We start from the raw sequence: 131114 nt of genomic DNA, 5'->3' as shown, positions 1-131114 counted from the left end.
GTGCATAGGTTCATCTTCCAGCAGGACAACAACCCTAAACATACTTCCAGAGCTACAAAGTAATGGTTTAGATTAAAGCATATTCATGTGTTTGAATGGCTAAGATAAAATCCAGACTTAAATTCCAATCAATAGCAAGAATTAAAAAATTGCTGTTCACAGACTCTCTCCATCCAAATTCACTGAGGTATAGCTAGTTTGCAAAGAAGAAAAACTTGTAGCAGTAATTGCAGCAAAAAATGGTCCTAGAAAGTATTTACTCAATGGGGCTGAATATTAATGCACATCACAGTTTTCAGATTTATATTTCTAAAATAATTTGAAAACCATGCATCATTTCCTCTACACTTCACAAATACTTGTAACTTTGTGTTAGCATGTCACATAAAATCTAAATAAAATACATTTAAGTTTTCGATGGAATGTGAAAAATGTGGAAAAGTTTATGGTGTATGAACAATTTTTCAAGGCATTGTATATATTGGGATATTAATCACAAGATGAATTAAAAAAAAGAATTTTCAAAATGATTTCAATTGATTGCTGAAGGATGCAGAGTGTGATTAGGTTGTTTTTTTTAGCAAATAAGTTTTAATCACAAATGTACTGTTGGAAAAACAGATATTTTAAGACCACATGCTTTAGGTAGATGTTATTATTACAGTGCTTGAGTAAACAAATGATTTATTTATTTACTCATATAGAGCATAGTAATTGCAATGCAAACTCTTTCACTAACTGACAAAAACCAGGAAGTGGTTGTCTTTTACTGACCTTAATCCTTCCCACTATGGGCTGGACCAATCATTAACTGTCTCCTTACTCTGTCTGCCCCAGCAGTCAATTGCTGGGCAAACTTAACCTTCACCTATTAACTACAGTCACTATCTTCTAACAGAATGCACTATGCATATTACACTTGCAATTCCTATCACTGTCTAATCTGCTCTATGTCCTAAATTAACTATATCTTATACTTTCCCTACACTTGAGCTGAGTATATGTTACTCACAATAGGCATTACCTTTACAGTATTTACACAGCAGCATCAGTACCTTACAACACTGTAGATTAGTTACAATATATTGCATTAACCGTATCACTTCTACATATCACTATAGAATGCAGATTCACCTACTCACAAAATACAATCAAACCACATCACAACACATATTTAAATATACTCCTTGCAGTCGATGTTTTCAGGGGGAGAGGCATATGACGTCTGTTGTCACATCTGTACATTTCTACCAGCAGCGCAGCATTATTTGCATTTTCCAACCTGTTTCTCATATTCACATTGGAATTTCCAATCATCGGAGCAGCAGCTGGATATCACACAAAGCTTTTATAAGAGTGGTGCTGCTCATAACTCAATCAGGTGAGTAAATACCGCACCTTAAACGTCTGTATCAGGATAACGCCATATGTGTGCTTCCTGTCCATTTTCAGCTTCTCTTCCATGTAAGAAATTACCTCAGTATTATGCTTAAGTTGAGGCTGTAATTGCGTAGATGATACTTAAATTTTTTATGAAACTTAGCCCTTAATTTCCAGTTGTAAAATAAAATATTTATGACTAGGATATTCCGCAAAGAAACTGCATTATCTTGGGAATTGCTGAGAAGGCTACAATAGCCATGAGAAGCCATCTTAACATGAGAACTTATTTCTGCCTCGTCTGAACCAAACATTAAAGAATGACTGACAGCAAAACTAACAAATGTTCGGTAATATTGAGACTTTTGGTAATAATTAATGATAAAACAAATAACTTTGAAAAGGAACCTTTCCTGTCAGCAAATGATATTAACCTGCAGATATGGGGTTAATCTGCAGGTAGCTGGAGAACATGAACATGTTTCCTCTCAGAAGCTGCTGGCGTTTATTCGTAGAGTTGTGCTCGAAGAGGCTACAGTCATCCCTCCTATCATCATGAGCAGTGTTTCTAAGCACTCCCGACACTCGAGAGCAATGTACTGCAGAGGGAGCTGTCAAAGTGTTGGAAGTTTTGCACCGTAAGTGCTTCTTCTACACGACCCCAGGAAGAAGCACTTGCGAAACGCGCGTCGGGGTCCGGGAGTTTGGCCTGTCGCTTGACATTCCACTTGCGGGAACATTTTTCAGGTAATATGTAATTTTTATGGGTCCATGTACCTGAATTTATGCAGCACATATAGATTATCTCTCTGTCTAAATATATGTATTTCATTAGGAGCGGGACTCCATTGAATTTATATGGCCAAATTGGCAATGGGATTTAGCAGATTGTTGCACAAATAGCCATTATTTTGTATGGTATCTGCTCTGCATGAATGCGGCACTTTATTATATATATATACACTCACTGGCCACTTTATTAGGTACACCATGCTAGTAACGGGTTGGACCCCCTTTTGCCTTCAGAACTGCCTCAATTCTTCGTGGCAGAGATTCAACAAGGTGCTGGAAGCATTCCTCAGAGATTTTGGACCATATTGACATGATGGCATCACACAGTTGGCGCAGATTTGTCGGCTGCACATCCCTGATGCGAATCTCCCGTTCCACCACATCCCAAAGATGCTCTATTGGATTGAGATCTGGTGACTGAGGAGGCCATTTGAGTACAGTGAACTCATTGTCATGTTCAAGAAACCAATCTGAGATGATTCGAGCTTTATGACATGGCGCATTATCCTGCTGAAAGTAGCCATCAGATGTTGGGTACATTGTGGTCATAAAGGGATGGACATGGTCAGCAACAATACTCAGGTAGGCTGTGGCGTTGCAACGATGCTCAATTGGTACCAAGGGGCCCAAAGAGTGCCAAGAAAAAATTCCCCACACCATGACACCACCACCACCAGCCTGAACCGTTGATACAAGGCAGGATGGATCCATGCTTTCATGTTGTTTACGCCAAATTCTGACCCTACCATCCGAATGTCGCAGCAGAAATCGAGACTCATCAGACCAGGCAACGTTTTTCCAATCTTCTACTGTCCAATTTCGATGAGCTTGTGCAAATTGTAGCCTCAGTTTCCTGTTCTTAGCTGAGAGGAGTGGTACCCAGTGTGGTCTTCTGCTGCTGTAGCCCATCTGCCTCAAAGTTCGACGCACTGTGCGTTCAGAGATGCTCTTCTGCCTACCTTGGTTGTAACGGGTGGCAATTTGAGTCACTGTTGCCTTTCTATCAGCTCGAACCAGTCTGCCCATTCTCCTCTGACCTCTGGCATCAACAAGGCATTTCCGGCCACAGAACTGCCGCTCACTGGATTTTTTTTCTTTTTCGGACCATTCTCTGTAAACCCTAGAGATGGTTGTGCGTGAAAATCCCAGTAGATCAGCAGTTTCTGAAATACTCAGACCAGCCCTTCTGGCACCAACAATCATGCCACGTTCAAAGGCACTCAAATCACCTTTCTTCCCCATACTGATGCTCGGTTTGAACTGCAGGAGATTGTCTTGACCATGTCTACATGCCTAAATGCACTGAGTTGCCGCCATGTGATTGGCTGATTAGAAATTAAGTCTTAACACACAGTTGGACAGGTGTACCTAATAAAGTGGCCAGTGAGTGTATATATATATATATATATATATGCACCTTATTTGGGAGCATTTTTTCAGCACTGGATTACAAAAAAATATTTTTCCTAAAAAATGTAGTAAGTGCATTAAATTAGATTGAAGTGGGTTGTTTCTCATACCATACTCTCATTTAGAGAGGAATTTTTTCTAGATACATATGCACTTTTTTAGGTTTATTTTCCAGTGCTGGATCTCACTAGAGTGCTCTATCTTTTGAATGAATATAGTGAGTGTACTGAATTATACTTATGCAAACTGTTTTTTATGTCAAAAGCTCTTATTAAGAGATAAGGGTATATATATATATATTTTTTATGACCATAATTTGCTTGCCTGAATAATATTAATTTTCTATGTTCTTCAAATTGGTCTGAACTCTGTTTTTTCTTTGTCTGGTTTGAGGCACCAATATTTATTTTATTTTATTACAGTGTATTTCAATAAAATATTATTGTCTTATTTCTGTTTGAGTGGACACTTCTTGATCACTTGGGTGGCCTAGCAGCCACATGATCAATATGTTTGAATGGTAACTTGGTAAGGTTTATGTATAAGGGGTAGCGGGTACAAAGTCTTATGGATGTTTCCTTTGCAGTATAAAGCATTTTCATACACACAGTATCCTTCCACTGTAGTCTACTCCAGACCCGGTGAAGCACACTATTTCGCCCTACTTCTTGACAGCCTTGCTTGTTGCCCTGATCAGCAAGTCTCTCTACTTGCCCAGTGGTTGCGCATCCTATTTCTTCCACTACTGGCTCCCTGGATCTACCACTCGGGACTACCACTAGTCCCACAAACTCAGTCTTGTTTAGGTCCATTACCTTTGGCATTTTGCAAACTAAGGATTTCTCATGACACATCATTTTTTCTAAAAGGCCACTCTTTCTCGTTGGTCACCTCAGGATCTTACTATTCCCTTGTCCCTTAATCTCCTTTTCCTGTAGTTCATGCAATTGGCATCACTGCTCACATAACATTTCCTACTTCTACTTGAAATTAACCCTCTCTGAAAATCTACAGAAAGCAATCACTTATCCTAATACTAAACCCAGCCTACTATGGTATAGTCCTAAACAGTAAGGATACCGTTACACTTAGCAATGCACCAGCGATCCCGACAATGATATGGATCGCTGGTGCATCGCTAAGTGGTCGCTAGTGAGCTGCCACACAGGCAGATCTCACCAGCGACATAGCAGGGGTCAGGGGTCGCTACTTACCTGTCAGATGCGGCGATCCTGACGTCCTCCCGCCCGCGTCCACGTGTCGCTCGTCGGCTCCACAGGAAGCCCAGCAGGAAGCGCCCGATGAGAAATGATCCAGGACCTTCTCGCGCGACCAGCGATGAGCAGCGGGGGAGCCGGTCGAAGGTAAGTGTCAGACATAGCAATATCGCTAGCAATATCGCTGCTACGTCACAAAATCGGTGACTTTACAGCGATATTGCTAGCGATATTGCTATGTGTAATGGGGGCTTAACTCTAACTTACCCTAATGTCATTACTTAACTATAGTTAGCTACCTTATACTACCTATCTTATGTACTAAATCCTAAACTATGTGTCCCTATGTTACCAACATTCTCTATCTTACATTCCTACATCACACAGTAACAAATCAAATGACACCATACACAGGGGAGAAAATAAGTTGTTGATACCTTGCATGCCCTGCAGTATTTTAATCCATGATCGCATAGTGTGTTACTACTAACGGTAATGTTTGAGCTTGTGGTCCCAGCTCTCTTCAGATCATTGACCAGGTCCTCCCATGTAGTTCTGGGCTGATTCCTGACTTTTCTCAGAATCATCCTTACTCCACAAGATCAGATCTTGCATGGAGCCCCAAACTGAGGAAGGTTGATAGTCCTCTTGTGTTCCTCCCATTTTCTAAAAACTGTACCAACAGTTGTTGCCTTCTCACCAAGCTGCTTGCCTATTGTCCTGTAGCCCATCCCAGCCTTGTACAGGTCTACAATTCTGTCCCTGGTGTTCTTTGACAGTTATTTGGTCTTCTGGTCCATGGTGGAGAGGTTGGAGTGTGATTGAGTTTGTGGACAGTGTCATTTATACAGGTAATGCCTCTTTCACACTTCAGTTTTTTTGCATCAGTTCAAATCCGCCAAAAAGTCAGACAAGCGGATCCATTCTCAACTGATGTGAACGGATGGCACAGGATCCGTTTTCAGACAGATCCTGAAAATGAGGAAATTTAAAGGAACCGCTGGCCGGGAAGGCGGGGAGAGAGAGAGAGAGAGAGAGAGAGAGAATTTCGGGTTAAATGAGTGTCTGGAGGATCCGCCAGAGAAAAAAACGTTACAGGCTCCGTTTTGAAATCTTTGAGGATGGTGACGGACAGCAACTTTTGGCGGATCCTCACAAAAAACGGATGCAACGGACAGCAATCCGTCACAATCCGCCATTAATGCAAGTCAATGGGGAAAAAAAACGGATCCTCAAAAAAAAATTGAGGATCCGTTTTTTTCAAAACCTGGCAGATTGTGACTGATTGTAAAAAACTGAAGTGTGAAAGAGGCCTAACGAGTTCAAACAGGTGCAATTAGTACAGATAATGAGTGCAGAGTAGGAGGCTTTTTAAAGAAAAACTAACAGGACTGTGAGAGCCAGAATTCTTGCTGGTTGGTAGGTGATCAAATATTTATTTCCTGCAATAAAATGCAATTTAATTATTATTTTTTAAATCATTTAACAATCATACAATGTGATATTCTGTTTTTAATTTTTACATTCTGCTTCTCACAGTCGACGTGTACCTACAATAAAAATGAAAGATCTCTTCATTTTTTGCAGGTTGGAAAATCTGCAAAATCAGCAGTGTATGAAATACTTATTTTCACCACTGTATATATATAGAAAATATGCAAGACACACAACTCGATTGGTTTCTTCAGGGGTAGGAACACAACAGCCATTGTCCACCACCCTTAAGCCCCCATCACACACAGCGATATCACCAGCGAGATCGCTGTGTGTGACACTGACCAGCAACCGCCCCCTCCGGCCAGTTATCGCTGATCGTCCTGGAATGGCCAGGACATTTTTTGATCACTGGTCTCCCGCTGGCCAGCACGCATCGCTGCATGTGGCAGGCGGGAGACCAGTGATCAGCGAGCTGGCGCTGGTAACTAAGGTACACATCGGGTTTCTAAGCAGCACGCAGCGCTTAGAATCCCAATGTGCACCTTAGTTACCAGCGCGTTGGTGCAGGGAGCTGGTAACCAAGGTACACATCGGGTTTCTAAGTGCCGCGCGCCGCTTAGAAACCCGATGTGTACCTTGGTTACCAGCTCCCTGCACCAGCGCGCTGGTAACTAAGGTACACAGTGGGTAACTAAACGACGTGCGTCGCTTGTTACCCGCGTGTCGCTGGTGCTGATCGCTGGTGAAGCTGCCTGTTTGGCAGCTCACCAGCGATCATGTATCCACACAACAGCGATCCTGACAAGGTCATATCGTTGTCGGGATCGCTGGTGCATCGCTCTGTGTGACGGGATCCTTATATAAGGGCCTCTTGAGATGATGTCAGAGGAGATAAGGATCTGGCATATCTTGGCAGCAGCTCTCTTATAGAGAACACAGGAGCCGAATGCTTTTCTGTGTGGGTGATTTGGGAAAGATTGCTGTCGGCTTAAGTGGGCAAACCATTGTTCGGCTAACAGCCATCCATTGTGTATGGCAAGCTCTACAATTGCTTATCAGATATGGACCAGCAGAATGTCTATACTGATTATTAAAGCTTTTTACCTGAAATTAACCTCTTAAATCTTGTTCACTAGTTGTAATATGTATGCATGTAATAATGCAAGTGTTTTGGTGGTATTTTGTGTCAATTTTATCTATTATATTTAATTATTTTTTTCATTACTTTATTTTGCTAATTCACAAGCTAAACTTTGTAAAATTGATTATGAACTCTTGTATGCCCTCATGCTGCTGTGACATGCGTCATGCATCTTAACAATGAAATGGTTAATAGCATTCAGAAATACCAGACGCAAGGTCTTATTACTCCTTTGAAAAACATATTGATGACACAACAATGGACCAGGAAACATCTCGTTAAATGCATTCAGCATCTCATTTTCAATGAACATTATGTCAGTGACTGCTCACCACAACAGGGCTCATTACTATATTGTAAGAGACATAATTGCTGTCTGTCATAGTTCTGAGCGCATGCAACGTAATGGAAAAGCTTAACAAAACAATGCTAGTTACCATTCTCTGATCTCTGAGCACGGAAGGCACTGACAGAGTGATAATGTATGCACAAGGAATTATTTTAATCAGAAAAGTAGTGAGCGGGATGACAATCTGTACTGACAGGTTTGCATTTAATTCAAAATAATTGATTTGTTAGAAATAAGTACAAATGTTGTGATGCGTTATATTAAATAAAGGAAATGCTATACTAAAAGGCTACCGTTACGCTATCAGTATTTGGTCAGTATTTCACATCAGTATTTGTAAGCCAAAACCAGGAGAGGGTGATAAATACCAAAGTGGTGACGTGTTTCTATTATACTTTGATTGTTTCTCTCCTGGTTTTGGCTTACACATACTGATGTAAAATACTGACCAAATACTGAATGTGTGAACATGGCCAAATAGTGATGGAATCAGTTTGGATGGTTTGCATAGTACAAGATTTCTTAATGCTAGGCCTTAGGCTGTGTGCCCACATTGCGTTTTCTATGCGTTTCCGCCGCATTTTCGCCGCAGCGGAAATGCTTAAAAAACGCTGATAAATGCGCATCACCATGCGCAGAACAGCTCTGAACAGCGTCCAAGTCTCTCAGATAGGAAGAAGGTTCCGTTTTCTGTTTACCATGGCTTCTTCCTCACTGCTCTGCTGGGATATGGCAACTAACTGCATAAAAAGTAAGTATGCGTCATGTGTGTAATGCTTATCTACAGTATGCGTTCAATATGTATGTATGTATGTTGTAGCATTTCTTAAACTAACACACATACCACAACGCACAAGGTAATGAGACAGAAAAAAAATGTTTCAAATGACTTTTGCTATTTAAACGTCAGGTTACAGTTTTTCTGCGTCATGATACCTTTCTGCGACATGGTATAACTTAATGTTTTGTGCTATATTAAGAAATGTTATATCTTTATGTATATATGTTATGAGTATAATGTGTATGTGTATGTATGTAGTGTGTATGTGCTATGTGTGTATAATATGTACATATGTGTGGAGTGTGTGTGTGAAATGTGCATTTTTGTGTGTAGTTTACATATACAGTATGTGTGTGTGTTATCTACAGTATATCAGTTTGTAAATTATATACATACTGTATATGTTCAATAGATGTATGTTTGCATCACTTACCAGTGCTATTGACTTGTGAAGTATATTTTATGAAGGGGCATATTCAGCTAAATTCTAAATGTGCGTATGCGTGCAAGTGTGCGTAGGTGCATGTGCGCAGGTGCGTGTGCGCGCGCATGCGTGTGTGTATGTGTATAGGTGTAGAGAGTGTATGTGTATATTGGCTTAAAAGAAAAAACGGGTTTGGTACCGTGTTAGCCGGTTGGAAAAAATAATGCTCTCAGTGCGGAAAACAAGATAATCTCGTAGTTATGATACTTTTTAATGGCTAACAAAAATAAAATAAATGATGCTACAAAGCAAGTTGCACAAACAAACAGCAAAAAAACAAAACAAAGAAAAGAATCTACTCCAAAACGTTGAGGACACCAGGCCTCTGATCTTACTTGAATATTGGGACTATAAAGCCCCCGTCACACTAAGCGAGATCACTAGCGAGATTGCTGCTGAGTCACAAGTTTTGTGACGCAACAGTGACCTCAGCAGCGATCTCCCTGTGTGTGACACCTATCAGCGACCGGGTATTGCGGATTGTGCAGAAATGTCCTGGGCCTTTTTTGATCGTTGGTCTCCCGCTGGCCAGCACGCATTGCTGCGTGTGGCAGCGGGAGACCATCGAACAGTGAGCTCCCAGCGCTGTAAGCAGACGCTGGGAGCTGGTATCCAAGGTAAACAGCGAGTAACTAAGCGCGCACGTCGCTTAGTTGCCCGCCGTGTACCCTGGATACGAGCGTGCTCGTGCTGGAAGCTGGTATCCAAGGTAAACAGCGGGTAACTAAGTGCCATGGGTGCTTAGTTACCCGCTGTTTACCTTGGATACCAGCTCCCAGAGCGAGCGCGCTGGTATCCAGGGTTCACAGTGGGTAACTAAGCGACGCGCGCTCTTAGTTACCCGTGTCCTCGCTGGTCCTGATCTCTGGTGAGTCTGCCTGTCTGGCAGCTCACCAGCGATCATGTAGCAACACACCAGCGATCCTGACCAGGTCATATCATTGTCGGGATCGCTGGTGCGTTGCTATATGTAACGGGACCCTAAAGCTTTCACACCACTAATCCAATACAATTAAGGATTCCGTCTCTAAGCTCAGTTGGTTTATTTATATAAATGCTTGTTTATTATACCATACCCTTTTTTTGGTGTTTATTTGTGCATATTTTTGTGTTTCTTCAGAAACTTTGTTATACCATGCCTGAGGAAGGGACTTAAGAAGTCCCGAAAGCTTACTTTTTAACATCATGTATTTTATTTTTGTTAACCATTAAATGGTATCATAACTACAAGATTATCTTGTTTTTCACACTGAGAGCATTATTCTGTATATTGTCTAGCACTGATTCTTTACTCCAGGTGAAGCAATGCCTAGCTGTAGCATTGTTCAAGTTTTATGAAGCCATGATAAAGAGTTTGTTTCATTTCTGGGGTGCACTTTCATCATGTCACTGATTCCAGATTATTTCACAATAGATTTTATTGGACTAAAAAAAATAAAATAAATCATAAGCAAAAATAAATCACTCCGTCAGATGCTGTAATACAGGGCCACTACTGCCATACGGAAGCATAATACAGCCCACTTGTTAGGCTTTTAGCCCCGGTCATAACAAAAATAAACATTATTGATCTTAATCAGCCAATCATTTTTATTGGGCTTTTGTTTGAAATGTTTACAACATTTACTTGTGTCTTCTTTAAATCTTAAAACTGTGAAAATATGTCATAAAGCTGCAATATGACAACAAATTTTATAAATTATATATAATATTATATATTATATATTATAAATGTGATAAATTATATATTATTATTATATATTATAAATCTTTGTAGAAAATAAGAAAATATTGACAGCGATAGAACGATGTCGGATTTTCCAATTTAGGTTCAAAAGTTGAGCTCAGGGCCAAAAAAAGGGTCAGTCTACGTTCTCCCAATTACACAGGGCGAGACAGGAAAGTGGAGAGAAAGAGAATGGAGAGGACTGAGTGACTCGTGATAAAAGGGAGATATATTTCTTTCATTTGGATCAAAATATCTTATGGATGCTGAAAATATTGGATCCAAACATCCCATTAACAATGCTAGACAAAACGTCCTTGACTATGAAAGTTTAAATTTAACTATGCGGCAAACTTTTCCAAGACCTAGCTATAGTTATCTTTGCTGCCAAATGTAATCAGCTTCTTAAGCCCTTTAGAGGCCATAAACTCAAAGACGGGATGAAGCTTTTGCTCCGGGGATTTTCTCAAACTGACTGAAGCCACAGAATCTTACAAAATTGTAAACCGTAACGCAGAACTCACTTTTGCACACTTCCACTATACATGGATGACTATGTCATTTCCCTCACAAGCCTTAGCACCATTATTATTTTCTATATAATTATTTATATTATGTATTAATAATAATGAAATAAACTTTAAAATAAAAAATCTGGAACACTTTCCCCAATCTAGGAATGGGCAATAATTCAATTTCATATGAAAGGCATATAAATGTATTTATTTATACACTGTTCCCCTAACCACTGACTTGTGCCTTTTGGGGATGGGCGTTATTCCAGGAGCTTCTAAACTGACCATCACATTACATACTGTCCTGGCAGAATAATTGTAAGTAACCAATATCTCTCACTCGGCCTTCACTGAAATGGGTCCAGCATATTTAATTATTCTTCTTCTGTATAGAAAAACATCATCCCCTCCTCCCATTCTTCAATTGAATGTGAAATTGTTCAAAGTCTTGTAGTTCATAGACTAACAATTGACTTTTCGATAGTCTCACTATAATTTTGTGAAGATATTAGCTTGCATGGTTTACGTTTTAACTTGTGAAATCTCACATAAACAATATACTGTATGTGTACATCATATAGCAGTACTATATTTATGTGATATATTTCAGTATAATGCAAGTGCACTGTATAGCAGTAGGAATTTCATTTGGGAAGGGTAATTTACTGTATTTTTGGACTATAAGATGCACCGGACCATAAGACTCACCCCAATTAATGTGTCAAATGGGGGTCCATCTTACAGTCCGAATTCAGCTGGTAGCGCTGGTGGAGTGTGGTTACAAGGGGTGTTCTGTGGTCCGGCAATGATATAACTCCCATCCCATACTGGTGCGGCAGGTTTTGCGGTGCTCATGGTGCAAGCCCGGAGCCCCCCGCACATCCATTGCTGTGAAGCAGTGGCCTCCGGGAAATCCCATCTCAGGCTGGTGCGGCAGGTTCGTCGGTGCTCAGGAGTGCAGGGGCTCCACCGACATTTTGTGAAAGCCCGGAGCCCCACACATCCTCACTGCTGTGATGCGGTGGCCTCTGGTAAAATGGCCTCCGGGAAAATGGACGCCGGGTCTGCATATACACAGATTGAGATCTGCACATTTTACCAGGACACTAAGAATTTTGAGAATTTCTGTGATAAAATTTATTAGAAAGTTTCTTTTTCTTCATGTGTACTGTATTTATGAAATAAAACTTTTGAACTCTCATGCTCTCAAACTTCATTCTCACTGAAATGAGGAGAAATGTAAGGCTTAACACTAAAGTTCCAGTGATTGATGGGGGTCCCATTCGTGTCGTCCCCAGGAATCAGGCATTTATCATACTGTATACTACAGGTGATAAATCTGCTTATTGCTTATTTTCATGTGTACTATTGATTTATAACATAAAAATGAATACAACGGCGACGCTTTAAGGTTCAAACACTATTCGCTATTACAAATGTGAAAAATTTGAGGTATCTTGAATGGAGCAAATAATTGGAAAGGGAAATACAAAAACACTGCAACATTCCATTTTTTTTACGAAATCCAAACTTCGTTGACATCTGCAATTGGTGACCATTTTTGAATAGTGACTACAATTACTGACTTTCGGTTGTTCACCATAAGGGAGAAAAGTGAGCAGAAATGCAAATAAGTTGTCAGCCTACGAGATTCTTATCCTCCAATAATTCCTAATTAAATTTGGAAACCATGCCAAGTTTCAGTTTTCTCACCATGTCATACTGCATTTCATTTTGGAGACATTTTACAGAGGAAATGTCAGAGTTTCATGAGTAGGTCCCTTAGTATTCAACAAAAAGAAATGTTCAACCGGGATTTTGCTTGTTGTATAACCAGTCTACGACCCACTTCTACTTTAACTAACAGCTGTCAGATCAACTGATCTCCAGTTGGGAAACCATTTTTACAGCAGTTTTCTTCCTCTTGCTTTCTGACAGCTAATTATGACTCAAGTGGAAAAGTTATAAAAAAGGGAATCTGCTTATGGTATCCTTGTTGGTATCATAGTCACTATCATAAAGATTCAATAAAAAGTAGCAGGGACACCAAAAATAATGCAGCATAAGCTTGAACTATGTTCTACCTTAAAAATTGATGCACATCCATTAAGCTGTTCCTACTTTGTTATGAATCAATATACATAGCCATTAAATGCTGGGTGAGACAGGTATTGTTTGTGCCTAGATCTGACAGGTTTCAGTCTCCATCAGTCCAGCTTCTCCCTGAAAATCAATGTAAGTCCATTTTCTAATTTTCAGGCACATTGCGAGACTTCTGTCTCCAGTTTTAAAGCCCAAGAATAGAACATCCATTGCTTAAAACAGAGAATGATCTCTATATTTATCCAAACAATAATGACCAATTGCATAGTCAGTCCAGATGTATTGACTTCTGGTGTTTTCCTAGTCACAGTAAATCAATGATGAGATCGTTAATCAAAGCCTCAATTTGAAGGTCCTTGGCTGCTGATTTGGCAAATTTATTTTATTTTTTTATTAAGTTTAGCTGGATTAATGTAAGCAAATCACTGTAAATAAATCTCTTAGAGATGAAATAGCATTGCAAACACTCTTTATGATGTCCATTCCCAAGGGTGTGATGGAATAATTCTGAGAATAGAGTTTTATGCTGTCCATAGCATCATTACGAGGGCTGAGACAAGATATTTTGATGCCCTAGGCAAATGAAGTTGATGACCCAAACCCCCTACCCCAATGAACCCTCAGCACCCATGTAAAGGAATGGGTCAAAGACTAAGATAAAAGGACCCGTAAAGGACCCCACTTTTTTAACACAAAACACCAGTAAAAGTGAAAAAGTGATGCACTTTAGGGGTAAGGCTAAACAGGGTGAGGGGCTGTTTGCTTTTAATTAAAGTGCCCATCATTTGGCAGATGCCCTAATGAAAACTAAACAGATAAAGGGATATGGATAAGTATGATTGTTTTTAAAGAAGCACTCCTCCCATAAACATTTTATAATCTTAATATATTGCAGTCATCATATTATATAGCATTGTGAACTGACAATCGCTCATTTTGCCCTTCCACCCAGGTAATTCTTCCCTTTTCTATTAGGTCTATGGCATCACATGATTAATAACTGTGAGCTGAATCCTTCTAAGTCAGGTCCATGTACATTTGTATCTCATGAACCTACAACTCCCAGTATGTCCTTAACAATGATAAAGAGATGCTGGTAGTTGTTGTTATAAAGTCTTTATCAGACTGAGCACCATCCAGGAACCATACATTTGCTGTTCAGCTAATCGACTGCAAAGGCTTTCAACCTTTTCAGGGACATGTGCCTAATGTTATATTGTTTGCTTCACCTATCATATATAGGTATTTTGGTTACAGTTTCATGTTCTGAAGCTGTAATTCCCACAATGCCTCTCTCTCCTTCTCGCTCTGTAACTCCTCCTATCTTCTTCCTCACATACACTACAGTTCAAAAGTTTAGGGTCACTTAGAAATTTGCTTATTTTTGAAAGAAAAGAACAGTTTTTTCCAATGAAGCTAACATTAAATGATTCAGAAATGCACTCTATACATTGTTAATGTGATAAATGACTATTCTAGCTGCAAATGTCTGGTTTGTAATGCAATATCTTCATATTTGTATAGAGGCCCATTTCCAACAACCATCACTCCGGTGTTCTTATGGTACTTTGTGTTTGCTAACTGTGTAAGAAGGCTAATGGATGGTTAGAATACCCTTGAAAACCCTTGTGCAAGTATGTTAGCACAGCAGAAAACAGTTTGGCTGATTAGGGAAGCTATAAACCTGACCTTCCTTTGAGCTAGTTGAGAATCTGGAGCATTACATTTGCTGATTCCATTAAACTCTCAAAATGGCCAGAAAAAAAGAACTTTCATGTGAAACTCAACAGTCTATTCTTGTTCTTAGAAATGAAGGATATTCCATGGCAGAAATTGGCAAGAAACTGAAGATTTTCTACAACGGTGTGTACTACTCTCTTCAGAGGAGAGCACAAACGGGCTCTAACCAGCGTAGAAAGAGAAGTGGGGGGCCCCGCTGCACAACTGAGCAACAAGACAAGTACATTAGAGTTTGTAGTTAGAGAAATCGACCCCTCACAGGTACTCAACTGGCAGCTTCATTATATAGTACACGCAAAACGCTAGTGTCAATGTCAACAGTGAAGAGGCGACTCCAGGATGCTGGCCTTCAGTGCAGAGTGGCAAAGAAAAAGCCATAGCTGAGACTGACTAATAAAAGGAAAAGAATAATATGGGCAAAAGAACACAGACATTGGACATAAGAAGATTGGAAAAAAAGTGTTATGGAGAGACAAATCCAAGTTTGAGGTGTTTGGATCACACGGAAGAACATTTGTGAGATCCAGAACAACTGAAAAGATGCTAGAAGAGTGCCTGACGCCATCTGTCAAGCATGGTGGAGGTAATGTGATGGTCTGGGGTTGCTTTGGTGCTGGTAAAGTGGGGGAGTATACAGTAATTGTAAAAATGTATAGATAACATCATGTTAAAATATTACATAAACACTGCCTTCTTGTTCTCCTTCATACGTTTCAGCATTACTCTGGACTGTACTTGGTAATAAGGGATCATATTAAAAATCAGTCATTCCACTCCACATTGCTATCTTTTATATCACACAATAGCTTTTAATCAAGATACAATTTTTATCTTTCAACTTCACTCCCTGTACCTTTTCATCAGTTCATACTCATGGCAAAAGATATTGATGTGGATAAAAAAGAATAGCCTGCTTTTCAAGAAAGCTTTATTGGAAAAATGACACGCCTGGGATAAAATGTATATTTCTAACTGAAATATTGAGAATTATGTACAATATTCTGTCATGCATAATGTTTATTACCTTTTTACTACTGCACCCCAAGATATCATCAGGGATGTCTCATTTTAAAACCCCACAGGCATTTTACTTTTTAATTAGATTTTCTGCTCAAGGACATAGGACTCTTCAGTGAAGGTTACTATGGTTTCCATCAAATAATTCAAACAATTTGAGTTAGAAATCCTATTCTACAGATGAATGGACAAAGTGTAACACACTATAGCCATCATGTCCCTACCCTGATTGCTGCTGATGCTGTTAGCCTCTTCCTCAGCATTCCTTTCATTTATGGACTTGTGTCAGGGACAAAACTACAGCGGGTGCTAGAATTTGTGCCTCCCATGGGCCCTGAAACCTAAGGGTATGTTCACACTGAGTTTTTGGAGGTAGAAAAATACAATGTGGTTTTCAAGAGGAAACCACTCCTGGAATTGCTGCTTTCATTTTGTATTTTTTTAAACTGTTTTAGAAGTTTTTACCTCCACATGGTCTCTTTCAACCTTTTGACTTGGCACTGTCAATATTTTAGTGAATTCCATGAGACATTTAGATGAAAGAAGTGACATTACTTTTTTTTCTCTGCAGCAAGATTTTCAAATTCTGATTGGAAAAAAACTAATTAAAATCTGAGTGTATTAAAAGCAGAATTGAAGTGGTTCTTGATGTGGATTTTGGAGTGGATCAGCTTCAAATCCTCACCAAAAATTCAACATGAATATACCTTACTTGTAAGATACAGTATCTTTATCCCGTATGAGGAGTGACAGTATGGCAGTGAACAGGAATATAACTGGGAAGAAAAAAGCGCAAAAGGGTCTTATCCATTGACAATAAGGAGTAGGGAAAAAGTGAGATACCTTCACCTTACTGAGTTGCTTAATGGTGACACATGAATGGCAAGTAACAGCTGCTGCACAGATACCGGTCAAGTGGACGACCACAGGTAGAAGGAAAGCGATGGGAGGTATCACTCATGCACTTCTGAAATAGAATCCTTAAAATCAAATCATTTATTAGAACAGGTTTACAAGTCAACGCGTTTCGAGGTCACGCCGGACCTCTTCATCAGGACAAACCTCAACTAGAATCTGTCATGTAAAGCAATACTATATATCTGCGGATATGAGGTTAATCTGCAAGTTAATAACACTCTGAAAATGTGCTTCACTGGCACTGAGAGCCCTGCTGCCAAGAGGATATGAATATAATTCCTGCCAGCAGCATTCGGCTTCTAGTCCTAGACGTGGCGCCACCACGGTTTCAGACACCGCTCAGTGTATAGAGAGTCATGACTGTAACCGCACCCTTAGCACTGACTGACAGCAGAATCAGCATCAGTGTAGGCTGTCAGTCAGTGCTGGGGGTGTGATTACAGTCACGGCGCTCTATACACTGAGCAGTAATTGAAACTGTGCCAACGCCACCTATGATTGGAAGCTGAATGCAGAGGAACAAAGTTAATTTAATCCTGGCAGCTAGGCTCTCAGTGCTGGTACCACATGGTGTGAGAAAGCCATTAACTTACAGATTAGCTCCATATCTGCAGGTTAACAGCTTTATTTTACATAACAGATTCCCTTTAATTTTTGCAATTTTTTTAAATTTACAATTACCAAAATAAAGCAAATTTTTAAAGTATTCCACTTTGCCCATGCAATAAATGTGGTGTTAATTTGGTAAAAGAATGCAGCATTAGCAGAACCACAGATCCGTATCAGGAAGATGACTCCTTCCTATTCATGAATTCATAGTGGCTGTTCCCCACTGAAGTCTTTGGAAAGGGGACACAGCGCTTGGAGCTTTGGGTAAATAGTCTTCTGCTCAGACGGTAAAATTAAGAATTCACAAATAGCAGATGTAGGATCCCAATTCTCCCAAATGGTTGTGTCTCAAATATAAAACCTGCACCTATAACAAGTTTATTGCATGTTATGGCATGTATGGTATATTTTGCTGTTTTGACTTTATCACGTATGTGGTGTTAAATTGGGTCACGAATGCTGCAATAGCAATGGTTTACCAAAAGAACGTTGGCCATGCTACTAGTGTATACTATGTAACTGGATCTCCTGCTAAAGGAAAAATAAATTGTCTGAAGCCCTTACTTTATAGAAAGCCTTTAAACATGAGTAGCGATTGTAACAGAACCAGTATCCTAGAAAACAAATAAATACTCTCATGTAGACAGCTGTTGCAAACTTTCTATCTTCTGGAGGAGATCTAATTTACTTACATTTCCCCATTAAAAACTCCCAACATCAGCTAGCGGTCTATACAAGGAACAACTTTGGCCTCCAAAATCTGCATTAAAAGCATTTCACATTTACCCTGTGGAAAATAGGAGTAGGGGCCACAAATACAGATGGATGTCTCTTAGATATCATTTACTTTATTTAACGCAAATCAAATTTGAGATGAATTCTATGAAATTTGCAGGCAAGTTTAAGCAATCTACAATTTGTTTCACTCAAATAGCCAAAAAATGCTTGCCAAACTCTTACACATTGCAGAAGATTGCACAGAAAACTGTAATGACCTCTGTCACTACCAAGTGTGCTTCACCATAATGCCTTGCAGCTATCAAATCACACGGTATAACACAGCCAATCAAGATGGACTATCATAGATTGAATAAAAGTCTAACCAAAGAATGTAGACATTTGTAGAGATGTCTGGCGCCTGCACACTGCAGTATTCTCTGCCCTCAACAGGGCAGAGCAGTGCGCCTGCGCCAGAGCCACGACAGGCAGGGAAGAAGAGGATGGCATCGTATGAAGATGGGAGCCGCCGGACCGCAACACCCATCGGACCAAGAACAGACCGCCCCCCGGTGAGTATAATATAACTCATTTTTCTTATCTTTCAGGTCACATCAGAGGCTTATCTACAGCATTACAAAATGCTGTAGATAAGCCCCTGATGTCGATACCAGCAGCTCATAGTACAAAAAAAGGTGACAGATTCCGTTTAAGGGTAATTCTGGATACTCAGAGAATGGCATATACCACAGCTCAGCAATAGAAATAGGAAAAAAAGCCCTAAAACTTTCGACAAGTACTCCAAACATTAGTGTGTTGTATAACCGTAGAACTAAACAAGATGAGAGTTGTAGTCTGTTAACAATACAGAGAATCAATTAAGAGAGATAGATGTGAGGTGCCAGCTGCAATGCCAGACTCAATGTGGCTAATCAGTGATATATTGTATATGGCATTTGTGCTACTTCATTTCAATTACAAATACACAATTTTTTAGTCTTCAGTCTTCATGAATTAGAAAGCAGAAGCAAGGCAGCACAACAGTTTTTACAGAAAAAAAAAGTATGAAATCATTGTTAGACAGTGTGTGTGTCACAAGCAGCTATATTTTTCTTACATTTCTTTCACAATCATTTTTGTGATGGGGTATAAATGTTTTTTTTTAAAATACAAATGAATTTTCCTTTAAACTCAAACATTTAACTGACACTGTCTACTTCATAAAGTGTGCATGTCACAAATATTTTTTTTTTGCATCCATACCTGCCACACCAATACAGTGCCCTGCTGCATGTTCTTATTTTGCAATTTTTGAGGAGAATAATTTTGGTCAATAAATTGGACAGTACTCTCATTTTTCGTTTAGTGACCAATGTCAGGCATTGAAACAGGCATAAATGTTCATGAAAAGAACATGGTTCTACCTGTGTAGAAGTCAATAGTGCAGCAACACCTAGAATACTGTGTACAGTTTTGTGCTCCCGTGTATCAGAAGGACATAGATGAACTAGAGTGGGTGCAGAGAAGAGCGACCAAGGTTATTAACCCCTTCACAACTTTTGATGAATATGTAAATCAAAATATGTGTCCCTGACTTTGATGCGGTCTTGCACGCTGAGCCCGCATCTTTCATGGCAGATGATTGCTGACTTAATCAGCCATCATGTGTCTCCACCTGTGGCTGTGAACCTGTTAAATGCTGCTGTCAATCTCTGACAGCAGAATTTGACACACGCTGACAGGGAGCGGTTCATTCCACATGCCCATTGTTGCTCTTGTGATGTGATTGCGGGGAATGAATGGGTTATTATGACAGCCAGGGACCTGCTGAAGATCTCCGTGCTTGTTGTTATGATTCTCCTGTGAAAGACAGTGTTTAGTTGCCATTCATAGAAGGTCATTCATAGAAGATCGTGATTTTTACTATACATAGTGCTGATGCATTGCTCTGAATAGTACAAGTGATCAGACAATCGCAGCTTCAATTCCCCTAACGGGACTAATTACTACAGTAAAAAGTAAAAAAAAAGTTTTTAAAAGAATAAGAAATATCAGTTCAAATCATCTCCACTTTTGACCTATTAATAAAATAATAAAAAAATACACATATTTGGTATCGCTGCGTTTGTAAAAGTATTATAAAAATATAAAATAAATTAATCTGATCAATAAATAGTAAAACAAAAAAAATCAAAACTCCAGAATTAGGTTTATTTTGGCTGCTGCAACATTACAAAAAATGCAATAAGAGGAGATCAAAACATTGTATTTACCCCAAAATGGTTTTAGTAAAAACATCAGCTCGGGGCGCAAAAAAAAAAATTTAAATGTTACAGGTCTCGAAAAATGTCAACATAAGCAAAAATTGTTTCTTTTTCAAAAATTTCCAAATTTTTTTCACCACATAAAAAAAAATTATACATGTTTGGAATCTGAGTACTCGTACTGACCTGGAGAATCATACTGGCAGATCAGTTTTACCATATCGTTTGCATAATAAATAAAAGAAAAAAAAAAAGTAATTATGGAATTGCACTTTTTTTTGCAATTTCACAGCACCTGGATTCTTTTCCCATTTTTCAGTATACTACATGGTAAAATAGTGTCATTCAAAAGTACAACACTTGAAAAAAATTTTTCTTGCTTTCCATCACTACACATGTTGAAATGATTGATGCCATTCAAAAGTACAACTCGTCTCACAAAAAAACAAGCCCCATACAGCAATGGGGGCGGAAAAATAAAAACTTTATGGCTCTTGGAAGAAAAGAGGAAAAAATGAAAAAGAAAGAAAAATTTGGAAAATCGTCCAGAGGTGAAAGGGTTAACTGAATGAGTGAAGTACAAGTACCAACAGGTTATTAAACTTGGGGTTTTTACACAAAAAGGAAATACAGATTAATTATGAAAAATAGAGTTCTGGCTTTGAAATCATGAAGAGATTATGGATTTGGCATACAATAATAATTACGGGAGCTTACCTTTGAAGTGGGAGATATAGAACAAAAGACAAATTTGTGGTTTTTCGTCAGATATTTCTACCTCAGAAGTTTAAGTGTCTGGCAAAATATGGACCTGATGGTCCACCCCTCTCTGCTGATTCAAGGTGTTGTCCGTACACTCAGCTCTGCTGAATTAAGCTATCTCCCTGTTTATTCATCTATGCTGTTCAATGTGCTTCCACACACTCAACTCTGCCTCCTTGTCTCTACTGATTCAAGTTGTTGTCCGTACACTGAACTCTACTGCATTGAGGTACCTGCCTGCCTACTCATCTATTTTCAACCTACGTGAAGTTCATCCACTCGGCTCTGCTGATCCATGTGGCTTCCCGCACATCTAGCTGTATCAATGCCCCAACTCATGCTGCTCACCCTTACCTATGGCTTAGCCAATTCATCTCGCCAGGTGAGTCACAACAAAAATATTCTATTATACAGGAACTAGATGGTGGCCCGATTCTAACGCATCGGGTATTCTAGAATATGTATGTAGTTTATTTATGAAGTTTTAATAATAATGCAGTAATGCACCCCCCAATCCTGATATACATGGTCCTCTCACCCCCCCAATCCTGATACGCATGGTCCTCTCACCCCCCAATCCTGATATGCATGGTCCTCTCACCCCTCAATCCTGATATGCATGGTACCCCTCCCCCCATCCTGGTATGCAGGGTCCCCTCACCCCCAATCCTGATATGCATGGTCCTCTCACCCCCCAATCCTGATATGCATGGTACCCCTCCCCCCATCCTGGTATGCAGGGTCCCCTCACCCCCCAATCCTGATATGCATGGTCCCCTCACCCCCCAATCCAGGTAAGCATGGTCCCCTCTCCCTCCAATCCTGGAATGCATGGTCCTCTCACCCTCCAATCCTGGTATGCATGGTCATCTCACCCCTCTTTCCTGGTAAGCATGGTCCCCTCACCCCCCATTCGTGGTATGCATGGTCCCCTCATGCCTCAAACCTGATATGCATGGTCCCCTCACCCCCCCATCCAGATATGCATGGTCCTCTCACCCCCCAATCCTGATATGCCTGGTACCCCTCACCCCCCAATCCTGGTAGGCAAGGTCCCCTCACCCTCCAGTCCTGGAATGCATGGTCCTCTCACCCCCCAATCCTGGTATGCATGGTCCCCCTCACCCCCCTTTCCTGGTATGCATGGTCCCGTCACCCCCCCTTTCCTGGTATGCATGGTCCCCCTCACCCCCCTTTCCTGGTATGCATGGTCACCCTCACCCCCCTATCCTGGTATGCATGGTCACCCTCACCCCCCTATCCTGGTATGCATGGTCACCCTCACCCCCCTATCCTGGTATGCATGGTCACCCTCACCCCCCTATCCTGGTATGCATGGTCCCCTCACCCTCCAGTCCTGGTATGAATGGTCCTCTCACCCCTCTTTCCCGGTAAGCATGGTCCCCTCACCCCCCTTTCCTGGTATGCCTGGTCCTCTCACCCACCTATCCTGGTATGCATGGTCCCCTCACCCCCCTTTCCTGGTATGCATGGTCCTCTCACCCTTCTTTCCTGGTAAACATGGTCTCCTCACCCCCCTTTCCTGGTATGCATGGTCCCGTCACCCCCCTTTCCATGTATGCATTGTCCCCTCACCCCCCTTTCCTAGTATGCATGGTCCCCCTTCCCTCCTATTGCTGGTATGCATGGTCCCTCTCCCCCCATTGCTGGTATGCATGGTCACCCTCACCCTCCTTTCCTGGTATGCATGGTCCCCCTTCCCCCCTATTGCTGGTATGCATGGTCCCCCTCCCCCCATTGCTGGTATGCATGGTCCCCCTCACCCCCCTTTGCTGGTATGCGTGGTCCCCCTCATCCCCCTTTGCTGGTATGCGTGGTCCCCCTCATCCCCCTTTTCTGGTATGCGTAGTCTCTGTTAAAAAAAATAGTTATATACTCACCTTCCAACAGCCCGCGATCTCCACTCCACGCGCCCGGCCTCGCGGTCCCAGTAATGCATTGCGCGAAACACCGCTGATGACGTCGCGCTCTCGCGAGAGTGATGTCAACTCCGATCTAAGGTGCAAGGCATTACTGGGACCGCGAGGCCGGGCGCGTGGAAAGAAGATTGGAGGCCATCGGAATGTGAGAATAACATTTTTTTAATTTTAATTCTCTTTTTTACAGATAAAGGCCTGCGCCTGATTGAGCGCTGCGCCCGACTGCGCCTGCCGCTGATTGGTCGCGGCCGCCACCAATCAGCGACCCGCGATTTCGGTTACAGACAGACAGACAGACATGATAAGACGATTGTACAGGAATGGAGTGGTGGTAGAGGCTGGTGCTGACTCAGAGACAGGTGAGTAAGGTTATACTTATTTTGGATGAATCATATTGATTTCCAGTCTCCGGTATTTTTGAGATGGATCTTTTATGTGTAAATCTATTGTTCAAAGTTCTATTTTTCTGTGATACTGAGGGATAATACTAACTGTATCATTCACAAGACGATCACTAATGTTATCAAACATGTATTATAATAATGTTTGCACGTGTTTCCATGCCTGTTATATTGTGATGTTTTTTTGGATCCCTTGTTTTTAATGGCCATCTATTCTTTACTTTATATTAACTATATGCAGTACATCTATTCAATAACACTTAGCATGCGATCCTTAAAGAGTTTTCTATTAGCTATTTGTATATTTGCTGTAAGGTTAATCTGTCAGTAGGTTTTTTGCTATTTAGTTTGATAGCAGCATGATGTATGGGCAAAAAGCCTTATTCCAGAGATATCACTTACTTAACAGTTTGCAGTATATTCAATATAATCATGTTTTATCATCAGGAGATTATCACTGCAGGACTCTGTATCTCGTCCAAGGTAGTCCAGTTAATCTGTGTAACTCCACCCCTCACCACTGATTGGCAGCTTGTTGATAATGTACAGTGTACAGACAAAGCTGCCAATCAGGGGTGCAGGCGGAGTTATACACAGCTCAGTATTTATAGCACTGCTACATCAACAGCAGAGAAAACAGGGATTTTATCAAAAGTGCACCAAGCGGCCCAGTAAGTGATATATATCTTATCAGGCTCTCTGTCCTTACATCATGTAGCTCTTAAATTCCATAAAAATCCTGCTGACAGATTCCCTATAAATACACTATGTATATGTAAACCGATTCTCTTATAGCTAATAGGGACTCTACGTGTCTGTAACCTGTGTTAAGGCATTTAGCGCCACTTCTCTTGCAGCTAGTTCTCTTGAACTATTAAATACTATTATGAACAATTTACTTCTACATTTTAGTCACTTATGTTGCTGACTGTTTTTGGTTAGTATCTGATACTCCTAATTGTAATAAAGGGTAATGAAGTGTATCTAAACGTCTCAGGAGACAACACACAACTTGTCCTTGAATTTAAGAATACTTATTACAAAGGACATTTTGCAGGGGCATGCGAGTAAATATCCATTCCTAGCATTCACATTGATTTTTCATGTCAAACCATAAGGTTGATAGGTTTAGTAAATAGGTCGTGACTATCAGTAAAGTAAGCAAATGTATACACAAGGCTGACAATGTATTCCGGGTCTCAATAACAGATCTGCTGTTAATCACACTGCAGCAGATTCACGCACAGCTGCTCAGCAACCGAGTCAACACTGGGCACAATCAGCATTGGCCAAATGCAGTGATCCTTTTATTACAGAATATCCTAATACACTGCGCAAAAAAAGTAAAAGGAACACTTGCACATCACAGTATAATCAAAATCAATTCAACTTCAGAGATATAAGCCTCCGGGGTCGGGAAGCATCAGCGATTGTGAATAATTTCACCTGCTTTGGTGCAAAATGAAAGCGACAACATGTGCACTGGAGAGGAACAGCAAGACGACCCCGAAAAAGAGAAATGTTTTTGCCGGTGCATTGACCACAGACAACTACTCTATCCTTATCCTTCCTGGAGGATTCTTCTCTAGATTTGCACTTTGCAAGTGTCATTGTCACTATTGATAGAATGAGGCAGTACCTGCAGCCCATACATGTTGCACAGGTTGTCCAACTCCTCCTCCTAGCATACGACCTCTCAAAAGAAGGTTTTCTGCGTTTTCTAGCACAGTCTCAGGAGCATGAAGCAGACACCAGGACATGGGGCATTACATGAGAACTACATCAACCCAGCTGCAGGACTGGTATCTGCTCCTGTGTGACTCTAGAGATCAATTTACTGGGTGATCTGACAGTGAGAGACTTCAAATGTCCTGCAGTCATGAAGACGATCGCATCTCACTGTATTGCTCCAGAAGCCAAGATGATATTTTAAAAATATTAAGAAGTTGTTATTTGTGCAGTTCCCAATTTATTGTAGTGTATTCTTTCTGAAAGCTCCAAATATACAGAGTCGCTTTAATTCTAACTGTTTGGCTATGGTCGGGAGTCCTGCTCTGTAGACCTCGGATTTCCGTGCTGTGTCATCAGCTCCCGTCCATGTGCTCTTCTGATCAATACACATCAAGCAAATTCATATAACATTTATCATGTGTCTGGCTGTTCCGGGGAACATACGATTCATTATAGTCGGTTATAACATCTGCTATATTAAACCAGCACTTATACAACAGCTCAGAAACTTCAGTTTCTCTCTCCACAGCGAATGTCTGATAAAGGCAGAGGTGATAAATCTCCTGCCCCCTGCTGCTGCTATCACAGAGGCTCTGCAATTCCAAGAGGAACAGCTCTTTAAATTGCTTGTGTCTCCTCATACGGCTGGAGACACCCACCTCTTTATGCTGCCTGAGGCAGTGCCTAATCTTACCTAATGGAGTAGCCCTCCCTGTCTGGTGCATAAAACCTCAGTCTGCAATAGTGACAGGAAAGACAAACTAGGAATGACTCCAGTGTAGGTTGAAAATGATAGATGTAGTCGACAGGAGGTTTAATGAATGCGACTGAACGAGACGAGAGCTTCTCCTATTGAGGGAAAGCTGCTCAGAGAAGTGGATAGTTCAGCACTCTGGACAGCATCTCATTGGAAAGGAAACCAGTGAATGAGAAGGTTCAGCACTCTGGACAGCATTCAATCTGATGGAAAGGCTATAGAGGGAACAGGAGACTTCAGCACTCTGGACAGCTACAACTCACACAATGAAGACACCATGGTTGAGCAGATGATTGCCCAATTACTTGCATTATGGTGAACGTTAAAATCTCCACAAGGAGTTTTCTTCTTTCTCTCCAATAAGGATCACCATTCATTATTTGTCATCAAATAATATGTATTGTAGGAAAAGTTTGCATTTGAGCAAATCAGAAAAATCAAAGAAGCTCCTCTGAAGGTTAATGGTCGATACTTGGCTTTTTTGCTTAATCTGAAAGGAATGATGATTGGAGAAGCATGTGCACCAGTACCCAAATCATTGGAAGCCTCTTGGTGCTCTCTGTGTTGGAGATAGGACTGGGCTTGTCCGGTGTGGTTGTGGGAGCTGTCACTTTTGCCTGGGTCAGGTCAAGGATGGATCCACCACCACAGCTGGGAGACTCTTCTCCGGTATGGAGCGGGGCGTGTGTACGTTAGTCATTTCACTATCTTTTCACTTTTATTAATCATGATTTGCTTAGCATAGTTATACTTCATATTGATAATTAAACTACTGTATTTTTTGTACTTATCAATGTCAGTGAATATTAGAGAAAGGAATAATTGTGTTAACAGTGTTATTTATTATTATTATTACTCATACCACTTAGTGCAGTAATTTATGCCTTTTGAATGTGACCTTTACATTTTGGGTGGTAAAGGAGCTGCTGCATAATGTATGATGGTAAAAGCATTTCCTAAGAAACATATTAAATATTCTATTATTTTTACTATTATTTTGGGCGTAGTTTATGCACGGCGGGACCGAGTGGTACAGTAATCACATATATCACTGTCATCTAAATCAAGATAATCTAATGTATTCATAGATATTTTTAGTTCACCCATTTTCTATTTAAATGCTGTTTTTCTGAGAGTACTGAATGTCATGACTAATTCACTGTGTGTACGACAAGTGAGAGTCAATGGAAATACAATAAGGTAGAGGTTATATGTAGCAAACCATCTGTTTATTAGTCTGGTTACATCTGTCATGCAAAATGTTGTCACTCTTACATATTACAGAGTAAAAGTCAACAGTGAGAGACTTAACTATTGTAACGCAATAATGTTTTATGTTGGCATTCCTCGATGAAATCTGGGAATCACATAACTATTACCCAAGAAAAATAAAACCACCTTATATTGTATGAATATAGTTGGCACAGATTGATGTTCAGTGTCCCAAAACCATCACGGGCCAGTCCAGTCAGATACTTTATAATAAATATTGCTCCAGCAATGCTATATGGAAAGTGATGGCGCTGTCACTTTGTGCTTGGATGGGTTTAAGCTAGTAAAAACAATGGAATCCTGACTTTTTATAGAAGAAAATGAAATGTGCTGAAGGACGTTTTTAACACAAGGAGATGTTTTAAGTGTCCATTCCCTTCATCATTGCCTTGAGTCCATTGTGAAAAAGAAAGCATTACAAATGTTTATTGTTTGTGGTAAGCATCATAGTTTGCTGCATACAGTAGTTGTAGACTGGTCATAGTGCCCATGAGACCATTTTTTACTGTTGAAAGTAAATGGGCACATGAGCATCAGATCAGCAATGGAAAAAAATGTTTTGGTCTGATGAATTATGTTCTCTCTTAAATGCATATATAGTATTTGGCAAAGCCTAAAGATCTGAGCGACTTTGTCAAGGGTCAAACTGTGATGGCTAGACAACTGGGTCAGAGCATGTAGAGAACTTCAGGTCTTGTGGTGTGCTTATCGTATGCAAAAGAGGCCTAAGGAAGGACATCCGGAGACCTGACAACAACGCCACTGGCACTCTAGATCTAATCACAAAGGCCAATCAGTCTGGTCGATTCCTACAGAAAAGTTACTGCAGCATAAATGGCTATGATGGAAAGGTATCAGAACACAAAGGACATCAAATATTACTGCTTACTGGACTGCATACTTGTATGTATTGTGAAAGAATACAATTCATCAGACCAGGCCACCTTTCTCCATGGCTTCATTGTGATGATTATGTGTCCATTTTGATCACCTTCAATGTTGAACATGGGTTTCATGGGCACTGTGACCAGTCTGCACGTATACAGCCCCCCATGCAGCAAACAGTGATGCGCTGTGTGACCTGACACCTTTCTATTAAATTCACCACTATCTTCTTTAACAGTTTGGGATACAATATCTCTTCTGTTATTACGCAGGCGCAGACCAGACAAGTTGGCTTTTGCGACTGGATCCATAAGACTTGAGAGCCAATAGCGCTGCTTCCAGGTCTTTGGCTGAACTTCCTTAGACCACTTTTGCACACAAGGAACCCTCCAAAAGACAAGCAGTTTTGAATATGGTGTAACCCATGGTCTAATGTTGCTCATATCGTTATACTTGCCTTTTTTGTCTACCTACTGTATATATGTATTTAAATTGATTCAAATTTCATCAGACCAAGCCACTTTTCCATTGCTGAATGATCCAGTTCTGATTCTTATGGGCCCATTGTACTCACTTTCCACACTGGACAGAGGTCTCATGGGTAATCTGACAAGTCTGCAACTATGCGGCCCCATGGACCTGTAGTTTTATTCATGGTCTGACCCAGTTGTCTAGCTATCATGACCCTTGTCAATGTCACTCACATCCATACACTGGCCTAGTTTTTCTGCTGACTAATCACTTTCTGATTGATGTATTCCACTCCTTGTCATGTGTAATTTCCTCAAGATAATCAATGTTTATTTACTTCACCTGTCAGTTGTTTTAAAGATGGATAGATAGATAGATAGATAGATAGATAGATAGATAGATAGATAGATAGATAGGTAGAGAGGGACAGACTATCTAGCTTTCAGACATTTTATTAAGTGGAGAATGTACTTGCATTTATTGTTCTTCTGCTAAAAGTACCTTTTATTTATTAGTGATTTTTGACTATCTGACTGGACGTAGAGGAGTCGCCGTTTGTGTCTGCTCACCGGTCGACAGGGACGGACTGGGACTAAAATTCAGCCCTGGCATTTGAAGTTACACAGGCCCACTAGGTTACAAGAAGTGAGAGGAGATTAACACGACTATATAACATGTAGTCAGAGCTGTGCCCAGTATTTCAGCTCAGTCCTATTTATTGATTTTAGGTACAGTACTCCTCCCAAAGCTCTGTCCCCTTTTGTATGCACGGTGACAGAATTCCTGGCAGAACTGCTATCTATTGTGCAACCAGACCCCCTGGTCATAGCCGCCCCTATCATACCTCCCAAGTTTTGAAGAAGGGAAAGAGGGACAAAGACTGCTGCAAATTTTAGACCACGCCCTGGCCACATCCATTTTGCAACTAGTCACACCCATGTCCACGCCCAACTGCACCCATTTAGCACTGATGATCACACTGACTGGTAATGAGGGCACAGTGGCTGGCATTATGGGCACACTGACTGGCACTAAGGAAGATAGAAAACAGAGAGAGAGAAAAAAGAAAACAGAGAGAGAGAAAGAAAGGAGAGCGAGAGAGAAAGAAAGGAGAGCGAGAGAAAGAAAGAACAGGGAGAGAAAGAAAGCGGGGAAAGAAAGAAAGAACAGAGAGAGACAGAGAAAGAACAGAGATAGAGAAAGAAAGAAGTAAAGAAAAGAAAAAGAACAGCGAGAAAGAAAGAGAAGAAAGAAAAAGAAAGAAAGAGGGGAAAGAAAAACGAAAGATTAGAGAGAGAAAGAAAGAACAGAGAGAGAGAGAGAGAAAGAAAATGAGGGAAAGACAGAACAGAGAATGAGAAAGAAAGAAAACGAGAGAAAGATTCTATAAAGATACTATAGCAGCCCGGCTCCTATTGTAGTGCCCACCTGAGCCTCCCGGCGCAGGGCATATCATGATCCGCTCACATGGCCGGCGTCCCCGACTCCAATGCGATCCTGCTGTCTGCGCTGTCGGAGGAGGACATGGTGATGGATCTGAAGCATTCCTATTTCCGTCACAATCTCCTCATGAGATTATTTCATTTCCGGTCAGCTTCCAGCACATCACTTCCGGTGGAACGTCATGTGTGAGTTTTAAAATGCTCCTCTGGGCTCCACCGTGTACTCCTGTGTCTGTGGGAAAAGCCCGCTTTGTATGCTTCGTACACACTTGGCTCCGCTCCGTACATCCCGTACACATATGGCTCCACTCCGTACATTCCGTACACACATGGCTCCACTCCGTACATACATGGCTCCGCTCCATATACCCCATACACACGCGGCTCCGCTCCATACACCAAGTACACACACGGCTCCGGTCCGTACACCTCGTAAACACGCAGCACCGCTCCGTACACCTCGTACACACGGCTCTGCTCTGTACACCTCGTACACACGCGGCTCCGCTCCGTACACATGTGGCTCTGCTCCGTACACCTCGTACACACACAGCTCCTCTCCGTACACCTCGTACACGCGCGGCTCTGCTCCGTACACCTCGTACACACACGGCTCCGCTCTGTACACCTCATACACATCCAGCTCTGCTCCGTACACCTCATACACAAGACTCTGCTCCATACACCTCGTACACACACGGCTCGGCTCTGCTCTGTACACCTCGCACACACTCGGCTCCTATCCGCACACCTCATACACACACAGCTTTGCTACATCTACCCTGTAAACCCCTCCTGACCACGCACATACTTCCCTCATCCAGCACCATGACAACCAGCACAGCAGAGTCCTGCAGACACCAAGAGGCAGGGCTGTGCGCACAGGACCTGTCATGAGGTCACAGGAGGTGTGGAGTCAGGGGTCACATGATCAGGGGTCTGGACAAAGGCTCCTGATCATGTGACCCCCTGACTCCTCCCCTCCTGTGACCTAATCACAGGTCCTGTGTACAGAGAAGAGAGCAGCCAAGCGACGCTGTGAGTGGCTGAGGGGGGAGGTCTCATGCTAGGGGGAGGTCTCATGCTAGGGCGAGGATGGGGTGCGTGGCGGCTTATCTCCCTGCAGTGCAGGACAGAAAAATCCTGGGAGGGTTGGAAACTATAACCGCTGTGCACACAGAAGGCTGGCGGCAGGAACAATAGCCAGGCCAGTGGCCACATCAGCTGGCAAGCGGCCAGATGAGCGGGCGCTGCCGCCCGCGGCCCACATGACAGCGGCCCAGCGGGAAAATGCCCGGTTGGGCATATTACCAATCCGGGCCTGCCGGTCGAACCCCTTAAATGTGGAAGTGTAGCGGGTGACGTCTGTTTGCTAGTCTGTGATTCTGTAAAGTGACACAATCAATGTAAACCTTCAAAATTGCTACTAATGTTTCCATCCTATTATTTTACTTTATGTTTGAGAAGAGAAAATTGCATTTGCTATTAGTCATTAGTATTTTTGCAGGGTGTTTTAAAATTTCAACGTTATTATGGTACTTGAGCTGCTGTATGACCTCTCCTTCTTATATACCTTCTGACAATATTTTACATGCCAAAACTGACTTTGCCCAATTGTACATATCCATTTCAGCTGCTTAAAACTGTTTTCCACAAATGACCTTTATTATTTCTGCAATGGATAAGTGACAAATGTCTGATTGCTGGAACCCTAGACCCCAACATATCACTGTAACAGGGGTCTCCTGCCCATGCTCTACCTAGCTAAATGGAGCAGAATGGTTGCACATACTGTCTGTGTGTGTCCGGATGCTCCACTCATCCTTTACGTGGACTGATGGAGAGAGCCATGCAAAAAAATGTCTATGTTCAACTGTAACTTTTGACATCAGGTACTTCAGGGGTGGACACAGACTGTAGTGGGCCCCTGTGCAAGAAAGTTATTTGTTATTTGTTGTTATCTAATATTGAGGCTATGCAGGGCTGGATATAATATCTGTAGAGTGCTGCTGGGCTGTATTTATTATTTGCCAGTTGCAGCCTACAAATTATATACACAGGCAAGCACAGCCTCCAAATAACATATATAGCCCACTAGCCCAGCATTGCCTCTAGTTGTTAATATATACAGAGCAGCACAACCTCCAAATAACATATGGTATACAGCCCAGCATAGCCTTCAGTTAATATATACAGCCCAGCCCAGCACAGCATCCAAATAACATATACAGCCCAGCATAGCCTCCAGTTAATATATACAGTCCAGCAAAAGCCTTCAGGTAATATATACAGCGCCAAGCACAGACTCCAGGTAATATATACAGCCCAGCACAGCCTCCAGTTAATATATACGGCCCAGCACAGCCTCCAGTTAATATATACAGCCCACCACAGCCTCCAGGTGATATATACAGCCCAGCATAGCCTCCACTCCAGGTAATATATACAGCCCAGCACAGCCTCCAGTTAATATATACAGCCCAGCACAGCCTTCAGGTAATATATACAGCCCACCACAGCCTCCAGGTAATATATACAGCCCAGCATAGCCTCTAAATAACATATATAGCCCAAGACAGCCTCCAGGTAATATATATAGGCACCCCGTTTCCCTTTGTTTCATAATGCTGGCCCCCATATGCGGTCTACTTTTGGCATAGTGCTTCTTGCCCTATGTGGCCCCCCAGTTTATGCTGCTTCTCCCCCTATGTGGGCCGCAGAGGCGTATCTAGGCTTCCTGGCACCCAGGGCAAGAATTTGGTTCGGTGCCCCCCCCACACCAAGTACATATGCGACTTGCACACTTAGCCATGTACCCATGAGCTGCTCTCCCTAATGCTCTCAATGTTCAGTAAAAAACTGAAAGCAGGAAGAGAAGCTCGTTGTCAAGTATGAAAATCGCATATGAGTGAAGTGTCCATGTGATGACTACTGGAACCTGCAGAGCTGAATCCTGACATTGCAGCTTCTGAATTCTCACAACGAATGCACTGCACACTTTTAGGATTCTCCCTTGCCGATGTACAGTCATGTCAGCACAAGTATGTGATTTATATACTTCTGGCCACATTCCAACTCTCCGTTCATTTTCATTGAGTGAGGCCACACACGTCTAGTCAGCATGTGACCGCATGTATGTAAATTACCGGCACGAGAGATCCTGACAGCGTTCAGTGAGCACTGTGAGAATTCTGAAGTCTGCAGTCACCTAGAATGACTGCAGACTCCGTACAAACCTGGACAACCCCTTTAATGTTCCTAACAAATAAAAACATGAGAATTAGTCAGTATCACAAATAACATTTACATCCAAGTACCTTATAGATGACGTCTCTGGAGTCGTTCTCCTTTTCTTCTTCTTGTTCAGACCCCATGATGAGTTTTCTCATCCACAGCGGCCTCTGCAGACTTCTATCTTCTCCGGTCTTCTGCAGCAAATCTCCACACGATCCCCTTAAAGATAGAAGTGTCATTATAATGCTCCTGAATAAAAATGTCTGCAATATACTGTCACCTCACACTATTCCCCTCCCTCCTCTAACATCCCTCTGTTCACCATACTGTCTCATCATATATTTACCCCCTCACTCTCTATACTGTCTGCTCACACATACCCCCGACTCCCTATACTGTGTACACATACATTAACCCGTTCGCTCCCCATACTGTCTGCACCCAACCCCCATACTGTTTCCTCATACATACTCTGTGTCCTCCCCACACATTAAATCCCCCATCCCCACTCCAAATCCCTCACACATTAAGTAACCCCCATCCACACTCCAAATCCCTCACACACATTAAATAACCCCCCATCCCCACTCCCAAATCCCCCCCCACACATTATGTACCCCCCACTCCAAATCCCCCACTCATTAACCACCATCCCCACTCCAAATCCCCCACACATTAAATAACCCCCATCCCCACTCCCAAATCCCCCCACACATTATGTACCCCCACTCCAAATCCCCCACATATTAACCCCATCCCTACTCATTAACCTCCCAAACAATAACCCCCATCCCCACTCATTAATTCCATCCCCACTCATTAACCCCCGTCCCTACTCCCAAATCCCCTAACACATTATGTACCCCCCACTCCAAATCCCCCACACATTAACCCCCATCCCCACTCATTAACCCCCCACACATTAATTCCATCCCCACTCATTAACCCTCCACAAATTAATTCCATCCCCACTCAATAGCCCCCATCCCCACTCATTAACCCCCCACTCAATAACCCCCATCCCCACTCATTAACCCCCCACTCAATAACCCCCATCCCCACTCATTAACCCCCCATCCTCACTCATTAACCCACCACACATTAACCCCCATCCCCACTCATTAACCCCCACACACATTAACCCCCATCCCCACTCATTAACCCCCCACACACATTAACCCCCATCCCCACTCATTAACCCCCACACATTAACCCCATCCCCACTCTTTACCCCCCACACAGTAACCCCCATCCCCACTTATTAACCCCACTACACATTAACCCCATCCCCACTCATTAACCCCCACACATTAACCCCATCCCCACATATTAACCCCATCCCCACTCTTTAACCCCCCCACACATTAATCCCCATCCCCACATTAACCTCATCTCCACTCATTAACTCCCCCACACATTAACCCCATCCCCACTCATTAACCCCCATCGCCACACATTAACACCCCCCATCTTCGGTGGTTTCTTCAGCTCCACATTGGAGCACACTTACCACCAGCGCTGAGCGTTCACTCTGGGCGCCGGGGAGTGACGTCAGCAGCGTGATCACATGACATGTCACGCTGCTGACGTCGCTCTGGCCCGGCGGTCAGAGCTCCATTTGTACTGGCGTCTATGCAGACGCCAGTACAAATGTTCCCTGGGAGCCGGCACGTGCACCTTCTCTGCGGCAGCTGTCAGCTTCACAGCTGACACAGAGAACCGCCGACTCCCAGGCCGGGGGGCGGCAGAACGCAGTCACCAGGGAGGACACTGCGGACCGCTGCATTAGGCGGCCCGGACTGCGCCCCCTGCCGGCTGCGCCCGGGGCAACTGCCCTGGCTGCCCCCCCTTGATACGCCCCTGGTGGGCCGCCCGATTCATGTTTCTTCTCCCCCCATGAGCTGCCCCATTCATAAGCAGCCAAGCATCTCCCCCAGGGGCCCCCCATTCATGAGCAGCCATGCTTCTCTCCAGGGGCCCCCCATTCATGAGCAGTCAAGGCCCTGCTTCTCCCCAGGCCAGGGGCCCCTCATTCATGAGCAGCCAGGCCATGCTTCTCCCCAGGCCAGGGGCCCCCCATTCATGAGCAGCCAGGCCATGCTTCAAGTTCCCCCAGGTCAGGTGCCCCCCCATTCATGAGCAGCCAGGCCATGCTTCTCCCCAGGCCAGGGGCCCCCCATTCATGAGCAGCCAGGCCATGCTTCAGTTCTCCCCCAGGACAGAGTCCCCCAAAAATCATACCTGCCATGCTTCAGTTCTCCCCCCAGGAGGCCCCCAAAATCATACCTGCCTCGGTCCCAGTCCCTCAGTCCTGCTCAGCTCTGGTACTCTTACCTGGAGCAGGCAGGGCAGGCCAGACCAAGAGGATCCATCCACTGTCTGCACATTCCTGAGCTGCAGCATTTAGTAATGGGGCACGGCACACAGTGACTTCACAGACACACACTGACGCTGGCGCTGCGGCTGCAGCCACCATCCGGCCGGCGCCACACGCACAGTGAGTGACAGTCAGTCTTTCTCCTCCTCTCCTCCCCCACAGTGGCAGTGTAGCACCGCATTGATGCTGATCTCACCTCAGGGCTGGCTCCTCTGCACCGGCGCTCGCACTCTCAGGACCCATTCCCGCGCCTCCCGCAGCGCTGCTCTCCTCCTTGCGCCTCGGCTCCACGGCGCTCCACATGGTAAATTTGAATAGGTAAATAATTAGCATACCTCCCAAATTTTGAAGAATGGAAAGAGGGACAAAGGAAGCGGCACAAGTTTTAGGCCATACCCTGACCACACCCATTTCACGATTTGTCACACCCATGTCCACGCACAGCCGCACCCATTTAGCACTGCTGATCACACTGACTGCTATTAGGGGCATAGTGGCTGCCATTATGGTCACAGTGGCTGGTACTGTGGGCACTGGTACTAAGTAAAAGAAAGAAATAAAACAGAGAGAGAAAAAATAGAGAAAGAAAGAAAGAATAGAGAGCGAGAGAGAAAGAAAAAACAGAAAGAAAGAACAGAGAGAAGAACAGAGAGAGAAAGAAGAAAGAGCAGAGAGAAAGAAAGAGGGGAAAGAAAGAGCAGGGAGTGAAAAAAAGAACAGAGAGAGAGAAAGAAAGGGGAAAGAAAGAAAGAACAGAGAAAAAGAAAGAGGAGAAATAAAGAAATAACAGAGAAAAAAACATGCCCAGACCCTAAACAAAAAAGGAAAAGAGGATAGTCTAAATTAAATCTGCAGGGAAGTTTAGATTTTTTTCTGGGTAACAGAGAAAACCATGTCCCTTAGCTTAGTATTCAGTTTAAGAAGTATATTGCTTACATTTAAGAAACGTCACTATTATTAAGTACCTCAGGGGCGGACCTACCGCCCGTGCAGCCCGTTCATTGAACGGAAGCCCTGGGGGAGAGGGGGCCCCTCCAGCACTGAATGGCTAATATCATGGCTCCCAAGTTCCAACCATCCTGATTCAAGCGGGACAGTCCGTTTTTGACACCCCCCTCCCGCGTCCCAACCGGGACGCTATTTTTCCCCGCATTGCACTGAGCCGCCACGCCACACCTCCTCCATCCACTGATGCCATGCTCGCCATCCCAGATAGACACACCGCAGCCTGCAATGATGTGGCTGGGCTGTGTGTGTTCTGTGCGCAGAGGACCTGTGAGAGGGGAGGAGTCAGGGGTCACATTATCAGGGGCCTCCATGTCTATGTGGCACGGCTGTGTGTGTTCTGTGCACACAGGACTTGTGAGAGGGGAGGAGTCAGGGGTCACATGATCAGGGGCCGTGTCTGCCTCTGTGTCTGTCTGCACTCTGCAGGACTCTGCTGTGCTGGTTGTCATGGTGCTGGATGAGGTAAAGTTTCTGTGTGGGGTCAGGAGGGTTTTACAGTGTGGATGTAGCAGAGCCGTGTGTTCGAGGAGTATGGAGCGGAGCCGTGTGTGTACGAGGTGTACGGAGCAGAGCTGCATGTGTATGAGGTGTAAAGAGTGGAGCTGCGCGTGTACGAGGTGTACAGAGCGGAGCTGTGTGTGTACGTGGTGTACGGAGCCGTGTGTGTACGAGGTGTACAGAGCAGAGCCGCGTGTGTATGAGGTGTAAAGAGTGGAGCTGCGCGTGTACGAGGTGTACAGAGCGGAGCTGTGTGTGTACGTGGTGTACGGAGCCGTGTGTGTACGAGGTGTACAGAGCAGAGCCGCGTGTGTATGAGGTGTACAGAGTGGAGCAGCAGGTGTATGAGGTGTACGGAGCGGAGCTGCGGGTGTACGAGGTGTACGGAGCGGAGCTGTGTGTGTACGAGGTTTACGGAGCCGTGTGTGTACGAGGTGTACGGAGCGGAGTCATGTGTGTACGAGGTGTACGGAGTGGAGCTGTGTGTGTGTACAAGGTGTACGGAGCAGAGCTGCATGTGTACGAGATGTATGGAGAGGAGCCACGTGTGTATGAGGTGTCCAGAGTGGAGCCGCGCGTGTACGAGGTGTACGGAGCGGAGCCACGCATGTACGAGGTGTACGGAGCAGAGCCGTGTGTGTATGGGGCGTACGGTGCAGAGTCGCATGTGTACAGAGCGGAGCCGCACGTGTATGAGGAGTATGGAGCAGAGCCGTGTGTGTACGAGGTGTACGGAGCGAAGCCGTGTGTGTGTGTACTTGGTGTACGGAGCAGAGCCACGTGTGTATGGGGTATGCGGAGCTGTGTGTGTACGGAGTGGAGCCATATGTGTACTGGATGTACGTAGCAGAGCCAAGTGTGTATGAGGCATACAAAGTGGGCTTTTCCCACGGATACAGGAGTACACAGCAGAACCCCGAGGAGCACTTTAAAACTCGCACATGACATTCCACCGGAAGTGATGTGCTGGAAGCTGAATGGAAATGAGGTAATTTCATGAGGAGATTGTGATGGAACCAGGAATGCTTCAGATCCATCACCATGTCCTCCTCCGACAGCGCGGACAGCAGGATCGCCTTGGAATCAGGTGGATCATAATATGTCCTGTACCGGGAGGCTCAGATGGGCATTATAATGGGAGCCAGGCTGCTATAGTATCTTTATAGAATATTTCATTCTTTCTTTCTTTCTCTCTCTCTGTTTCTTTCTTTCTCTGTTCTTCCTTTCTCTCTGTTTCTTTCTCATTCTCTGTTCTGTCATTCTCTCTCTTTTTCTTTCTCTCTCTCTGTTCTTTCTTTCTCTCTCTAATCTCTTTTTTTTCTTTGTCTGTCTCTGTTCTTTCTTTCTCTCTCTGTTCTATCTTTCCCCTCTTTCTTTCTTTCTTTCTTTCTTTCTCTCTCTCTGTTCTTTCTTTCCTTACTTCTTTCTTTCTCTCTCTGTTCTTTCTCTGTCTCTCTCTGTTCTTTCTTTCCTCTCTTTCTTTCTCTCTGTTCTTTCTTTCATTTTTTTCTCTTTCTTTCTATTTCTTTCTCTCTCTGTTCTTTCTTCCCCTTTTTCTTTCTCTCTATCGCTCTGTTCTTTCATTCCCCTCTTTCTTTCTTTTTCTCTCTGTTCTTTCTTTCTTTTTTTCTCTTTCTTTCTTTCCTTTTCTTTCTGTCTCTATTCTTTCTTTCTTTCCCCTCTTTCTTTCTTTCGCTCTCCCTTTCTTTTTTCTGTCCCCTCTTTCTTTCTCTCTCTGTTGTTTCTTTCCCCTCTTTCTTTCTCTCTGTACTTTCTTTTTTTCTTCCCCTCTTTCTCTCTTTGTTTTCTTTCTTTCTCTTTCTTGTCCTAAAAGTTCAGACATCAATTTTTCTGGATTGTATAAACAAAAATTAGGGTGGGAAAAGCGTACTCATAGTCAGTTATTGTTTGAACACAAAACCAAGTGAAGGTCAACTCACCAGGGAGACAAAAATTCAGATTGCACCTAAACCTTGTACTATACAAAGTCTTGAACGTGATAAGGGAAAAATTCCAGCATCGTGAATCATGAAATGTAGATTTATTTCATAGAGAAAAAGCCAATAAAAAAGATGCAAATTCAACAGCAATAAAAAATCAGACACATTTCAGACATAGCTCTTACGCATGACTAAGGACTGTATTTGAAATGCATCTGCAAAAAGTAAAGACAGTGCCTGAAACGCGTCTGGTGTTGGATTTGGATTCGAATTTTTTCTTGCTTTTTTATGCAATAAATCTACCCTTCAGGATTCACCTTGCTGGAGTTTTTTCTTCATATAGTTATCGTTGGTAGCAATAAATAGTCTTGTAGTTGTCAAGCAAAGTTATGAGCCCTACAAATATATAGCATCAAATGAGAAAAATAGAATTGTACTCACAAGAAAAGCCAAGGTCAAGCATGGGAGCAGACAAAGTAAGATGCACTACAGGTGACCAAAACTTCTATGGAGCCCAAAAATTCGCTGTGATAGACACAGCTCTACTCTACTCAGATGTCTTAATCATAGACACATAGACTTTGAGAGGAGCAGGTAAGTTATTCCATCATTCGATATGATTTAAGGTTGTCATAAATTAAACCAGCATATTGCAAATTTTCTGCACTGTTTTATTTATGTATATAATTTGCGGCCTGTATTTCTAAAATTTCCAAAATATAGCATAGTACAGTCAGGGCCAAAAGTTTTGAGTCTGACACCAAGTTTGGTTCCAAAGGTTTGTTGCTTCTGTAAGTCAGATGTTTCTATGGTTACTGATGAACAGTTATCAACATTTCGTATTTTTTTTAACTTTTGCTGATGAATACAGGGAGGGCCATTTATATGGATACACCTAAATAAAATGGGAATGGTTGGTGATATCAACTTCCTGTTTGTGGCACATTAGTATATGGGAGGGAGATACTTTTCATGGTGGGTGGTGACCATGGCAGCCATTTTGAAGTTGGCCATTTTGGATCCAACTTTATTTTTTCCAATGGGAAGAGGGTCATATGACAAATCAAACTTATTGAGAATTTCGCAATAAAAACAACGGTGTGCTTGGTTTTAACGTAACTTTATTTTTTCATGAGTTATTTACAAGTTTATGACCACTTATAAAATGTGTTCAAAGTGCTGCTCATTGTGTTGGATTGTCAATGCAACCCTCTTCTCCCACTCTTGACACACTGATAGCAACACCGAAGAGGAAATGCTAGTCTAAGGGGGTCAGATTCCTTGTAGGAATGCTCGGACCTGACATTAGAGGAGGTTTTGCTTTTATAAAGCTGGGAAATTTGCATCACTTGACCTTTCCTAACGATGATCGTGAACAAGCCATAACTCTAACAGGCTAATTATGGTCTGAAACCATGGTCAAAGTTATCTGAGCACACAAATCTCCAAGGGTGCCCAACCTTTTGGATAGGCCCATTTTTCTTTTTGTAATTTTAGAAATGTAAAAACTGACAATAAATATTTTTTTTTGCCTAAAATACAAAGTAAATGTGTCATCTGTAACTTTAGGCCTTTTAGAGATCATTTCATCATCCACTTGCTTAACTGTTCAGAATAACAGAATTTTGACCAGTGGTGCCCAAACTTTTACATGCCACTGTATAAGACATATGCAGTGTAAACCAGAATAGAAAGAGAAAGAAAATAACTAATAAATGTGATGATAGACATAAGAAGAATAAAAGAAAGGGAAAAAAGAATGGCGAGAGGATAAAAGAGTATACAGGAAACAGAAAATATGGCTGTTTCAGAGATATACAACCTGACGGCTGGTTTCTGGAAACTACTCAACTATTCTGAAAGAGGACAATGATATACAGTAAAAGTAACCATAACTGATCAAAACTTAACTAGCTTTTAATTAATTGTATTATTGGAAATATGTATCTATGCTAACAGCAAAACATCCTGAGACCAATCATATATGAGGTGGCTTTTCATCCAAAGTAATGTGCTTATTAACATTTTTGCTTAACCCTAAGATGCATAGACAATAGAAATCTACGCTTTCACATAACATGGGTCTTTTAGGCCCGTGTGCAAATCAACTTAAGACATCATTGTTGATTTGTTGCTGAAACCAAAGACACTTCCATAAAGTACTCGCTGCGGATTGTGCTTCATCACCGGATGAATTTCTCATCAATATGGCCTCATAGTACCAACAAGTATAATATTTTTTCCAAGTAAAAAATCGCCTAGTTCAACATTAGTGAGTAATTGTCCATTGTTATGTTTCTACCATAATTGTAAATAGGTATAGCAAGTTTTTTTTTACAATGTCAGAACCTACGTCTTTCTGCACTGGTGCACCAACTTTTTTTCCACAGTACATAAGATCATTCATCCCATAATAATTGGCATAATCACACATCCAGAATATTTTAAGTCCACACTTGGCTAGATTACAAGCATATATTGAATTAATTTGCAACGTCCTCTGAAAGCTACAAGTTGCTCATCTACTGTTACGTTATCACTAGGATTGTAGAGCATGGTATAATTCCTAATAAAAATATTCCAAATGTAACTTGATACGTTTCCAAAATCGAAGGACACGTTCTCTTATCATCAAATCGAAGGATTCTCCGAATATCCTCATCTATTCTCTGACATTGTTGCTTTGTAGTATGGATCAGAATGTGGGTCCAGAAATAATTCTCTGATAATTACATCATAACATTTTTGACATCCTGCCAGAAGTATTAGTCCAATATAAGCATAAACTTCATCTTCTGAGATATTTTTCCATGTTTTGTTTGCTCTAGAAGCAATACGTCTTCTTTCTAAGTTTGTACATAAAACCACCTCATCTTCAATATCATAAAAAAATTTGCAGACAAAAAAAGACACAAAAACTGATGAGGATATGATAAACATAATACGTGCCTAAAAAGCCCATGTCATGGAAAGCTGTGGTTTTCAAAAAAAAACATTTTTTATTAAAAAAAATGCCTATTGCATAAAATTATACAAACAACTGGAAATTACCAAAATCTACAAACCTGAGAAATACCTTGAGTTTCAATATTCTAAGTTAGGTAATCTTACAGAAAATAGCAAAAAATTAAATTTTTATGCATCGTAGGGTTAAGATCACTGCCATGAGTAAAGAGTGGGATGATTCTCCAAGAACAATTTCTCTCAAGGATCCTGGAGCAGTTTGTGATGAACAATGCTATTTCCAGCATAATGGAGACCATCTTACCTTGTTAAAAGGCAAAAGTGATCTCAGTGGTCCGGTGAACAAAACATTGAAATTTTGAATATGTGGCGAGGGATATGCCCAGATCTCAGTCACATTGGCAGGCTGTGATCAATCCTCAAAAAAGTGAGTGGACAAACAAAAACACAGAAATTGTGATGATCTCCAAGCACTGATTAGTCAAGAATTTATTACCATCGGTATTTGACCAAGAAGTTGATATCCCTAAATGTTCGATTAGGCTTTAGTATACTCATTTAGTATACTGAAATTAGGAATAAACACAGAAGTCTTCAGCCCATCTGATCCAAATAATGGTGGTGCATTGAATTGCAATATAGAAAATTCTACTATGTGCTATGACCTTGGCCTGTCCGTTGTGAATATTGTAGATAAGATTTTAGTACTGAACTGTTACTTTCATTCCGCACATATTTTCATCTGAATGTCTCTGTAGATAATGATCTGTTTTGTCCATGGTGTTAATCTGTATTTAGCTGTTCATGTGAAGAAAAGCTTTGGAAAAAAATACTGGACTGTAAGAGTCCTCTTAATGCAGTGTGGTTTGAATAGAAGTGTATAATTTAATGAGTAAAGTACTCCCGTGCGACCAGTCAAGGCATTGCCTCCACCTCTAATTGATTTACAACATTGGACGATGACTGAGCAATGACGTTATTGCTCTGCCACTTTCTGTCTTTCTTGTCTGCTGCATTTCATCTTTTCCAATACTTGAATCTTACTAGAAACCTGTTATCACCAATATCCCTTGCAAAAAAGGAGTTTACAAAGGGCGTTGGTTACTTCTGTCTGTCGGCATATATGGATTGGGTAGCGGGCCTGCCCCTCTTTTTATGGCACGGTTTACTATCTAGCCTTCAATCAATACAGTTTTTGGACTATCTCATTACTGAGTTTAGAAAGGTTTGCAATATGTGCTCTGAGGAAAACTGATGTAGCAGAAGGTGTCTTCTCCAGAGATTTGATTATGGGGACTGCTAGTCTCCTGTTGGTGATATTAGTGTGAGTTAACATATGAGCTTTTTTATTGGTATTTGTCTAGTTAGTGCTTAGCAGAGAAAGGGTAAATTTGTGTTTTTTACTTGAATGTGAAGGATTTGCATTTGTTTTGTAGACCAAAGGTGAAGAATTGGGAGGTGCCCTTTGTCACTGTCTGACTGCATTCATCCCATTTTGCCAAGCACTACACAGCTATCCTTCAATAGTATACACTGATGAGCAAAAGGGTAACAATGGTTTTGAACTTTTGACTTTCAGGTTGCATATCCCACCATCCACTATTGATTCAAACATGGGACTACAATCATACCATCATTTTATAGACAATTATCCAAGACAATTATCTTGGCTATCTCATACATAAATTTGACTTGCAACAATTTATCATATGGTTAGTGATGCGGATTCTTGTCATGTCACTGTATTGTTACTCTTTTGCTCCTGGTGGTGGTAAAATCTTTTTCTTCCTGTATACTACAAATTACAACCTGCTCTCACATTCCCAAATAGCTCAGTGTGTTATGTTCATTCTCAAAAGAAATGTCGCTGGTTCAAATCAAGGAGCAGCCATGAAGAATATTTCCCAAGAAAAGAGAAATAACACCATCAAGCTCATTGATAGCTCATCAATAGCGGTCTCTCGGCCAAGAAAATTGTCAAACTGCATCATGTGAATGATATGACAGTTTGAAGAATGTGAAATTAAGTCCACCCATCCATTCATTCAAAAGCCAATAGGTGGACTTCCAGGCAAAATATCGGAATCAGCAAGTTGGTTCATCACAAGGTCTATCAGTTCTGACGTGACAAACATGGCAGTGGAGGTGGCCCGTTTGCTTCTTAATAGTGAGATCACAAATGTCCATGCAAGCATCATATAACATACGTTACACAAGTGTGGAATGGTGTTTCGACAAAAGGTAAAGATGCCTGGACTTAAATATTGTCATAAGAAGAGTCTACTCGACTTTTCAAAAAAGTATGAAAAGTGGAAAGTAGAAGATTGGAAATAGGTGACTTGGAGCGATCAAACATAAGTCAATAGACTAGACTTTAACGGGAGCAAATCAGTCTAGAAGAAGCAAAGGAAAAAAGGGCTAAGTGATTGAGAAATTAAAGAAACTGTCCTGTGGACGAAGCCTCATGGTATGGGGTAGCTTCATAGCCAAAGGCATTGGATGCTTGACCAAGATTGATTGTGTTCTCAATGTTGAGCTATATGTGAGTATCCTACAAGATGAGTTACTTTATACACTCGAATTCTATTTGTAAGAAAAGGATCACATAATGTTCCATATTTGAAGCCCCTGTGAAACTATCACTCTTCTGCAGCTTTAGGCAGAAAAGCTGACATTCTAAAAAAGTCATGACATACCTAAACATTACTAGATATAAATGTCATTTTGGTGGTTGATTACTATTTCTACTATTCAACTACAGAGAAAATGTAAACTGCATTTTATTTACATCTAATATAAGCTTACGTCTTTTAAATGCTGTAGTATAATTACACCTATCCCTATTATGTTTTGCTGCATATCCGTGCCTGGAAAGCTATTAAGGCTTTTATTTGTAAATTGAAAACATGGAGAAGCTGGAACCATTTGGATTTCTTAACATCTTCTATTATCCAATATGTGATTGATCTCACAGAGAATAATGGTCTTTTTGGCATTAGTTAGAGGATGACAAAGGAACACAAATAAGAACAGTCTGGAGGTAAAGAGGCTGTAACTGAAGCTACTTGTTGTCTGGTAGCAATGGCTCAGAAAAGAATAAAAGAATTGCAGTTTGCTGTTTACAAGATCACTGCAGATTAGGGTGAGATAGTTAAAAAAGGTACAAGGGAACCTGTAATGTCCAAAATGCTTATTCAACTGCATCAACAGATGGCACCTGTGCAATAAATAATTAAAAGAAAAAAATCGTATGGGGACCCCTCTATTTTTGCTTACCAGCACAGGTAAAGCTGACAGCTCTATATTGGCTGGTTGTCAAATAGCTGATAAACTCCGGTCTCCTTTTCACATCGGCACTCGGCACTGAAGCTGCATTCTCATGCTCAGCTCAGTGTCTCCTGGATTCACACCTGAGCAGTCACATCATGCCACCGCTCAGACATGCAATCCAAATGAAGCGGAGTTGGAGCAAATCACAGGACATATGGATTATCGCCAGATGGGTGAGGAATATGGTGTTTTATTATTTTTAATTTTACTGTAATAAATAGGTGAAAAAGAATGGGGATTGTTTATTTCAAATAAAGGAGTATGTGTTTTTGCTTCAGTTAAAGGATGTTACTCAGTGTGTGTTTTTATTACATTTTACTATTCCTTTAGTAATGGACCTGTCTTATAGACACCTTTCCATTACTAACCTATGGGCTTGATGTCAGCTGACATTACAAAGCTGACATCAGCCCCACAAATATTACTACATTTGCCACCGCTACAGGGCAAGTGGGAAGAGTCAGGCAAATTGCCAGAATTGGCGCATCTAATAGATTCACCTTTTCTGGGGCGGCTGCGTGCTATTTTTAGGCTGGGGAGGACAAATAAACAATGAGAGCTGTAAGTATTCACAGGTATTGTATGTGAGCATATAACAATACTTTGAATTTTTAACTTTTTACTGAAGATATCCATTAGGCTATGGCTATGCTATGATTTGGGGCACCCCAAGTTGCTGTAAAAGAGTTGCAGGGGTTGCAGTTTCACCTGGGTCCTGGAGCCTGACCCATATTAGAAAACCTTTACTATTATGCATCTATGATAGTTGAGGGCCTTGTTGGAGATCTTGGACTGGGGCTCACAAGCTTCAAGTTACACCCCTGTGTAAAAGTATTGCAATACATTTTTGTTTTCAGCAACCAGGAAGAAGCACTGTTCCTGGTTGCAAGAAAAGTCTGCTTTTAATGATTAAAGATAGCATAATTAAAGTGAAATTCCAACACAATACGTTTGTATTGGCTGTTTGGTTGTCAAGATCCCTCTAAGTTTAATAATGTATACTACTATACTGATATTTTTATTAGGTATTAGTTCAAGCTGATTTTGGGCACATTAAGTACGGCAATATAAAAACATTATTCCATTATTCATTTATTCATTGTTCTATACTTACATACTGTATATATCATATTTTACATGTATTCGACTTTATATTGCAGTAAAGAGGCAGTAAGAGGGGTGACTTCAACATCAGAGCAACATCTTAAACAAGGACAAATAAGCATAATAGGCAGTAAACATGTAAAGAAAAGAAACCCCAGGAGTGGATATATCATTGATGGAACCTGTGCAATTTCACAGGGGCACATTTCTATCTCCAAAACAGGTGGAATTATGCTTTATGATGGGCTATTAGACTGCAAAGGGCCCATATATTGTTCTTGCACAGGGGCTCTTTGCAGTCTATGTCCACCAGTGAGACATCCACTCTATCTGTACTTTGTAGATGTCAGGCTGTAATTCTTACCATGTTATCATTGTTTTATATCTTTGATTTTGCCATTGTCCCATCTATGATAATGTAGGATGACTTATCTTAAACATACCTGCCTATTATACATCTGCACAACCCTCTTTCAGATGGCCATCCCAAATTTAATAAAAATAACCATTTTTTGGTTTAGACGACCTCTCAAGGAGAATGTCCAGTATGATGGAACTTGCATAGGATATGATGGAAAAGAAAGTATATCACAGAAAATCTGGTCGAAAATGTTCTTAATTATCCTGACTTTTATTTATTTAGTTCCAACTTTGTGTTATAGTTGAACTTTTCAGGTTGGATCTGGTGATTTTACGGCTCGTCATATGCCCTATAGCTTTACTTTGGGTTTGGAGCTAGTTATCATTGCCCATATCACATAAATGGGCAAGTTTCTGGCATAAATGAGCATCACTTACCCTAACACTGAAAGTCATCTAGAAAAGCAAATTGTAAAAAATGACAAGTCTCAGTAATTTCATTTTTTTTAAGCAATAACATGTAAGTGAATTTTCTTCAGCATTATTAAAACTTCCAGAAAACACCTCTGTGTACACACGTTGCAGACTTTTAGTGTGTTTGCCACATTTTTTCGCCGTGAAAACGCTGTGTAAACGCAAAAAATCTGCAACCCATTGTAGTCAAAGGCATTCCGCACATGCTGTGCTAATGCTGCTTATTTTTCCGCTGCAGAATTGCATCGGGGAAAAATACGCAGCATGCTCATTCTTTTTGCGGAATCGCGGGGATTCCGCACGTGGGGAGGAAGACTCCCAGGCAGTGACCGGGCAGGTACCCTGTGATCCTAACAGATCCCTGGAAGGATAAGTGATCTATAGGAATAAGTACCCTAGTTTTGTCTTACTCCGTTCTTCGACACCCGGACTAGCCGGGTTGCTCCCAGTTAATATAAAATATTTGGTTTATTTGTTTTGAGTCCCTGTGAGGTCAAATTGTTTGTTACCTCTTTTTATTGGTTCAGCATAGCCCCTGCAGCTCCAAGTTATAAAGGTTGATTATACAATCCATACCCTGTCTCGTGTCTGGTCACTGTGTCCTGTGAACCTGCTCAGAGGGTACACGCACACATAGGAATGCAAGGCCTCGCTGGGAAAGGGACTTGCCGGGAGCATCGCTGAGGCCTGGGAACGCTGTGGGGGAAGCCAGAAGGTGAGAATATCACAATTTTTTATTTTTTTTTATTATTTTTAACATTAGATCTTTTTACTACTGATGCTGCATAGACAGCCTCAATAGTAAAAAGTTGGTCACACTTGTCAAACACTATGTTTGACGAGTGTGACCAACCAGTCAGTTTTCTAAGCGATGCTACAGATCACTTGGAAAACGCTAGCATTCTGCAAGCTAATTACGCTTGCAAAACGTAGGGAGTTGCGGAATTGCCGCTGAAATTTCCGCAGCATTTCTGCACGTATGCACATAGCATTAAGGTTTGGTCTTTATCACAGAGTTACCTACAGTATTTTGAAGAGCTTTTACTCCACTTACAGGAATTAACAAACTTCCAGCCCTATCGCTCAAGGCTGGGACCGTAATATTTATGGTATTTGATATTTGCTTATATAATTTAGTTTTCAGCATGAGTATACAGTGCATAGTTTTGGCCATAAAAAAGATAAATAACCCGTATTGATTGGATCAATAGTCTCCAGGGACTCATTTCACGGTCCAGCGGAAATGACCAACTTAAGTTTAACCCATGTAACTTCAATAAAAAGATAATATATTGCATTATTTCAATTACTCAGCCTGTTTTGTAGCTAGATCATAATCATACATTATTCTGGTCTGGACAAACCTTTATTTTAGGTTCCATCATGGCAAGATACTGAGAGTATGTGACATCAGCAGTTGAAGCTAAATTTAAATTTCCTTGCTTTTCAGGGACGGTGCAATATTACACAGTGCTTCATTAATAATAATAATTGTCCTGACACTAACTTTAAGATCCACTGGGTTCCAGAATGAGGACTTCTTATTTTTGTGGCTTCTAATTCTAAAAGTATGTGCAGACTAGTGATGAGCGAGTATACTCATTGCTTGGGTTTTCCCGAGCATGCTCGGGTGTCCTTCGAGTATTTTGGCGTGCTCGGAATTTAGTTTTCGACGTCTCAGCTGCATGATTTGCGACTTGTAGACAGGCTGAATACATGTGGGAATTCCCTAATAGGCATTCCACTCATGTATTCAAGCTGTCTAGCAGTCACAAATCATGTAGCTGAGGCGACAAAATCTAAATCTCCGAGCACTCCAAAATACTCGGAGGACACCCGAGCATGCTCGGGAAAACCCAAGCAACAAGTATACTCACTCATCACTAGTGCAGATGATCAGCATCAATAACCAGTTCTTACAACATAGTGGATCGAATTTCAAGAAAACCCATGCCCACCATGCATCCACAGACGCCCGCAGCTCACCAGTTGAGACTGATATGTGACACGTCTTGCCAGACCGCAGCATGTCAATTTCTCTTGCAGAGACGCTAGTCCAGTTCAGTGAACACATGCACATTTATCTGCATTCAATAGACAGCAGTGCTTTAGACACATGCTGTATCCAAAGTGCTGCGACTTACGGGTCGTGTGCACATACCCTAACAAAGCATCGTACCAATTAGGGTTCCCGCTCAATATGCTGAAAATGCCCAAAGAACTAGATAACCTTTTAGTCATATGTATATATAATTGTGATATTTAGGGGCAAGTCATTGCTAGTATACCAAGTCCCTTTCTGTATGGTCTGTGCGTGTCCTATACAAAATTAGAAATTCATACTCAGTGCTTGTTTTATTGGCGCTGGGGCTTTCATTATTTCAGGAAATCTTTTTTGCGATAGTAACTGGAAACTTTTACATGACTGTGAAATTCCAAGCTGCAAAATATTTATATTTCTAAGATCTGGCAATCGTGATTCTAGCTGCTAAAATGTGAGAATGGAGCTCCCACTGCTGTGGGCAGAGTTATCTTTTCTGTTACAAATGTCCCTGGATGATACGCTGATAGTTCTTTTTCAGCTGCTAGGGTGACCTGTAATCTGGTAGAACTACCCCTCTAGTGTGAACTGTTCCTGCAGCGCCTCCACAGGGGAAATATGGCATTTCCCATTGAAAACACTGATTTTCTTTATAGCAAAACTTTTCTCTGGCTCATAGATCCTGAATCTTGAAGCCTTAAGTGGGGAAAATTAACTCAGAAGTACTAAGAAGGGATATTTAGACTCCATATAGAAATATACCTATGTCATTATTGTCAAGAGCACTACCAGCCACTGTATGAAGAAGGGTCATGAACCTCCTGGTCTTCGGTACACATAATATCTAACTAAAAATATTAATAGCTGACCAGAAGGTCTATGACACCACTATGTGCATGTACCTTACCTCTTACAACAATCTTCAAAGAACTAAAGAGAAATGTAGTCATAGGTGGATTATAATTAGGGCAATCTGGGCTACTGCCCAGGGTCCATGGTTCCAGGGGGCCCATGTGTTGTGAGTTCATTTTCCCCTTCACTACTGAGGCCCGAGGAACTCCCTCTTCTGGTGAAGAAAGGTAGTGAGCCTGATTGTCAAACACCAGGGGCTGATGATGATGACTGGCTGAGTGGAGTTAATGACTGGATATAAGGCTGCCGACGCCCTTCTAGCCTGCGGGTGATTTCTCTGTTGACTTCTAGGAAACCAGTCTGATTCCTGCTCATCTAAAGCTAAGATTTCTGCTTTGCCTTTTTGCATTAGTGTTTTGTTTTCCTTGCTTTTCTGGATTCTGCCATTCCCTGCTGGGGTGAGCTGAATCTCCTTTTGCCTGTTGCTCTGTCTTCAGAATATTCCTGAGTACTGACATAGCTTTTTTGAAGCCTAGCGTCTTCAGGGCCTTTTTTACTGTCAGTTTGTTGGCTCTTATTTTCATAGGGTTTTTCACGGATTGCAGACAGCAGCCTTCCTGTCCTTTCCTATCTAAGCTAGCGTTGGCCCCATCTTTGCTCAGTCTATCTTTCTGTCTGTGTTTTGTTCTTTCTTCTTGCTTCACCGTCATTATATGTGGGGGGCTGCCTTTTGCTTTGGGGTCTGCTCTGGGGCAGTTTAGATTTCCCTTTCTGTCTTTAGGCTATGTAGTCCTCCGGCTGTGATCGAGGGGCCTAGGGCATCGTAGGAGCCCCCCACGGCTACTGCTAGTTGTGTTGATAGGTTCAGGGGTCTGCAATCCGATAGCTGCCAACTTCTCTGGTTTTCTGGACTTAGCTAGCATTTCTATTTTTGCCTCCTATGGTGACTCAATCATAACAGAATCACCCGCCATACCGCAGATTCTAGGGTACTCAATAGCAGGAAAGAATTGTATAAAAAAAAAAAAAAAAAGAGTGTGTATATTTTTTCCTCTATATCTCTGAGGCCGTAGGGGGAATTTTTTTTTTCTCTCAATGGAGATAAAGTAATTGTCTGATCGTGTGGAGCAGCTCGCTGCGGAAGTGCGGGGAATTTCCGCCTACCTTGCTCATTCACATGCTGCTGAACCAAAGATTCTTACACCTGATGTATTTTTTGGGGATCGGTCTAAATTTTTGAATTTCAAAAATAATTGCAAATTATTTTTTGCCTTGAAGCCTAACTCGTCAGGGAGCTCCGCGCAGCAGGTTAAAATTGTCATCTCTTTGCTGCGTGGCGATCCCCAGGATTGGGCGTTTTCTTTGAAACCAGATGATCCTATTCTGACTAATGTGAATGCATTCTTTCACGCTTTGGGGTTGTTGTATGACGAACCTAATGCCATTGATCAGGCTGAAAAGACCCTGCTGGCATTGAACCAGGGTCGTGATTCTGCAGAATTGTACTGTCAAAAATTCCAAAAGTGGGCAGTACTTACTACCTGGAATGATAATGCCTTGGCTGCTCTCTTTCGGAAGGGGTTGTCAGAAGCCATAAAAGATACTATGGTGGGATTTCCTGTTCCCTCTGGTCTTGACGATTCTATGTCTTTAGCCATTCAGGTTGATCGGCGTTTACGCGAACGCAGAGCTGCACGAGAGGTGTTGCCACCTGTTGAACAGATGTCTGAACCTATGCAATGTGATAGAGTTTTTTCCAGAGAGCAACCGTCAGGAGTTCAGAAGGCGTAATAAGTTGTGTTTTTTCTGTGGAGATGCCTCGCATATTATTTCTGTCTGTCCTAAACGCGAGAAACGCTTTGCACACACGTTTTCTGTTGGTGGTGTTCAACCTAAGTTTCTTCTGGCTATTACTCTGATCTGCTCCCTGTCCACATTTTCCGCCAAGGCTTTTGTGGATTCGGGAGCAGCTCTAAACCTAATGGACTTGGATTTTGCTAAACGTTGTGGATTTCCGATGACACCTCTGCAGACGCCTATCCCTTTGAGGGGGATTGATGCTACTCCTTTGGCTAAAAATAAACCTCAGTTTTGGACCCAGGTGGTAATGCGGGTCGCCCCAGACCATCAAGAAAATTGCAGGTTTTTGGTGTTACATAATCTGCATGATACTATTGTTCTGGGGTTTCCCTGGTTACAAATTCATAATCCAGTTTTGGATTGGAAATCTGTGGTGAGTTGGGGTTGTTGGTGTGCCTTTAGTGAGGCTCCGGTGTTTTCCACCTCTCCTCAGTCGCATGATGTTCCTGATTATTTGGCGGACTTTTATGATGTATTTAGTGAGAATGAGTCTGCGTCTCTGCCTCCTCATAGGAGTTATGACTGTGCTATTGAACTGAGCCCGGGGTGTAAATTTCCCAAGAGTCGGCTCTTCAATTTATCTGTACCCGAGCACGAGGCTATGCGATCCTATATTAAGGAGGCGTTGGAGAAGGGTCATATTAGACCATCCTCATCACCCTTAGGTGCCGGTTTTTTTTTTGTAGCCAAAAAGGATGGATCATTAAGACCTTGTATTGATTATCGTGCCCTCAACAAAATTACTGTTAAATATCAGTATCCGTTACCCCTGATTTCTGATCTATTCTCCAGAGTTAAAGGTGCTTGCTGGTTTACCAAGCTTGACCTCAGGGGGGCGTATAATCTTATTCGCATTAAGCATGGGGATGAATGGAAGACGGCGTTTAATACTCCGGAGGGACATTTTGAGTACCTGGTGATGCATTTTGGGTTCACTAATGCCCCTTCTGTCTTCCAGTGCTTCATGAACGATATTTTCCGAGATTTTGTCGATAAATTTTTGATTATCTATCTGGATGATATTTTGATCTTCTCCAAGGATTGGGATTCTCATGTGGAACATATTCGGACTGTGTTCCGGATCTTGAGGGAGAATTCCCTGTATGTCAAAGGATCTAAATGCCTTTTTGGAGTACAGAGGATTTCTTTTTTGGGATTTATTTTGTCCCCGTCAACTATTGAAATGGACCCGGCCAAGGTACAGGCCATTTACGATTGGGTTCAGCCCACTTCTTTGAAGGCCCTCCAGAAGTTTTGGGGTTTTGCTAATTTTTATCGGAAATTTATAGCAAAATTTTCTAGTATTGCCAAGCCATTGACTGATTTGACTAAGAAGGGTGCTGATGTGTTAAATTGGTCTCCGGAGGCTGTTTCTTCCTTTCAGGAGATGAAGCGAAGATTCACCTCCGCCCCGGTTTTGCGGCAACCTGATGTCTCACTTCCGTTCCAGGTAGAGGTGGATGCTTCTGAGATTGGTGCAGGAGCTGTTTTGTCCCAAAAGGATCCTGTAACATCTAAAATGAATCCCTGTGCTTTCTTTTCCCGAAAGTTCTCTCCATCTGAACGTAACTATGATGTGGGGAATCGGGAACTGTTAGCCATGAAATGGGCATTTGAGGAGTGGAGACATTGGTTGGAGGGAGCTAAGCATCAAGTCGTGGTCCTCACTGACCACAAGAATTTGATTTACCTAGAGTCGGCTAAGCGCTTGAACCCTCGACAGGCTAGGTGGGCCTTGTTTTTTACACGTTTTGATTTTGTGGTTTCTTTTCTTCCTGGAACTAAGAATGTCAAGGCTGACGCCCTCTCTAGGAGCTTCTTTGCTGATTCTCCTGTGGTGACCAAGCCTGCTACCATCTTAGGCGAAGGGGTAGTTCTTTCTGCCATCTCGCCCGATTTGAGACGTACTCTGGAAGAGTTCCAGGAGGACAAACCTGAGCGTTGTCCCAGTGGAAAGTTGTATGTTCCTGACCAGTGGAAGAAGAGAGTGATGTCTGAAGTTCATTGCTCTGCTTTGGCTGGTCATCCAGGTATTTTTGGTACTAGAGATCTGGTGAGTCGGTCTTTTTGGTGGCCCTCCTTGTCTCGTGATGTCAGGAATTTTGTGCAGTCCTGTGGGACGTGCTCCCGGTCTAAATCGTGTTCTCGCTCTAGTGGGTTGTTGATGCCTTTGCCTGTCCCCAAGAGGCCATGGACCCATATTTCAATGGATTTCATCTCTGATATGCCTGTCTCTCAAAGGATGACTGTTATTTGGGTGATTTGTGATAGGTTCTCTAAGATGGTTCATCTTGTACCACTCCCTAAGTTGCCGTCGTCCTCTGAATTGGTGCCCCTGTTTTTACAACAGATGGTTCGCTTGCACGGGATTCCTGAGAACATTGTATCTGACAGAGGAGTCCAGTTTGTGTCTAGATTTTGGAGAACTTTCTGTTCCAAGCTGGGAATTCAGTTGTCCTTCTCCTCTGCTTTTCACCCTCAGACCAATGGGCAGACAGAGAGAACAAACCAGACTTTGGAGTCATATTTGAGAAGTTTTATTTCTGCTGATCAGGATGATTGGGTTTCATTTTTGCCCTTGGCCGAATTTGCTTTAAATAATAGAGCTAGTTCTGCCACTTTGATGTCTCCTTTTTTTTGTAACTTTGGGTTTCATCCTCGATTTTCTTCAGGGCAGGTGGAGCCCTCTGCCTGCCCAGGGGTTGACACTGTGGTGGAGAGAATGCACCAGATCTGGGACCAAGTGGTGGATAAGTTATCTCTCTCCCAGGAAAAGGCCCAGCGGTTTTCCAACCAACATAGGACCATTGGTCCCCAATTTAAGGTTGGTGATATGGTGTGGTTATCATCAAAAAATATTGCTATGAAGGTGGCTTCTCCTAAGTTTAAGCCTAGATTTATTGGACCTTACAAGATTTTGGAGATTATTAATCCGGTCTCTTTTTGTTTGGCTCTTCCTGTCACATTTAAAATCCATAATGTGTTCCATAAATCTTTGTTGAAGAGGTTTGTTGAACCTGTTGTTCTGGGGGTTGCACCTCCAGACCCTGTATTGGTTGAAGGTAACATGGAATATGAGGTAGAGAAAGTACTGGATTCCCGTCTGGCTAGACGGAGACTCCAGTATTTGGTTAAGTGGAAGGGTTATGGTCAGGAGGATAATTCCTGGGTCTCTGCCTCTGATATTCATGCCAAAAGATTGGTGCGTGCCTTTTTGGTGCTCACCCTGATTGGTGCTCACCCTGATCGCCCTGGTGGCGTGGTTGAGGGTTCGGTGACCCCTCCTCAAGGGGGAGGTACTGTTGTGAGTTCATTTTCCCCTTCACTACTGAGGCCCGAGGAACTCCCTCTTCTGGTGAAGAAAGGTAGTGAGCCTGATTGTCAAACACCTGGGGCTGATGATGATGACTGGCTGAGTGGAGTTAATGACTGGATATAAGGCTGCCGACGCCCTTCTGGCCTGCGGGTGATTTCTCTGTGGACTTCTAAGAAACCAGTCTGATTCCTGCTCATCTAAAGCTAAGATTTCTGCTTTGCCTTTTTGCATTAGTGTTTTGTTTTCCTTGCTTTTCTGGATTCTGCCATTCCCTGCTGGGGTGAGCTGAATCTCCTTTTGCCTGTTGCTCTGTCTTCAGAATATTCCTGAGTACTGACATAGCTTTTTTGAAGCCTAGCGTCTTCAGGGCCTTTTTTACTGTCAGTTTGTTGGCTCTTATTTTCATAGGGTTTTTCACGGATTGCAGACAGCAGCCTTCCTGTCCTTTCCTATCTAAGCTAGCGTTGGCCCCATCTTTGCTCAGTCTATCTTTCTGTCTGTGTTTTGTTCTTTCTTCTTGCTTCACCGTCATTATATGTGGGGGGCTGCCTTTTGCTTTGGGGTCTGCTCTGGGGCAGTTTAGATTTCCCTTTCTGTCTTTAGGCTATGTAGTCCTCCGGCTGTGATCGAGGGGCCAAGGGCATCGTAGGAGCCCCCACGGCTACTGCTAGTTGTGTTGATAGGTTCAGGGGTCTGCAATCCGATAGCTGCCAACTTCTCTGGTTTTCTGGACTTAGCTAGCATTTCTATTTTTGCCTCCTACGGTGACTCAATCATAACACCCATGGCTAGATTGCCCTTGTTATAATGATTTCTGTGTGCCACCATCAGCGGCGCTTTTTGCCAACAGGGAACACTCCTATTGCTCTGCTGCTGGCAATAGAGAGACAGAGCGCAACTGCAGCCATCACTTTCTCTATTGACAGCCGGAGTGATGATGTCATCATCGTTCAGCTGTATTGCTTATCATATACGAGCCAGCAAGAAAAGGAAGGAGGCAGCACTGCCGAAGATCACAAGGAGAGGTGAATTATTCTTTTTTTTTCTCTTCAAAGTGATGAATTGGGGTGGGGGGATGGGTGAGAGAGCAGCATGTGTGATAGGGTCACTGACACATTATATATACGTCACAAAGATTTCTTTCTTCCGTGATCTAAAAACCCATAAGTTTCTCTTCAGCATGATAGCTGCTGAAGGAGTTAATCGGCCATGTTATGGGCAGGTTTGTAGGTGAGTAGGTAAGAGATCGGTGGGACGCCTACTCACTATATCTCCACCTCAAGGGTGTGGCTGGGAGGTTAGATGTCCACCCAGCGTTTTTTTTTCTGTCTGTGTTGTTTGGAGGGAAGAAGCCTCCAGACTGAAGCTCCTGCAAGAGCTACGGTATGTGTTTGTTACAGTAGGCAGGAGCCATACTGGGAAGGGCTTTATATGGACTTACTATATTGGGCATATTGGTTTATGAAGCAATAAACCACCCTGATACTTTAACCAAACATGTTTCTGTGTCTACCTGGGGGAGCAGGTAAGTGAGCCGATCTTCCACATATGTAATAACGAATTGGTTGGGAATGGATGAGAGAACAGTATGTTATAATGAACTGGGGTGGGGATGGGTGAGAGAACAGTATGTTATCATGAATTGAGGTAGCTGAGAGCACAGAATGTTATAGTGAATTGGGGTGGGGATGGATGAGAGCACAGTATATTATGAATTGGGGTGGGGGATGGATGAGAAGATATTACATTACAATGGGGTGGGGTTCTAAAAGAGGACATTGCATACTGAATTGGGGTATGCAATTATAATGTATTTGAAATATGTAATTATAATGAATTGGGGGTGACTATAATGAATTAGTGGAATGTAATTGTACTGAATTGGGATATGTAACTATAATGAACTTGGGAGTAAGTAATTATAATTAATTGGGTGCATGTAACTATAATAACCTGATGGAATGTGAATATAACGAATTTAGGGTTAGCCATTTTAATTTTGGGATATACAATTAGAATGTATTGGGCAGAGAACATGTAATTATAATAAATTGGGGGGAATGGGAGGATCATGGTGGGAGTACTGAGAAAGCAGGAGAATGACTGACTGGTAATGAATTGAGAGAAAGACCACAGGAGCTAATTGATTTATACTTTTATTGGGTTGGAAAAGTGACTAATTATAGTTAGTGAGGGTCAAAGTAGTGGTGTATTAATTTATATTTTGAATGGTGGGTTGCACAACTGCCGCTGATCGGTAAACCATGATCTTTGTTCTCGGCAGTGCGAGTCCTGTTTTGTGCAGCACAAAAAGTCATTTTACTTGATGAACGCAGGTGATCCGCAGCCTGTTCACACTGAAAGGATAAATTGTATTAACGCTTCTTAAACAATTTTCTTTCAGTGTAAATTCAGCTTTATTTGCAGGGAGATGATTGGAGAAATACGTTTGTTTGCAAAAGTAACTCCCTTATTAAGTAAAGCACTGTCCCTCAGTATATAGAGTCTTCCCTTGTTATGTTGAGCACTGTACGTAAGGGAAAAAATGTCCCTTCTTCCATAGCATCCGCTCTTGTTATGTACTGTATAGCTCCGTCCCTTATTGCATAGCTTCCCCTCTAGTTATCTTTAGCCCCGTCCCTTATTACATAGCATCCCCTTGCAATGTTTAGCCCCATCTCTTATTACATAGCATCCCCTCTTGATTTGTATAGCTCCGTCTCTTATTACCTAGCATCCCTTCTTGTTATGTATAGCCCTGTCCCTTGTTACATAGCACCCCCTCTTGAAATGTATAGCCCCATCCCTTATTACATGGTATCCTCTACTGGTATGTTTAGTGCTGTTTGTAAGGGAAAAAAATTGGCATCTACAGAAGTGCACTAGAGCACCTGTATGTTCATCATGTCACCTGTCACATGACCTCACAAAAATATAATATTACATCATAACGTGATACATCAGATGCTGGGGGGCCCATGCACCCTAAACTATCCGGGGTCCTGGCTACCCTTAATCCACCGCTGATTGTAGTGAAGGTTTAAGAATCCATCATGGCTGCATGTTATATCATGTTCAGAAATAATACCTAAGTACAATGAAAGAAGTTTATCAGTTTTCCTCCTTATTTCTAATGACATCCATATCCATTCCTTAAAGGGAGCCTGTCATCAGATTAAAGCTGCTCGAAACACGGTCAGCATGTATCAGACACTGGCTGTAAGTTTACAGCCAAGTATGTTTTCGTCTGAAATACTATGGTATTACAGAAAAAACATGAAAAGCTGTCCGGGAACAATGGATCTCAAATGAAAGTCCACCCAGATTCCCTACTTTGACAGGTCTCTCCACATCAGTGTACATAGAGAGGGACTAGTCATCAAAGTTATTGGGGAAGGGACCTGACTAGTATTAGTTTTCTCTTAAACCCTGCAGCATTTCAGAGTAAAACATACCTGGCTGCCATCGCACAGCTAGTGTTTGATTCATGCTGCCTGTAGTTCAAGCAGCATGAATATGATAACAGGTTCCCTTAAAAAAAATGGTAGGGAAATATAAATTAAAATACATTTCATATAAGTGTCCAAGTCCTACAATACTGTTGAAAGGTACAAAAAAAACATCTGCAGGCTAAAATGAATTTTTTAGTTCTTGCCTGAAGATTGAATTTAAATGTTGCTGAATCAGTGCCCATTAGTGGTTTTGTAAGAATTATAAAAATAGAATTAGGATATTGTACCTCATGTGGACCATATGCTAGATATTAAATAGTAAGACTGTAAAGTTTGTTTGTAGGTTTAAATTAATAAATAATCCCAGTTCTGATAACGACACAAGAATTGTAGGTTTGTCTGCAGTCATACATTTCTCTAATTACATTGGTCAGGTAAAGCATTAAATCACACCATTCGTATATTTTCAACTATATTCTTTATTGCAGTTGCATACAATAAAGATATATGTACGGTATTTTGCTAACAATTCTTAATAATTATCATTTCTCAATTATTGCATTTTTTTTTCATTGCAGTTTCTCATTTGTGGAGTTTGTGGAATTTTCTGCGCCAAAAAGAAATCGGGACTCATAGTAAGTGCCTAATATCTAACGCATATCGTTTGTAAAATGGACAAAGAAAGAGGCAGGCGGTAGAATTCAGCCAGTTCTCCCAAACCTGATGTACGATAAAAGCCAGTTCACAAAACCAAAAAGCGGCATACTGACCCAGTCCTCCAATACAGGTATCAGTTTTGTACACGTTCTTAAATTGAACACTATTTGCCCAATTCAACAAGAACAGTGTTGTTCATGATGGTCTTTATGAGGGGGCATGCTGGAGTCAGACGCTTCAGATTCATGAAGAGGAGCACGCTTCTTCATGAAGCTGGAGCGTCTGATGAGTGGTGTGCACCTCTGTGTGCTATGTCAGAATTCTTACTACAGTCAGGTACTGGAGTTAGAGTTAGGGAACGCCATGTCATGAATTATACAAGCTGCACCCCGGTCCCACTTTAGCTGTACCTATTTTGTTGGAGTTGGGAGAAACTGGTATGAAAAGCGCAACACATCTCTATCTTCAAATTCAATATATAACTTCAAGGGATTATCTTTGTGTGGTTAGTTTTATTGTAAAGGGAGTCAAGGCTGCAGTAGTCGTGACTAAGGCTAGTTTCACATTTGCGCTTTTGAGCGCAGCAACGGCCTGTGCACGGCCGCCGCTAAGCCCCGCCCCCTGCCGCGCCTCGCCGGTAGCTCCGCCTACCGGCGCATGACGCTGCATGCGCCCTGCGTCCACTATCTTTATCACTGGGGGCACAGGCCGTGCACAGTTTGCGTTTGGAGGCACATGCGCCTTTTTGACGGTGCACCGAGCGCAACCAAACTGCAAAAGGACGCATGCGCCGCCAAACGCATACTGCGTATGGCCTGCGCCCCAGTGATAAAGATAGGGGACGCAGGACGCATGCAGCGTCATGCGCAGGTAGGCGGAGCTACCGGCGGAGGCGCGGCAGGGGGCGGGGCTTGGCGGCGGCCGTGTGCAGGCCATCGCTGCGCTCAAAAGCGCAAATGTGAAACTAGCCTAACAGGGGCTGCTGTCGCACCCTGGCCCTTCATCACATCAATATATTGTCCCTTCTGTTGTGCATTTGATGGTTCACTTACTTGCAGATTAGAGTCCTCTCTGGTCTGCTGGGGGTTTCCACCCCCAAATACCATGCAAAGACAGGCAGAGTCCAGATCCAGTTTTAAACAAACAACTTTACTCAGTTCTTTGCTCAGCTCATCCAGATTAGTCACAGGTACAACACAGGATCCTTCACACATCATAACCTTTCTTTTCCTTTCCCTGTGCTATTCCTTATGCCTCCAGGAATATCGCAGGGTCGTACCATTGCCTCCAGTACCGCAGCGCTCTGTCTGGTCAGCCTAATCCGCTTCTGGAGTTCCCTGTCCGTTTCGCCCTGGACATTTGAGGCTGATCCCATGTAATTAGCTGTCACCATGTTGATGCTGCCCTGTATTCCTTCACCTCTTGTGTGACCGTTAGCTTCTAGGCCCTGGATGAGTTGGGCTTTTCTGCTTTAACGTTGTGGGGCATAACTGCCCTGGCCAGGCTCCTAGCCCCTACTCCGTGAACCCAGGAAGCTCTCTCTAACTTATCCCAGTTGGCCCCTCCTATCTAACTAGTTCCTATCTAAATCTATGGTGCCCCCTCTAGTGGGCTAATCTAAATCCTACAACTAGCTAAATCCTGTACGTTCCCTGCATCTATACAATACACTGCTCAGCATACACTGCTCAGCATATCAATATTATACATACACAATATAGCAGCATTACAAAACATATGAGGTAATTATATATATATATATATATATACCATATATATACAGTGGGGAAAAAAAGTATTTAGTCAGTCAGCAATAGTGCAAGTTCCACCACTTAAAAAGATGAGAGGCGTCTGTAATTTACATCATAGGTAGACCTCAACTATGGGAGACAAACTGAGAAAAAAAAATCCAGAAAATCACATTGTCTGTTTTTTTTTCATTTTATTTGCATATTATGGTGGAAAATAACTATTTGGTCAGAAACAAAATTTCATCTCAATACTTTGTGATATATCCTTTGTTGGCAATGACAGAGGTCAAACGTTTTCTGTAAGTCTTCACAAGGTTGCCACACACTGTTGTTGGTATGTTGGCCCATTCCTCCATGCAGATCTCCTCTAGAGCAGTGATGTTTTTGGCTTTTCGCTTGGCAACACAGACTTTCAACTCCCTCCAAAGGTTTTCTATAGGGTTGAGATCTGGAGACTGGCTAGGCCACTCCAGGACCTTGAAATGCTTCTTACGAAGCCACTCCTTTGTTGCCCTGGCGGTGTGCTTTGGATCATTGTCATGTTGAAAGACCCAGCCACGTTTCATCTTCAATACCCTTGCTGATGGAAGGAGGTTTGCAATCAAAATCTCACGATACATGGCCCCATTCATTCTTTCATGTACCCGGATCAGTCGTCCTGGCCCCTTTGCAGAGAAACAGCCCCAAAGCATGATGTTTCCACCACCATGCTTTACAGTAGGTATGGTGTTTGATGGATGCAACTCAGTATTCTTTTTCCTCCAAACACGACAAGTTGTGTTTCTACCAAACAGTTCCAGTTTGGTTTCATCAGACCATAGGACATTCTCCCAAAACTCCTCTGGATCATCCAAATGCTCTCTAGCAAACTTCAGACGGGCCCGGACATGTACAGGCTTAAGCAGTGGGACACGTCTGGCACTGCAGGATCTGAGTCCATGGTGGCGTAGTGTGTTACTTATGGTAGGCCTTGTTACATTGGTCCCAGCTCTCTGCAGTTCATTCACTAGGTCCCCCCACGTGGTTCTGGGATTTTTGCTCACCGTTCTTGTGATCATTCTGACCCCACGGGGTGGGATTTTGCGTGGAGCACCAGATCGAGGGAGATTATCAGTGGTCTTGTATGTCTTCCATTTTCTAATTATTGCTCCCACAGTTGATTTCTTCACTCCAAGCTGGTTGGCTATTGCAGATTCAGTCTTCCCAGCCTGGTGCAGGGCTACAATTTTGTTTCTGGTGTCCTTTGACAGCTATTTGGTCTTCACCATAGTGGAGTTTGGAGTCAGACTGTTTGAGGGTGTGCACAGGTGTCTTTTTATACTGATAACAAGTTTAAACAGGTGCCATTACTACAGGTAATGAGTGGAGGAAAGAGGAGACTCTTAAAGAAGAAGTTACAGGTCTGTGAGAGCCAGAAATCTTGATTGCTTGTTTCTGACCAAATACTTATTTTCCATCATAATATGCAGATAAAATGAAAAAAAAACAGACAATGTGATTTTCTGGATTTTTTTTTCTCAGTTTGTCTCCCATAGTTGAGGTCTACCTATGATGTAAATTACAGACGCCTCTCATCTTTTTAAGTGGTGGAACTTGCACTATTGCTGACTGACTAAATACTTTTTTTCCCCACTGTATATATATATATACATACATACACAATGCATTACTCATCACACTAATATACAAAATAAGACATATGGTATTAACAGAGACATAGAAGCAGGTGCAAGGCAGGCAGGGTGTAAACTGTCCTCTGTACCCCCTTACATTTTAACCTGCTTACATATTAGAGTGTTGATCCTGATTTACAGTACACCTTTTGGCTGCAATGCTATTCAGTTTTATAAGTAAGTGAACCCCATTTTGTCTTAAGCCAGTTTGATACTTCAGATTTTTTTTTCTCGTACATTAAAAAATGATCCTTCTTTGAGAGGACTGGACCCATTTTTCGTCTACAGTCAGTTTTATTGATCTTTTTGTTTCTTTTCTTCCTGCAGATGATTCTTTTTTCTGCCTGCTGCATATGTGGACTTATTGGAGGCATCCTGAATATTCAATTTCTGCGTGCCGTTACCAAAAGATCCTCATTACACAACGCTTCAATGTCCCTGGCATGTATCGGTATCAGCGGCTGCACTATATCTACATGGCTTACGTGTCGCCTAGCCAGTTACGAGCAAAGGAGGATGTTTTTAGAAAGAGAACATTCACTTCATCACTCCCATGAAATGACAGAGAAGGTAAAAGAAATCGGTAAATAAATCCTTTTCTAATTGTATTACTAATTAAAAGAACCCTTCAGACGAATATAATTACATTTTAGATGGGTGTTCCTGAACTAGCTGAGTCCCCAGCCAACCTTTATATTGCTTTCAGATTTTACTTAGCTGGCTGACCATGTGGGACCTTGTGGCCATATACATGAAAGATTGGTTGTAGCATTGGATGTAGCCACACTAGTCAGCACATCTATTATATAGTCTAAGGTTAAAGGGATCTGTAATGTGGCCATGTTCATGGGCCTTTAATTTAAGTGTGGTACTTAATATTGCCTGCGCTGGTTGTACTTGGCAACGTTGGCCAAGACACAGGTTGTGCATCCAAAGATGGCTATATGCTTATGCTATTTTACAGCATAATACAGGTGAAAGTGGGTCACAATGCAACCTCTAGGGTATTGTGACCTGAAAAATCAAGTAATAAAAATGTGAATGGTTTCGACTATTTGCGATTTGCTGGCTGTGATCTTGGTACCCTGAGATTGCAATGTGACCCCAGTCACCTGCATTTTGCTTGCATGTAGCAGTGACATATGGGGATCTCTGGCAGCATGACCTCTGTTGAGGCCCCAAGCACTAGGTAGCCCCAGCCTTAAAGGGAATCTGTCAGTAAGATCAATCCCCCTCTCAAAAGTATACTGTATATAGGTCTTTTTAATGTAAATCCATTGAGACCTTTAAATATTCTCTTACATGCTAAAATAATTAACATTTTCATTTATATGTAAATGAGGCATCAAGTGCTCTCAGTGTAAATGAGCTTTTGAGGAGCCACTGCCTCCAGAACACCCAGCAATGTCTTCAGATTGATTGATACTGCCTGTGTGATGTCATGCACAAGACAAGAAAAACAGACAATGCGCTGTTAGGGGCTGGCGGAACGCACCAAATAATAAAGATAGTATAAGGTATATGGCGCGTTCACAGCCCGGGGTCCACTGTGCAGAGGTGATAAACTGCAGCTAGACAATGATGAAAGATATATAACAAGAGGTAGCCGGACACCGGCGGGTAACCACTGACTCGGTGCGTGTAAGGACAGACTCAGTTACTTCACGGAGTCCACACTAGCCGGCGTATAATCGTGAGCTGTTAAACGTCACAGATCACGACTAAGTAAACTACCGCTCAGAGCGGGTACAATGTCTACTGTGGTGGACACCACTAACCAGCATAAGAACAGTGCTGGTAAGCGCACGTAGCTGCTCTGGCAGACATTGCGGTATCAGCGGTATGTGAGGCCTGTACAGATCGGCGCCCCAAGGCACTACAGGACAGAGAGCTACTATACTGCGGCGCTAAGCAGTGCTAGTGCTAGATGCTAACTCAGACTCTAGGGCCCTAACTCATGCGTATCAAAGGGAGGGAGTCTTAATGAGTCAGTCACCAGTCTCATGCATCCGTCATCACTCACACCACTAAACAGTATAGCATCAAAGTCTTTCATAGCGCATGGCGGGGCGGCCATGCAAACCTTTTATAGCAGCGTCCTTCCGGGGCCTTCCTGATGGTCCAATCCGAGCTGGAGAAGGACCTGAACATGTGACCTCTGATCTCCAATGGGAGATCGCCCCACAGGCATGCTCAGTGGACCGAAAGGAGGACTTAGTCCCTGTAGTCATTCACTGCTGACCAGCATGCGTTGCTATAGCTGGACCAGAGGTGGCAGCAGCAACCAAGCCCATAATGCTGGTGTGGGCAGAGCGCCGGGATCAACGAGTCTGCTGGGCTGGCGCCACTGCAGCTGGAGAGGAATGGGAGACCGCTGAAGGCAACTCTCGGGATTCCTGCTGTGCAGCACCAGGAACCCGACGCCTAACAATGCGCTATTGATCAAACTAAAGAGGCTAATGCTGGATGGGGAAGCAACCTGTGGCGACAGTGGCTACTTAACTCATTAAATACTTGCACACCCAGAGCACATAATGCATCATTTGAATATCAAAGAAAATGCTAACTACTCAGAATACAGCAATGGATAGAAGATACTGTGTGTGGGAAACTGTGGGGCCACATACTGTGTGTGGGTCTGTGGTGGTCATCATACTGTGTGGGAAGCTGTGGGAGCAACATACTGTGTGGTGGCTGTGATGGAATGATACTGTGTGTCACCATACTTAAAAGGAACCTGTCTTATCAAAAAACGCTAGTAACTTGCAAATATGGGGTTAATCTGCAGGTTAAAATCGTTCTACAGGTGAACTTTATATCTTCAGGCAGTCTCTGGCTTTCAGTCATTGTGCAGGTGCAGCTTTAGTCACCGCTCAGTACTTAATGGGCGGAGGCTGTAACTGCGCACCAACAAGGACTGACAGCCAACTCGGTAGTGCATCAGTACTGTCTTTTCTGCTTCAGTAGTTATGTTGCTCTCTATTAAGGCATATTGTGCAATATTTTAAAGAGTGTCTTTCACCAAATATTTCATGTTGAACTGGACACACTGTGTAATACTAGGTGCACAGCAGAATAAAACATTTTTTTGTTTGTTTTTGTTAATTTCATCTCTCTGTTGCAGAGATTTTAGCAATCAAAGTATTTGGTACTTAATGAGTTAGCTTTTGTTAAGTCCAAGTGAGTGTCGTAAAATAGTTTTTTACTTGGGGTGTGTACTTCTTACTCTTGTATAAGGCTAACTAATCATAAGCAAACAGCCACAGTCAAAGGAAAGAAGAGCACACCCCATCATTACTTGGAGCAGGTTTGTCACTGTGTGACATGTAAAGATGCAGCCCCAATTTCCTGGTCTAACCTCTTGCAAAAGTCAGTGGGGTGGGGCAGTGCAGCTGAGTTTAGCTATGTCACATTACTATCCCTTCTGTCTAGAGCTGAGAGCTCAAACTGTTAGTGATCAACACACACGTCTGCTATGCTTATGCAACTTGTAATCACTCTGCAGTGAGAACCGTAGTGTAATTTTACCTCACACAGAAGTAACCAGCCTGTATTGTGCTACTTTTGTGTGAGATGAAATGACACCCTGCTCTGATCTTACTGCAGAGCGATTACAAGTTGAACACAATTGATATAAGTGTGATTACTGACACATCTCTGGACAAGCACTGTGGGGAGAGGTAGACAGCACAGCTGACAGTGGTATAAAAGGAGAAAAACTCATAGATGGGTTTGTAATGTAACACAGATAAACTCTGCAGCACTGCCCATTCCCCCACACTGACTTATGCAGGAGGTTAGACCAGATTATTAGGCTGTCTGTCATGCATCTCACATCTGAGAAACCTGCCATAACATATTGTGGGGTCATATTCTACTTTACTTTGTATGTTGCTGCTTGCTTATGATTGGTCAGCATTACATAGGGGGAGAAGAACACACCCCCACTAAAAGTTATGTGATAATGCCCACTTGGATTTAACAAAAATCAACCCATTATGGCCAAATACATTTATTGCTACTATCTCCACAAGGGAGATGCAAAATAAAAAAAAGGAAAAAAAAAAAGGTTTATTCCGCTCTGCAGCTACCATTACATCCTGTGTTATTGAGCTCTATAGAAAATAGTAGTGCCCTCTTTTTGCACCAGAGAAAGTAATGTTGTTCCGTGTGATTTCCTTTTATAGTTATAATGCCCACAGTGCTCCTATTAAGTAATAATCCACTGTAAATGCTCAGAATTAAAATTACTAAAAAGTAATAATGCACCTGAGTATTTAACCTTAATGCCACAGTTTCTAATGAAGAGTAATAATGTTCCCTCAATGCTCCCAAAAATTAATGCCCCCCCCTTTACAATTAATAATGACTCTGGTTCCCATCAAAAGTAACACTAGCCCTGAGTTCCCCACAAATAGACTAAACCTACACAAAACAATATGAGCATATACCCTGCTGGAACTAAATGAGTAAAAAGCAAAAGTGCATTTAAATAACATAAGGTTACACAGTCCTACATTGTCTAATATTAAAACCTTACCATGTGTCAGACGTGACCTCAGTGCGAATAAGGGCAGAAAAAAACAGTGTTTTCTAAGAATCCTATGTTATTTAAACGCACTTTTGCTTTTTACTCATTAAGTTACAGCAGAGTATATGCTCATTTTGTTACTTGTCGGTTTTGCCTGTTTAATGGCCAATGTGAACATGCGTTTGTGTTGCTTGTCTACCAACCAAATTCATGCTCAATTTTTTTTTTCCCCACAAATAGTAATAATACCTCCCAATTTCCTATACAAATAGTAAAGCCCCCTAAGTATCACCATAAAAAATAATAAGGGCCCAAGTGCATGGAAGAAAAGTAAAAACGCCATACCATGACACACAAAAAATAATAATGCTGAAATGATTTAAGTATAGTAATAATCCCATCTTGCAGTATATTACTACTCATAGCCCTTTTATTTACAGCCCCCTACCATAGTACACTGCTCCTATTTTCTATAGCCACGTCTTGCAGTTCATCATCACTCCTCTATATACAGCCTCATGCTGCAGTACATCACTATTCTCCTCTATCTATAGCCACATCCTGCAATCATCACTCCTCTATATACAGCCCCATGCTGCAGTACATCACTCCTCTCCTTTATATACAGCCTCACTCCACTGTGTATCACTCCTCTCCACTTTATACAGCACCATCGCACAAAACATTACTTTTTCTGCTCTTGTATATCGAGTCCTGTCCTGCAGTCATCACTCCTTTCCTATATACCCAGCACTGTCCTGCAGTACATCACTCCCTCAGCCCCTCTATTTACAGCCCCATTCTGCAGTACATCACTCCCGTCAGCCCCTCTATATACAGCCCTATCCTTCAGTACATCACTCCTCTATATACAGCCCCATGCTGCAGTACATCACTCCTCTCCTTTATATACAACCTCACTTCACTGTGTATCACTCCTCTCCACTTTATACAGCACCATCGCACAAAACATTACTTTTTCTGCTCTTCTATATCGAGTCCTGTCCTGCAGTCATCACTCCTTTCCTGTATATACAGCACTGTCCTGCAGTACATCACTCCCTCAGCCCCTCTATTTACAGCCCCATTCTGCAGTACATCACTCCCGTCAGCCCCTCTATACACAGCCCTATCCTTCAGTACATCACTCCTTTCCTCTATATACAGTCCTAACCTACAGTATATCACTCCTCATCTATATATAGTCCCATTCTGCAGTACATCATTTCTCTCCTTTATATACAGCCCCATCCTTCAGTACATCAGTTTTCGTCTATGTACAGTCCTATCCAGTATATCACTCATTTCTCTATAGCCCCATCCTGCAGTACATCATTACACTTCTTTGTATACACAGCCGCATCTGACAGTACATCATTCCTCTTTTCTATGTACAGCCCCATCCTGCAGTACATCACTTCTTTCAAGTTACCTGCATACATGTTTTCTGCTGCTTCCTGAGCTCTTCACTGTTATCAATGAGACCCTTCTGCCCCTTCCCAGTATGTCATTCCGGCCCAGGAGGAGTGGGGCGGTGACATCATTGTACTGTCTTTGCAGGGATGCACTCTGTACATGTCTCTGCCATACAGTAAGCTGCAGACTTAACACACTTCGGTCTACAAAACAGGGAGTGGTAGAACAGAAATTAACCATATGGGTGTACTTTTTATGCCTACACAATTAAAAGCCGTGGTCACCCAGAGATCAGTGTCGGTCCCATCATATAAATGGGCCTGGGGCAACCAAACCCTTTGTCCCAGGTAGCAACAGTAATGGCAATAGGAATTCTGTGACTCCAGACAGTGGGCACAAATTGATCCACCAAATGAAGTGAATGCATTCTACCCCAACATAAAGCTAATCAAAATATATTTTGAAATATTCTGACAATACTGTCTCAGGTACTGAAATAAAAGTGCTATTTGTCTTAATGTAGAAATACTAATCTAGATGTCAACATCACAAAGTCAGCATTCCCATGGCCAACTGCAATGATTTATGCAAAGCATTGTGCAGAATACAAATTAATACCGACAGAAGCGAAATGGAAATTATATGACTAATATTTTGCCTTGGTGTATAGTTGAAAGTTGTCTATCAGAAATGCCCTGATTTTTTTTTATGCGTACTGGAAATAAATTATATGCTACAAATAGTAATGTACAGTAAAAGGTACCTGGGGATGGGGACAAAGGATTGTAGCTAAGGGAGACCATTTCATGCATTCAACTCTCTAGCAAAATATTTCAAATAAGCAATACAAGCTCAGGTTTACATTTGATGAAATTAGGTAGAGGCATATATTCATCATACCTTTTAGATATTAAAGTATGTTAAAACTAATCAGAGTGCAAGCTTATTCTATAGAAAAGATAGCTTTATAATTTCTACAATAACAATAAGGAATGAAATTTCCAATAGGCATGAAGCCTTGCAATTACAATTGACTCCATGTTGTGCGAGCTTAAGCCATGTTGGCAACTGATTTTAAGTTTCTATTAAAGATAATCTGTTACCAAATTTCTCAATACAATCAGCATACATTATTACATAGATCTCTTCTTCCACCTGATGAGGCCAGTGTATTTATTCTGAAAATCCATGTCAGAATGGCTGTATAATATTTTTTGACATTCTATACTCAACGTATGTACACCTAGCATGATTGACAGCTCCTCAGTGTCCTTACTTGGTGGGGCTGAGATCACATTGCTCAGTATAAACTGCAGCTGTCAGGGTGGGTAGAAGTTTAACCCCTTTCCAACATCGGGCGTAAAAGTATGCCAATTTCGGACACTCTCCCTTTGATGTGGGCTCCAGCGGTGACCCCACATCTTTCCCGGCTCATATCAGCTGTTTTGAACAGCTGACATGTGCCCAGAACAGCAGCAGGTGGAATCGCGATCCACTCGTGGCTATTAACCAGTTAAATACCGCTGTTAAACTCTGATAGCAGCATTTAACATGCGCTTCCGGCACCGATGGGTTGGCATGACAACTAGGGGACTCCTGGAGACATTTATGGTTGTCACTGCCGGAATGCTATGAGCGCCGCCTGGTGGTATTCTGTGAGGTATTCTGCTACATACAGGTGATCTGATCATCACCAGTATGTAGCAGAGCCAATCGGATTATGGCAGCTTCTAGTCTCCCATGGAGACTATTGAAGCATGCCAAAAGTTAAAAAAAAAGTTTTTAAAAATATAAAAAAATATCAAATTTCAAATCATCCCCCTTTTGCCCCATTCAAGATAAAACAATGAAAAAAATCAAACATACACATATTTGGTATCACCGCATTCAAAATCGCATTAAAAAATTTGGATGTTCTCTACCAGGGATGGGCAATTAATTTTCCCACGGGGCCACATGAGAGGCCATGACTGTTGTGCAGGGCCAAATCAATAGGATTAAATTAATTCTGCTCAATAATAATATTAACATATTAATTATAATTATTTTATATTACTATTAAATGTATTACATAATATTGAACAGAATAAAGTATGATGACACCCCTATATGCTGTTTAAGCCCATACACAGCCCCTATATACTGTAAGAGCCCACACACAGCCCCTTATATACAGTTGGAGCCCCCACATAGCCCTTGTGTGATGACACATTTAATCTTAATTATGCCAGACCTATATTTTCAGTAGGCCAGGAGACATAGCTTATTGTTCACATGGGACTGAACGTTGACTCTTGAATTGATATTTGTGAATTGTTGAATGGCTGCAGTTTACCTATTATATCCACTCAGTTTATTTTGTTACTATCTTTGGAGGAAAAAGATGCTAGGTCACTGACCAATCCATGTTTGCTAATATGTTGATTAACTATTGTATTAGTCCATGTAGCTTGTTGACCTGCAAAACAGTGAAAGACAAACTATGAAGGTTGATTAAATACTAAAAACAAAGAGAGGTAATCTCATCCCACCTACCCCCTGACATGTTGATGATGGTCTGAACCACAGATGTGGGTATAAAAAGGGACCTATATCTTTCTGAAAAGAGACTCTACAGGACAACAGCCAAGGCACTATGGCTTTATTAAGAGGAAAACGGATTTGACATTTTACAGGCTGTCAGCTTAAGGGACCACGGCCCTAGCTGGAGGAATACAGATCTGCTCAATTGACCATCACTGAACCCATGAAGACATTCAAAGAAGCCAGGTGGGGACCCTCCAGCCACCTAGCCCCATGGAGACATTTGGAGAAGTCATATTGGGACCCTTTGGTCACCTGTTCCCTTGGAGATGTTTGGAGAAGCCAGGTTAGGACTCTCCAGTCAACTGTCCCCATGGAGACATTCACAGAGAAGTCATGTTGGGACAATTAGGTCACCTGGCCACATACCTCACTGCACTCAGTCAGTTTCCCAAGCTTGTCATTAGCTCCTCTCTGTGGGTGCCCACCAAAAGTGGTTTGCCACTGGTGGGGTAGTTGGCTCTAGAAACCCCGAAGTCACTGCTACTGTAATCTCAGTGAGCCAGTGGAAGGGTGAAACTCTCTAATTTGCATCATCTTGGGTATTTGCTGGTTGTCTGTTGGTTGTTCAATAAAGTATCGTCACACTGTTTTAATCTCACCCTGTGTTGTTTGAGTGGTATTATGCCTAAGGGAAGAGATGCGGGGGATCAGGAGGATGAGGCCTGGTCCATGCAGTCTTTATAAAGACAGCTTGTCCAGCGAGAGCTCCCACTGATCCTTGTGTCTCTACACCCTATATATATAGTATGAGCCCCCACATAAGCCCTCTATATACATTATGAGCCTCCACATGCCCCATATATACAGTATGAATCCCTCTCTATATACAGTGTGAGACTCCACATAGCCTCCTATATATAGTATGATTTACTACATAGCCTCCTATGAAAGAAAAAAAAACATACGCACCTCTCACATTCGCACGACACTTTGCTCTGGCCTCTGCTACACTGAATCTCCACACAGCTGAAGCGATGAACTGATGTCATCGTGTTTGCTGGTCCAGTTTCACATGCTGATTGGTAGAAGGAGCCAGTGGCCCTTCCTCCACAAATATATTCACCGTTGTCTACTTCTTGAGGATGCAGATAGCGGTGACAGTGGGTGGAGGCGGACAAAGGCGTCCTGTGGACTACTGTTTCAGACCTTTGACTTTCTCGGTCCTTGGGCCAGACTGGGACAACAAGAGTGTCGAATATGGCACATGGGCCGCACTTTTCCCAGTTCTGGGCTATACCAAGAGGGTGTGACTCATAGTTTTTTTGGGGGGCGTGTCTTTAGGCTGCCCTGGATTATAACCCTGTCAGCCACTCCACCTTAGTAAAGACCTTAAGAATTAGCACTAAATGAAAAAGTCCATATCTCTGGCACTGAATGGCGGATTTAAAAGCAAAAGCAAAACTGAATTTCCTCTGTTAAAATCCTGTCAATACTCTCTTTTGGACCTTCATAATTTTTTTGTGTGTTTGTGTTGGGCTATCGTTTTGCCTTTTATTTCTTTTTCACATTGCAAAACCCATAATTTTTTTTATTTTCCTCTGACTGCAGCCATATGGATGATTTTGTTGTTACTTTTACTAGGGGATGGAGGTGGAGTGGAGAAGCACCAATATATCTCATGTTGAGGGGTATCAAACATATGCTTCTCTTGTAGTCATAGGGTTAAGAAGACTTGATGAGTTTCAAACCATTTCAGTATGAGGCTAGTTAGTTTGCTTAAGGGCAGGTGCAGGTGGCCGTATTTTATCTTATCCAATGGAATTGGGCAATGTGAGAATCATATGGGAATAGTGGATGAGGGCAGGTATATCTCGCCCAGATACCTTTCCTATGTGGCCTAGTCTGGTCAGTATCACACCAGGTTACTAATGAATAATGGGAGGTGGATATAAAATGATGCCAGGTGGTTGTGTGAGTGTCTCAGCCTGGGAACACAGAGAGCCTGTCTGTGTGAGAGACACACGTGAGTGAAAGCAGTGCCCACTGCAACTGTGGTTGGGCTGGACGGGAGAAGCCCGCCAGTTGGTAGTTAGGTTGTACCTTGTTTAGTTAGTGCCGGACAGGCAAGGATTTGTTTTATGATTTATTTCCTTTATGCATTGCTTTCACCGTTAATAAACCTGATCCAGTGTCAGTTATACCCGAATTCCAGCTCTGCGCCTGAGTTTCATGCTGAACGCACGTGACCTTTGACCCCAGCAAAGGCGATCCCGGAGTGTTTTATCACATTGTGGTGGAGAACACGGGCATCACGTTGGAAGCATGAGCATGGACGACGTGGTGAAAGCGCTGGTACAGTCCACCGCCATCCAGCAAGAAGCTAATCGGGTGATGATGGCCCAGCTGAAGGAGTTGGTGGACATGACAGCTACCCATCGTTCGCTTCTCCAGCAGGTGGCGCAGCGCCTGGCAAGCTTACCTGAGGTTAAGCAGAGTCGAGAGTGATTCACGTGAGTCGGTACTGGCAGAAGATAACGACCGAAGATGACGTCGAGGCATACCTGACCACGTTTGAACGGACGGCGGTGCGAGAAAAATGGCCGAAGGCACGATGGGCCGGCCTGATTGCCCCGTTTCTCTCTGGTGAGGCCCAAAAGGCTTATTATGACTTAGAGCCTGAAGCTGCGCGGACTTTGACAAACTGAAAGCCGAGATCTTGGCCCGGCTGGGAGTGACGACCGCTGTCCGTGCACAGAGAGTGTATCAATGGACTTATCAGCAGGATAAACCACCGCGGTCACAGATGTTCGACCTGATCCACGTGACGAAGAAGTGGCTACAACCAGAGGTGTTGACAGTGCCAGAGATAATCCAGAGAGTCGTCATGGACAAGTACCTGAGAGCTCTACCGCCAGCCCTGAGGAAGTGGGTAAGCCATAGAAATCCTACTACGGCAGATCAACTGGTGGATCTGGTTGAACGTTACTCCGTGGCGGAAGGACTCCAAGATGACGCTACCCCACCTCGTTCTTCATCATCTCCACGTGGAACCGGTAAGACTGTTCCAGGGAGTAGGGGAGAAGGAAAAATCCCTAAGACAGTGGGGGAGGAAAACGGGACTGCCCGCACTGCGAGGCCGAGAGTAACGAACTATGGTCTAAGCAAGGGGCCCGTTAGGTGTTTCCGCTGCCAAGAGATGGACACATTGCTGCGAACTGTCCGGTCACTACTGAACCCATGCAGTGCGACGTCACAGACTCTAAAAACCGCATGTCTATGGTTGCACGGGTAGTGAGTGTGAATGCCGGTCATAAGGATGTGGAAAAACACTTGTGTGATTTAACTGTTGATGGCAAAAATGTGGTGGCATTGTTAGACTCGGGAAGTGTGGTGACTCTGGTGAAGGCCAGTCTGGTGTCAGCCCCGACTGGACCATCAGATAAATTTTCTGTAACGTGTGTGCATGGAGACACCTGTTCGTACCTCACCACGGTCATATGCATTACTACTTCCTATGGGTCTGTGCAACATAAAGTGGGACTCGTCCCTCCATTATTGCATGATGTTATCTTGGGCCGGGATTTTCCACACTTCTGGCAATTGTGGGAGAATCAGTTGATGGCCCCGGGTAATAGTGTAAATGATTCTTCTCCCAGGGCGCGTGTGGGTCCCGAACCCCTGGAAGAGGTCTCCCCGGAAGACTCAGGGGAAGAGTCTGCTGGAAATGACCTGCAGTTCCCGTTTTCAGTCATGGCGGGTGATACGGAGGAGACCGGGGAAGAGGAGGAGGCCGACAGCCGTCCACCTCCCCGTTTGCCGGATTTAGAAGTTCAGAAAGATGACTTCCAAAGCGAGCAAATAAAGGATCCTACCCTTTCTCAGGCAAGGACAAATGTAAAAGTGATAAATGGGGTACCCGTAGAACCTGGCTCTAGGCTGGCATATCCTTACATGGTTCTGGAGAATGATTTACTCTATCAGAAAGAGAAAAAGGGGGAAGACACGGTGCAACTATTAGTCGTGCCAAAACCCTACCGGCGGCAGGTGCTGGACCTGGCCCACGGACATGTGATGGGAGGTCACCTGGGAGTCCAGAAAACCACCGAAAGGATATTACACTGTTTTGTTTGGCCAGGCATGCATCACGATATTCGTGTATACTGTGAGTCTTGTCCTGACTGCCAAGCCTCTGCACCTAAGCCCCGGTTCTGTAGCCCTTTGGTACCCCTACCTATTATTGAAGTCCCGTTTGAGAGGATTGGGATGGATTTAGTTGGGCCCCTTCCACGGTCTGCACGTGGACACCAACATATCCTGGTCATCTTGGATTATGCCACTCGTTACCCGGAGGCCATCCCTTTGCGTAACACGGCCACCAAGACGATTGCCAAGGAACTGGTGCATGTGTTTAGTCGGGTCGGTATACCAAAACAGATACTCACCGACCAGGGGACCCCCTTTATGTCCAGGGTAATGAAGGAGCTCTGCCGATTGTTACAAATCGAACCGTTACGCACATCCGTGTATCATCCTCAAACAGACGGGTTGGTCGAACGGTTCAATAAAACTCTGAAGCAGATGCTGAGAAAGGTGATAGACAAGGATGGGAAGAACTGGGACTATTTACTTCCGTATTTGCTTTTTGCCATCAGGGAAGTACCCCAGTCTTCCACGGGATTCTCGCCTTTCGAGTTATTGTACGCCCGACGTCCTCGCGGACTGTTAGACGTTGCAAAAGAAACCTGGGAGGGTCAGGTCACTCCATTTAAAACGGTGATAGATCACGTCACACAGATGCAGGGCCGTATTGCGGCTGTTATGCCTATTGTCAAAGAACACATGATGCAGGCTCAAGGAGCCCAAAAAAGAATCTATGATAGGGGCGCCAAGATCCATACGTTTGCACCCGGAGATAGGGTGTTGATCCTGGTCCCCACGGTGGACAGTAAGTTCCTGGCAAAGTGGCAGGGCCCCTTTGAGATTAAGGAAAGAGTTGGTGAAGTAAACTACAAAGTATACCAGGCAGGTAACTGAAAACCTGAACAGATTTATCATGTAAATCTGATAAAACCCTGGAAAGATCGGTCTGCCTTGTCAGCGGAGCTGGCCCGTCCCGTCTGCTCGCATACCGTACCGGAGGTACGGGTTGCAGAGACTTTCTCGGAGCGGCAAAAGACTGAGGTCAGGCAGTTTCTACTTCACAACCAAAAGTTTTTCTCAGAAAAACCCGGGCAGACTACACTAATGAAACATGACATCGTAACGGAACCTGGTGTCACAGTTCACGTAAAACCCTACCGAATCTCGGAAGCGCGCCGTGAAGCTGTTTCCCGAGAAGTGAAGGCAATGTTAGAGTTAGGAGTCATTGAGGAATCGCACAGTGCTTCGTCCAGCCCGATTGTGCTAATTCCTAAACCGGACGGCACCATCCGGTTCTGCAATGACTTCAGGAAACTGAATGCGGTCTCAAAGTTTGATGCCTACCCTATGCCCCGGGTCGACGAGTTAATAGATCGGTTAGGAAAAGCCCGGTATATTACGACCCTAGATCTAACAAAGGGGTATTGGCAGATCCCTCTGGCTGAGGCTGCCAGAGAAAAGACGGCATTTGCTACGCCGGAAGGTTTATTTCAGTATGTGTATATGCCGTTTGGACTGCACGGGGCACCAGCGACCTTCCAGAGACTGATGGATCAAGTCCTGAGGCCACATAGGCGGTACGCTTCGGCCTATTTGGATGACATTGTCATTTACAGCTTGGACTGGGAGACATCTCCAGAAAGTACAAGCTGTGATTGACGACCTGTGGGAGGCAGGTCTAACCGCGAACCCCAAGAAATGTCACATCGGGCTAGAAGAAGCCCCGTATTTGCGGTATGTAATTGGGAGGGGTATTGTTAAACCCCAGCTCGATAAGATTCAGGCGGTTCATGACTGGCCGCAACCTGTCAACAAGAAGCAGGTGCAAGCCTTTCTGGGGATCGCCGGCTATTATCGCCAGTTCATACCCAATTTTGCAGCCATCGCTACCCCCCTGACGGATCTTACAAAAGGGAAAGACTCCGTCATGATTAAATGGAGTTTAGCGGCTGAAGAAGCCTTCCATAGCCTAAAATGGGCACTTTGCTCTCAACCAGTACTGGTGACTCCGGACTTCTGCAGCGAGTTTGTGGTACAAACGGATGCCTCTGATACCGGTATCGGGGCTGTACTGTCACAAGTGAGGGACGGAGTGGAACACCCAGTCCTCTATCTCAGCAGGAAGCTGAACAAACATGAGCAAAAGTATGCAGTCAAAGAAAAAGAGTGCCTAGCCATTAAGTGGGCTCTAGAGGCCCTCAAATATTACCTGGTGGGCCCAAAGTTCAGGCTGATCACTGACCATGCCCCTCTCAAGTGGATGCACTTGAACAAGGAACGGAATAGCCGGTTGACCCGGTGGTTCTTTGCCCTGCAGGCCTACACTTTTACGGTGGAGCACCGCCCAGGGGTACAGATGGGGAATGCAGATGCCCTGTCCCGAGTGCACTGTTTGGCGGGTGTCATTGCTCGACCGGAGTGGTCTGAGCAGAGGGGGGGATATATGAGAATCATATGGGAATAGTGGATGAGGGCAGGTATATCTCGCCCAGATACCTTTCCTATGTGGCCTAGTCTGGTCAGTATCGCACCTGGTTACTAATGAATAATGGGAGGTGGATATAAAAGGATGCCAGGTGGTTGTGTGAGTGTCTCAGCCTGGGGACACAGAGAGCCTGTCTGTGTGAGAGACACACGTGAGTGAAAGCAGTGCCCACTGCAACTGTGGTTTGGCTGGATGGGAGAAGCCCGCCAGTTGGTAGTTAGGTTGTAGCTTGTTTAGTTAGTGCCAGACAGGCAAGGATTTGTTTTATGTTTTATTTCCTTTATGCATTGCTTTCACCGTTAATAAACCTGACCCAGTGTCAGTTATACCCGAATTCCAGCTCTGCGCCTGAGTTTCATGCTGAACGCACTTGACCTTTGACCCCAGCAAAGGCGATCCCGGAGTGTTTTATCACAGTAAATTATGCAAATCACACTCTGATCAGAGTGTGATCCGATTCTCTTGGATGAGGAAAATATGGAGTAAAACATTTCTTCATCTTGACCATTCTGTCAGTCCATTGAAATTGGACTGCACTCAGATCCAAAAGCAGGCTGATGTTTTCCATGAATTCATTGACTTCCATGGCTGAGTGCGATCCGAATATCGGTTCAAACTCCGGTATGCAGTGTTTTTTTTTTCCTTGCACCACTGCATTGTCCCTAGAATAATATTGACCCTGATGTGATCCAATGTTTTATCTGACCACACTCGGACCAATAATATGGCCAGCTGCACGAGCCCTGGGACGTTCCCACCATTTGGTGCAGCAAAAAGGTTGCTAGTCTACTGAATATTGCTAGACTACTTGATTTACTTGATTATTTACTACTTTAGGTCATCCCTGGTGGCTCTAAACAGATCAAAATTAAAATCTATTTGGAGCCAAACTGATTAGATGAACCAGGTCTTATCAAATTGTATTTTATTGTATCTTTGTCATACAGTGCATAATAACAGATGCCAAAAATAAAAACAAAATTTAATTTCAGGAGCTAGACAGAAATTTTGTGCAGCCATGAGACAAAATAAAAATGACTTCTAGAAGTTAAATGACATTGGTACATTTTCTGCCTCATTGATTCTAAGGCTGGTTTAAAGACCTCTGCAACCACATACACTTAGATAAGGGATGATGATGATGATGATGATGATGATGATGATGATGATGATGATGAAAAACATATGAGAAACCGGCTCACAATTCTGAGCTGATGTACAATCAGCCTTCTCATTGTTAAAATACAGTAGTTATGAGCACAAATTCAAAGTAGAGAAAATCCACCAGGCTGTTACTAGATGTCATCTATCTCTTCATGCATAAGGAAGACTGTCAATTACTGTCTAGGACTCCCACTCCCACAAAATTCCCTCTGGACTAATATGCATATGCATTCAGAGATTTTAATGGAAAAAAAATTTAAGTTTTACTGAAAATTTCCCCACAAAACTATATACGGTATCAATCTGATCAGACTCCTCTACACTATAAACTTCCTGCCTACAAATCAGATACCATTTATAACATGACAGTTTGCCTTTAAAGAAGACCATTTACAAATTTGAGCATAGTACATTAGCCTCTTGATTAGAGATGGGCGGACCCAAAGATGTTCTGGTCCGTCGGGTTCTGCCGAACTTTATAAAAAATGAATGGAAGGGTGAACATCTGGTGATTCAATGTAGTCATCTGTGTGACAGTGCAGGAAACACCGGTTCTGATCGGAGGTAACCTTACTGACGTTACAACCATTCACAGGGCTGCAGTTCCCACGCTGACACACAGGACAGCGTGTGAGCCAGCAGCTGTGACAGGCAGCGAAAAGGTTACCGTTGGGCAGGCATCGGCTTATCAGTACTACTCTCATCAGTGTACACCTGTCTCACTGATAGAGAGAGCAGGTGACGCTGATGAACGTATTCACCAGCCTGTGCCTGTGCATAGTAATAAAGATGTCAGTATGATATATAATTAGTGCAGCGCGTGAGTAGTGTACTGAACATGTATTTAGCTAATAAATAAAGAAATAAAATAAAAAATGGCATGGGGTCCCACTTATTGTTAATACCCAGCTGAGGGAAAGCAGACAGCTGGGGGCTGGTGTAATTATTCTGGAAAGAGGGCAATAAATATGGAGCTTTCCAGGCTATTAATACTAGCTCATATCTGTCTGCATAACTTTTACTGGTAATAAAAAATGAGTACTACAAAAAAGATAATGTGGGGTTCCCTCCATTTTTAATAACCATCAAAGGCCATTAGATGCACCTATTTTGGCTCTTAGCCTTGATTCTTCCCACTTGCCCTGATGCCTTGGCAAGTGAGGAAATGATTTTGGGATTGATGTTGGCTGTTTCATGGCTGCTGACATCAAGCCAAGCGGCTATTTATGTCCTCAGTAATGTGACCACTCAGCAAGACAGCTCACACTGAGCTGAACATGAAAACGTGGCTGCGTGTGACCAGTGGTAACCTTAACAATGTCATCGCTCATCACTATAGCTGTGTTTTCACACTCAACTCAGAGTGATCTGGTTGTTGGGCTGAACAGTCACATTACTGATGTTACTACTCAGTAATGCAACCAGATGTAGCAAAGTAGGGGTTCCTTGTGGGACATCAGCATTATGAATAATCAGCGGACAGGTGAGGATTACTTTGATTTTTTATTTTTATGTTAACAAATGGAAAAAAGGGATTCGCCTGAGTGTTTTGTTCAAGGTCTTTTTCTGTGTGTGTCTTTATTTATTTATACTATGGGGTTAGTAATGGGGGCATCTGATAGACGCCTCTTCATTTCTAACCCCTGGGCTTGATGTCAGCTGACATTACAAAGCTGACATCTACCCCAAAATATTACCCCACATGCCAATGCACCAGGGCAAGCGGGAAGAGACGGAACAAGTACCAGATTTGGAGCATCTAATGGATGCTTCTTTTCTGGGGTAGCTACAGGTGATATATCTAGACTGAGGAGGGCCAGTGATATAAGCGGTGAGTGTAATTGCTCCAGCATTGACTGCATGAGTGAGAGCCGTCTGCTGGGTGAAATAAAGTAATTTTTTTCACCGGTGCTTAATTTTTAGTACTGCGCCCAGCACCTTCAAAATGCTATTAATCTATAGATTAATACTATATCTGCATGTTAATAGCATTATTAGACATGACAGGTTCCTTTTAAGTCCTAGGGGGCATTACTAAAGATTTTTCTCTGAGAGGGTGTACTTCTTCCCCTGAATGAGGTTGACCAATCATACGCAGGCAGCAACGCACAGGTGAAAAAAGCTCACAATAGCTTACAACAGGCGTTCTCCTGTGTGAAACATGAAATACAGTCTAACTCCTCACTAGGTTCACCGCAGAGCTGTGAGTGATTACAAAATGCAGGAATAGAGCAGAGCCGAGTGTGATTACATACATTTGTTCAGCATTTACAGTGGGGAAAAAAAGTATTTAGTCAGTCAGCAATAGTGCAAGTTCCACCACTTAAAAAGATGAGAGGCGTCTGTAATTTACATCATAGGTAGACCTCAACTATGGGAGACAAACTGAGAAAAAAAAATCCAGAAAATCACATTGTCTGTTTTTTTTTCATTTTATTTGCATATTATGGTGGAAAATAAGTATTTGGTCAGAAACAAGCAATCAAGATTTCTGGCTCTCACAGACCTGTAACTTCTTCTTTAAGTGTCTCCTCTTTCCTCCACTCATTACCTGTAGTAATGGCACCTGTTTAAACTTGTTATCAGTATAAAAAGACACCTGTGCACACCCTCAAACAGTCTGACTCCAAACTCCACTATGGTGAAGACCAAAGAGCTGTCAAAGGACACCAGAAACAAAATTGTAGCCCTGCACCAGGCTGGGAAGACTGAATCTGCAATAGCCAACCAGCTTGGAGTGAAGAAATCAACTGTGGGAGCAATAATTAGAAAATGGAAGACATACAAGACCACTGATAATCTCCCTCGATCTGGTGCTCCACGCAAAATCCCACCCCGTGGGGTCAGAATGATCACAAGAACGGTGAGCAAAAATCCCAGAACCACGCGGGGGGACCTAGTGAATGAACTGCAGAGAGCTGGGACCAATGTAACAAGGCCTACCATAAGTAACACACTACGCCACCATGGACTCAGATCCTGCAGTGCCAGACGTGTCCCACTGCTTAAGCCTGTACATGTCCGGGCCCGTCTGAAGTTTGCTAGAGAGCATTTGGATGATCCAGAGGAGTTTTGGGAGAATGTCCTATGGTCTGATGAAACCAAACTGGAACTGTTTGGTAGAAACACAACTTGTCGTGTTTGGAGGAAAAAGAATACTGAGTTGCATCCATCAAACACCATACCTACTGTAAAGCATGGTGGTGGAAACATCATGCTTTGGGGCCGTTTCTCTGCAAAGGGGCCAGGACGACTGATCCGGGTACATGAAAGAATGAATGGGGCCATGTATCGTGAGATTTTGAGTGCAAACCTCCTTCCATCAGCAAGAGCATTGAAGATGAAACGTGGCTGGGTCTTTCAACATGACAATGATCCAAAGCACACCGCCAGGGCAACGAAGGAGTGGCTTCGTAAGAAGCATTTCAAGGCCCTGGAGTGGCCTAGCCAGTCTCCAGATCTCAACCCTATAGAAAACCTTTGGAGGGAGTTGAAAGTCCGTGTTGCCAAGCGAAAAGCCAAAAACATCACTGCTCTAGAGGAGATCTGCATGGAGGAATGGGCCAACATACCAACAACAGTGTGTGGCAACCTTGTGAAGACTTACAGAAAACGTTTGACCTCTGTCATTGCTAACAAAGGATATATCACAAAGTATTCAGATGAAATTTTGTTTCTGACCAAATACTTATTTTCCACCATAATATGCAAATAAAATGAAAAAAAAACAGACAATGTGATTTTCTGGATTTTTTTTTCTCAGTTTGTCTCCCATAGTTGAGGTCTACCTATGATGTAAATTACAGACGACTCTCATCTTTTTAAGTGGTGGAACTTGCACTATTGCTGACTGACTAAATACTTTTTTCCCCACTGTATTTCACAGTCAAAGCTGACAGTACTGTGAGTGGAGAGTTGCTAGAAGTGTTTGTAATGAGACAAAGCTCAGCTCTGCTTTGCTAATACTGCACATAGGGACTTGTAGGCATGTGGCACTCATTTGCAATACCGGATAAATCAAGATGTTTTTAAAAATTTGTTTACATTTTTTTATCATTTGCATATAATTAACATTTCGATCCATGCTGTGATTTCCATAAGCTTTTTCCTTCTTAAGGTTGCAATTTCTATGCTGAGGAGTGTATGCTGACTTTTTTAAGGGGTTCAATACTTCAACAAGCTATAAATATATTTAATATTTTCTTTCAAGTTGTTTAATTAAGACTCTACATCAATAACTCAATCATGTTTCTGTTTCTTTTAACAGGAAACCATTGAAAACATTAGTAATGGAGGCACACAGCTCGTTTTTAATGGACGCGTTTAGCTTTTAGCTTCATTTTGATGAGATTATTTATACCAGAACTTTTATCATTTGGTCGCTGCAACTTCCTGGACACCGCCTTCAAATTTTTGAAAATTATTTTTTATGAAATTATCTTTTCAACATCAGATTTTAATAATATGCACAAAAAATATGCATTTTACAAAAATGTTACATAGAGAAGTGGGGCTCTTCTTTATATATATGTAGAGAGATTATCTCCAGACATTTCCCGCTGTTTCAACAAGTGCACATACAAAAAGCAATCCATTTAAGCACTGCAAAGCAAAGTTTCATGTCACTCTGAATTTAGGAATTTGCATCAAATTAAGTGCAGTTTGACGTATCTCCTCAGATACCCTCTAAGATAATGTTTTGAGGCTATTTCACTAAAACTGAGATAATTACTAATTTAGTCAGTAAAATTAATACACTCATAAACACTGCTTCACTAAAATGGGGCTATTTAGCGTTACTTAAAGAGAATGTATAACCTATATTTCCTTTACAAATTAAAACCACAAAATAAATACTGATACATTCCTTTTTTTAATTTGTTTATATTTTTCGATTGTACATTTTTACATTTATGTTTTGATCATGATTATTGGGCCCTTCATCCCACCTGCTCAGTCACCGACATTTAGACATGTGTTCCACAGCAGCCATGTGAACTGTGAAGAGGTCACTGTGCAGGGAAGGGAGAAGTTGTGTCCATCACTAGATCCTCTGTTATCTGCCTCTAGTTTTATAAAAAGAGGCATTCATATTAGTATTATCCCCAATTTCTGGCGCTAAAACTTTTGACTCCACCTATCAATTAATTTCTGCTCATTTAAAAAAAGTGTAAAGGGAAAAGAGGCCAATGTATTTGTAAATATGGCTGGTGCTTGAATATGTAACTTTTTAATGTCGGAGCCCTCTATAAATGTCCACCCAAATGTCTGTTTGTTTCTCTATAGAAAATCTTGAGTTGTCAGATAAATGCTGCATATGCTCACTCAAGAATTAAGGTAAATGAGGATCATAAATAGAGCTCTGCCAAAAATTAAGAGACCACTGCACAGTTTTATAAAAACTAGCTTCTCTACATGTCTGGCAGCCATTTCATTCCAGTGTCAGTTGAATTCCAACCAGAGTACACCTCATTCTACTTAATGTGCTTCTGATTAAGTGATAACCTGAACCAAATCTTATTTAACTAAGGAAAGTATAAAAAAAAACCCTGCTGTGGTGTTCACAATTCTCTTGCAATAGGACAAGCTGGATGGCAAAACAAGTGCTAGTAATATCCCAAAAGTAATAGGAATGAAAACATAACTTTTAGAGATGACAAAGGAGTTGAAAAGAAAAGCCTGGAGTGAGGAAAAGGGTTCAATTCTGGCTTTACTAGCAGAGGGATACAGTGAGCGTTATGTTGCCTTTATCCTTAAAATTTCTAAGACGGCAGTCCATTACAACAAAGTCAAGCAGCAGACAATGGGGACAACAAAGTTACAGACTGGCAGAGGGCGAAAACGACTCTCCACTGACTGGGATGATCGTAATCTTATTCAAATGTCACTCAGGAACTGCAGGATGTCATCAAGACATGTTGTCAGTAGTTGTCAGTAGTTTATAGAATAAAAGAGCAATTTTACATTTTACTCAAAAATATACATATAGAGAGAAAAATCAGACAAACTGAAAATTTTGCAGTGATCTCTTAATTTTTGCCAGAGCTATATATTCACTCAGTCTTAAGGTCTCCATACACATTAGGTGTCAGCCGTACACAGAAAAGTTCAGACGCGCCTTCCTTTGATCTCCGCACCAAACAAAAAGATTGACCATTAAAATTCAACACTGAGATCCTGCTCTCCCCCCAAGTCATCTGTTGGAGAAAAGTTAGGAAAACCCATACACATTACACCGCCAGTCAATCTCGCCAAAATCTGCGGGAACAGAAGACTTTTTTCGTGTGTATAGGTGTTTTTAGTCTTTAACTTGTTCTTATTGATAAGTTAAAGACTTATTCAGTTGTAGTTCACATTTTTATGTAAATTTTTTTTGTTTGTCAAAGTGACAAATTGTAATTACCGCCATTACAGACACTGAAGAGGCTAGCAACCAACTTTCACACACACCTCGACTGAAAATCTTTACCTCTTTGGAGACAAGGTGTATAACAATTGCTGACAACTAAGATTTAACATTTAGAGCTCTAGTAAAGATTGATTACTATTAGAGATGGGAGAACTGATTCACAGGACTCCAGTCCATCGTCCAGGTCAGTAATCTGAATCTCCTTTCCTCCTGGCATTCCGTGCTCTTCTTTTGATTAGCCGGGCAGGTGCAACATTGTGTATGCGTCACGTTGCAACAATGATGTTGTGCCAGTCCGGTTAGGTCAGGAGAAGGTCAGGAGATTCACAGGCTTCATGTCCAGCGATCACAGATTACTGATCTAGCCCTTAGACCGGAGTTCTGTGAATTGATTCTCCTATCTCTAGTTACTATGAATTGTCATTAGTGGTATCCATTATTTTCAAGCCTACTCTTTACATTTCATGAAAGGTAACAAACTCTAATGACCTGCATATGAGCCGCTGTAGCCTGCCTTTCCTAAACTCTGCAGTAATATAGATACACTGGGTATGCATGACTACATATATTTACCATTCAGGACTGTTGACTACCATTATATGAATTATGGTGGCCATCTTGGTTGTCGTACAGCTTTCCTAAAAACACATGCAACTAAGAAAAGTATACATGTAATTAAAATAAATCTACAGAAAAACAGGACTCAAGAACATGTATTTACTGGCGATATTTATTATTGGATTTTTCTTAATTCTTTAATAAGGGCGTTTATACGATATTAGCATCTCATAAAAGTAACATTTTGTTTTATTCTTTTGTTATTCCTAATGGAAATATGCAAATAAATTGGAAACAATACCAATCCCCTTGTCATTGTGCCTGCAGAATCTGTCATTTTCTATTCAGAGTTGCCGGTGACATGTTGTATTGGGGTACGCCCTAATAGCAAAGGGTATGGATCGGATGTAGCAAAGGTTACCCTGACAAACAACGCACCAAAATGATAATTTGTGACCGAAAGTAATCCCACTTAAGAGGATTAAGATATCATTGCACAAGCCACTGAGTGATGTCATGTTAGCTATACAATTATACCTTTTTTGTGTTGCGATATCTCAGTTCATTGTTATCTGTGTTATGATAAACTTTGTTACATCTTTAAAGGGTGCATTTACACAGACCGACAGGTGGCATGATGCGACCGCCGATTAGTGAGCTTTTACCAATCAACTATTGCTTGATACCTGTTTACACAGACAGACCAAAATAATCCATGCACACTGAGCAATCTTTAGTAGATACCTCAGTGCACAAATACGCTGCCATGGTTCATAATGGTGTGAGGACGAAGATCTTTAATGGGGTTTTCCCACGAGCAAACTTAATTTAAAACAACATTTTAATCAACCAATCTTTGAATAATAATATGTTCCATAATTGGATGTGTTTAAAAAAAATGTTCCTGTGCTGAGATAATCTTATAAACGTCCCCCTCCTGTGTACTGTGCAATGGCTGTGTCTGACCGTACAGGAACATGATGGGCACATACCACAGCTCCTGGGCAGGGGAGGAAGCAAATGAGACTATACAGACAATACAGCACAGGGTCACAGCTGATTCTTTTTTTTTAAGGTAAACCATTCCTTAAAAACAGGCAGGGAAATGTGATCCCCGCTGCCTCCTCACCACTACTGGAGCTACCGCCTCACCATCACTGGAGCTGCTGCAACCCCCCAACCTACTGTCTCCTTCCCCACCATCCTGTAGCATGTAAGCCCGAAAGGGCAGGGTCCTCTCTCCCCTCTATATCAGTCTGTCATTGTTAGTTTGCTTGCTGTAAGGGATATCTGTAATCTGTATGTAACCCCTTCTCATGTACAGCACCATAGAACCAATGGTGCCATAGAAATAAATAATAATAATAAAAAATGTTTTAGCACAAAAAGAATCAGCTGTGATCTTGTGCGGTCATGTCTGTATATTCTCTTTTGCATCTTCCCCTGCCCAGGAGTTATGGTACGATCAGACCATGTTTCTTCACGGTCAAACACAGCCATTACACAGAAACGTAACAGGGGCACATTTATAAGATTATCTCAGCACAGGAGGATTTTTTTTTACACATCCAATTGCAAAACTTATTTTTATTTTTAGATCTATTAAAATGTACTTTGCTTGTGGGAAAACCTCTTTAACGCTGCAGAAAAGATTATTTCATCTAAAGAACGGGGGGTTTCCTTGCTTGCCAGGTGATCGGCAGCCTGTGTACATGGCAAGATGAGCGCAAAACAAGTGTTTTTAAAACTCAGTCACAATTATCTTGCAGTGTAAATGCCTCTTAACACTCAACTGTTCATATTTTTCATAAATTTCCTAGAGGAATAACTGTGGAACAAAACATCGCAAAGCTGTAGAAGTCAATACTCCAAAACAGTTATTTAACAAAAAAGGGAGTTTTTAGAAAAGCAGATATCAGAACTGTTAATGAAAGCTACTACTCATGATAATGATACTAATGCATTTTAGTAATCATATTACAAACCATGACTTGATACCTTTCATAGGATTCTAATTTGCTAAAGGCCCCTTTACATTTAGCGATGCACCAGCGATCCCGACAACGATACAGTCCGGTCAGGATCGCTGCTGCATCGCTAAATGGTCGCTAGTGAGCTGCCACACAGGCAGATCTCACAGCGATGCAGCAGCGATACAGCGGTCGTTACTTACCTTTCAGAAGCGGTGATCCTGACGTCCTCCCGTCCGCGTCCACGCGTCGCTCGTCGGCGCCAGCAGGAAGCCCAGCAAGAAGTGGCCGACGAGAAATGGAGCTGCGCGATCTCGCGCGATCAGCAACAGACAGCGGGGGAGCCGGTCGGAGGTAAGTATCACACATAGCGATATCGCTGCTGCGTCACCAAATAGGTGATGCTTTAGCGATATTGCTAGCGATATCGCTATGTGTAAAACTCCCTTAATACTAAGATACAATATGCGCCTTGGATGGTCCTCATATTTTGAACTTTAGGACTTATCTCCTATGCTATGGTACTTTGCAGAAATTTCTGCTACTATGTTATACAGCTGAATAGGACTTTTCATCCTCTTTTAAAGATAGAAATTACATTATATGAAATCAGCCTTACGCGACGTTTGAGAATAACCAAATACTTAGATTTATATGGCTCTTCTAACCTGTGCTTTGTATTAGCGCTGAGATACCTCAGGCCAACGCCACTGAGTTAGCTAGAATTACATTTTACATGATATACAGATTGTACTTTGTAAAAAGTGAAGGAAATCATGTGTGCATTGGAAGTGTCCACAGATACAAAAGACTTTTATTATATACATTTTTAGTACTAAAATAAAATTCTACAAGGTTTATCTGACATCATCACCCTCACGTTATCAATGCCTTAGGCCGATTTCACACACGGTTTTTTTTCTCGTACATGAAAAACTGTTTTTTTTTCCGAAGAGATGATCCATTTTTCGTACGTGTCTCAGTTTTTACAATCCTTGTTGCATCCATTTTTTTGTATGAAGAAAATAATTGTTTCCCTTCTCATATCCATTAAACAGTAAAATACAGATAAGACACGGATGTAGGGACTGGCGGATCTATTCGCGGGACTCCGGTCTATCGGCCACATCAATAGTCTTTGGCTTCTGGAAGATAGCCTTGAAAATCTCTGCCTTCCGAGATCCCAGACACGGCTGTTGATTAGCTGGGCTGGCAAGATGTCATCTGTGCAATACGACGCAATGATGATGGCATGTCAGCCCTGCTAATGAAAAGCCGCAACGGGGATCTTGAAAGGCAGGAGATTCAAGAGCCTTTCTTCCAGCAGCCATAGACTACTGACATGACCAATGGACCGGACTCCCGCAAATCAGTCAGCCTATCGCTACGTGGATGACATCCATGTACTGTTTGGTTTTGTCATAGCATAGGCAAGTTTGATCTGCAACAAGGATCTAAGTAGGGCATGTCTCTGCTTGTTGTTTTTGCAGACAACCGTAAAAATAAGGGATAAACATATATAAACAAACCTTGATATGTGAAAGAGTCCATACAGAAACATTTTCCAATCTAATGAGTCCCAAATAGAATGAATTAATATCATGACATAAGAAATATGGCAAAGGCGATGCCTTTTATGCTAAAGACGAATATAGTAAGAAGGATATCACCATTGTATAAATGACAAATATTGTACATACAGCAACCTCTATTTGTGAATGAATTATTGTATATTTTATAAGGCATCTCCCTACTACAGCTATGGATCAAATATATTTCTTAATCTGCAGATTAATTCATTTTGTTATTGAAGCAATACTTAGAGATTAATGCTTTTTATGTACAAAATAAATGAAGACCAGAATGAAGTGGCATGTAGCCTTATTTTCTTGGAATTGCTGTTTTTTGGATTGGATGTCTAAATATGAACTTTTATTTAAAATTTTAACGAAAAAGAGTTTTAGCCTTTCAGAAAATCAAAAGAAGAAGAAACTCTTTCCCAATGCAATATTTTGACTTTAGTCTAAAGTTTGTTTCAGGTACCAGAACTTTACAAAAACTCTAACTAGAACCTGAAACTCATAGAAGTCAATGGAGACATAAACTTTGGTGTTGTAAAGTGGTCATAGTAAGTGCTAGGGGTCTCTCTCTTCACCAAATACTGAAATGGACCTCAGGGAAAAGTTTGGGTTCGCTCATCTCTATTACAGCCATGAACACAACACAGGTTTTCAAGCTTAGAAAGATACCATATTAATTACCTAAAACATAGAATAGAGCGCTAGAGCCCTTCTATTCTTGTTGGATGAAGTCAAGTAATTGAGAAAGTGATCAATTTTTTATTGAAAATGTAGGAGATGCTTAGAATATTCTGAAAAGGCAACTGACCAACAAAAAACAACAAAACACTTTGGTTAGGCACCGATCTACAGAGATCCCATTAGCAAAAAATAAAATAGGATCTCTTTGTGGTGCTGGTTGACACCATCATAGTCCTACCACCTGACAACGGCAGGCTTGAGGCTTGTGTGCCTCCCATCTTATGTTCCAGGTCTATTGGTTGACTTCCCGCATCATTATTATAGAGGGTTTCAAGGCATATGATTTTGGTGACTTATCTTTAGGATAGGTAATTAATACCAGGGAGCCCCAACACCCATCACCTCCACTGCACTGTACTGTAACCACGCAGTACATCCCGATGCTCTATGCGAACGGGCCAGAGAGGTAAATGGTTAGGCGAGTATAAGTATTTTTTTTATACCTTGCAGTTATTATTCTCTGGGTTCTTAGGAGACCCCAGAGCATAATAAGTGATTAAGTGAAGTACATTCAAGCAGAAAAACTTCTCTGCAAATTGAATCTCCTACAAAATCAGCTATAATAGGCAAATATGAATTTTGCCTGATCCAATCATCTCTCATAGCAACTACACAGGGAGGAGGTTCAGAGGTTCAGAAACAGCTGTGTGTTTTACACCTTTAATTGAATTTTTATTATGTACTAAATGTATCAGTAAATGACTAGCATCATAAACAGTGGCGTAAGTTGAAGCTTGTGGACCTTAGAGCAAAATTTCCAACAGTTCCTTCAATTATCATGAGTTTTAAAAGTATTAGCTTTCTCATATAAGACAAAGGAACTTTTGGGGCCTACTAGGCTCCAGGACACAGGTGCAACTGCAACCCCTGCTACCACTATTATCCCCCGATCATAGACTCCAGAGATATCAGTAGAACAAATAATAGAAACATATCTAAAATCTCAACTTTTTTGTCAAGGGTAAGGAGCTTTCTTGTGCTGGTCCATGAAGACTTAGGAAGTATCATATGCTGAGACATCTGGTGCCAGGCAAGAAAAATTAAACAATATCAGTTACCCAGTATGATGTGATAATCCTTGTCTGGTGTCAAATACACCAGAATAACAATATCTACATCCTTAGCTAAGCCGTTTCAAACATCGAATACAAAATCTAGAGCCAAGTTTATAGTATGCTTTCCCAAATTTCGAACTACAGAAAAGAATAGAAAGAATGTGCAGCATTGTACATCAGCCAAGGTCTGTGATAACAATAACCTTTATGTTTTTCTTGCTACAGATTGGCATTGATATAAGCAAAAGGGATTTTAGTGTTCAGAAGTTGTCATACAGTTTTAAATATCTCATATTCGAGATCTATGTTTTGCCGGAACAAGTGAGATATAGTCAGAAGTGTTCCAGCAAATACGGCTGTATGAAAAAGTAATAGGACATAGGTTATTTGATCACATAAGCTCCATATGATCATCATCATGGGGAACCTGTATCAGACCTCCTGTATTAATGACTAGGGTTGTTATTATTATTATTATTATTAATTATTAATTATTATTGCACCATATATTCCATGGAGCTTTACATGTGAAAAGGGATATACATAGCAAAAACAAATATAATAAACTTCAACAAAACGAGTCACTGAATGATTCGGGATCAGAGAAGACAAATTCTGTACATTAAGGAAAGCATTGGGGAAAATGAATACATTTTTAGTAAACATTATGTTTGTTTACTTAAATTTTTTATCTCAATCTGGACCATCAATACTGTATTTCAATCTTTCATCATACCAATGTAAGATGTTAAGCATCAGTTGTCTTAAATGGAACAAACAAGATTTCATTTGGCTATGTGGGTAACACATGATACATAATTTACGTCAATCATAGCCGGAGGATGACGATTAGCTGCAGAGAGGAGGGACAGATGCCGCAGTGCCCATCAGACCGGACCATACAAAGCTGGAGCAATTCAAACGGTATTTTTGAGGGCATACAGGGGGAGTCAGGAGATAAAGTACAAGTTTTGGAATGCAGCACAGCTGCTGATAAAGGTGGTGGCATTTGTTCATACAGTAAAAACTGGTGACAAGTACCATTCAAAGGTAACCTGTCATCAGCATGAATCAGACAGCATGAATACCCAGGGCCAGGGTCTACATCTTTGTCCCTAATGCTAGTGGTGCCCTAGCTATCCTTGCTTCCAAGATTACTTCTGATGGTGATGATGCCAGGGCTACGTACCTTGCTGAACTCCTGAATAAGCCATATATCTGTTCCCCTCCCCCACCCAGGGAACTGGGGAGTAATAGTGAATGAATGTACAGGGATAAATGAAAATACCAAACATACAAATATGCACTGACAGACAACAGAGAGGAACACCAGGGAGAAATGAATGGAAAACCAAATAGGAGAGCAACAGGATTTGCACAAAGCATTAACACCAAGCAACAGTCAGAGATCAATACTCCAAATGCCTCTAGCCACAATCGACACCTCTACTCCACACCACGCAGGACAAGACTAACCCTGGCAAATCTAGATTGTCAGGGGTGAGTATCTATATAAGAGGGGAGTGACCAAAACTGAACATCTGAGATTATCCAAGCAGGATAGCTTCAGAAACTCTAAGCTGAACAGTTTAATCTCTGAACTGCTAACAGAAACCTGCACCATTTAATATGACGAAGAAGTGCTTCTAATCAGTGCAGGAGTATGTTAAATCATACGCTGAGGCCTTCTGGCCCCTCTCTGACATAGTAAATCCGTGACAGGTATAGTCAACTCTGAAATGCTGTAGCTCTTCAAATTACAAATACTGTGAAAAGACAGTCTATATTTCCCAAATGACTACTCCAAAGCAGGTCCCAGCTTCTCTTTACTGCACTCCAGTTAATAATAATAATCTTTATATAGCGCTAACATATTCCACAGCGCTTTACAGTTTTGCACACATTATCATCGCTGTCCCCGATGGGGCTCACAATCTAAATTCCCTATCAGTATGTCTTTGGAATGTGGGAGGAAACCCTCACAAACACGGGGAGAACATACAAACTCCTTGCAGATGTTTGTCCTTGGTGGGATTCAAACCCAAGACTCCAGTGCTGCAAGGCTGCAGTCCTATTCACTGAGCCACCCGTGCTGCCCAGTTGACTGACAGCTGTGCACGTATGAAGAGACATGTCAGCGAGAGCAATAGCGTTAGAGAGAAGCTGCTGGGGACCTGCCTTGGATTAGTCATCTGAGACGGACAGGACCTGAATCATCAAAGCAATGCCAGAATTTTATTGGCATAAATTGCTGTTCATTGACATAACGCATCAGTTATTTCATTTCTAAAGCGGATCTGTCTCCAGGTTTCACTGGAGAAACTGCATAAATTACTAAAGGAAGCCTGCCATCTGATTCATGCTGCCCTAACCACAGGCTGCATGGATCAGATCCTGGCTTCACAATCGCAAACAGGTGTATTTTGCTCTGAAACGCTCCAGCAGTTCAGAGAAAATATACTTTAAAGATTTAAAGTCAGGTCTTTCCCTATGTTCACATGCAAGAAAAAAAAATGTCTGACATGTGAATGTGTATTCTGTCCTGGGCAGGTGATTTCTAAATGGACAGAGATTATGGAAGTTGTTGAATTTATCGTTTGACCCAGTGCATCCAAACTAGAAAACTTGCAGCTCAAGTTAAACGTCACCATGAGGCTTTTCCGCCAGTAATTACCCTTTGCCCATAATGTGCATACATAAAGAAAGTATCGCTGATTGATAAACATGAGTTTGTTCATTTGTACGCACGTAAACAAATATTACATATGAAACCAGACATTTGCATGTGAGTGTCGCAAACTTGAAATCCAATATTTTCTATCTTCATTCAACAGAATATGTTTTAATCATCAAAATATATTCCGCGTGATTTATCATATCTAACTGCTGGTTGCGTGGAATCGTTCTGTTAGTTTTCAGCACGAGTTCCCTTTTGTCTTTACTGACATCTAGTGAGCAACAAAGACATTGCAGGATTCTAAAAAAATGCAATAGGATTGTTTCTTTACAAATACTGTATTACCGATGTACATTAATAGACTCTATAGATCCTGCATAAAAAAACTCATTTGGAGCTAACTTTCCAGCAAGCGCAGTAATGTGCTTTATGCATACTTGAAGTACATCACTGCACATGGTATTGAATGGCGGCTGGTTCTTGCAGATTTACTGTAGATGTAATTTTCTAACAAAAGTTTTTCTTTGAAGTTTATGAAAAGAGCATATTGCCGATGTTTGGGTTTTATTAAAGTAGAAGTGCCACAATGGACATTTACCACCTGTCCAAAATATAGATGAGAAATACTTGATTGCTGCAGGTTCCAATGATCACTAAATGAAGGGCCTGAGCACTCCATTTACGTCCTACACTATAAGGTCTCACTCCCACTTGCGATATAATCGGACGAGTGCAATCCAATAAAAAAATGGGGTTGCACTCAGCCCAATATTAAAATATGGGGCAGTTCACATCTTCACTTATTTTCTCATGCCGATTCGGATTGCACACACCGGGTGCATGTGAAACATCGCACTGCACTCGGATGTGACCCGAGTGTAGTGTGATTCCTGTGGTTGCCGGCAATGGAGGCAAGCAAGAAATTACTTTCTCCGTCTCCGCTGCAGCTGTGCTCCAATTCTTTCATGCGAGAAGATCGGAGCACAGAGCACTGACACTCGGATCAAGCTTGCAGCACAGCAGAAGCCGGGGGTCATTAGCGTGTCGCACTGGATGTGATACCCTAATGTGACTCTGACCTAACGGTGAGGAATATTATGGTTCAGTCAAGTATAAGTCCCACTTCTCCATTTAGTGTCTGAAGGGCTAAAGGCAACAGCCAAGTCCCATAGACTTTGACTGGAGGATCCCAGTGTGTTCTTGCCTTTCCTCCATTCTAAATATCGAGCACTTGGAATTCCCATTCGAGTGATCGCTCAGACATTTATTACCTATCCTGTGGATAAATAGTGTCATATTAGAATCATAGAATCATAGAATCGTAGAGTTGGAAGGGACCTCCTGGACCATCTGGTCCAACCCCCTGCTCAAAGCAGGATTCGCTAAATCATCCCAGTCACATGTCTGTCCAGCCTCTGTTTGAAGACTTCCATTGAAGGAGAACTCACCACTTCTCGTGGCAGCCTGTTCCACTCATTGATCACTCTAACTGTCAAAAAGTTTTTTCTAATATCTAATCTGTGTCTCCTCCCATTCAGTTTCATCCCATTGCTTCTAGTCTTTCCTTGTGCAAATGAGAATAAAGTTGATCCTTCTACAATGTGACAGCCCTTTAGATATTTGTAGACAGCTATTAAGTCTCCTCTCAGTCTTCTCTTTGGCAGGCTAAACATTCCCAAATCCTGCAACCTTTCCTCATAAGACAGGGTTTGCAGACCGGTCACCATTCTGGTTGCTCTTTTCTGAACTTGCTCCAGTTTGTTGCTGTCTTTTTTAAAATGTGGTGCCCAACTGGACACAATATTCCAGATGAGGTCTGACCAAAGAGGAGTAGAGGGAAATAATGACTTCACGTGATCTAGACTGTATGCTTCTGTTAATACATCCTAAAATTGCATTTGCCTTTTTTGCTGATGCATCACACTGTTGACTCATATTCAGTCTGTGATCTATTAGTATACCCAAGTCTTTTTCACATGTGCTGTTGCTTAGGCCTATTCCTCCCATTCTGTATATGCTTTTTTCAATTTTATTGCCCAGATGTAGTACTTTGCATTTTTCCCTGTTAAAAACCATTCTGTTAGTTGCTGCCCACTGCTCCAGTTTATTTATATCTTTTTGAATCCTCTCTCTCTTCTCTAGTATTAGCTATCCCTCCTAGCTTTGTGTCATCAGCAAATTTAATCAGTTTACCCTCACAGTGAAAGTGTATTGAAAGTGTCTTTAGCCTTGTGCTTAGATTTGAATTCTGCCATAGTCCTGTATCTAAAAACCCTGCTGGTTGGTTCTATGGGGCCTGATTTTTATTCTTTCCAATTGCGTATGATATGGAGAATACAGTGCAAAGAGGAAGCAACATAAGAAGAGCCAAGCCCATTACAGGTGTGTATAGAAACAGAGGATTTGGTATAGGGAGTGCCAAGGTAAAAGTCAGCCAATGGTCCCTCTGCCATATATGAGAGCCACCAGCATTATAACTGGTGGATGGCAGTTGAGGGTTGACTTTGCATAAACAGCTTTCAGCACAGAGGGTAAATGTGAATTTTACATAGGTGCTTTTTTCTTTACCCTTTTATAAATGAGAGGTGTCTACATCTAATCAGCTTTGGATTAGAGGTCAATAATTTTGTAATTTCGGATACTTTTTACATTTTTTCTGATATTACCTTTCTGGTCCTTTTTACATGTATCTTTTCTGTACAAATAATTTCCCCAGGCTGCATTCCGTGATATGGAAGAAATAGGTAATGCTGATATAAAACTGCACATTACACATGTCCATATATGAGGCCGTGTTAGTGGGGATATACATCAGCGACTGTACGGTGTATTTGTAGTGCACACAAAAAGCCCTTGTGGTTTTGAAAGCTCATTTGCAACATCCCTTGAAGATGTTTTCCTGCTGGTAAGAATAATATTTGTTGAAAACCGCAAAAGATCCTTGTTCTCATCAGGAAACCATAGTTATGACAAGTGTGTTTTTTTCAAAATTTTGCAAGAAAAGTTCATTTGTTTGTGAAAAGTGATAATATATTACTTAATGCTCTGGTCTCAGCTCAAAAAGACTCGCATACTGTTTTATTGTGTCAGCGACAAAAAGCTTTGGTCTTGTTATTTCACAAAACAGTACCTTGAAAATGTCACATCAGGCAGCACGTCCAAGTCCTTGGTGCATGAAGCTGCTAACGACATAATGGCTGTGATACCTGATCGCTTCCTGGGGTTAGTCTGAAGTCTTCACCACATAAATGTACTTAAAGGGGTTATCCAGGAGTATTTTTTTTAATATGGGCCTAAAAACTAACAGGAAGGTAGTTGCTAAGAGGCAGGTATCAGCTGTCCTGCTGGTGATACTTCCACTTCATGTCAACCGAGTAGTTCTTCTTTTCAAAGATGCTCTGTCGATGGGGCGTCACTGCCTACGTCATGGTGATTGACAGCCAGCCCCACGCAATTAGGCAGCAGGGAGTTGGCTGTCAATCAGCATGACCTCGGTAGTCACGCCCCATTAAATGAGCAGAGCGGAAGAGAAGTCCCTGCTCTGTCAATGTGACACCAGCAAAAACCACAGAATCACGAGCAGGAGTGTCCGTAGTTATAGATGGACAGACCTCTGGATGTTCGGGTCCAGCGGGTTCGGCCGAACAGTTAAAAAAAAAGTTCGTATTTGAGTACAAGAATAGCACCCAGACCCAAATCCGAACCAGGACCCCATTCACTTGAATGGGGAGCTCAAACATCCAATATTTGCCATGCTGCAATGTGCATGACTGCGCAGCAAACATTACTTCGGATCGGATGTAAAATCATTACCGCCAGTCAGACAGCCGCGGTTCCCACGCTGTCAAATGACAGTGTGAGCCCGCAGCTGAGATCGAAGGTAAAAAGTTTACCTTCAGTCATTGGCATCAGCTGATAGGACTACTGCTCAACGTACGCCTGCTGCCGCTAATAACAGTGAGAGCAAGTAATGGGAGGATTCATCAGCTAGTACCTGTGCTCTAAATAAGTAATTAAAAAAACGGCGTGGGTTCCCCTGTATTTTTCATAACCAGCCGAGCAATATTTTGAGTTATATTTTGATCCTTTTTTGAGTTTTTTGCCTTAAACATCAATTTTTTTGTATTTCATTTTCTCATGGTGAAACTTTTTTCAGTTTGGGTTGATTACCCTTTTTTTCTGCCTTTGTTTATTATATTTCTCTGTATATCATGTACATGAAACCAGCTATGTAATACTGACTATCTATTTTTTTGTACTTCATATCTAGTCTGAAGAAGGTCCAGATTGAGACCGAAACGTTACATTGATATAAACCTTGTGGATTTCTACATTGTGAATAATAAAATTTTTTCATGAAAAGGGAGTGCCGGATTTTCTTCTATACATCATTCTTTCTCAGACGGTGGAAAGAGGCCGGGAAACAAGTGCTGAATGACTTCAATATTGTCGACCACACTCATTTAGCGGCCTGAACTGAGCACATGGAACTACAACCGAAATGCTTCTGTGTGATGGGCAATATGTTAGCATTTGGGGCCCCATTTTAACTTTGCCTAGGGCCCCACTTTGTCTAAAACCCGGCCCTGCCCACATCATTTGTTTTATTATATACAGTAAGAATATAAGATATTTTTATAAGTTCGGTTACTGTTAACCATTGTATTCTACCAAAGAATGTGGTTTTATTATAAACTCCTATAATTAATAACTTGGGGAACATTCAGCTCCAGCAACCTCAGACCTTCAATAAAGAATGTGGCTGATATGTGCGGTTAGAAAACCAACAATGTGGTCAACTTGTGTGAGGTTTGGCTAAATAACCATCTCCATTGTAAATATATACATCTATGTGGTAAATTTGTTTTGAAAATAACAATTTTAATTATACCTTTCCTTACTTTATTATGTTAGGTGCAAAATATCAAACATATTAATTGCATATAATATATACTGGTATAGCATAGTAAATAGTATATACTTGTATAGCATAGAAAAAGCATATACTCCTATAATATAAAGTAGTAGCTCACAATACTTTCTATAGTGGAAGCCTCACACAAGTGCCCATAAGGCACAAGACAAATACCTGATCAGAAGTATGAACTGGTGTGAGGCATAGTATTAGATGAAAATAGAGTAGTAGAAAAAATGTCGCAATCCAGGACTGGAAAAAAAATACATAAAAACTAGGTCTTTATTAAACAAACATCTTCATAGAAAAATGGATAAAATATGAGGAAAAAAGCATAATGAACACTCTTACGCATTTTGGATTGCTAAGAGTCCTTAGTCATAGAAATGCTAAGTTCATATTTCCAGCAAACATTGCTGTCAAGGGTGTGTCAGATGCTACAGTCGCTCTGCATCTGGCTGCAGAAGGTCTCTGTGTTTGGCATTGCAGACGCCTTCTTAATCCTTCTGACTTTTGGACCCAGTGGCAACCTCCCTCCAGCTCTAATTGACACACCTGGATCTGGGTGTTTATAGACTCCCAGTATGCTTCAGGGAGTCGCCGGTGATATTCACATTTTTCCTTGTGAAGGCTTGGAGCAATCGCAGTCGGCTAACTTCCTCTCTGGTGCTATTGAAGGACATTTGGTGTTACCGCTCTGAGTCTGCTCAAGGTAAGTTGCTTCCTCCTTGTTTGTCTCCCTTCTTATCCTTATCATACAGTGTGGACTGACCAGTGCTCATCCCCCCTTCCCTATTCTGGGCCTATATCTAGGGATATACAGAGCTTAGCTTCTTGCTCAGCTATTGGTGTGGAACCAATATAGGGATGGTAGGGGAGGCAGGGTGCTATTAGATCTGCCTAGGGATCTCCACTCCCCCTTTCCCTAGCGTTTGGGCTTCCTTCCCCACATGTTGCACTTAGCCTTCCCACACTGTGTGTGACAATTGCTTTATTGTTACAGAACAGAATTCACATAATAAGACCACGCCTATCCAGTGAGTCCAGTGTATTTAATCCCATATACTAACAATCAATGAATTAGAGAATGTTATATTCATTATTTGGCTGAAAATCTCAAAAGAAAGTTCACATGGTATTTATCACGTGAAAAAAATAGCATACTGTATCTAGTGGCTTGGTATCTGAAGCTATTAAATTGCCCTCCCGTTGCATAGAGCATCCTCAAGAGCCACCCACAGATCACGCTTTCAGAAATTCCTTAGAATTGCATAGGTGCCAATATTGGAAACATGATCTTTGGGTGGCTCTTGAGGACTGGAGGTGAGGAACACTGGCTTAGACGAAAACAGATTTTTGGACCATTTGCAAAGGTACAGCAATTTGACCAAAATGAAAATTATAATATAAGTACCATATAAAAGTTTTGCTTTGTTAAAGAGGACTTATATGTTACAAGAAGCACATAAACATGACAATAGATACAATTATAAGACTTCTGACGTATATTTGTATAAATGATTATTTCTCTTGGTATTATGGGGAAGCGAGTTTTACTTCCACTTAAAGGTCACCTGTTATTAGAAGCACATTGCCCAAACAGCAGACAGCATAAATCAGGCAGATAGGGTTTCTCTGAAACTGTCTGATGATTTAGAAAAAAATACAGTTTTATCAGCTGGCCAGGGACCACAGGAGAGACCTGACTAGTCCGGTTGGGGGCTTCTCACGGATCCACACCATGTGAGCGTTCCAATGTGTGTGAATGGGGAGACTGAATTTGAAAGGTTTTAGTTTTCTTACATATTTAGAAAAGCTAAAAAAATATATAAATACACACATACATACAGAATTATATAAAAAATATGTATTGAAAAAAAAATGTATATTTTGGTTTCTATATTAAAACAAAAATGACAACTGGGTGCCACTAGTGGTGTATTTCCCTGCACAGTGTGATATTAACCCATCAATCAATGTTGGCAGTATTAGGCTATGTAAGGACACTCCTCTTTGACATATAATGGTAACACCCAGTTGTTAGTTTTATCGGAAATATTTAGGAGGAATAACAGAAGACTTTAAAATTATGGAAGAGGAGTAGTGGGAAGGTGAACCCAGAGTGATTAAAAATTGCACAGTTTTTGCTTAGATTTTATTCCCAGTGCTCCACTGAATATTCAGCTTACATTTTTTTTAAATTTGCCACTCAGTTGCAAAGATAGGGGCTTTTTATTTATAGCTAATTTTCATGTTTTTACAATGAGGTGTACAGTACAGGTCCATATATATTTGGACAGAGACAACATTTTTCTAATTTTGGTTCTAGACATTACCCAGTGGCGTAGCGTGGGGGGAGGGCGGTCCGCCCCAGGCGGCACGTGTGTGGGGGCGGCGCGGCAGCAGCAATTCAATTCCTCTCCTCTGACTGTGGGAGAACAGCGCGGACTCCGCGGAGGCACAGTGCAGGCGCTTTCTACCTTCTATCTACGCCACTGCCTTGCTGGACTTGGACTCGGATCCCCGGCTGCTTTCCGCTCCTGAGCCGGTGCTGGGCGGAGGTGTTGGCCGCTCGGGGCTGGTTGTTCGGTCGGAGCTGCCCGAAGAACACATGGCGTGTGCCTGAGGTGACGCAGGAGGAGCGGATCCCGGGACACAGGAGCCGGTGAGTGAGGGGGACGGCGGGAAGCGCTGCCCAGCCTGCCCGTGATGTCTGTGAGGGGAGGGAGACACCGCGGTATGTGATTGCCCCTTGAATTTCATTCCATCATGTAATGTTATGCTACTGGGGGCATCTAGGTAATTACTCCCTCTCCCCCATTTACTAATGCTAAAGTTGAGGCTCCCTAATCCTTGGAGTTGGATTGCCTACATCTTCATATAGCTGATATTATGCAAAAGAGTTGGGCTCTGTAGGGAGAGGACATGGGGGGCTGTGCAGGGGAGGACATGGGGGGGCGCTGTGCAGAGGAGGATATGGGGGGGCTCTGTAGGGAGAGGACATGGGGGGCTGTGCAGAGGAGGACATGGGGGGGCTCTGTAGGGGGAGGACATGGGGGGGCTGTGCAGGGGAGGACATGAGGGGCTCTGTAGGGGGAGGACATGGGGGGCTGTGCAGGGGAGGACATGGGGGGGCGCTGTGCAGAGGAGGATATGGGGGGGCTCTGTAGGGAGAGGACATGGGGGGCTGTGCAGAGGAGGACATGGGGGGGCTCTGTAGGGAGAGGACATGGGGGGCTGTGCAGAGGAGGACATGGGGGGGCTCTGTAGGGAGAGGACATGGGGGGCTGTGCAGAGGAGGACATGGGGGGCTCTGTAGGGGGAGGACATGGGGGGGCTGTGCAGGAGAGGACATGGGGGGCTCTGTAGGGGGAGGACATGGGGGGGCTGTGCAGGGGAGGACATGGGGGGCTCTGTAGGGGGAGGACATGGGGGGCTGTGCAGGGGAGGACATGGGGGGGCTCTGCAGGGGGAGGACATGGGGGGCTGTGCAGGGGAGGACATGGGGGGGCTCTGTAGGGGGAGGACATGGGGGGCTGTGTATGCGAGAACATGGGGGCTCTGTAGGAGGGACATGGGGGACTGTGCAGGGGGGTACATGGGGAGGCTGTGTAGGGGAGGACATGGGAGGCTGTGCTGGGGGGTACATGGGGAGGCTGTGTAGGGGAGGACATGGGGGGCTGTAAGAAGATGAAAGTCTAGAAATTTAGAAATAATAACAGCAGAGTTAGTAGTAGACTAAAAATTAGATCTTTGAGTGTAGTGTGGGCTCTTCGGATTCTTCCGGATTATCAACGACCAAAGGGGCGGCAAATTTTTCGACCGCCCCGGGCGCCACAAACAGTTGCTACGCCACTGACATTACCACAATGAATTTTAAACAAAACATTTCAGATGCAGTTGAAGTTCAGACTTTCAGCTTTCATTTGAGGCTATCCACATTAAAATTGGATGAAGGGTTTAGGAGTTTCAGCTCCTTAGCATTTGCCACCCTGTTTTTAAAGGGACCAAAAAACAATAGGACTAACTAAAATAGTGATATCTCTCGAACCATGTGGCAGATTAGAAAACAAAAATAAACTGAATGTTCAGGGAGCAAGTCCAAAATTCTGGGGAAATAATAACGTAAAAATACTTTATTATAGTCTATGCAACAACCGCAGGGTTCATTATTTTCTCTCAATATCAGTTGGGTTTAATGCTTTGCTAGTGTCACAGGGTAATTTCCTTGTGAAACTGGTATTTTTTTTATAAATGTATCTTTTCCTATGAAAATTTTAAAATGTTGAGAATTGCACCAATGCACATAAATGCTTTGAAGAGAAACAGGAAATGTTTATTATTCCTCAGTTTTTTTTTAAACCATATGCATCCTCACAAGGAGATATAACTTAATCTACATGTATTTTCTTAGCAAAGTCAGCTACATGAGAATTTGCAAATTCTGTGGAAGTATTTATAGCCTACTTAGAATCGTATTAGTCTTCACAACAAAAGAGCTGGGGTATATCATATAGGTTGCATCTGCATATTTCTAACTACCTGTGGAGTGCAGTAACAATGATGAACTTGGCACTCAAATGCGTGAAAAAATTCTTTATGTTTTATTGGCATCCAAATCACATGAATTCTGAACGTTTTCGGTCCTTCATTGGACCTTCATCAGAGAATTTGTCAACATGATTTACTGTTTAAAAAATAGAAACAGAAATACATTCAATACATTAAGTATCATTAAGTATCACGTGATGCACACAAATAGAGAAATTAGGTGGAACGAAAATTATATAGCAGGTTATGTCGAATAAGCTTATATAAAGTCCGGAACTATAGAGTTTGTTAAACAAAGACACATAATGCGTAATCCTTCCGCAAAGATATATGTGAGATATGGTATGAAGGAAAAAACCAACCATACTATGCTCAGTAAAAGTAAAGTTGAAGTGAAGCTCCTCTGCAGTAGAATAAAGGATACAAGTGCTCCAAGGTATTGTGTGCAATATGTGTCAAAGAGGATTGTATTTAGTGCCTATATCATATATGGCTTGAACATGCGGTCCTCCTAGGAGGAAAGAAGGAAGAGTTTAGTTAGACCACATATTATAATCCAGTGCAATATATTCATTTATTTATAATATACGTGCGCTACCCATTTGTTTAAAAAGAAAAAAGAGGTAAAGTGCTTTACACTCCCTATAATTACCTGGATGCTGCTTTGGAAGCTATATATTGGTATAAGTGCTATATGTATTGCGACATAAGTATGGAATGGACAAGGCAATTGTTAGGTGGATTCATAACTGGCTTAGTGATCGGACCCAAAGAGTGGTCGTAAATGGCTGCACATCCAGTTGGAGGAATGTCTCAAGTGGGGTACCACAGGGCTCTGTCCTGGGCCCTGTATTGTACAACATCTTTATCAACGATTTAGATAAAGGAATTGAGGGTAAACTGATTAAATTTGCTGATGACACAAAGCTAGGAGGGATAGCTAATACTAGAGAAGAGAGAGAGAGGATTCAAAAAGATATAAATAAACTGGAGAAGTGGGCAGCAACTAACAGAATGGTTTTTAACAGGGAAAAATGCAAAGTACTACATCTGGGCAATAAAAATGAAAAAAGCATATACAGAATGGGAGGAATAGGCCTAAGCAACAGCACATGTGAAAAAGACTTGGGTATACTAATAGATCACAGACTGAATATGAGTCAACAGTGTGATGCAGCAGCAAAAAAAGCAAATGCAATTCTAGGATGTATTAGCAGAAGCATACAGTCTAGATCACATGAAGTCATTATTTCCCTCTACTCCTCTTTGGTCAGACCTCATCTGGAATATTGTGTCCAGTTTTGGGCACCACATTTTAAAAAAGACATCAACAAACTGGAGCAAGTTCAGAAAAGAGCGACCAGAATGGTGACCGGTCTGCAAACCCTGTCTTATGAGGAAAGGTTGCAGGATTTGGGAATGTATAGTTTGCAAAAGAGAAGACTGAGAGGAGACTTAATAGCTGTCTACAAATATCTAAAGGGCTGTCACATTGTAGAAGGATCAACTTTATTCTCATTTGCACAAGGAAAGACTAGAAGCAATGGGATGAAACTGAATGGGAGGAGACACAGATTAGATATTAGAAAAAACTTTTTGACAGTTAGAGTGATCAATGAGTGGAACAAGCTGCCACGAGAAGTGGTGAGTTCTCCTTCAATGGATGTCTTCAAACAGAGGCTGGACAGACATCTGACTGGGATGATTTAGCGAATCCTGCTTTGAGCAGGGGGTTGGACCAGATGGCCCAGGAGGTCCCTTCCAACTCTACGATTCTATGATTCTATAAGTCGCTATGGGAAGGCGCTGAAAAAGAGGGAAAGAGACCGATACTGAATATGCAGGTTCTATATTAGGTGGGCCGTATGTAATGATGGCCCCTTACTGTACCTTGGATGGGGGTCCCTTGTAGCTTGCGGTGTGTACCGCTCTGAGATGAGGACGCCATGGTCCGGCGTCTACTTCCGGGTTTTTAACCCGGCGGGCACGCCCCCCTGGACCGCGTCATAGCGGTCACGTGACACCACTGTATATGTCTGCATTGTATGTGTCACAGCGGTCTATCAACTCAGCTGTGTGCGCCTGCGCTGTGTAGAAGATAGGGTTCTATTGTTATGCTTGTGGCGCGTCACAGCGGTCTCTCAACCACGTTGTGTGCGCCTGCGCTCTGTGTAGAGGATAGGATTCTCATGGTGCGCAAGTCACCGGGGGAAGATACGGGTATTGAGAGTTTAAAATAGCGATCACATAATCAGGGAAATATGAACCCTGTTAGGAGTGCAGGTTTAATGACAAAATGACTTCAGTCAGACTTTTAATATAAACATCCTTTAAAAAAAAAAAATTCTCCATTTTTTTTGTGAGGCATAAAATTACAATTTTGAAACCTCACTCCCAGGCTGACAGAGAAGTCACTATAATAAGTTGACACTTACTGTTTTCCATTGCTCACTTTTTTAGCTTTGTGGCAAACACTGGGATTGAGTTATTGCATGTAAGTATTATTAGAAAGTGGAAGTTAACTAATTATTTAACACTTTTTTTATATATATTTCATTATCCACAATTGCAAAATTGTGATTTTTTTTTAAATATACTTCAATAACTTATTTTGATTCCATCTCTCCCAAACACTAAGCAAGATGTGATGTTTCAATGCCAGTTCATGGTCCTGTAGAAGCTCCTCTCAACTGCTGCTGAATGTACAAATAGTCTATGTATGGGAATTTTTCTGTTTGTGCTACTCATACAGGGGAATTCTCACACTGATTGTTTTCATATCCGCTATATTTGCTGAGCAGCAGTTAAAAGGCACTTCAAAAGGAGCATGAACTGTTCATTCAAACAGCACTGCAGGAGAGATTGTAAGAGGAAAGAAAGGAAAACAAGGCAATGAATAGAGGTGAGCAACTCGTTCAAAATTTGAATTTGGCAGATTTGCTCAAATGCGGGAAACTCGATTTACAATGAATTTGCTTTGATGCAAATCATTTAAGCCCTGATTACTAATAAAAAAGCTATTTATTACGCTCTCAATTCTCTTGTCCTCTGAGCATAGTAAACGGATGGGCTGGGAAAGGATTGAAAAAACAATGAATAATCATGCTTCCCTACACTTCACCAATTTCAGCTTTTACAGATTCCTTCCAGTTCTTAGCCTTTGTTGGCTTGATAGGCCTCTGCTCCGGTCTCCTCCGAACACTCTTTTGTAATTGTTTAGCCCTTGATGCACATTCTGATGATATAATGTAATTTGCGCCAATCTACAATTTTGGAATAAATTCTAAGCAAATTCAATGGTTTAGAATCTATTCGCTCAGCCTTAATAATGAAGCATACTACAAAAAAATGCTAATTTTCCAATGCCTGGAGGATAAGTTAAAAAGTAGTTATGCTGCAATGACAGCTCCATTGTACTGTTAATAGACTAGGTTGTGTAGGATAGTAACACTATGCATTATACATATAGATAAGGTTCTGTATGCATCTCCTTGCAATAGTATATGACATTTCTCTGCCAACTGACTCCTATTATTTACTTTAAATAATTGTAAGGTAGCGCTTGTTATTCGGGTAGGGGATACGCACTAGACAGCCGATAAATTAGGTCCAGCACAGGTTTCTCAACATAACTCAGTCCATTTGGTTTGTCATGCCGCATAAACCAAAGCAATATGCAACAGAAAGTTCAGATCAGATCAGCATAACGTCCAAGACAGAGCTCCGCTCTGTTAACCCTGTGGTCACACAGGCTTTGTTATCTCCGGTACACAGGCTCTCTAGCCTCACAGGTATTTCCCCTGTCCGGGTTACCTCATAGCTGCTTCTCAGTCCTGACGTTCCTTCCCTCTCCTGGGAACTCTCAGACACACGCAGCCATGACAGCTTCCCCATGTGCACTCAGGAAGGCATACACAACTTTGTGCACGTCAGCCAGACGAGACCTTCCATACGGAACAACTGGGTCCAAGCATTCACTCATGTGACCTACCCTGGTCACCTTATCTGGTCAGTAGCCATGCCCACTGGATCACATGGCTAAGACCTCATTGCAGGTCCTACAACAATTCACACACATACACTTTACTATGGTGCTCTAGACACACGCCCCTGGGTGGGTTTGTAGGTGATTGATCCCACCCGTCTCACCAATCACCTGAAGGCTTCTCCCTAACACATTGGAACAGAACATCAGCAGTAGCCCTGCTGATCAACACATAATCAAGCCTTCATTCCAAGGCCACCCACCTTGGGATACATAACGGTCCTTTTGCACCCTACTCCTGTTACCACACTGGATGTGCCTGTACACCCGTCCTGGGACACCCACACAGTGCCCCCTAGCGGACACAGTGGTCACTACACCACATAATATATAATATATAAATAATATGTAGGGATCCACTCTCCCAGGTAGGCATTATGTTGTGAACTCATTTTCTGGTCTACCTCTGGTTTCTGGTGAGGGAGCTGGTTGTGCTGACAGAGGAGTTGTGAGTTCTCTTTCTGGGCTCCCTCTGGTGGTGGCAGGAGGAAGTGAAGCTGCTCTAATTAACAGAGACCTGCCACCTGATGATGAGGAAGAGGAGTGGACATCTGGAGTCTCAGACTGGATTTAAGACAGCTGACTCTCTATTCCCAGGCTGATTTTTTCCTGCCTCCTGAGGTCTTAGTTTCCAGCTCAGTTCCTGCCTTCCCAAGCTAAGTTGTCTTTGCTAATGTTCACATTTGATTTGGTTTGGTCTATTCAGTCTTTTGTGTGGTCAGCAAGCTCCGGCTGGGGCTGTGCTGAATTTCCACTCTTATGTCACTGTATGTGCCAGTTTGCTTTTTGTCCCTTATTAGATTGGCCTCTTTTTGCACTGTTCTCTTGCCTCATCATTTGCTCAGCCTATTTTCCAACCTGTGTTCGTGTTTTCATCTTGTCTCACCGTCAATACATGTGTGGGGGCAGTCTATTCCTTTGGGGTCTGCTCTGGGGCAGTTTTAGATTTTCCCTTTTCTTGCTTTAGGCTTATTTAGTCCTCCGGCTGTGACGAGGCATCTAGAAACATCGTAGGTATGCTCCACGGCTGCTGTTAGTTGTGTGGCTAGGATCAGGGGTCTGCAATCCACATAGTTGCCAACCTCTCTGGTTTTTTGTGACTTGGCTTGGTCTTGTTTTCCTCCTCGGTGACCCATTTATAACAGCATTAGGTACCGTTTGCACAAACAATGCAGCTTGGGCCAAGTATTGCTTCCATAAAACTCCAATGGATTCAAAAAACAAAAACAGCCTCTTGTGAGCACAAAGGTATCACAGCAAAGAAATTGTTAATTTAGCAGGGCATATATAAGTCAGTGCGCACTCACCTGAACAGATTACAGTCCTTTCTCCCAGAGCAAACTTCATTCACAGAAGAGGCACAATCCCACTGGTCTCGGTATTCCCTTCAGCCTGAGCTGCAGAAGCTTTCAGCGCCAGAAGTATTCAATTCTGTGCATAGTTCACACTGAACAGGCTGCAGCTTCCACACATTATTTTGCAGCTCTAACACACAGACTGCTCAGCTTTCCTAGCTAATCCACACAGTCTCCATTCAGAGAGAGACCTCGGCATGTCTCTCCCTCTCAGCTACAGCTCACATCTTGGCAGCATAATCAACTTTTCTCCATCTAGTAGACTGTCACACCTATTGAACACAGGCCTTGGTTCTAGAAAAAAGCTAAACAGGTGCAGCTAATTAAATCTTGCAGAGCTAGGACTTAACCATGTTCTACCTGGCTTTGCTATAATATCTAAATTATATAAAGTGTATATAATTTAAACACCCACACCACTGATTAGCAACTTTCTGTGTACACTGTGCATAGGCAGAAAGTTGCAAATTAGTGGCGGGGCCTGGAGTTACACAGAGCTCATTCATATGGAGGACAGCATGGCATCAGGTTTACCAGTCGTCTAGTGATAATCTCCTGCTAATAAAACACAATGTAAATTAAAGTTATACACATAAAATAACAAAAGATAAAATGTATAAATGCAGATTAACTAAGCAGTTATGTAACCCATATTCAACTAGATTATATATTTGAGCATCATTATATCATATTGCATGCTTCTATTATACAATGAAATAACATAAAATAACGTACAATATAAGATCATTTAATAAAATATTTTGTGATATGAGAATTCTGTAAAATTATTTTCTCATGCCTTCTTGGCACTAAACGTTCTATAGCGGTCTGCGTGTAACCGGGACCCTACGGAGGACGATTTGAAAACATACATAGTCATTCTAAGACTGTGTTCTACTCTAATAATGTCAAACGTCAAACTTAAAGGTTTATAAGTATACACATCTGTTTTTTTGCTGATTCTGAGATGCTTTGCCAGAGGATACAGAGTCCTCGGAGATTTTATGAAAACAATGTAACTCTGACAGAACTGACCTCAATCAACAATTCAATGCGCTGTTTAGTATTTGGTAAAATAAAGTAGGGCGTCTTTACCGTCCATTGAGAATGATATTCATCATACCTACTGATGATATAAAGGAACTTTTATTGAAGAAATGTGAGGGATTCAGTAAAGAGATCGGCAAACGTAACATCTCCAAGTCCAAGACATACGCCTGGCCCTCAGCCTGCCGGCAGCTCTGGCTGGAAATCTGTGTGTTGCACAGCCAATGAACTAGCACATGGCCTGCAGATAAACAGGAAGCCAATGGAAATTCAAATGATGAGATTTCACAGGCGAGAATCATATTCCAAAGTCATAAATCTGTGCATATTCTTCTTCTGAAAATATTAAACAAAAACACAAGGAATGTGGCACGGTGCAGGCGCATGACCTGTGCCATATGTTCTGCTACTTTCAGCTCCCTTTTTGGCAGATCTCAAAAACACATTCTGAAGAATGATGAAAACAAGATGAGGATACATTCCAGTAACCAGACAGACCACTGAGATAGTTGTCAATTTTATTACTTTCCGTAATAATAAAGTTCATAAATCTACTTTCATCATAGCCATTGTTAATAGAAAGGTCAGGTAAAATGGAATCTGTCACTGGACTTTTTTTAAGGTACCGTTACACTTAATGAAGCACCTGCGATCTCGACAACTATAGGACCTTGTCAGGATCGCTGGTGCATCGCTACATGATCAATGGTGACCTGTCAAACAGGCAGACACACCAGCGATCAAGGACCAGCGAGGACGCTGGTATCTAAGGTAAATATCGGGTAACTAACTGGCACGCGTCGCTTAGTTACCCGATGTGTACCTTAGATACCAGCGTGCTCGCGCCGGGAGCTGCGAGCACGCTGGTATGTAAGGTACACAGTGGGTAACTAAGTGACGTGCGCCGCTTAGTCACCCGAGATTTACCTTAGATACCAGCTCCCAGCGCCTGCTTACAGCGCTGGGAGCGTCGCTGATCGTTTGTCTCCCACTGCCACACGCAGCGATGCGAGCTGGCCAGCGGGAGAGCAACGATCAAAAAATGGCCCAGGACGATCCTGCACGATCAGCGATACCTGGCAGGGAGCCGGTCGCTGATGTGTGTTACACACAGCGAGATCGCTGGCGAGATCGCTGTGGCGTCACAAAATCAGCGATCTCGCTAGCGATCTCGCTGTGTGTGATGGGGCCTTTACCTCATTTGAGAGAAGCATGATGTAGGAGCAGAGGATTCCAGAGACCTGGGCTGCTTGCTATAGTTTTGATAAAATCACTTTATCTGCTGCAGATCTAACAGTCCTCTGAATGCTGAGCTCTGTATAACCCCGCCACACCACTGTGACAGCTTTCTGTGTATAGGCAGAAACCTGCCTATCAGAGGTGGTGGTGGGGAATATACAGAGTGTAACATCTACCTGAGGGAACAGGTTCAAAGGCTGACTCAGACAGACTTGACACAAGCCACTCTGTCTGGCAGACATCATAGAAATCCCGATACTCTTTAACCCCTGTATAGGGATCGGGTTTTACAATAGGACCCAGTGGAATGCTAACATGGAAAGGCTTCTGTTCAGCGGTAGGAATGTTTACTAGACCTCTATTGATAATCACCTGCTAACCAAACAGTGATTTTATCTAAACTACAGAAAGCAGCCCAATAGGTGACACATAATTTGTATCAGGGTCTCTGCCCATACACTATGCTGCTCTCAGATTAAGTGGCAAAAACCTGGTGACTGATTCCACTTAAAGCAAATGTGCGAAACTTCAACCACTGAACCAGTACTGGTTAGATATACACCTAAAAATGTAGTCTGAGTTTTGTGTATTCAGGATTCATAAGCAACCGGACATGCAAGAGCTGTAACAGACGATCTATTGATAGTTATCAAGCTTTTCAAAATTATTTTTCTAAATGCAGCTGGTCGAACTTCTCTCATCCTCCGCAATCTGCTGTTATACCCTAAAGAAGGCATGAATAGCCAAATATTTCAGTCACTGCAGGAGAAATGTACCACTGCATTTATATCTATTCTGACTAACTAACTAGGCTGCTAGCATGATGCTCCTCAGTCAGGTTTTCTAGGCATGTCTGTATTGAGCCAGTACTCACACCAGGAACTTTGTCAGACAGTGTCAACTCAACTGCAGAGGCATGATGAAGATTCCAGAAGAGGCTTACTCTCAGGATCAATTCTTGTGATATGCAAAACAAACAGCAACAGGTGAAAAGATGATCCCAAACCAGGGATGTCCAGGGGGTGCACGTCAGACAATCAAGGCTGCCGCAACACTGACTGAGGAGGAAGAAGAAAGGGGTTACACGCATCAGAGCTAGACTATAGGGAGACAGTACAATCACAATACAATACAGTAAAATTCCCAAGTCGTGGAGCATGACAATATTCTCTCGAATAGTGATTCTTGCAACTCCTGTATGTGCCAAGTCCTTTACAAAGTGACTGGCTCAGTAACTAATATTTACCTAACAGTTTTTCCTAAATAGTTTTGATACATTTTATTGCTTTTTTTAAATAATTTTTTCAGTGTTCAGATGACTACCTATTTGCACATAATAACAGGGTCTGTACCACAGGACTGGCGTATAGCAAATGTGGTGCCAATATTCAAATAGGGGACAAAAACTGAACTTGGAAATTATAGGCCAGTAAGTTTAACCTCAACTGTGGGTAAAATCCTGGAGGGTTTTCTAAGAGATACTATACTGGAGTATCTGGAGAAGAATAACCTCATGACCCAATATCAACATGGGTTTACAAGGGACCGTTCCTGTTAGACTAATCTGATAAGCTTTTATGAAGAGGTAAGTTCAGGACTGGACCAAGGGAATGCAGTGGACGTGGTGTACATGGACTTTTCAAAAGCTTTTGATACGGTGCCACACAAAAGGTTGATACATAAAATGAGAACAATGGGGATAGGGGAAAATATGTGTAAGTGGGTTAAGAGTTGGCTCAGGGATAGAAAACAAAGGGTGGTTATTAATGGAGCACACTCAGACTGGGTCACGGTTAGCAGTGGGGTACCACAGGGGTCAGTTTTGGGCCCGCTTCTTTTTAACATATTAATGACCTTGTAGGGGGCATAGAGAGTAGAATTTCAATATTTGCAGATGACACTAAACTCTGCAGGGTAATCAATACAGAGGAGGACAATTTTATATTACGGGAGGATTTATGTAAACTAGAAGCTTGGGCTGATAAATGGCAAATGAGCTTTAATGGGGATAAATGTAAGGTCATCCACTTGGGTAGAACAAACAAGATGTATAATTATGTGCTTAATTGTAAAACACTGGGCAAAACTGTCACTGAAAAAGACCTGGGTGTATGGGTGGACGACAAACTCACATTTAGTGGCCAGTGTCAGGCAGCTGCTGCAAAGGCAAATAAAATAATGGAATGCATTAAAAGAGGCATAGATGCTCATGAGGAGAACATAATTTTACCTCTATATAAGTCACTAGTGCGACCACACTTAGAATACTGCATACAGTTCTGGTCTCCGGTGTATAAGAAAGACATAGCTGAACTGGAGCGGGTGCAGAGAAGAGCGACCAAGGTTATTATGGAACTAGGGGGTCTGCAATACCAAGACAGGTTATTACACTTGGGGTTATTTAGTTTGGAAAATCGAAGGCTTAGGGGTGATCTTATTACAATGTATAAATATATGCGGGGACAATGCAAAGACCTTTCTAATGATCTTTTTACTCTTAGACTTGTGACGGGGACAAGGGGGCATCCTCTATGTCTGGAGGAAAGAAGGTTTAAGCATACTCACAGACGCGGATTCTTTACTGTAAGAGCAGTGAGACTATGGAACATATGATGTTGTAATGAGTGATTCCCTAATAAAATTTAAGAAGGGACTGGATGCTTTTCTTGAAAAGTATAATATTACAGGGTATATACACTAGTTTCCTTAATATTGCGTTGATCCAGGGAGCTAGTCTGATTGCCGTATGTGGAGTCAGGAAGGAATTTTTTTCCCCAATGTGAAGCTTACTGTTTGCCACATGGGTTTTTTTTTACCTTCCTCTGGATCAACATGTTAGGGCAAGTTAGGATAGGATATGGGTTGAACTAGATGGACTTAAAGTCTTCCTTCAACCTTAACAACTATGTATGTTACTATGTATGCCTTCAATATTTGGAAAATGGAATTAGATCAAATATGGCAATTTTTCAGTGATCCAGTAGGCAAACCTCCAATATTTGTTGGTTGACCCAACTGTTAAAAGGGCTGTCCACTACCTGGAAGACTCGATTTAAATAAAGTACTCCCTCTTGTAAAATAAAAATGATATATACTAACCTCCTGCATTGTTATGTCAAGTGAGCTCTGTAGCCAATCCTATGCCACAATTATGCTGCTACGCACTTTCTTCCTTTAGACATACCTAGGACAGATGGAAAAAGTGCATGCACAGCAGCCTCATAATGACTGCTGATTGGCTTCAGGGATCACGTGACATAACAATGTTATGCAAACCTCGATACTGACATTGCTGTCACGGCACCGAAGCTGAGTATATGTTTTTTATTTTATAAAAAGGCTACTTTACTTAAAAATGGATTGTGCACATAGCGGACAACCTCTTTAACCTAATGGATTATGCCTAAACAGACTATAGTTACAGCGAATATCTGAGCATGGGAGAGCAGTCACAGTTTTATGTATAACTGAATTAGTCAAATAATATACAACTGTTACACACCTTCCTAGGTCTGGGTGCTCCTCCCTTCACCTAGGTATGCTGCGCTCTGTTGTGCTCCACATTGAGCTTTGCAGGCTGTCCGGCGTGTGACAATCTCTCTAAGCCTTTTCAGACCCAGTAGGACACACACCTGTGTCTCCAGATTGTTATCCTAGACTTTAGTTTGTTACTGACCTCCTGTGCACACCGTGTTATCTGTTTCTGTTCCTGATGACTTTGTTGATGTTCCCAAGATTTCTGAGGGTGTCATGTCCTCACTGTCCACATGCCATCCTGCTAGCTGCATCAAAACTCAGAGACCATGTACCCACTCAGACCTAGGGCTTGGTGGGTCCACTTCACCAGGTGAACCATAATAACAATATTTTAAAGAGAACTTGTCACATGATTCTTGAAGCCATCATATTTACTGTATGGGCCATCATTTTTGCCAAACTAGCTAGTTTACTCATTGTACTCTTGTTATCCTTGTACAAATCATTAGGAACGTCATATACACACACAATGACGGTGTCATGAGTCAGAAGTTACTGCCGCATCCTTAACCCTGAATGGTATGTCTTCAATTTTCAGGTGAGTTCATCTTCTCAATTACTTAGTGTCTGTTCAACAAGACGTTTATTAGTTTTGGTAGAACAGTCTAGTCTGAGTCACTGCCATATTTGTTCTGTGAACCTTTTTATGTCCATCCATTTGGCTTTATAAGAAAACACACAGCTTTTATCTCTTATGCAGACAAGTGGAAAGGAGAAATCCAGCCAAAAAGCCGCTCCATGGCAGTAAAACTTCACACTTATAATAATTAAAATAATCCATCCAGTATGGTCAGAGCACACAAAAAAGATAGATGATCCACACATTTTGACGTGCAGCCTTAGTCATACCCAAGATGTGTCGGTCATCCATCTTTTATACGTGATGTGATCATAGTTTCGACGTACAGCCCCAGTCACACAATGTGTGACTTAGGCTATCAATATATGACATTGTACGACTAAGTCTACTGTATATGCCGAAACGTATTGGTTATGCATCCAGTATAATCACGTCACACTAAAAACATAGATATTCTACACATTTAGGATAATGACTACATCTATATGTCAAACACGTATAGGTCATCTATCTTTTGTGTGATCTGGCCATACTAGATGGAGTGTTTTAATTGTTTAGAATAAATGTAAGATTTATTGCCATGAAGGGAGGAGGACCCCCACAGAGTGTCCAGGCCGGAACCAAGGGGACTGCCATCTGAGTCCCTAAGGAAACAGTACCCTGAGAACAGAGGAGGAGAGTGGACTGTTGGGAGTGATAGGACAGCAAGGGGAGGGGCGAGTATAAAAGGGGGAGGGAGCGCGCAGAGTGGTCAGTTGGTGATACGTCAGACACGGAGCAGGAGACGGAGAAGGCGTGAGAGAGCGGGAAGGACACTGACAGTTCAGAGAAGAGACCAGCAGCAGAGGATAGATACGCAGTGGCCCTCAAGAAAGAGGCACCGAGCTTACTGACAGGGGACTGTGTCTTCACCTCAATCCCGGGTTATGATCTGCCCTCGGTCATCCTCGGCCGTTACCGCTGAGCTTGAGCCCTCCGCGGCCTGTCAGCTCCCAATCCCGGCTGCTGCCATCCCCCTTCAGCCCGCGGTTGCGGCCTGCCCGCTGCCACCTGCGGATGCTGCCGGTTCACATCAGCCCATGGTTGCGGCCTATCACCGCTCACAGCCGCCTTCACCCCACTGCAGTCGGCAGTTGGGGCCTGTTCCTCGTCAACAGAGACACTCTGCACACAGCCCCAGGCTGTGCGCGCGGCCAGTAAACAGCCACTCTTGAGCACTGCGACACAACCCTGCTAGGGGACAGGAGTCCCACTGAACTCGCTAACAAGCACAACCCCACTGTTACAACAGGGGGTTACTTCATCTCAGGACTCCATCAGGGCCTGTTGTGCCCCAACTCCTCCTGGGTGCTGGGGCGCCCGAAGACTACACCAAATCTTCAGCAGCTGGGCCCAGCGGCTGCGACGCCAAGGCAGCCTCATCAAAGATGCCACAGCAGCCTCATCAAAGACGCCACAGCAGCCTCATCAAAGATGCCAGAGCAGCCTCATCAAAGACGCCAAAGCAGCCTTATCAAAGATGCCAAAGCAGCTTCATCAGCAACGCAGCTTCCACAGAGATGCCGAGGGACGTCAGGACGGATAAGTGACATTATAGAGTATAAGGACCCGTAGACGGCCATACTGTGGCCCCATAGTAACCGGCCTCGGCCGGGTTAGTCGTGTTCTTTCCAAATAGTGTTTGGTTGTACTGAGTCCCTGCGAGGACAACTGTTGTTATCCCTTTTTGGTTACTTAGTATAGCCCTAGCGACTTTAAATTATAAAAAGTTTGCCTTTCAAAGTTCAACCAGTCTCGCATCTCGTCACTGAATCCTGCGAACCTGCTATTACCTACACTTGGCGTAGTCAGCAGGATGCAGTCTCCGAGTGTGGGTGACACCCCAGACCAGGGCAGGGCCGTGAACTCAACAGTTGACGAGGGCCCTCGTTCCAGCATTTCCTTGAGGGCTATGCTGAGCAACCTGCCTAGATTTTCCAGCTCCAATACCATGCTATGGAGCTGGACAGAGCGAATGTGGGAGCTCTTTCGAATGCACCCGATGACTCCTGACCTGGAAGCAGAAGTAGCTCTCATGGCATTAGATGGGGAGGCTCGGAATTCAGTGATGTTAAAACCCTCGGGACACCGCAACACCTTTGATAAGGTTTTGCAGATTTTAGAACAGACCCATGGGGACCCAACCAATGTGGGAGAGTTAAGAACCCGGTTGTTCAGTCGGATGCACGGGGAGGGGGAGACCATCACCCAGTATATGAATGTCCTCCAAGAGTTACACACGGCCATCGAAAGAAAAGATGGTGTAGGGGTAGGATCTGTTGACATTACACTATGCGATCTGTTGGTGACTGGACTGCGGGACCCGTTAATAAAGCAGGCATTACGGGAGCAGATTAGAATGAATCCACGTATAGACTTTTCCAAGGTGGGAAGTCAAGCACGCACTCGAGAACAGGAGCAGGGAATGGCGGTCCCCGTAAGGAAGGTCCGGAGTGTGGAGGCTTCCCTGAATGCAGTTGCGAGCCTCAATGGGTAGAAGAAATGAAGCAGGAGTTGAAGAACATTCAGGGTGAGTTGACTGAAGTGAAAAGAAGGACTGAGTCTGGGACTGGACGGCCTAGTTTCAACCCTGGTCCCTGGCGACCCCACCAGGGGCAGACAGACCTCGCAGACCCGTACTATGAGTGTGGGGAGCCGGGCCACTTCGCCTGAGAGTGTCCGTGGCGTGGGAGATACCCACCCTGGCGGCCATTAAACTAGAGGGCTCCGGGCTGGGGGGACGCCACTCGGAGCCAGAAAAAATGATTAGGGGTGGTCGAAGTCCCGAAGATTTGGTCGCAAAGTGTCCGGTGGTATGGGCAGAAGTTGAAGGCCATGCCTGGTGGATACGGGGCCACAAGTAAGAACTATGCCTGCAACTTATTTCCAGCAGAATTTCCCCGAGGCAGTGAGACCCCAGTGGGGGCCCATGATCAGACTGGTAGCCGCCAATCAACTACCGGTCCCTGTTGCCGGGGTGGTGTGGGTACAGGTGACGCTGTGCGGTAAATTTCTCGGCCGCAGAGGAGTGGTTCTGACCCACGGAGAAACTGATAAACAGCACCCAGTCATTCTGGGCATGAACATACTGCGGGAGTTCAGCAACCTACTCCTCAATGATCCCACGCATGTGACCTTGAAACAGTGGGGTTCCCGCACGGCCCAAGGACAGGTATTCCAGCAGTTAGTGCATGAAGCACGAGTCCTCCAGGACTGCCAGGAGTGCGAGGCCCTGGGCAAAGTCCTCGTGCCAGAGGCTCCCCTGCTTGTACTGCCCCCTGGACAGACAGTGGTGGCCATGCCCATCCGATCCCCAATACCATTGGAAGGTGTGGAGATGCAGGTGGAGCCATGCTACTCGGAGCGCTTACCCCCTGGCATACTGGTGGCTCGCTCCCTGACCACAGTGCAGAAGGGGACTGTCCTGATGCGTTGCATCAACCTTGAAGACCAAGACATCACCCTGAAGCCCCGGACAGAATTGTCCAAGCTAGTAAGGCCTTTTGAAGAAGTACTACCGGCCACTGTAGTTCAATTGAGAGTGCAATCCGAGGACCTATCCGTACTCTACAGGCTACCAAAGTTTCAACTCAGGAAAAGGGTCGAATCATCCTGGAACAAATGCGGGCCGAACTCTCCGGACTAACTGCAGCCCAGCTCTCTCAGATAAAAACAGTGCTCGGACAGTACCACAAGGCATTTGCTAGTCATGAGGAAGATTTTGGATGAACCACCGCCATCTCCCATGGAAATCCCACGGCAGGAGCAGCCCCCATCCATGAACGATATCGACCGATTCCTCCACAACTCTACCAAGAGGTGAAAACTCTGCTGGCTCAAATGCTATGAAAGGGAGTGATTCGAGAAAGCCAAAGCCCCTGGGTGGCTCCTATTGTGGTCTGCAAAAAGGATGGCACCTTACAATTCTGTGTGGACTATCGAAAGCTGAATGCTTGTACAGTACTATGAAAGACTCGTACCAACTACCCCGAATAGAAGAATCCTTGTCCACCTTGGGGAAGGCGACGTACTTTTCTACTTTGGACCTGGCCAGTGGGTACTGGCAGGTACTCATGTCAGAAGAAGACAGGGCAAAGACGGCGTTCATACCTCCTATGGGGCTATTTGAGTTTAATCGAATGCTGTTCTGACTGGCCAACGCCACGGGGACCTTTCAGCGGTTGATGGAGCGGTGTCTGAGAGATCTCAATTTTGAGGCCACGTTGATATACCTGGATGATATCATCTATGCTGCCACTTTTGAGGACAACCTGAAGTCGTTGGGGCAGGTACTGGGACGGCTGCAAAAGTACGGGTTGAAGGTAAAACCCCAAAAATGCCATCTATTTCGCACCCAGATCGAATATCTGTGTCATGTCATCTCAGCGGAGGGCGTAAGGCCATCCCGGGAAAAGGTTGCTGTCATTCAGGGATGGCCTACCCCCGAGACGATAAAAGACGTGCGGGCCTTCCTGGGGTTGGCCAGATACTACCGCCGTTTCATAAAGAATTTTGCATGCTGGGCTCGAGCCCTGCACGACCTGCTGAAGGGGGCTCCCGCTGGGGCAAATGGATGAAAAATTCAGTGGCGACAACCTCAAGAAGAGGCCTTCCAAGACCTTAAGGCTGCGCTTTCGGACGCTCCGGTGTTGGCTAATGCGGATTTCTCGCAACCGTTCATCCTGCACACTGACGGGAGTCTTCACGGACTGGGGGCTGTGTTGTCACAAGTTCAAGACGGCCGGGAGAGAGTGATTGCGTATGGAAGCCGCTCACTCCATGATTCCGAGCGCAACCCTGACAATTACAGCTCCTTTAAGCTCAAGCTCCTCGCAGTAGGGTGGGCCATGACGGAGCGGTTCGCAGAGTACCTGGCGGGCTCCGAAGTAGTGGTGCGGACCGACAATAACCTGCTGGCCCATTTGGAAAACACCAAACTGGGAGCTCTGGAACAAAGATAGGTGGCCCGGATGGTGAAAGTCAACTATAAAATTATCTATAAAAGAGGGGCCGAGAATGTACACGCTGATGCTCTCTCCAGGATTCGACATACAACCCCAGGGAAGGGTCGAGACGAGGAACTAGAAGGGGAAGAGATACCGTTCGCCCTCACCGCTGCTGTGCTTACAGCTGCCACCCAGGAAGTACCTCGTATTGAGACCCTAAGGGTCATGCTGGAACAATCCCGGGATAAGTGGATCCAACAGCAGCAAGATGACGAAGAAATTGGGCTTCTCCGGAAATGGGTAACCGCTGGCAAATTGCCCACTGACTCCCAAAGACAGACTTTGACTCAGGACATGTCGCTGATGTTACAACAATGGGAGAGACTGGTTATCCGAAAGGGACTATTGTATCGTAAAATGACATCACGAACAACATCTATGACGATTTGGCAGGTAGTTATGCCAGGAGTCCAACTTAATGAACTGGCTCGAGAAGCCCACGAAAAAGGGGCTCATTTCGGAGCTAAAAAGACCTTGCAATGGTTACAACAGAATATTTACCATCCACGCTTACATGCTGTTGTGGACAAGACTTGCCTGACCTGTCGCCTATGTGAATTAGCTAAACCGCCCGCACAGCGAGCCCCAGGACAAACAATCGTGACCTCAGCGCCCCTCGAGCTTCTGACGGTGGATTACCTGACCATTGGTCTCGCATTCCAGGGGTATGAACACAGCCTCGTCATGGTAGACCATTTCACTAAGTATGCTGTGGTCACCCCCACTCGAGACTAGACCGCGGAGTCGGCCGCCTCCGCAATTTGTAGAAACTTTATGCAAGTTTACGGCTGCCCTCAACGGATACATTCCGACAAGGAGCATGTTTTTTGGGAAAAATAATGGAGGAACTACACCGTCTCTACGGTATTGACAAATCCCGGACCACGCCATACCACCCGCAGGGAAACGGGGCCTGCGAGCGATTTAATCAGACATTAATCCAAATTTTGCGTACTCTGGAGAGTGACAAGAAGGCCCGTTGGCCCGAATATGTCCCTGAACTAGTATGGGTCTATAACAACCGAGTACATCGAGTTACCGGCTATACCCCCTATTCCCTGTTGTTCGGACGTGAGGGCAAGGGGATCACGGAGGTAGAGTTGGACCCATAGGAACCTCAGCCCTGGACTGGGGTATCATAATGGGTCTGAAATCACCAGCACAGGCTGCAAACTCTTAATCGAATCGTACATACCAAACTTCAAGACTTAGAACACCCAGGAAAGAGTTCATCTCTATCTTCCGAACTCCAAAGGGGAGACCGAGTACTCGTACTAGACCAATGTCCCCAGAACAAATTAGAGCCACGCTGGGAAGAGGGTCCCTATTGGGTCCTATGCCGTATAAACCCTGAAGGACCTGTGTACGAAATACGACCAGAGAAAGATGAAACGCTGCCTACCCGCATAGTGCATGGGAATATGCTTCGCCCCTGTATTTCCCCCGACCTGAAACAACCTGAACCTGCTCCAGAGGTCTCTGAACCATTGCCCGTGTTCTGGGACTCGGATGACGAAGAAGACTTCCCCACAATAGCCAGAGGCTCTCTACTCAATGACAAACCAACTGACACAATTAGTCCGCCCAAACCAGCTAGCCCACCACCGGCCACCAACCCAGAAGACTCCACCTTCGTCGAACTAAGATGCTCCGAGCGGTCGACAGCCGGCAAACCCCTCGAACGATACGAACAGGACCAGTTCATATGGCAACGAAAACTGACACCTCTGCAGATCAGCCAAAGTATACTGAGGCCCTGGCCCGAGGACTGGCGAGCTTACAGGATGGGAGAGTGTAGGGAGGAGGACCCCCAGAGTGTCCAGGCCGGAACCAAGGGGACGGCCATCTGAGTCCCTAAGGAAACAGTACCCGGGGAACAGAGGAGAGTGGACTGTTGAGAGTGACAGGACAGCAAGGGGAGGGGCAAGTATAAAAGGGGCAGGGAGCGCACAGAGTGGTCAGTTGGTGATACGTCAGACACGAAGCAAGAGACGGAGGGGGCGTGAGAGAGTGGGAAGGACACTGACAGTTCAGAGAAGAGACCAGCAGCAGAGGGTAGATACGCAGTGGCCCTCAGGAAAGAGGTGCCAAGCTTACCGACAGGGGACTGTCTCTTCACCCCAATCCCAGGTTACGATCTGCCCCCGGTCATCATCGGCAGTTACCGCTGAGCTCGAGCCCTCCGCGGCTTGTCCACTCCCTCTCCAGGCTGCTGCCATCCCCCTTCAGCCCGCGGTTGCGGCCTGCCTGCTGCCACCCGCGGACGCTGCTGGTTCACGTCAGCCAGTGGTTGTGGCCTGTCTATCACCGCTCACAGCCGTCTTCATCCCGCTGCAGTCGGCAGTTGGGGCCTGTTCCTCGTCAACAGAGACACTCTGCACACAGCCCTAGGCTGTGCGCGCGGCCAGTAAACCGCCACTCTTGAGCACTGCTACACAACCCTGTTCGGGGACAGGAATCCCATTGAACTCGCTAACAAGTGCAACCTGGCTGTTATAACAGGGGGTTACTTCATCTCAGGACTCCATCAGGGCCTGTTGTGCCCCAACTCCTCCTGGGCGCTAGGGCACCCAAAGACTACTCCAAAACTTCAGCAGCTGGGCCCAGCGGCTGCGACGCCAAGGCAGTCTCATCAAGGATGCCACAGCAGCCTCATCAAAGACGCCACAGCAGCCTCATCAAAGACGCCAGATCAGCCTCATCAAAGACACCAAAGCAGCCTTATCAAAGACGACAGAGCAGCTTCATCAGCAACGCAGCTTCCACAGAGACGCCGAGGGATGTCAGGACAGATAAGTGACATTATAGAGTATAAGGACCCATAGACGGCCATACCGTGGCCCCATAGTAACCGGCCTCGGCCGGGTTAGTCGTGTTCTTTCCAAATAGTGTTTGGTTTTACTGAGTCCCTGCGAGGACAACTGTTGTTATCCCTTTTTGGTTGCTTAGTATAGCCCTAGTGGCTTTAAATTATAAAAGTTTGCTTTTCAAAGTTCAACCAGTCTCACGTCTCGTCACTGCATCCTGCAAACCTGCTGTTACAGCCACATAGCTGCTTTTCCTCATCTCTTCTCTGTTCTCCTTGTTCCCTTCATTTTCTGAAGCTACTGGCCAGACCGTGCAGTCTCTTGCTATGGCTAAGTGTGTAGACAGTAGCGGGGTGATCTCCCCAGGATACAGCGGGCCGTGGACAAAGAACAAGACCAGATAACTTGTGAAGGAACTATTCTTTACTGCAAACAGAAGCTGAGTTCCTCAAGTACAAAGGAAAACACAGTAAAGGTTCACACACACCTAGTCAGAGTCGGCCAGGACCCCTGTGCTGCACAACCTATAGGCCCAGAATGTTCTATAAAATACACTATAATTTCCCTGACCTATGCTTCCGCCTAATGTAATAGCTGAGGGGTTAACCACTGACAATGGTGCAATTAGATGGGTGCAAGGGGCCAACCCAACAGTGGTGCAGCACAGCAGTTAACAAATGTAGCAATTCTCTAATCCACTCTTTCCTCCCATCCACAGGTGATTCTCCAAGGGGAGAGTTTTGATAAGAGCATATGTTTATTTCCCACCTACAAAGAAAGGAGAGGTTTGTAATTTTTATAGTAGTGTAGGGATTCAACTCGCTAAGGTGCGACGGGAGACAACCAGGAGGCATGTTCCTTTAAAAGTTCATAGTGTTTATTGCTTCACATAACCCATAAAGCAGCACATAACACAAGGAATAGCCTTTAGGTCAGGCGAAAGCAAGCATAAGTGTCCATGATTTCAGGCTCAGTCCTGGAGCCTCAGCAAACACAGGAGGCTTTTCCCTCCTCGCATACAGCCAATATACACAGGCCTCATCGGGTCAGCAGCCTCAGCACGTGGTCTTCAGGAAGGTAGCACACCTTCCTCCACATAGGCCTGCCGAGACCTTCCACATGGCCCAATCAGATCCATGCGCTGTCTCTCATGTGACCTAATCTGGTTACCTTATATGGTCCATAGCCACGCCCAGCGGGTCACATGACTATGGCCTCATCACAGGTCCTTCAAGCATTCATACACATATACTTTATTATGACATTCTTAAACACACCCCTGGGTGGATTTGTAGATAGCTCTCGCTGACACAGTGTAACAACAGCTCAGCAGTGCCTCTGCTGATCAGCACATAAGCAAGCCTTCATCTCAAGGCCACCTACCTTGAGATACATAACGATCCTTCAGCCTCCTATACCCATTACCACAATGGATATGACTGTAGGCCCGTCCTGGGACACCCACACAGCGCCCCCAGCGGACATAGTGGTCACTGCACCACAGTAGGTACACTTCAACTGTGAGAGACAGAATATTAAAAAAAAATCCAGAAAAGCATTTTATTGCTTGATATATGTATTTGATACAACTGAAATACAGAACTTAATATTTGGTACAGAAACCATTCTTTACAATTACAGAGGTCAGTAGAGTTGAGCGATACCGTCCGATACTTCAAAGTATCGGATCGGAATGGATCGGCCGATCTTAAAAAAAAGTATCGGTATCGCCGATTCCGATACCGGAAGTCCCATTCAAGTCTATGGGACTTCCGGTATCGGAATAAGAAAAATCCTGTTTTTCCCTTGTACAGCCTCTCTGGGGTCTGTACGGGCCTTTCGGGGGGCTGTGCCAGCCTGCCGGGGGGTCTGTGCAGGCTCCGGTGGTCTGTGCCGGCCTGCCGGGGGGCTGTGCCGGCCTGCCAGGGGGGCTGTGCAGGCTCCGGTGGGCTGTGCCGGCCTGCCGGGGGGCTGTGCAGGCTCCGGGGGGCTGTGCCGGCCTGCCGGGGGGCTGTGCCGGCCTGCCGGGGGGCTGTGCAGGCTTCGGGGGTCTGTGCAGGCATCGTCCGATGGGACTACAAGTCCCATCGGGCGATGCCTGCTACCATGACAGTGATTGACACATTAGCCAATGATGGGACAGTAGTAGTCCCATCATCCGGCTAATGTGTTGAATGTAAAAAAAAATAAAAAATTACATGCTACATACATACAACATGCATACTACATACATGCTACATTCATACTACATATATACTACATGCAACATACATACTACATACATACTACATGCAACATACATACTACATATATACTACATGCATGCAACATGCATACTACATATATACTACATGCATGCTACATACATACTACATACATACTACATATATGCTACATACATACTACATGCTACATACATACTACATATATACTACATGCATGCAACATGCATACTACATATATACTACATGCATACTACATATATGCTACATATATACTACATATATACTACATGTATGCTACATACATACTACATACATACTACATATATGCTACATACATACTACATGCTACATACATACTACATATATACTACATGCATGCTACATACATACTACATGCTACATACATACTACATATATACTACATACATACCACATACATACTACATACATACTACATACATACTACATGCTACATACATACTACATATATACTACATGCATGCTACATACATACTGCATGCTACATGCATGCTACATACATACTACATACATACTACATGCTACATACATACCACATATATACTACATACATACTACATACAATACATTCATACAATACATACATAGACATACAGTACATATAACATAGAGTAACATACTTACCAATACTTGTCACATTGTTCCCCGAAGCCATTGTCTTTTACGGAATAAATATTAACATAACAAACCACAAAAATACTCACCCACGATCCGAAGCAGTCCACGAGTGTGTCCCACGACGATCTTGGGTAGAGAACTGCAGCATCAGCTGTTGCTGCCGTTCTCTACGGGCTGCAGGAATCCAATGACGGAAGGTAGGTATCCTTCCGCACTGTATTCCTCCGCCACTTAAAAAAAAAAAAAAGTCCCTAGTCTCACTCCACGCAGCAATGGCATAAAGTGAGACTAGGGACTTTTTTTTTTTTTAAGTGGCGGAGGAATACAGTGCGGAAGGATACCTACCTTCCGTCATTGGATTCCTGCAGCCCGTAGAGAACGGCAGCAACAGCTGATGCTGCAGTTCTCTACCCAAGATCGTCGTGGGACACACTCGTGGACTGCTTCGGATCGTGGGTGAGTATTTTTGTGGTTTGTTATGTTAATATTTATTCCGTAAAAGACAATGGCTTCGGGGAACAATGTGACAAGTATTGGTAAGTATGTTACTCTATGTTATATGTACTGTATGTCTATGTATGTATTGTATGAATGTATTGTATGTAGTATGTATGTAGTATATATGTGGTATGTATGTAGCATGTAGTATGTATGTAGTATGTATGTAGCATGCATGTAGCATGCAGTATGTATGTAGCATGCATGTAGTATATATGTAGTATGTATGTAGCATGTAGTATGTATGTAGTATGTATGTAGTATGTATGTGGTATGTATGTAGTATATATGTAGTATGTATGTAGCATGTAGTATGTATGTAGCATGCATGTAGTATATATGTAGTATGTATGTAGCATGTAGTATGTATGTAGCATGCATGTAGTATGTATGTAGTATATATGTAGTATGTATGTAGCATGTAGTATGTATGTAGCATGCATGTAGTATATATGTAGTATGTATGTAGCATGTAGTATGTATGTAGCATGCATGTAGTATGTATGTAGTATGTATGTAGTATATATGTAGTATGTATGTAGCATGTAGTATGTATGTAGCATGCATGTAGTATATATGTAGTATGTATGTAGCATGTAGTATGTATGTAGCATGCATGTAGTATGTATGTAGTATGTATGTAGTATATATGTAGTATGTAGCATGTAGTATGTATGTAGCATGCATGTAGTATATATGTAGTATGTATGTAGCATGTAGTATGTATGTAGCATGCATGTAGTATGTATGTAGTATGTATGTAGCATGTAGTATGTATGTAGCATGCATGTAGTATATATGTAGTATGTATGTAGTATGTATGTAGCATGTAGTATGTATGTAGCATGCATGTAGTATGTATGTAGTATGTATGTAGTATATATGTAGTATGTAGCATGTAGTATGTATGTAGCATGCATGTAGTATATATGTAGTATGTATGTAGCATGTAGTATGTATGTAGCATGCATGTAGTATGTATGTAGTATGTATGTAGCATGTAGTATGTATGTAGCATGCATGTAGTATATATGTAGTATGTATGTAGTATGTATGTAGTATGTATGTAGCATGTAGTATGTATGTAGCATGCATGTAGTATGTATGTAGCATGTAGTATGTATGTAGCATGCATGTAGTATGTATGTAGTATGTATGTAGTATATATGTAGTATGTATGTAGCATGTAGTATGTATGTAGCATGCATGTAGTATATATGTAGTATGTATGTAGCATGTAGTTTGTATGTAGCATGCATGTAGTATGTATGTAGTATATATGTAGTATGTATGTAGCATGTAGTATGTATGTAGCATGCATGTAGTATATATGTAGTATGTATGTAGCATGTAGTATGTATGTAGCATGCATGTAGTATGTATGTAGTATGTATGTAGTATATATGTAGCATGTAGTATGTATGTAGCATGCATGTAGTATATATGTAGTATGTATGTAGCATGTAGTATGTATGTAGCATGCATGTAGTATGTATGTAGTATGTATGTAGCATGTAGTATGTATGTAGCATGCATGTAGTATATATGTAGTATGTATGTAGTATGTATGTAGTATATATGTGGTATGTATGTAGTATGTAGTATGTATGTAGTATGTATGTAGCATGTAGTATGTATGTAGCATGCATGTAGTATGTATGTAGTATTTTTTTTTTTTTTTTTTTTTTTTAACATTTAACACATTAGCCGGATGATGGGACTACTACTGTCCCATCATTGGCTAATGTGTCAATCACTGTCATGGTAGCAGGCATCGCCAGATGGGACTTGTAGTCCCATCGGACGATGCTTGCACAGACCCCCGGACATCGGCACAGCCCCCCGGCAGGCCGGTACAGACCCCCACAGGGTGCACAGACCACCGGCAGGCCGGCACAGCCCCCCGGCAGGCCGGTACAGACCCCCACAGGGTGCACAGACCACCGGCAGGCCGGCACAGCCCCCCGGCAGGCCGGTACAGACCCCGGGCAGTCCACACAGCCCCCCGGCAGGCCGGCACAGCCCCCCGGCAGGCCGGCAGAGACCCCCGGAAGGCCCGAAATGACGGCGCATCATGATGCGCACACACCGCGCATCATGATGACGTCAGGCTGTCAATCAACTTTGAACTTCCGATTCCGATGCCGACTTCCGATATTGAAAAAATATCGGAAGTCGGTATCGGAATTCCGATACAGCAAGTATCGGCCGATACCCGATACTTGCGGTATCGGAATGCTCAACACTAGAGGTCAGACATTTCTTGTAATTCTTCATCAAATTTGCATACATTGCAGCAGGGATTTTGGCCCACTCCTCCATACAGATCTTCTCCAGATCTTTCAGGTTTCGGTGTTGTTGCTGGGCAACATTGAGTTTCAGCTTCCTCAAATAATTTTCTATTGGGTTCAGGTTTGGAGATTGACTAAGCCACTACAGGATCTTAAAATGCTTTTACGGAGCCTTTCCTTAGTTTCCCTGGCTGTGTGTTTTGGGTCATTGTCATGCTGGAAGACCCAGCCATGACCCATTTTCAATGCTCTTACTGAGGCAAGGAGGTTGTTGGCCAAAATCTCGCGATACAGGATCCCATCCATCCTCCTTTCAATATGATGCTGTCATCCTGTCCACTTTGTAGAGAAGCACCACCAAAGTATTATGATTCCCCCAAAATGATTCATGGATGGGATGGTGTTCTTGGGATTGTATTCATTCTTTTTCCTCCACACACGGCGAATGGCGTTGATGCCAAAATGTTCTATTTTGGTCTCGTCTGACCACATGACCTTCTCCCATGCCTCCTGTGGATCATGCAGATGTTCATTGGTGAACTTCAAAGAGGCCTGGACACGTGCTGGCGAGAGCAGGGGGACCTTGCGTGCCCTGCAGGAATTTAATCCTTGACGATGTAGTTGTCACGTAGTGACTTGCCCTGTGTGACGCGACCAGCAGGTCGGTAACAAACAAGACAAACAAGGGAACATCGGGGACACAGTTACAACGGTGGGCCCTACAATAGGGAATGGGGACGTGGACACCTCCTGCACTCTCCTGAGGCTGTGTCCTTGAACACTCCTAACGTTCCCTATACAGCCTCTTCACCTGTCGCCGACCAGGATACCTAGTCTCTCACTAGCCCTGCACCTATCCCTTACTAGGGAACTGGCTAGTGCGGTAACTGGTCCCACCGCTGTACCAATATAACATTACGGAAAATAACGAACAGGGAAAAACAAACAACTTAGTTTTCTCTGTTGCCATTGCTCCTGAGGCAACAGAGTACAGCACCCGGATACAGCTTCCAACTGAACAGCTGAAACACCAAAGCTCTGGATGAGCTGCAAAGCACTGCTCCCAATAGCTCCTCTCTCCTCCAAGGTTGGTTAGGAAATGACCAGTATCACAAACAGTGATTCAGAGCACCTAACACCCTTTTATAGGAAAGAGGGGAGGGTTAACACCTGCTGACTAATTTACACATGTAGTAACCCCAGCGGCCACCGGGGGCAACCCATTAACAGCAACCAAGGTTGTAATAACCCCAGCAGCCACCGGGGGGCAAAAACCCATTAGCAGCCACTAAGGTTGTAATAACACCGGCGGCCACCGGGGCAAAAACTAACATTAAGCCAGAGGCTTGAAGAAAAAAAATGTTATATGTGAGCCCAGGTCTGCCACAGATCTAAATATGGATTGTGGCAGTAGTGTGTTACTAACAGTAATGTTTGAGACTTTGGTGTCCGCTCGCTTCAGATTGTCCCCCAAAGTAATTATTTCCCTCTAACAGGTAAACATTTCTCCAGTACTCTAGACAATTTTTGGGACACAACGAGCACGGGGCTCCCAGGATGGCAGTGGATCTCTTCTACACTCGTCCTCCTGTCTGCTCTTTTCTTCAACTGAAAAACACCATGAGGTCAGTAAAAGTCTATCCAAGAGGCAACAATGACCTCTTGTGGTTGGAATCAGATACTGCAAGTCTATTTACAACCATTTCACAAGTGTTTATACCGAGTTTTGCGAGCCGACCATCTCCTTCAAGCAAATTCCCGTCAACAGCCATGTCAGCTGCAATAGGTTCATCAGCATGTAATATGGCCATGTAAACTGTCATTTTTCATTATAGACCCAAACCTGATATCTCAAATACAGCACTGAGGTCATTATTATAATTACCCGATCTCAAGAATTTAATGTAGTAATCTTTAG

General features: G+C 42.9%; 1 protein-coding gene across 3 annotated transcripts; it reads left to right on the top strand.

The window, feature by feature from the left end:
- Window positions 1-26079: 26079 nt before the first annotated feature.
- Window positions 26080-86681, top strand: TMEM196 (transmembrane protein 196). 3 transcript variants are annotated; one of them, XM_073581444.1, is made up of 4 exons: window positions 26080-26860; window positions 59650-59706; window positions 63480-63722; window positions 83682-86681. In XM_073581444.1, exons 1-4 carry the CDS (start codon window positions 26708-26710, stop codon window positions 83739-83741), a joined length of 513 nt encoding a protein of 170 aa, XP_073437545.1. In that variant the 5' UTR covers window positions 26080-26707; the 3' UTR covers window positions 83742-86681. The 3 variants fall into 3 exon arrangements, with proteins under 3 accessions (XP_073437545.1, XP_073437544.1, XP_073437547.1); XM_073581443.1 differs by having other exon boundaries at window positions 26080-26878; XM_073581446.1 differs by having other exon boundaries at window positions 26080-26878; window positions 63480-63735.
- Window positions 86682-131114: the final 44433 nt, after the last annotated feature.

The sequence above is a fragment of the Dendrobates tinctorius genome, unplaced genomic scaffold (assembly GCF_039654945.1).
Source record: "Dendrobates tinctorius isolate UK_male_01 unplaced genomic scaffold, ASM3965494v1 ptg000070l, whole genome shotgun sequence".
Taxonomy (NCBI): Eukaryota; Metazoa; Chordata; class Amphibia; order Anura; family Dendrobatidae; genus Dendrobates; species Dendrobates tinctorius.
Note: the sequence above shows the minus strand (reverse complement) of the source record. Positions and strands in the feature narration are given on the sequence as shown.

What these genes read in the sequence shown, in the direction of transcription:
- TMEM196 (XM_073581443.1), top strand. Translation starts at nt 26,708, where the DNA reads ATGTGCACCAGTACCCAAATCATTGGAAGCCTCTTGGTGCTCTCTGTG. An exon ending in CGGTATGGAGCGGGGCGTGT is followed by an intron (nt 26,879 to 59,649) that starts GTACGTTAGTCA and finishes TTTTCATTGCAG; the next exon opens with TTTCTCATTTGTGGAGTTTG. An exon ending in CCCATGAAATGACAGAGAAG is followed by an intron (nt 63,723 to 83,681) that starts GTAAAAGAAATC and finishes TTCTTTTAACAG; the next exon opens with GAAACCATTGAAAACATTAG.